Consider the following 118,202-nt stretch of genomic DNA (forward strand, 5'->3'; position numbering starts at 1 on the left):
AATACAACCAGTAGCAGTTGCTTTTTATGATATTAAAATTCAATTTATGTGATACTGTCCCTCTATATGTACACATATTTATAGCATGTTGTAGATTTCTGCATTGACCAAACATAACTACTTCAGAGAAGCTGGCATAATTCTGTGTGTTAGGCTGCTGGAAAGTTATTTCCCCCTCCCTCCCCTCCATGAATTCAACCAAAGTGTCTTGCAATTTGGTTTCCCCTTTCTTTGTTTAATGAACTTTTCCATCACCAAAACTTCTAAATTATAGTAAACTATAAAGATGTTGGATGGTTGTTTTTCCTTCCATTGATTTGTTATAGAAAAGGTAGCTGCAACTAATAAGTGGGATATTATTTCTTTATATTTCCAATAAATATTGTTGATTTTTCTATCAAAAACCCAACAAATAAATCCATTGGTAAAATAAAATTGGTATAGTCTTTTACTTGATACTAGTTAGCATGTTTGTTTCAAAAAATGTTTCCATTTTAGGTCATTATCAAGTATGTATCAAAGGTCAAATTTTGAAAAGTGCCTAAGTGATTTATAAGCCCAGATCCCATTTTCAAAAGTCACTTTTGAAAATGGACTTAGGTACTTTAGAAAATTGTACCTGAAATCCCCACCTCACATTCTCCCTAGTGGTTTCCCCTTTCCAACTAGTACATCTTTTATAAAGTAGATATATAGTATATCTTTTATACAGCGGTTTGTAAGCATTTCCTTTTGTGACAAAATGTAATTTACATGAGAAACCCATTCTCCATCTGTCTTCATTCCTTTACTGAATTTTTTTAATTTCTGCATCACCACTTTATTTCTTCATGAAAGACAATTATTCTTTTGTATCACAACTATTCAGAGCTTAGAATGAGATACTGCTCCATTTATGTTCATATCAGCAACAATATAATTTTTCTCTTACTGAAAGATCTCTATTTAAAGTTTCTTTATTTTCAGCTTGTCTGACATTCTGAGTTGTAAATATTATGAGACTTGAAAGCTATTTTGTTTTAAACCTAATAAAGTTCAATTTTTTATATTTGTCATTGAATTCTATCAGCCTTATCACTCAATTTGAGTGATATTTTACTGCACAAATATGCCTATTTAAATCAGCGAGACTAATTTACATGCTTAGAGTTAAGCATGTGCTTTAGTTCTTTAGGCACTAGTCCAGCAAAGTACTATTAAACATAAATAAGGGGATGGGCAGGGGGAGAGTTTGAATTGGGCCTGGAATGTATCTACCTGCTTTTCCCTAATATTTGAACCTTTTTATGAATCTTAGAATGAAATCTTCATTCTCATAAACTGATGGTAGAGAAATTGGGGATGGATTTAGCAAAAGAACCCAAGTACAGAATTCAGATCCAAATGACATTTTTGACAAACAAATAGGCCCTCAGAGACAGAACGAAAGGTGTGCTTGCAGCAGTGTGAACTCAAAAGGTATTTTTTTAGAACTATTGCAATGCCATTTATGTAAAAGAAGCTCATGGCTTAGTGGAATGAGAGTTTTATTTGTATGAAGACCCTATGATTGGGTCTGAAAATCTGAAGCCATCAGGCTCCCGCTCTTCCTTCCCATCAGTGATTAGAGACACTTGTCTGAACCTTCCACAAATATTGTGCTTTTTTCCACATCTCTGTTTGCATGAAGAAATCTCTGTGAAAAAACGTGTTAAATATATTTGTCTTACTCTCCCCCAGTCATGTGTTGCTTATCTTTATAGGCCTTGACTATAGAGGTAATTCACTTTGATTCCAGTAATCAATAAGCAGCAACCAACGTAGCTGCACCATTACAAATCCCAGGCAGCAACATTGGGAAATAGCTGTCAATTGCTGGAATCAGGGCAAATTCCCAATGGACACAATGCCTTCAATTGTAAGCTCTTTGGGGAAGAGGCAGTACCTGCCCTTCTGTCTAATATCTTGGATTATGGAGCTTTGATCCTTCTTGAAGCATTTGGATGTTAATATAATCAACAAAATTATAAGACTAAGTAAGTGAAGATTGTTCTCAAAAGAATAACACGCTCAAAGATGTTAATTGTTGCAAGCTTCTGGATATGGCAACAAATTTCCAGCAATTTATCAATTTGTCTATAAATAATGAGTTACTATTTCATTATGGCTACATTACAGTAACACTGAAATAGTAACATAATGTAATATTAAGGAGACTGTATCTGTGTGATAAACTTTTATGTGAAGCACCTCTCTTTCTGTGGGTGGTATATAAATATTACAGCAGCAGCAATAAGTTTGAGATATTGTCCAGCTGCCATAATTACCTTTTACGCATCTAAATATGTTTGACCTATAGCTCATAATACAACTCCAAAGCAAACTTTGAAAACAGAAAGAATGAAAACAACAAAGGGAACAACTAAGGAGGATAAAAGAAATCTTTGTTGGAAGGGGACAATCAGGAATTATTCAATCTTATCAGTAGTCAGCTTTAAGAAAGTTGGTCAAAACAAACAAACTTTAATAGCTGAAAAGCAATTGCTTGATGTGACATGAAGCATAACAGGTATTAGCCAATAGCTCTGTATAAATTATACACAAGAAAGAACAGCAAGCAAGAGAGACCAATAGAAATGCAAAGAAAAATAAAACACTGACTCACCTGTGGGGAATACCAGTAAGAACATAAGCAACCTCACAAATGGCTGGCCCGCGAAACAAAACCAAACATCATATGTTGGGAAAAATGAGACTTGAGTAAACGGAATGGTAAGCAAGGCAGGGCAATGACAAGATAGTGCAAAACTTTAGCAAATGCTTAATACAGTCAATAAATGTTCATGACTATCATACTTACTATGGTATTGAAATTTTGTGCTTTTTATAATAAATACCACATTATAATTGCATTGCTGTCCTTTTTGTGTGTTATGTAAATATATTGCACTCTCTCCTAAATATGACTCACAAGAAAACTGCTCTTTATATGAAGCTATAATTTTTTTTTCAGCCTATTGATAGTAATATGGTCTATTGGACTGTCATTGTAACAGAAGGTTTAACTGTACATTTCCCTGCACAGGTGTCCTAATTTCCTCTTGTTTAGCCTACACTGTGTATCTGGCATCATTCTGGTTACCATATTTAGTAGATCCTAGATTCTTTGCTGATGTGAGGTTGTCATATAGCACTGTCCAACATAAAGCTAGTAGATGCTACCTCATATGAGCAGATGATGACCTGGCCTCAGTGATACATGCTCTCATCACCTCCTGGCTAGACTCAGAGGTGGATTATGGGTTTGTGGGACACCCAGCAAGAGCAAGTGGGGGACCTTCCCCACCCCTTCTGCCTGCAGTCCCTCCTGCTCCTCCTCCCCCAGCGCTCCTGCCGGGGAAATGGGGTCAGAGCACGGGGGCTTGCCCCTCCCTGCCTGGCGCTCCTGCCAGGGAGCAGGGTTGGGGTGCAGGTAGGGTGACCAGATGTCCCATTTTTATAGGACAGCCCCGTTTTGGGGGAATTTTTCTTATATAGGCACCTATTACCCCCCACCCCATCCTGTTCTTTCACAGTTGCTATCCAGTCACTCGGTGCAGGGGATTCCCCTGCTGCACCTGGCGGTCCTGCTGGGGAGCGGGGTCTGAGCAGTAGGTGAGGGAAGCAGGTCGAAGCTTGGGGCATCCATTTTTCTGGGGCTTCCCCAATTGGCCTGGGCCCCTGGGCACAGGCCCTGTTGGCCCAGTGGCTAATCTGCCACTGGCTAGACAGTATGCGCGGGCCTGAAGACATCAGTTCTTTGGATAATCCAACCAATACAGAATGCTGTAGTGCAACCCCTCAGCAACATGGGCTACTGTGAGCACGTTAAAGCTGTCCTCTGCTTCTTACACTAACTTCCCATAGATTAATGAGTCACCTGGAAGGTCTTGGTCCTTATCTTCAACATTCTCAGTGGGCCTGGGACAAGACTACCTAAAAGATCTCCTAAAACTCCAGAATGAATACTGTGGGCAACAGCTCTGCTCCTCAGGCAGAATGGAACTTTCTACCACAAGGGTAAAGCTCATCTGTGTGGGAGAAAGAGCTTTCTCAGGGGCTGTTCCCATACTGTGGAATGAACTGTCGCAGGAACTAAAGACCATCACATACCTTGCCACCTTCCTCTCCAAGTGCATGTTGAACTTCTTTGTCCTGTCTTCACTAACATATACTCCTGGCAACATGCATATTTAAAAAAAATTAAATACCAAAACCAAACACAACCGCTCCCAAACCTAAACATTACACTGCACACTGAGTCCTCCACCTTGAGAGAAGAGGAGAGAGAATGAATTTTATTTACCTCACTTAATGAGCTACCGAAAGGTGTTCAGGCACTACAGTGATGAAGGCAATAGAATAACCTTTGTAGAATAGAAAAAAGTATTAATTGTACCATTACTAATATTACTTCATTCACTGCATTATAACAACACATTAAAATTGGTGAGGGTGGAAGTGAAGGGCAGAAAGCAACTAAATTAATTCCTTTGTGATTTACCCAAATCAAGGGTCACATTCTGCTCTGTCATTTACACTGGTGCAAATCTGGAGTAGCTCCATTACAGGCAATAGAGTTACAACACTTCAAATTTACACTGCTTTAACAGAACACAATGTGAGAGAAAGGAAATATCCTCCCATTTGACAGATGGCAAATTTAGGCACAGAGAGAGATTAAGGAAGTCTAAAGGCAGAGCTGAACCCACAGCTCCTACACTACAGACCAGGGTCTTAGCTCTTAGACCAGCCACCCTTTTCCCCTTCTGTCCAAGTGCAGAACTGGATCCATTCTATGTATCATGGCTGCAAAGAGTTCTTCAGTAGAAGTCTAGTACAATATCATATCAAATGACTGACATAAGGGATTATAGACTGAAGATTATAAAATAGGAGAAAAAGAGCCTCAACATGGTTGTGAAGGAGGGAAGCAATTTCATACAGGGAACAATCTTGAGCATCAATAGTAAATAAGCTGTCCTGATCTCCACAATGAATCCCAACCATGACTGATTCTCAGACACCAGACCACCAAGATTAGACAGTTTCAGGAATGAGATTAAAAATGTAAGTGGCTCTCCACCAGGATCTTTCCTATTACTGTTCATGTATGTGTAATGCATTACAGTACTAGATCTGATGTATACACAAGTGACATACACACATTTACCTAGTTCTTGCCCTGTTTATAGGACTAAAGGAAATAAGAATTATGCAGTCTCAGCCTCACAACAACAAGCTACATACTAGAGTAAACCTGCTTCCACTCTAGCAAAAAAACCCATAAATCTAATGATAAAGAGCTCCAGAACCGGAGTTCAAATATGTCCAAAAGTTTGGATGATTCTCTAAACTATTCAAACTTATGGATGCCCTTCCCAGACCTTGCAGCCTTACACCCACCCCACAATCCTTCTACTTAGGCCCCCCGAGACAGAACCCCTAACAAACCTACTACACAAAGTGGCACTGTATATGAAAGAAAGGAAGATGTGGAGCTCTCGCAGCCAGCTAGTTTTTTCTGATGTTTTTGGAAGATATGTTTACACGTCCTACTGATGTCTTTAAGGGAATTAACAGGCAAGGCAATTATTCTGCACCACCACTGCTCAATTTCACATAACTTTAGACTGCATCATCATTTTTTTTTAAGCTCCCCTCCCCCCCCCCCGATATATTGTCCGAGACCTTCCGGGAAGACCCAGGGCAGAGTATTGAAGCATAAGACCTGCTACATTTATTGCAATACTTTTATTTTCTTGCAGTTTCAACTAGAGGGCAGTAATAGGCTGGAATTATTCCAATCAAGTGCAGACTTGCAGAGAAATGTTTTAAAGGACGCAGTTGTCTGCTGTGTTTCGTGAAGTCAAAGTTACCAAGGAAAGATAGCGTTGATACCTCTGGAAATTTAGTTGACCATAGAGATGTTAAACCAGATTTACAATAAGAGCACCATATTCTGAGCCATCATGAAAGATTACACGACACCTCCACCACCATAATTTACAGTCATTCAACTTTTACTAAATGTAGGAAAATTAAATGTTGCATTAAATATTACAGTATCTCCTGAATGAGAGAGGTAGGCATTTTTAGTGAGTTGAAAAAAAAAATCATGATAATGGGAAGGCAGACTTCTGGGACCGTGCATTCCCATTGACAAGCCAGATATCCTATGAAGCTTTGCAAGAATTCATTATTTGCACATATGGGTCAAATTCAATATTGGCCTGAACAAGTATAACTCCACTGATGTCAATGCAGTTAAGCCAGCAGTAAAATCTGGCCATCTATTTCTAGATTGCACATGGTACAAGACAAAATCTCTTCCCTGGAGAACTTGTATTATCTATTTAGACTGCAAGCGGGGAAGGAAAAATATTCCTATTTTATAGAACTGATGCACAGAGAAGTTAAGAAGCTTGCTCAAAGTTACAGAGGAAGTCTGTAGCAAAGCCAGAAATTCAACCTGGATCTCCTCTGTCCTAGTCCAGTGCTTTAACTATAAACCCATTCTTCTCCTATCTAGAAGTAATTCAAGAGAGGAAAGTAAGTGTGGGCATTTTTCTCAAAGTTTGTCTATCAGAGAAACACTTGACTGAGAAAGCATCACATAAGAACGGTCATACTGGGTCAGACCAAAGGTCCATCTAGACCCGTATCTGGTTTCCAACAGTGGCCAATGCCAGGTGCCACAGAGGAAAGGAATAGAACGGGTAATGATCAAGTGATTCATCCCCCGTCACCCATTCCCAACTTCTGGCAAACAGAGGCTAAGGACACCATCCCTGTCCATCCTAGCTAATAGCCATTGATGGACCTATCCTCCATCAACTTATCTTGTTGGTTTTTGAACCCTGTTATAGTCTTGGCCTTCACAACATCCTCTAGCAGGGAGTTCCACAGGTTGACTGTGTGTTATGTGAAAAAATACTTCCTTTTGTTTATTTTAAACCTGCTGCCTATTAATTTCGTTTGGTGGCCCCTAGTTCTTGTGTTATGAATAGGAATAAATAACACTTCCTTATTTACTTTCTCCATACCAATCATGATTTTATAGACCTCTATCATATCCCCCCTTAGTCGTCTCTTTTCCAAGCTGAAAAGTCCCAGTCTTATTAATCTCTCTTCATATGGCAGCCATTCCATACCCCTAATCATTTTTTGTTGCCCGTTTCTGAACCTTTTCCAATTCCAATATTAATTTTTTGAGATAGGGCAACCACATCTGCACACAGTATTCATGATGGGGGCGTACCATGGATTTATATAGAGGCAATAAGATATTTTCTGTCTTATGATCTATACCTTTCTTAATGATGCCCAACATTCAGTTCACCTTTTTGACTGCTGCTGCACATAGTTGTCTGAAAACATTCACTCAATCTACAATGACTCCAAGATCTCTTTTTTGAATGGCAATAGCTAATTTAGACCCCATAATTTTATATGCATAGTTGGAATTATGTTTTCCAATGTGCATTAATTTGCATTTATCAACATTTAATTTCATCTGCCCACTCACCCAGGATCCTTTTGTAGCTCTTTGCAGTCTGCTTGGGACTTAACTATCTTGAGTAGTTTTGTATCATCTGCAAATTTTGCCACCTCACTGTTTACTCCTTTTTCCAGATCATTTATGACTATGTTAAATAGGACTGGTCCCAGTACAGACTCCCAGGGGACACCACTATTTACCTCTCTCCATTCTGAAAACTGACCATTTATTCTTACCCTTTTAACCAGTTACCAATCCATGAGAGGACCTTCCCCCATCCCATGACAGCTTGCTTTGCTTAAGAGCCTTTGGTGAGGGACCTTGTCAAAGACTCTGAAAATTTAAGTACACTATATTCAGTGGATCCCCCTTGTCCACGTGCTTCTTGACCCCCTCAAAGAATTCTAGTAGATTACAAAAACCATGTTTTCACCAAAGGGAAATCATGCGACTCTTCCCCAACAAATTATGTTCATCTATGTGTCTGACAATTTTGTTCTTTACTGTAGTTTCAACCAGTTTGTCTAGTACTTAAGTCAGACTTACCAACCTGTTATATATCACTCTACATAACATCTTCTGGAGATAACCCTACTTATTAGCAGCCTGATCTCTGAGGACATATATTGATGAAGACAAAAATCAGTTTTTTGCACAGACTTTGAGGACTGAAGCCATCTGCTGTGCCATCAGCAATTTACTTTTCATGGTTTACATGAAAGGTCTAGGCCTGACAGATTAACCCTTGAGTTACTGGCAGTTCATTTACACACCCAAGAAAGTGAACAACCATGACGCAAATCTGGACAAGCTTTTCACCTCCTGTCAATTTTATCCTTTCCATACAGGCTCCCACAATAACCCTCCTTGTGACTCTAGGGTCTGAAATCTGTGTCCGCACTGAATTGGATCATGTACTAAGAAGTCAAAATGCCAACACTCTACAAAGAACTTTCACACTTGTTACACTGTTGAAACTGACTCAGATGACTGTCATTAATGCCCAGATCAAGATAAATCTGCAGCCTCAAAAAGACGGACTGCTATACCCTCATCTCTAAGTATGGGGATTTACATGACTAAATCCCTGTACATCAGGTTAAAGTGTCTAAGAGGCACCAAAGGCAGATATTAGTGAGATTCAACATCAAATAATATTCATTTGAGAATTTACCATGGAAGTGATAAGAACAAGGAGAAACATTCAGAAGGGCTATGACATGTTTCAGACAAGGGCAGCAGCAACTGCCAGCAAAACTCTGAGATATGACAGAGCACTGGCACCCTTTGTGGTAATCAGCAAAGATGGAACAAATGTTGAATGAATGTGATAATGAAAAACTCCTCGGACCATGAAGACTGGTGTGATTCCATGGCTCGTCTCTTTCTCAGTAAATATTAGTTACATTCAATAACAAACATTTACCTGCACATGCTCAGGAAAGTAATTGTGAAGATGACGAAGAGCAGCTGCATTTTTTTGACAAAGAGAAAGAGATACTGTGGCAACAAGGCAGTCAGTGCTCATCTAGTTCAACAAAAGTCAATCAGCAGCAAAGAAAACTTGCAGAAACAGCTAAACAAGAACAAAAACAAAGTTCATGCTATGGTCTCAAGCTGATTAAGCAACTTTGGGCCAGAGATGCCCATTTATTAAACAATTGTAATGAGGTCTCTAGGCACTACCAGTACAATTGTCAAATAAATACAAATAATTGATTGAAAAAAATGAGGTTAATCTTATTACAATAATATTCATGGAATAGGCTTATATCACCAGCTGATTATTGTTTATTAGTATTGTGATAGTATCTAGGAGCCCCAGTCATGGACCAGGCCTTGTTGTGCTAGGTGCTGTACAAATGCAGAATAAAAAGTTGGCCCCTTCTCCAAAGAGCCTACAATCCAAGTATAAGATAAGAGACAATGGATGGGTGGATACAGACAGATCAATGGGGGAGCACAAGGAGACAATGAAGCAATATTAGGCCTGGAACTCTGGTTAGGCAAAGTTTCAAAATTTGCCATTTTTTGCAGGCACTTATGAGGCATGGAAAGTTTTGGCCCAAAAGTTGAATGTTTAGGGAAGTTATGAGTTTATGAGAACAGGGGATTATAATAGACACCATTTGCAACCTTAGCTATAAGCTATGAGTGATGCTTCGCAGGAGCACCCAGGCCTACGAGGCACCTCGCTACCACGTCTCCTTAGTGAGCGGAACCTTGTCTGTGTCTGCTGTGAGTCAGCTCCCCAACTTCATCGGCCCTGGGCAACACAAGCACTCCCCTCTAGGAACTGTAGGCCTTGCTGTCACCCTGCAGGTTAACGATAGGCACACTCCAAGCCCCAAGCATCTCCCAGTCCACATGAGTCTTTGTCTGGTGACCCTTCAAGTACTCGGCAGAGCACATTTTTAAAAACAGGCATTTGGAACAGGGCTGAGGAGGGTGGGGTGGGTGGGAGGGAGGGACAGAAGGATGGGGATTTTTGTTCTATTTTCCGTGGAAGGGTTAGTGGGATTGCTGTATCTTTATTGTTTCAAGACTCTACTGCTTACAAAATAGTATGAGTAATGTTGTAGCTATGTCAGTCCCAGCATATTCGAGAGACAAGGTGGGTGAGGTAATATCTCAGAGCATCACAGCTAAATACAAGATCGAATAGTAGTTAGCACATACTCTTAGGGACCCTTCAAGGTGAAGTGGCCCATTAACACCCCTATAGTCATTGGACAAAATGGAGGGGTAGTGTAGACCCCAGGATGGGGTTGGCAACGTTTGGCACGCAGCTTGCCAGGGTAAGCACTCTGGCGGGTCGGGCCAGTTTATTTACCTGCTGACATGGCAGGTTTGGCCGATCGCAGCCCTCACTGGCTGCGGTTCGCCGTCCCGGGCCAATGGGGGTGGCAGGAAGCTGCGGCCAGCACATCCCTCGCCCGCTCCGCTTCCCGACGCCCCCATTGGCCCGGGACGGCGAACCGCGGCCAGTGGGGGCTGCGATCGGCCGAACCTGCCGCATCAGCAGGTAAATAAACTGGCCTGGCCTGCCACGGTGCTTACCCTGGCGAGCCGCATGCCAATCGTTGCCAACCCCTGCACTAGGACTACAGGGGTATTTAGCTCTGACACTCTGAGTACCTTTCCCAGGTCTGAAGAAGAGCTCTGTGTAGCTTGAAAGCTTTTCTCTCTCACCAACACAGGTTGGTTCAATAAAAGCTATTACCTCACCCACTTTGTCTCTTCGTACTATTTTGTCAGGTGCCCAGTGTAATGAAATACCAAACAGTATTATATGTCTCAGCCACTAGGTGGCACTGTGTGTAACATACCTTAACTAACCTCTTTATCTCCAGCCTGATTCTTGCCTGCATATTTATACCTGCCTCTGGAAATTTCCATTACATGCGTCTGATGAAGTGGGTATTCACCCACGAAAGCTTATGCTCCAATACATCCGTTAGTCTTTAAGGTGCCACAGGACTCTGTTGCTTTATACCTTATTTAAGTTCACAACAGCTATACCGGGGTGGAGCATTAATGGATTTTAAGGTGAACACATCTGGTGTGCATAAGCAAGCTCTGTGACCAGTCCATATCTGGTACAGAAATAGATGAGACCCAGAGCCTCCTCTTTGTATACTTTCAGTCTAAATATATTGTGCAGTGTCAAAAAGCACAAAAGACAGGCTGATCCAAGCTATCAACAAGAAAAAGAAGTAATCTTATTTATTATTTACATTATGTGACGAAAGTAGACAGCTAAACTCAGGAAAATACATCCAATTAAATTGCAGCAGCCAGTTATGGAGAAATCTTACAAATCTCAAACATTCAGAGACAATGGTGGTCTGGATAGAACACGGGCCTAAATGCTGGCTTGGTCCAAGCAAAGAAGGGGAGCAGACATGGTTCATCGTCTGAGAGAATTGTACTGGCCATGGCACTGTACTGGGAAAAACACTTAACTGCATCTATCCGACAGAGCATAACTGCTACTCCTTAGAGATTACCCAGGCCAAGGAGTTAAAGGCTCATTAAGTCATTTTTTCCACAACCTCCACCTTGCACATCAGTGCAGAAGGAGACAGGATCAGGAACATAAATTTTAAGAGAGTAAAGGTTTGGACAGTATTTTGGAACATCAGCTCATATCCCTGTGCAACTCAAACTGAATACTGTGGGCTCGATCCTCCACCCCATTACACCAGTCTTAGACCATTTTAACTTCATTGAAAAACAATGGTGTCATGGGGTAGAGGGTCAGTTTGTGTCTGTTGCTCAATTCAGGGTTCAGTCATCATCTAAAATGTTATATGTGGCTAGACAATCATCCAAATTCTGGGCAATTCCATCAGCAGCTTTACAACATCAGAAGAGGACCAGACTGTGTACTGCGATTAAAAGGGGCAATTCTGAATAAGAGTGTATGATACATATTGCGGAAAAACCACCCAGTGAACACAGCTAAGAAACACAAAGGTAAGATACTTTTTTGGTCACTAGTATCAATTGGACACAAAGCTTAGCGTCGAAAGTGCATTTTAAGAAAGGGAGACTAAGATTCCTCTGTATGATTGGACCACAAAGCAAGAATGAGCAATCTTCATGTTGTGAAAGGTAATTCTAGTGTTATGCTAGCATACCCTTCATTAAAAAGCCCAGAAAATGCTACTATGGATTTAGATTTTCTTTCTAATTTGAATCCTTCTAGGGTTCTTCTAAAATTAGAAAGAAGTTGTTGGTACAATCTTTGGATACAACAACAGGATACACCATATCTTGACTTAAGTTCTACACGAAGTTAGATGCTCTAAATAGATTGCTGCAATATTCTCTGACCAACATGGAAAAAATTACACTCATGCATGGTGGAAAACATGGACAATAGCTATTCATTATTCCCCCAGGACTCATTAACGTCTGAATGACGGATACTTGCAGTACATCTGCTGCAATACCATCAACTGTGATCTCATCAGATCTCATGGAAAATAGACTCGAGCCATGGCAAATACAAAAAAACCTCAAGTGCTGCAGGAAGTAGTGCTGACAGTTTAGTTGGTGTCACTCTTCTGTCTGTGTCACTATGTGAACCAATACCCAAACATAGTACTGGGTTGACTGTGCTACTGGAGAGGATGCAAACCTGAAGTATTGACAATTTCTAGTTATTGAAGATTCCAGTCATAAGAACAGGAGTGTAAACTATAGTATTATGGCCAAATGTCAATGTAGGTAATTACATTCTTCCTACATAGAAACTCTCCCTTCAGTTTTAAATGGCTAAAGTACTATCTGCTTTCTGTGAAAAGTGATTGGGTAGCATTCCCATGCACTGTTAAACAGTTACTTTGCTCTTTTCCAGAGGTGATTGCAACGATGCATATGGATACATGCACACAATCCTATCACTTATTTTGCCTCAGATTTCTCAACAAAAGCCAATTGCCATAAAATTTAATTTTTTAAAAAAGGGGAACGATATCCCCTATGTTAAGTGAATTTTAACCTTGGTGGGGCTCAAGAACAGCCTTCCTTTGGGCTTGTCCGGACAGGATCTTTTTCTCTGTTCTACATCACTTCTATACTTGTGGTACCTGGGGTCCTGGTAAGCACAGCCATGGTGCTGCCAAAAGCCCTGGGGTGAAATCCTGACCCTATTGAAGGCAGAATTCCCATTGACTTCAATGGAGCCAGGATTTCACCCCCAATGTTTCAAAGGCAGTACAGAGAGCCTGAGAAATCTTACAAAAGCCTGAAGCAGGTATGGCCTTGTGAGGCTAATTAAAATCAGTCATGAAACTCCCACTGACTTTAAATTTTAAACTCTTTAAAAATATATCTGTCTAGTATGATAAGATTAAAATAAAAACATACAATGTATGCAATGTAGCAGCCTGCTTCAAAAAGCTACTGAAGCCAGTAGAAAGACTCCCATTGAGTCAATGGACTTTAGAACAGTCAAACGTTTTTCTCCTAGAGCACCCTCTATGGGGAGAAGCATGGGATACCTCAAGATGATGGACCCTCCGCATGCAGCTCCTGACGGAAGGCCTGAACCCCAGGGGTACGTCCACACTGCAATGTCAAGCCCAGGGTTTGAACTCAAGCCTAACTCCACCTCTATCTACACACAAATCGTGCTAACCCACGGTTCGAACCCAGGACTCCCCAGACATGGAGGATCCGGACCTGAGTCAAGCTGGGACCCAGGGTTCAAGCCATATTGCTTTGCAGTGTAGACACAGCCCCACTTGACTTGTGCTCTGGGAATTTGTCAAAAGTATCCCACAACCCCTCAGACCGACTTTCTTTGTCCTCTGGACAGTCAAGTTTTCCCACACTGCACCAGGAACAAAAGGGTAGAGCAGCTACATTTTAAGAGGGTGCTAGGCAGTATGGCATATGGGTAATTGGACTCTGGACCACATAATGCAATGTAGATGGTGGAACCCCAGGTTAGGATCCAGAGTTCAACAATTCCTAACCTAGGATTACAAATGAGCATAGATGCTCAAGTCTTAAATTAGCAAACCCAAGGTCTGCTAACTTGAGTTTACTTACACTGGGCTCAAGTTTGCAGTGTAGACCTACCCCAAGTGACTTTGAAAGATGAGATACTGGAGTCTCATTACTTTGGCTACAAAATGAGACAAACTAAGGTGATTACTGGGCTGTCTAGACATGACTGACTTAAATGGAGAATCAGGAAACCAATGGTCCAATCCACAAAACTCCTGCTTGGCTGCTGCCTAAGCTAGAGTCTAAACTCATTTCCACCGTAAAAGTTCCCTAGTCAACTAAGTTTTAGGCCATGGGGCATGTGCACTACTGCCTCCCTTTAGGCACCCATCTAAGTCACAGAGCAATTCACAAACCAGGGGAGGGCAGGTGCTTACTCATCTTAGTCATGTGCGGGGGCCCAATCTGGTAGGCAACCTCAGAGCACCTGGAGCCCATTCAAAATCCAGCCTGGGGTGGGGGTGTCTGCCTTATAACTTTTATCCCAATGGTGAAAGCACACACCTGGCATGTGGGACACCCAGGTTTAATCCCCCACAACTCTGCTAAAGGGAGAGAAAGGACAGGAGTCTCCTACCTCTCAGAAGAGTACTCTAACCTACCACAAAGCTCTGGGATATTCTGAGATGGGGCTCCTTCACTCTACCCTGCTGAAGCTGTTCCACTGTGAATAATGAAAGAGTGACTGGAGCAGGGGGACTGGATCCTGGGTCTCTCACCACCCCATTGTGTGCCCTAACCATTAAACTACAGAGTGACTTTCACATGTTCTCTCTTTCTCTGGCCCAATGACTATTTAAGTATTTATCCACACTGGAACAGTTACCACCACTCACTGAAATTTGGCCCAGCATTCCCCCCATCATGATGGAAGGGCTGCTGGCCAGCCTAACCCTGAGCAGCACTGCAACCCTGCAACAGCCAGAATGGGGACAGGAGTTGTTACTATGGGGTGAGTACGGTGCATGCTTGGTCTCACACCCACCCTCAGACTCCACTCAGTGGTAATTTTTTTGGAAGGGTATGAGGGGGACCTCAGTTTCAGATTTTTCTCCAGACCCCCGCAAGCCTCTATGTGCCCCTGCTACCACCACTTCCTCCTCCTTCAGCCATTTTGTGTGAAGCCAGACAGGTATCAGCGTTATTCCTGCAAGAAATGCCTTAAGTACCTAACCTGCCTGACTCCAGGCTGCTTGTTCCCCTTTGTGCATTGCTAGAGGAAATAGGTACCTCCCTGCAGGCACCCAACTCCAAGAGAGGGGAGCAGCCTGTCAACATCCCTCATCAGCTGTTCCCATTACCTAGCTTAGATCATTCCCCACCTAGCGTACTGGCTTTTGTGGATGGCATTCTAATGCACCTATCTCTCCCCATTCGTTGTATAGGGAGCCGAAGCACCTAACTCAGGTTTTGCGAATCACAGTGTTGTTCCTGTCATTGTCTAAGCACCTAGAAGTTGGTGCATTGCAACTCAGAGTGACACAATGCTTAAGTCCCTTCCTGGATCCCACCCACATTTTCTCATTTGAGGTCAGAGCATAGGCTCACTATACTTTACATGTCAAAACCTCTTTGTGCCTACAAGGTTCAGACTGTTGGTAGCCACTGCTTGTGGGAGAAAATACGTTAACAAGAAAAATGCAATCTAGAATACAGTACATTTTGCCTAATACTGTCAATATGAGGGAAGAGTTAGACGCAGAGCTAAGTGGCTGCCGCTTTTTATCAAGCAGCCATGAAGTTCCAGAAAAGGTCACCCTGTACTCAGAACCCAGCGCTTCTCTATTTTTATTTTCAGCCCTACCAATTCATCACTCAGGCACAGGTGGACACAGCGTCCCTACACTCTGGGGAGCTGAAGAAAGCACTATAAATTGCCCAGATGAAGGGCCTTATTAAGGGAAAAGCCTTAGTTAACATCCCTTTTTAAAATAAGGATACAGGAATTAAATCACATTTTGACAACAATAAATTTGATACTCGCATACCAAGCTTATTTGAGACACACAACAAACCAAACAACTTTCAACCAAAATGGTATATACCCCCCACTAGTTTGAAGTCTCCATTAGTACCCACAAGCAGGTGCTTTCATTCAAATTCTCTCCTTATTGTCAAACCTGCTGAGACGCTGAGCTTTTAAATGGAGATGCTAAGTCACATGACTACCTCACTCCCATGGACTCTTACATTTCCTTTAAACCACATAAAACATAATGACAAACTACACAGTGATTCCTAGTGGGGGGAAAGTATTTAAATTGTTCCATCAGTCCTTATGGCAGTATTTAAACTTCTACCAAACCATGTTTAGAACATTTCATAGCATCTCCCCTCCCATACTGAATGGTTTGGCCCTCTCTTGAAAGGCCTTTATTTCACCAAAGCCATTTATAGGGGCTCTGTTATTCTAAACAGAAGAGTACTGGCCCAATGTTTTACTGTGCCTCAGTCCTCTATGCTATAAATCTAAACTCCTGGTTCATTGAGTGGCTTTATAATCCCAGTTTCCAGGAGAAGATACAAGGGGGTTAGCTTTCTCCCAGTGGGTTTCCAGATTTACAGGAGCTGGGGAAAGCTAAATTTTTCAACTATTTTTTGTAGATTAACCCCCCCTGAGTACACTGAGCCTTCCTCCTTGTCCACTGAAATCCAGAGATAAAAGATTTTTCTCTATTTGTACCATCCAAAAATTCATGTTTATTTAAAGAAGGAGGTTACCCCCTTGGAAAGGAAAGGAGTATACTGGAAAGCAAGCAAACAACACAATTTTGCTGAGCAGCAAAAAACAGGGAAAAAGACATTACATCTTCCAACAGGTAAGTCTCTACCATTCATTTTTAACCTGAGCTTTGTTGGTGGAGGCTACTTTAGCCGGCTTCACCCATTCTAATACAATAGAAACCATGGGTGGGGTTGTAACCCTATTTAAATGTCAGCTGAATATTAGGACCTCTAACAGTGCAGGTTTCTATTAGTACTGTGTTGCTTTGTTAGCCTTGGACTCTGATCCTGAATCCTAGCATTCAACTTGAACTCATTGACTTCTTGGCCTGCAGCTAAAGTGCTGGAAATGCTAAAAGTGAGCCATACGGACGCATAATAGCTAGCAGGAAGCTTTGTGAGACATACAGCATGTTGTCTTTCCTGCTGAGGAATAACAACATACATTGGTAATCTGAAGTAAGTTTAACTATTATTGATAAAGCTAGGTAAACATCTTCAGAGCAACAGCAATGTATTGTAACAGCTGGGTGCTTTGAGTCAGCATTTCCCTGCAGACTACAGGGCGACTGCATTTCCTTAGAACTGGACCAGAGTATGTTTTTCTCTCGGTGTTTTCTGTTTTTACATTCTGACCCAGATTGCAGAGCCAGCTTTTCATTTTGCAAGAGCTGGGGGAAGCTAGGCTATCTTGATTCCGACAAGGAAGCGGAAATGCTGACACAGTTTGATGCCAAAAGACTTTAACCCCTGATCTTATTTGACTGGTAGTTTCTGTTCAGGTGTAACATGCTTGTTAGAGTGAAGCAATTCTGGAATCTAATCTTCTTAAAGAGTGGAATTTAAATTTAGAGTAATCCAAGTGTTAAAATGATAATCTAGGACCATGATCCCGCAGACCTTTCTGCATTCCAGGAATCCTACTGAAGTCAATGCAATTATTTAGGTGAGTCAGGACTACTCCCTGAATAAAAGGCTGCAGGATCAGGTGCGTGCTTAGGGTATGTCTACACAACAAAAGCTGTGCACAGGCCAGCCTACCTGAGCTAGCTTGACTCTAGCTAGTGCACATAGTGACAGTAGTAAAGACAGTGCAATGTGGGCTTCAGTACAAGTAGTTTAAACCTGGCACAGGCCTTGGGTATGTACTCTGCTCACTAGAATCATAGAATATTAGGGTTGGTCATCTAGTCCAATCCCCTGCTCAAAGCAGGACCAACACCAACTAAATCATCCCAGCCAGGGCTTCGGCAAGCCTGTGCTGAAGCCCACGCTTCTATTATTATCCGTGTTAGCTGGATTCAGACTTGTTCAGAGAAGTTAGCCCATGCACAGCTTTTGTTATATAGACATGTCTTTAGCAGTTGTGCAATACATCACATCTTCAAAGCGCTATACACATATTAGCTAATGAATGTTTACAATCCAGATTACATTATTTTTGGGGATTATGCATCCGCAACTGGAAGAAAATGAGGGGCTAATCAGACCAAAACTATGCAAGGAGACAAAACTGTCTTAAGCACATTTCAAAAGTGACTGTGTCCAGCATATACATAAAGAACTAGCATGACTGCCATGTTAAAGTGACATATGCTCATTTAACTACACGGTGCATTGGGGGAGGACAAAGTTCAGCGACCTCAGGAGACTGCAGATACCATGAGATTGGTATTTAGAACTGCACAATTTTCCCTGCAAGTTAGAATATACACAAGGCAGGCAAGAGAAGGCCACTCAGCCACAGTTCTAAAGCTCCATTATTGGCACTTGTGTTAAAGGTTCTCAGCTGTTATATATCACATGGTGTCCTTAACGCAAAATGTCCTTCCTTCTCTTGGTTTAAATTAGGCTCTTAAGGCCAAAACCTGCCCTCCTATATATATCTCACCAACTTCAGTGGGACTGCCTGGGTGTAATTGGGGGTAGAACTTGGTCTTTAAGTATTAACACATTATATTATATTAAGAGGCACTGCTGAAGAAAACCCTAAAGCCTTCAGCCAAACGTGCAGCTGCAGTGAAGCAAGCAAACAGGATGCTGAATAGCAATGCCAGAGAGAGACAATGGAAATTAAAGGAAATATCTTGTTTTCATATGAGACGTCTTTCAACTTCCTGGCAGCTTCTTTCAATCATCCTGAAAAGATCCAGGACAGCTATACAAAAACAGGGGCATCTCATTTGCATCTAATTATGTTCATAGTTATGAGAGAGTTCAAAGCACCAACAGAACCTATGCCCCAATGTGAAGGAATCTGAATAGTTTCTGCAAGTCATGCAGCACCAAATTCCTAGGACTTGCAAGCTGAAGCATAAGGGATATATGCAATTCCTAATGTACCCGGTTTGTGCTTTTTCCTGTTTGTTACAGTGCATTAGTCTCTGGGGTTATTTAATGAGGGCAGGTGTAGAGGCATTGAATTGTCTCTGTGTAGTGGTGTTTTTAAAAGGCTACAGAAGGTCAAGGGCCGGGGCCAGTTTTAGATGCGTTCATTCCCTAGGCACAAACCTTTCCATTTCCCCACTTCCCTCCAGCTGCACATCTTGAGTCAAAAAGCACCGTTTAAATTCCATTGAGAATACCACAATGTAGGGTGTTCACCCAAAGGAATCTAAGAACAATTACAGGTATGTACAGCAGGATGAACAATAATGGTACCATCTTCTGGGATATAAACCACAAAAAAGGCTGAAGAAACTGGTGATTCTGATGCTGGACTGGGATTAAGGAGATTTGGGTTCAATTCCTGGTTCTGTCATAGACTTTGTGTGAAATCTGGCAAGTAATTTAATCCCTGCCTTAGTTTCCCTGTCTGTGAAATAGGGTTAATAATAGTTGCCTACTTCACAATGGTGTTGTGAGGATAAATTAACATTTATGAGGTGCTCAGATAATACAATGATTGGAGCCATTAAAGAAACCTAGGGAGAGACTTTGCTGTTACTCACAGAACAGTCACAAATTTGAATGTAGATTAGATTTGCACAGTTACAAAAGAAAATGATACATTTAATCCAAATATAGGAACCAATTATCTCCTCGGTCCTTTCCTAGAATCCCCAATAATGTGACTTGAAATGTGGGGAGAAACTGCCCCCAAATCTTCAAAGAAAACAAAAATGTGCCAACAAGGCTTAAATATTTGCAAAATTGAAGGGAAAATAGTTAATTTAAAATATATTATTTCCTGCTAAAGAGCACAACAGTGCTACAAGTTAATTTAAAATGTAATGACTTTAGCACAATGTGTGTTATGCAATCTCATATGATATTATTATGCAATATCATACAGTTAATGAAGTTCTTGAGGGAAAAGACTATCCTGTGAAGGGTAGTCTTGACTGTGCAAGGATTTAAGTAGTTTCCAGTTCCACTGATTTCACTGGGAATGGAGGATATTCAGCATATTGCAAGGTCAGAATATAGATGCCTATTGTTATCATATTATAACAATGTTTATAATGCACATTATCACAGCATACAACAATCAAAATAATTCTCATTTATATGTTACTGCTGTAGCTCACTTACAAAGTTCTGAAGGAAATGTTAGCTTCTAAATAAACGATCTTAGTTATGATACTTACTAATATCTGTTGGGTATTAGCAATATTATAAGCTCTCACAATTGTGCGATTAATCGCACTGTTAAACAATAATAGAATACTATTTATATACATATTTTTGGATGTTTTTCACATTTTCAAATATATTGATTTCAATTACAACACAGGATACAAAGTGTACAGTGCTCACTTTATATTTTTTTATTAAATATTTGCACTGTAAAAATAATTATTATTTTTTCAATTCACTTAATACAAGTAGTGTAGTGCAATCTCTTTACCATGAAAGTTGAACTTACAAATATAGAATTATGTACAAAAAATAACTGCATTCAAAAATATAACAGTGAAAACTTTAGAGCCTACAAATCCACTCAGTCCTACTTCTTGTTCAGTCAATTGCTCAGACAAACGAATTTGTTTTCGTTTTCAGGAGATAATGCTGCCCACTTCTTGTTTACATTGTCACATGAAAGTGAGAACAGGCATTCACATGGCACAGTTGTAGCCAGCATTGCAAGATATTTATGTGCCAGATGAGCTAAAGATTCATATGTCTCTTCATGCTTCATCCACCATAGATAGATAGATGACTCAGTCCCCCTGAGGAGGGAGTCCCCGACCACCACCACCCTCCTCCTCCTCTTGGGAGCGGTGGTCATGGAACCCCCATCCCTAGGACAGTGCATCTCATGCCTTCCAGTCGGTGGAGTCTCCTTCTGCTCCCTTCCCTCAGATGTATCATCTACTCCACTCTCCGCATTAGTACCTGTGGAGAGAGCATGAAAACGGTTGCTCACTTGTATCTCCATTGCTGGTACATGGACGCTCCTCTTTCTTCTTCTGGAGGTCACATGCTGCCAATTTTCTACACCATCCCTCAGTACCCTCTGCGCAACCTGCTCCAATTCTTCAGAACGTTGTGCCTGTAGAAGCATAGCCTGACGTCTGTCCAGGAAATCTTCATTTTCTCTTATGCAACGCAGGGTCGATACTTGTTGCTCCAGACCTCGAACCTTCTCTTCCAATATGGAGACCAGCTTGCACTTGTACAGACAAAGTCGTTTCTGTTGCTTAACGGTGAGATTAAAACTGTGATGAATCACGATTAATTTTTTTAATTGCAATTAATTTTTTGAGTTAATTGCGTGAGTTAACTGTAATTAATCAACAGGCCTACTAATACTTTGCCCAAACCCAAACAAATTAAACAAAGTCGTGTATTCTCTGCCTTAAGGACTACTTATTACTATATGTTTGTATAATGCCTAACACAATGGGTTGGGGCTTCCAGGTATAGGTGGTAATAAATAGCAGCTCTTAAGAGCAAATGTATCTGACTGAGGCTTTCAGTACTATATTTTCCTGCATGGCAAAGTGTTAGTAATTCAATGCACTTAGCTTGCAATCGTGAGCATTTTAGAAAAGGAGATTCTTGGATGGACAGTATCAGTTAATGGTCAACTTTCTGTTAGTTCATATATCCAAGCTGGGCTGTTCAACCAACAGGAAAGTAAAAAGGTCAAACAGGAAGGGATGGATCGGGAGTCAGTTCCGACCAGAGCTGTGGAAGGCTGAGATCTGCCTGCAGTTCACCAGAATGTTAGAATAGAACAAATCCGATTTGGAAAAGGTAGGAGAAATATTATGCTTCATACCTGAGTATCTAGCTGTATTTAGGCTGTTTGTGTTGTAATATTTGATTGTTGGACTCTACTATGTCTGAAAAAAATGTGAGCAACTGAGGGGAATGATTTTAGTAGCAGAGTAGCTTAGTGCATGGTTACAGGGATAGATTTAAAAATAAGTGTAATGGTAATGGGTTGTAGTAATGAATTTCAGCAGTGACACTTATGGACATTTTTATGTGATGTGTTTTTGTTGCTTTTGTCAAGATGTTTCTGTTCTTTGCTTTTTGTTTTCTCTTCTCTTCTACAGTATATTCAGAATAGGCCAAACTTTTTCAAACCTGAGCACCCAAAAGGAGGGACTTTGATCCATATTTAGACACTTTAAAATGACCTGGTTTTCAGAAGACCTGCAGTGCACAAATGGTGACTTTAAGTTACATGCCTAAATGAGGATCTGAATCCCTAATTTTTAGGTGCCAAAGCTTGAGAATTTTGAGCATAGGATAAATTTTTCAAAAGCATTGAAGTCCCATTTTCAGAAAGGGGCATAGGCAATTAGGTGCTTTTGAAAATGTTAACTATGCTGCAAACAGTAGCATTGTTTGTGTTTAATCTGTCAATGAATAAAAGCCCTAATGAGCTTTCTGAAGGATAGCAAGTTTAAAGCACATATTTTAATTAAATTAATTAAGGATTTCCATTCCACCTCCCCTTAACTCGAGCACTGAGTTTCACAAGGTGCTGTTTTTGTGTAGTAGCGTAATACACTGAAATTATGTGTTACATTTTTACTATATCTAAGTACTGAGAGCATAATACGTTGGATGGAATATTATTATTTTGATTTACAATTGTAGCACCTAAAGGACTCAAGCAGATCAGGACCCTATTGTGCTTGAGTCTGTACAAGCACCTAATTAATGACAGTCTCTGCTATAAGGAGTTTGCAGTCTAAAAGACCAGATGAAACAGGTAGTGAAACAAACAAATTCAGAGAGAAGTGGGTGAGAAGGAAGTAGCAGCTTTCATAAAATCACAATGGCAAAAACGTAAACCAACGTATATTGCTGTAGCCATGTAGGTCCCAGGATATTGGAGAGACCAGGTGAGTGAGGCAATATCTTTTATTGGACCAGAACCTGGACTGAATATTGGACATGAAGAAGAGCTGTGTGTAGCTCAAAAGCTTGCCTTTTTCACCAACAGAAGTTGGTCCAATGAAAGATATTACCTCACCCACATTGTCTAACCAAAGTATAGGACGTCTTGAAAATGATGCAACTACTAAGGGTACTTAGCAGGATTCAAAGAGGGACTGGATACTTATATGGATAACAAAACTAAAAGTTAATGCCAACAAAAAGTATTCGAGGGGAGAGACACTGTATGTTTAATGTTTTAAACCAATCGCTTATTATTAGGATGAAGGGCAGATTATACCTCATCATCTACTGTGGAGTTTCTTGCGCCTTCTTCTGAAGCACCTTTTGCTGGCCACTGTTGGAAACGGGATACAGGACTAGATGGACTGCGGGTCTGATCCAGGAGAGCAGTTCCTATGTAGGACTATGTTACTATACTGTTCACTTAGCAGGACAGATAGCAGGAACTGAATGGCTCAGGGGCTTTAGAATGGGATAATGCGAAGGAAGCATAGCCTTGCTGTCTGCGGGTCAGAATCTATAGTGTGGATTAGCTGTGCCGTCCTATTCCTGGCACCAGTTAGACCAGTCTGAAGACTTGTAATTTACAAGAGCTGCCCATGGGCCACAAGAAGCTCCTCTGAGATAGCTGGGGCATAGAGAAACTCCAGCTACAATCCCTTTCCCTCAGACCATGCCCCCATGTGGGGATGTGGCTGCAAAGGGGTGTGCATAGGAGCAACAAAGGTGATTCTGCACCATCCAAGCATTCCCTTAGGTGTGAAGAATCCTTCAGGGGCAAGTTACGCTAGCCTTAGGGCTGCTTTGAACCACTGAGTGGCACAGGGCCACTGAAATGGGGCTGAGGAACTGGTGTCAGGTGGCTTGGGTTATGTTCTTGGCTTTGGTACTGATTTCCTGTGTGAGTGTAGGAAACTCACTTCTCTCTGCGTTGGTTTCCTCCTGTGTAAAACTGGGATAATAAATTATAATAGTTATCACCTCACAGGGATGTTGAAGCTAAATAAATGAATGTTTAAGTGTGTTGGAATCCTCAGGTGGAGCTTTCTAGGTCACCAGCTCCAATCTGGCCTACATTAGAAATGGCTTCCTGGTGTCCTATGCAAAATAAATGGGAGTCCCCCCCAATGCAGTTCCTAGTTCTAGTTCCACATTGGAAGACACACCACTAGGCAATAATGTTAGCCTCCGCGAAGGGGCCAATAATGGCCACCTTTCTGACCCTAAAAACATAAGGCTTCTCAACTTTATCACCTCCAAGGTGTACCTTGCAAGTCACGTTTGATGCACAGGGCAATAGACAGCATCTTGCATTGCCATTTTCTATGCTGTAACTGTTTTGTGGATACAGTCAGAAGGTTTTAGTTTGCTTGCTCCTCCATCCACCACTTCACCTAAGGAGTAAATTCACTAAATCAAAATGGTGGTGATGGAAAACCGTAAGTCTACGCTGTAACTCTTTACTATTTTCTTAAGCTTTTTTTTTAAAAAGTTGCAGACAGAGTTGGCCTGATATTTTCCATTCCCCTATCTGTTTTGTTCCACTCTGTGGTGTTTTAAAGTTGCTTAATAGCAGTTATCCAGATACTTTTAAAAGGAAGTGGCCAGGGGGGAAAAGATTGCGGGAAAACAGAATTGTTCCATTTATCTTCCTTCCAACAGGAAAAATAATGCCTTCCTTTCCCTACCTGTCTACACTGAACAACTCTCAAATCAACATGGTTGAGAGCCATGTTAACAAGCTGTACTTAATGCGCAGGAGAATATCTATGGCGTTCTGAGCCACACATGCCAAAATAGGCTGTTGATAGTGGCTCTCTGGCAGGCCAATCTGTTCGGATGAAAGACTGATGTGTCTTGCTGAGAAAGCTGATAACAAAACCCAACCTCTAGCTCTACATTAGGATGTCCAGCTGCTATCTCTGCTCTGTTAGTACTGATGCTCATGACAGGCTTTGCAGCTAGGAAATGAGCATTGTTGTTCTTATTCATTTGTATTATTGTAGTGCGTAGGAGCCCCAGTCAGATCAGAATTCTGGTATGCTAGGCACTGTACAAACAGAATAACACGTTCCTGCCCCAAAGAGCATCCCCAGGCCAGGCTGCCACAGCTTTTAAGGAAGGATAGCTCCTGTTCTCCCCACATGAACTCACTGAATGAGGAATAGGCTCATATTCTGAGAGAGACAGAAACCCCGTGTAGCTTCCATGGGCCAGCATTCTGTGACACCTATTGGCTTCTAGATCAAGGTTCAAAGAATATGGAATCCTGCTATAGTAACTGTTGGTTTAGTCCCAAAAAAATCTGTCTAATAACTTCATTTTGAAAAATTCAAATGCACTGAGAATAGCTGATTATAAAGAAATAAATTCATTCAGCATAGGAATTGCCATACAGCACCAGACCCATGGTCCATCCAGTGCAGCATCCCATGTTTGACAGAGGCCAGAACCGGCTGTTTCAGATGAAGGTGTAATTAGTATCCCACAGTAAGCAGTTGTATCCCACATGCAAGCCTCATCCTAACCCCTAGTAGTGAGAGATTGATTAAACCCTGAATTATGAGGTTTAATGTCCCTTCCAAAGTTGTCTTAGCATTAATTACTATAGCTCTAGATATTCTTGTTCCCCTTATAAATGTCCATTCCGTCTTTTGAATTGTGCTGACTTCAGTATTAAAAAAACAACTCGTAAGCAAAAGATAATTGGCATTAGCACAACAGACAAGGTGATGTAGCAAAGTATGGATTGTTTAGTATGGTTTTGCTCTTTGTTGGGTTATTTAACTGGGCACCTGAACTTTCAGTGAGAAGGAGAGAAACATGGAGACTAAAGCAATGTTTAAACAGTCCTGTGGAAACCCCTTAGTTGTTTGGGGCCAGTTTGTCAAAGGTATTTAGGTGCGTACAGATGCACTTAGTTGCCTAGCAGGATTTTTAAAAGCACCTAAGCAGGTTAGCTGCCTAATGCCTATTGAAATAATTGAAAATCTGGTCCCTGGTGCTTATATATAACCCCGTGGATTAAAAAAAAGATGAAAAATATAAATATTAGAATTGACAGAGCGCTACTGTATCTTACCCGTAAACATTAAAGATGGGAAGGGATACTGCAGAGAGGAGAATCAGGTTGTCAGGTGCCTGAATGAGATGTTTGCTCTTGCTCTGTTACCCTCAGAAGAGCAAAGGGAGAAAACTATCATTGGTACAGACATAGCTTCTCCTGTTCTTTCCCCCTTTGATTTGTCCCTTGGCTTGGCCTCTGAGACATTCTGTGTCTCATTCTCCTTAAAGTGCTGATATCTATCTTAACATTCTGAGAATTCAGACTTTGTTCTGATGTCTTTCAGCAGTCTTCTCAATGCATTCCTTCAGGCTATTGCACAACCCCATTATATGTGTAACTCTTAACACACACACACACACACACACACACACACACACACACACACAAAGAGATAGCAAAAGTTAATTAGTATCTTTTCTATCACTCCTTACCCGAATTCCTGGAATTCTAGTCCTTTGTACAGGCTGCTTCCTTCATGTTAGATGCATTTGCTAAATTTTAATGAGAATTTGTTTCCATTCACAGATATAAAGTGGTGTGTGTGTGTGTGTATATACAGATATTCTGAGCATTGTTGAATGTGTATGATATATTTTCCTATACATTCAGCTCTGCTTTTAGATCAAGATTATCCTTAACATCTGCAAATATAAAGGACTTTGGAGGTGCCGCGAGTAATAGAATTTGAAATACTATTTCTGGAGTTTAATTATGGAATAACGGCCCAACAATCGCCAATCTGAATTGATGTGCATGGGTTCTATCATTCAGGTTTTTATTTATACATCCTACTTCCAAAACCTTTATTGCCTGTGTGATTCGTCACTGATGTGAGCAGTTGCATTGATTTAAATGGGTCAAAAAGGTAAAATATTATTCATTTATTTGATTATATTTTGGTAGTACCAAGATGTCATGGACCAGAATCCCATTGTGCTAGCTGCTGTGCAAATGGTTCCAGATGTGCAATTACTTACGGAACTTTTTGTTCTGCGCTTTTGTGCATTTTAAGTTCTGTGCTTAGGTTTTGATATAGCACCTGTCACTGTGGTCCCGAACGGCTTGTCTACACTTACTGGGGGATCCATGCGCGGTGATCGATGCATCAGCAGTCGATTTAGCGGGTCTAGTGAAGACCCACTAAATTGACCACAGATCGCTCTCCCGTCCACTCCTGTACTCCACCGGATTGATAAGAGTAGGGGGAGTCAATGGGAGAGCGTCTCCCGTCAACATCGTGTAGTATGGACCCCACAGTAAGTAAATCTAAGCTACGTCGATTTGAGTTATGCTATTCACGTAACTCAAATTGCGTAGCTTAGATCAATTTTCCCCTGTAGTGTAGACAAGGCCTAAAATAGACAGATATAGAGATAATTAAAAAAGAAAGAAGCTTTATCCAGATTTATTGGTGACATATAGGTTCTAAGTGGAGATAGATTTAGAGCTGGGTGGGAAACGAAATTTCACAGGATGGGAAAACTAAGATTTTGAAAAAATTTCCCTTGGGACAAAAAGTCAATCTTGCACATTTTCATGAAAAGCCACACACAATAAATAAATAAATTTTGAGCCAATCAAAACATTTCATTTCAATAATTTTTAAACATTTAATTTTCATTTTGACCATTTAAAAAAAATTTCCTCCTGTATTTAGCTTAAATTTCTAAACAAACAATTGTTTTGAACTGGAAAACTGGAATTTTATATTTCTAGTTTTGACAATTTCAAAACTTTTCCTTAGTTGAGAAATTCTTCAAAAATGATGCTTTCCCATGAAAAGTTACATCAGGATGTTCTGATGAACTATGTTTTTTCACTGGAAAATTCTGATTTGTCAAAACTGAAACTGTTTGTGATATAAAAACATGAAGGTTTCTACAAGTTTCTTGTTTTGAAACAAATTTGAGAAAAGTTTTGAAATGATCAAAAACAGGATGTTTTGACCTTTTTAATTCAATTTTTGGTTCAGCACATTTCCTTTCAAAACATAAACTTATTATAATTAAAAAAATCAATTAGAAAGTTCAATTCAAAACAAAAAAAATTGAAATTATGGAAACAAAAGGTTTGGATTGACCTGAACTGAATGCTTTGTCAGATTGTGAGTTTGTGAGAACTTTCAAGATTTTGAATTTTTGTCCCAATTCAGGATGGGAAATTTTTTCAAAATCTTGAAAATTCGCCTGGAACAGGAACACCATTTCCTGCCCAGCTCTATACAGAAGGCATGTACTTATTGGAGCACAAGCAACATGGAGGCCAATGCACTATGGGATATCCTTTCGGACAGGGAGCTGGGAGGACAGAGAAATTAGTAAACTGATTATGCAGGCATGGTTAAGGGGGCTTGTCCATTGAGCAACCAGGGTGGTGAAGGTGATTAGTTACCCGTCCAATTCAGGGCAAGAGTAAACTACTATCAGCTGCCATGGTTACTAACCAAGTTTTAACCATGTTTAAAGACACAAATGACACCAAAGGGTTCAAAACCTGGTATAATTTTACTTAATCTTTTACTGTGAAAGGCTTGTCAAAGCAGGAAAGGATTTCACAGGCCTAAGTGGAGTTTACACAAATGCAACAGGGCTTCCTGCAACCAAAGTCAAGCAATGGTCAAAAGCATTAATTAAAGTGTGGCTCACTTAAGCCTTGTTCTGTAGAGAGAGTGATGAGGCCTGCCTCTGCTTTTGCTCCTGATAATTTCCTTTCAGCTCTATCCCTTTTCTTTGGGTATGTCTATACAGCAAAGAAAAACATGTAGCTGTCCCATGCCAGCCATCTTGGGCTTGCATGGCGCAGGCTGTGGGGTTGCTTCATTGCTGTGCAGACTTCCAGGCTTGGGCTAGAGCCCGAGCTCTGGGATCTTCCAACCCTGAAAGGCCCAAAAGCCCAGGCTCCAGCATGAGCCAGAAGTCTACACAGCAATAAAACAGCAGTCGGCGCTAGGCATAAGCAGACTAAACAATTGGTTAGGGCCCCGAACAGCTCAAAGGGGCCCTCTATTTGCTTTTTTATTATGTGTTGTGCAGGGGCCCCCCAAATATTCCTGTTTAGAGCCTCCAATGGGGTAGCACTGTGAAACAGCCCTGCAGTCCAAGCCCCATGAGCCCAAGTCAGCTGGCACGGGTACCCTTAGAGATCATTCCTCCTTGACTCTTGCTTCCAGACTCAGCCTGTAATTTCCTTGCACCACATACCTCTCCTAGGGTGCTGCAGGGAACTAATAACTAATTACCCACCTCTGACTTAGCCCTTCTACTCTGAAGATGCCAGCACTGACAATGGATCATTAACTGAGTCCACAAAAATCAGCCCTCTTTCTTGCTCTCTTTAAGAAAGCAGCCCTCTACCACCCATCTTGTCCTCTTCAAAATGTTACTGCCATTTTTCACTGCATTGCCACTGTGATGTGGATGAATGCTATTCCTGGGAGGCTGTGTGTTAAAGCTAGCAGAGAGTGAAAAATCCGCAATGGGCATAAGTAAATTTCACTCTGTCTTTCATTATTAGTCATACCTATCCCTTTCCCTGCTTATCCAGACATTTATGAATCCAGATTTGCCAAAGCCTTTTCCTGGGGTGAATTAAGCTCAAAGTGCCATGGAGGAAGGAAGCAATCAGAACTAAAGTGTAATAGCAATTAGCATTTTCAAAGCATTTACAAACCATTAATTATTAATCCTCACAACATACCAATAAGGTAGATACATTAATATTACTTTGCCTGGGCTTTAATAAAGGTGTGACATACAAGTTCTGAAAAGAGGCTGCTCTTCAATTTCTGGTCCCTATTACATATTCCTCATCTGGATTACAGAACGTTATTTCCTACTGTGCAGCATCCCCCCTGCCATGCGGGATTTGGGAAAGAAACTGTAGAGAGGCACAAGCCAGAGACTGAAGCCAACACAACATCAGCAGAATCAGCCTAAGTAGGGGCTGATGCAGACTTTTAACTGGATTTGTTCTGCCCCGTGCTGATTGGCTGTTTGCTTCAACCTTCTCTGGCCCCTCTTCACAGTATCTTCACCTCAGTCTCACTCCCAGGGCCGGCTCTTGCCTTTTTTGCCGCCCCAAGCAAAAAAAACCTGCGGGGCGCCCGGAGCGGTGAAGCAAAAAAAAAAAAAAAAAAGTGCGGGGTGGCCGGAGCCAGGGTGCAGACTAGCAGGGAGAGGGGGAGGGAGCGGGGGGAGAAAGAGAAGGGGGGCAGCCAGGGCTTCCTTCAGCGGGGCGCTCGCCACGCGGCCCCTCCCGCCGCGCTGCTTGCCGGGAGGGTTCCGTGCTGCTCCAGTTGGCAGGGAGGGAAGGACGCGGGCTGCCCTGCCAGGCTTGCTGCAGACCTGGCACCAGCTGGGGCAGACGGAGTGCGCAGCCCGCTCCCAGCAGGGCGCGCCCCTCCTCCGTGCCGCTGCCCCTGCAGGGCGGCCGAAGCGGCGAAGCAAAAAAAAAAAAAAGGATTGGAGGGAAACCGCCTCTTAAAATTTGCCACCCCAAGCACGAGCTTGCTCGGCTGGTGCCTAGAGCCAGCCCTGCTCACTCCACTCTGCCCTCATATCTTCCACCCCTCCCTCTTCTCAACTGCTTGTGTCCCCTTTCATCCTTTTCTCTTCCCTTCTCTTTCACTTTAATCTCTTCTTAATTAACCCCCCCCCTGAAACCTCTTCCAAACCTCCTTCCCCAAAACCCCCCAAACATGGAATTAAGTGATATTTGCCACCATCACATCAGTTGCTCTGCTTGAGTGTTCTAACTCTTTCCCCTACCCTGTGTCTCTTTTCGATTTATTAGATTGTTAGCTCTTTGGAGCAGGGGTTATCTATTGCCTAGCACAAAGGGGCCCTGATCTGGGTTGGTCCCTAGGCGCTGTGGTAATAAACATTATTATTATTTATTATCATCAGATGGAAAGGGACTACTCTAATAGCTCCCATTACAAATGCCGTACAGTGAATCAGTGGCAGAGCTGGGACTAGAATTCACATGTTCTTGGTCCCCAGCCTCTTGCTCATTCCACTTGAAACACGGCTTCTTTACTTTACTTTGAACCTCCAGATCAGAGTATTGGGGGAGAGTGGGATCTTGTTGGAGAAAAAAAATCTGATGGTGGAAGATTTTAAGGAAGAAGCACAGAATTAAACTTACTACTGAACTGATGAGCACAGTGTAGTTTTTCTTGCTACAAAGAAGCCTTAAGTGGTTGACATGTTTTATTTTTTTCAGTATTTGATCAAAGAGAATTCAATCTGCACAAGATTTCTCTACTGGGCTGAATGTGATTGAAATGTTTTGCTTGCACATACAGTGCTGACACTTGTTGAATACATATTAAAAGCGGCATCCTAATAGTGAGTTTTTATATAAGATGTTGATTCTCTTTAGAATTTGGACGATGCAGATTCTATAGTGGTTGGAATTGCAAGTTATGGAGCTCCCAGCAGCAGCAGTGGAAGGCAATGTTTCTGTTTTCGGGCTCCACACCCTGATGGAGGAGGAAGGATTCTGCAGCTCTGCTCCCTATCTGGAAAGGAAACAACATAGCTCTTGGGAAGGAAATAAACAGCAGCTGGGGAGGAGTGTGTCTGATTGTATGCATGTGGCAGCTAATACTGCCATTTCCACATCGATTAACATGAAAGAGGAGGTCTCTTTTCAAGGACAAATGGCCACGAGTAAGTCTTTCATTGTTATATTGTCTGGTCTTTTTTGCTCTTCACTTGTTTGTGCTGCACAGAGCTGAGAACTGTCAGGTGTGTTTTCAGTTGTGCACTTTTTTCCCTCCTGAAGAACTTCTACAACTGCTAAACTGAACAATACAAACAACTTTCCTTCCCAAAAGGGCTAAATGACCATATTAAAAGAATCTTGGCTAATGGTTCCTTTTAGTTTTTTTTTTTTCAGAATACCTTAAATCAGAGGTAAAATAAGGTTTAGGATTATGTTGTTTCAAGATTCCAGGGCCAAGGGAATAATGGAATATAAGTACTTTGTGACAGACTTGCTTTTTGCAAATATCCATCAGTCTTCACAAGCAGGGTTGATTGGTTTGGACACCTGTGAACACCTAGTTGCTTTAGGGTTGGTGTTGGAGATTCAGTAAGTGGCATTCTTCTCTCTGACTCCGGATTGAACTAATATCCAACTATAGTTGTAGAAGACACTACACATCTAAGGCCTCTGCCTTTAGAATTACTGATCATTTGTGGTCATTAAATATTCCATGGACCCCACATTTCACGGGAGGAGGGTTGTTAATCCAAATGTCCTGACCCAAATACCAACTCAGATAATTATATTCTCCTTACGGAAATTACTCAATCAGCTAAAACTGCCAGGGGAAACTTTTTCTAATCCTCCCCTAAACTTATGTGTACTGTTTCTGTAGACTATTTCTCCCAGTCATCAAGAACTGCTACTTTATACAAATTGTATCTCAAATGGCTTAGAGAGAAATTGTATCCTCTGATGCGCAAATGCAACTCCCATTGGAGTCCAGGAGCCAGGTGTGATCTCCAAGGGAAGAATTGAATCTCCAGTTTAGCAAGGTAATTAAGCATGTGACTATCTTTAAGCATGTAAAGAGCGCCATTGACTTCAGTGGGATTACTCACATGCTTAAATTTAGGTATGCCTTGAATTGAGGCCTTAGCCTTAACATTAGGTTCCTGGTCTTGATTATGGTATCACTTAAATTGGTTTGATACAGGTGTAACTCCAGTAAATCAGAGTGGATTTACACCTGGGCTACTCTAGTGAAAATAAGATCAGAATCAGAACTTGTATCTATTTAATTCACACAAATGATTGCTCATGGTCCCCGGTACTTGCGTAAGGTTACAGAAAAACTTGTTGTTTTTTTCCCCCTGAAACTGATATATGTGAAAATGCTTATTATCCATTGAAGTGCTTAGTGAGTCATAAATAAACTTTTGAAAAAGAGAGTTCCTGGTGCTGTATCAATAGTGACAAGTCCACATTGTTTTTTTTAATGGAGATATACCTATCTCATAGAACTGGAAGGGACTCTGAAAGGTCATTGAGTCCAGCCCTCTTCCTTCACTAGCAGGACCAGGTACTAATTTTTTGCCCCAGATCCCTAAGTGGCCCCTTCAAGGATTGAACTCACAACCTTGGGTTTAGCAGGCCAATGCTCAAACCACTGAACTATCTGTCCCCCCCACCAAAAATAGTTTCTAATTAGGTGGCCTCCCTAGACTTCATCTCAAAGCAGTAGCATGTCATTGTAGTTCCAAAAAGTGGCTTGTTTTGGGCTTCTGACTAAGCACAGAATCAGAGTTGACAGTCTGGATGGGAAATGATTATACTTATGATAATAATACTCATTAAATCCAGTTAGGCCTCTTCTGCAGCTGCCATATTGCCAGATTTAATTCAACCTGAAAGGTACTGTATTTTCTGGCGTATAAGACTACTTTTTAACCCAGGAAAATCTTCTCAAAAGTCGGGGGTCGTCTTATACGCCGGGTGTCGTCTTATAGGGCGGGTGCTGAAACTTCCGAGCCGGACTGGAGAATCTGCGGTCGTCGCATATGGTGGGGGGAGCTCAAAAACGGCCGCGGCCGCATCCCCGCCCGATGACGAGGTGAGGGGGCGCCTCACCGGGAAGGTGTAAGTGAAGGGCGGAGCAAGCTGCAGGCGTCCGGGACGCCCGGGGTATGGAAAAAAGAGAGAGAGTGGCGCTGTGCCCAGAAAAACACGCCTCTTTCACCCGTCTGGCCCGCCCTTGTATCCTATTACCGTACCTCCTTCTCTGCCTCTCAGATCTCGCTCCTGAGGACTGCAGTGAAGCGGCGCAGGCGCGCATGTGCGAGATCTGAGAGGCAGAGAAGGAGGTAATAGGATACAAGGGCGGGCCAGACGGGTGAAAGAGGCGTGTTTGCGCTACCGCTCTGATAGTCTTGGAGACAGGGAGGGCTGGGCAGGCAGGGAGAGCTGACCAATCCAAGCAGGCTTTGTATACAACAACCAGCCAATCGCCGGTAAGGTACATCGCTTGCCGTGATTGGCTGGTTGTTGTATACTGGGTACCACATACAGTACAGCACCAGTATCTGTACCTGTTCATACAGTATAGCACCAGTACATACAGTACAGTATACAAATGTCCAACAGTCAAAACCCCATCATGGCTCCACCAGCAAGAAGAAAGAAATATGAAGCCAGTTTCAAACTTAAAGTTGTAAACTTTGCCATGGAACATAATAACTGCGCTGCTGCAAGACAATATGGAGTAACAGAAAAGATGGTTCGGGACTGGAAAGCAAATGAAAAAGCATTAAAGAGTATGCCAAGGGGTAAGTGTGCATTAAGAAGAGGCACTCCACATTGGCCAGAACTCGAAAAACATGTAGCAGACATGGTGAATGAGCATCGCCAAAACGGTTATGTAGTGACACGAAATAAAATACATTTGTTTGCACTTCAGTGGGCCAAATCTAACCCAGATCACAGCAACAGATTTAAGGCCACTGTATCCTGGTGTACTAGATTCATGGGAAGGCATAATATGGTACTGAGGCAAAAGATGAAAATTGCCCCAAAATTACCTGCAGATCTTGATAGCAAAGTAAATAGTTTCCATCGATACGTAATACAACAGCGCACTAAACATGGCTATGCGTTAAGTAGTATTGGAAATATGGATGAAACTCCAATGAATTTTGATATGGTTGGAAATAAAACTGTCCATCAAAAAGGTGAAAAACCAATTTTAATTAAAACAACAGGACATGAGAAGTCCAGTTTTACAGTGGTACTAGGATGCACAGCTGATGGCGCCAAACTGAGACCAATGATTATTATTAAAAGAAAAACAATGCCGAAATTCAAGTTCCCTGTTGGTTGTTTTGTACATGTGAATGAAAAAGGCTGGATGGATGAAGAAGGGGTAAAGCTATGGCTTGATAATGTATGGAGCAGGCGACCAGGTGGACTTATTCAAAAATGTAGTCTACTGGTGTGGGATATGTTCAGGGCTCATTTAACTCCCAGCACCAAGCAAATGCTTGCAAGACTAAACACAGATGCAGCAGTTATTCCTGCAGGATTGACATCGTTGGTACAGCCACTGGATGTGTGCCTAAACAAGCCATTTAAAGATCGCATTCAAGAACAGTGGAATGAATGGATGGTTAGCGGCGAAAAGTCATTCACAAAAGGAGGAAACATGCGTGCTCCACAGTTGGATGTTTTGTGCAAGTTTGTCATAAAAGCCTGGAATGATATTGATGCAGAAACAGTAATCAAGTCTTTCAAGAAGTGTGGCATATCAAATTCATTAGATGGTATGGAGGACGACTACTTGTGGCAAGATGAAGAGGAAGCCGAAGCTGAGACCACACCATCTGATACGGAATTCGATCCATACGATGACTGCCTTACAAATGTATCACAAGATGTCATTGATGTACTTATGATATCAGATGACAAACAGGAGGATTTTGAAGGCTTTTAAAGGGAAACTGTCACGCCAGCAAAACCTGTAAAAATACCGTAGCTTGCAGTTATGATGGGCGTTGCTAACTCGCCAGGGACTTGCCCGGCACTTGCTCTCTCTCTCTTGTTTGTTATCTTCCTCCTATCATCATCAGTTCCAGTTTGGTTGACAGCTTAGAAAACAAACAGCATGGCAGATCCCATGGGTTTATTGTCTTATCCTTCCTTTCAGCTTTAGAGTGAATTAGGAAAAGTTTAATCCACTTGCACTGTTTTATGTTTACATGTTTGATGACAAACAGCCTTATGTTTATAAGTGACAGTTTTCCTGCTAAGTACCTGCATGTCATAAGCATTTGAATTAAAATTACCATATTGAAATCAAATCTGATGTTTTTTTAATTTTTTTTTGGTGTGCGTTGGAAGAGGGGTAGTCTTATATGGCGAGTATATCCCAAACTCTATATTTTAACTGGAAAAGTTGGGGGTCGTCTTATACGCCCAGTCGTCTTATACGCCGGAAAATACGGTATGTTAAATGTTTTGCATCTATTTTCTCCTCCCTCTTCCATCCAGCTCAGCAATATAGAGAGAAGGATGAAGCCTTTCAGTCCTTTTACATGGAGTCTTTGTTATTCAAAGACTGATAGAGATTAGATTGGAGGTTTGTTTGTTTTTTAAACTGTACATTTGAATTAGTTGACTAGATAAGTAGATATTGAGGGGACAAACTTACTGAGTATTTACTCAATGTCAAACCATTCCATAAGGATGCAGCCATGGGACCCCAGTCAAACACTGGCCAAAGTTGCTAGTATGCCTGGAAGGAGGGAGATGCATGTAAATGTATTGTTATCCCATCCCTCTGAAACTCATGGAAACCATCTCAATGGACTAAGAGAGGCCAGAAAAGATCTACTCATGGGCGTCTCTTATATAATCTATAATACAATGGTGACAAGTGCCTTCTATCATCTGCTTCTCGTCCTAATGAGGTTTTCTTGTACTAGATCAGCGATTTTCAACCAGAGGTCTAGGGCCCTCCAGGGGGCCACGAGCAGGTTTCAGGGGGTCCACCAAAATAAACTAGAGGGCAGGGCCTGCGTTAGATTAACTGGTGCTCAGGGCAGAAAGCCAAAGCCCGAGCCGCACAGGGCTGAAGCCAAAGCCCGAGCAACGTAGCATGGGGCCATAGGCAGTGCCCTGCTTGCTACCCCCTAATGCTGGCCCTTAAATGACTTTTAATCTACTGGATATGCAGAAAAATAGTTGTTGGGGACAGGTGGGCTGTGGAGGTTTTTATAGCATGTTGGGTGGGCCTCAGAAAGAAAAAGGTTGAGAACCCCTGTGCTAGATAATACTCATGGTCAGTGTTACCTTGTGCAGAGTCACAATTCATAACATGAACCCCTGGGGTGTGCTGGACTGCTGCACGGGGTTTCCAGGGCTACCTAGTTTCCTCGAATCCTGCTGCAGTGGGAGTTGTGGAGGCCTGTGAGGCAGACGTTCTCCCTTTCTCACCTCCACCCAACCTGCTGGGTACATGAGTTTGTCTGTCTCCAGAGTGTGAGTTAAAAGTGGTGGTTGGCACTGAGCAAGTGCTACACTGCTGCTGCCTCTGCAATAGCCTTTGGGACTGCACCCCGGCCTACTCTGCAAGGAGGCAAACATTACTGGCTCCCCTCAACATAAGGCGTATTCACGCAATGCCGTGGGACTGTGTTGAAAACACTGAGTAGAAACAGAATCACAGAGTATGCCAGTTTACACTAGCTGAAGATGGTGCTGGAGTCCTAGGGGGGAAAAAAAAGAAGAGCTGGAACTCGCAGAGGCATGCATACTGCGAGGCAGGGGTGCCATCTCCTCACACTGCATCCTCCACAGTATTGCCAATTTATCAAGTTTGTCACTAGATCTGGTGATTTTTTTTTTTTTTAAGGTCTGCTACAGATTTTTTCAAGCTTTGCTGTGACAAGTCACCAAACTACAACGTTTAATGTCATTTGGTGCCATTCTGGTGACTTTTGCTAGATCTAGAGATAGAATTACTTAATTGGTGACACTGGTCAGAAGACAGACGTAAGATCCAAGGGGGCAGGAATGGGGGTAACTGGGGTAGTATTGAGTATGTTAAGGGGCCTGGGGTTAAGCAGGGGGAGGGCAGGGGAGATGTTGGGGGCTAGAGGCAGGACAGGGCTGAGAGCAGAAAGCAGGAAAGGGGAGATATTGGGTAGGGTTACCATATTTTGAGTGTCCAAAAAGAGGACACTCCACGGGGCCCCGGCCCCGGCCCCCAGCTCGGCGCCCCCGGCCCTGCTGGCTCGGCACCGCTGGCCCGGCCCCCGGCCCCGCCGGCTCGGCACCGGCCCCCGGCCCCCCCGGCTCAGCACCGCCTGCCCTGCATGTCCCGATTTTCCCGGACATGTCCGGCTTTTGGGGATTTCCCCCCGGATGGGGATTTGAAGCCCAAAAAGCCGGACATGTCCGGGAAAATCCGGATGTATGGTAACCCTAATATTGGGTATGGGGGTATTGGGACTGAAGGCAGAAGGATATTGTTTATCAGGGGAGAATAGGTGGCTCTGTGACTGGTAAGGAGAGGATTAAGGGAATCATGGTCAGCCAGAGGAGAGGGAGTGGAAGGGGCTTGGACAGGGGCAGGTGGGGTAGCTGGAGAGTCCCCACTCTATTGCAGGGAAGACCATGCTGGGCGATTCCTGTCCACCAGCCCTGGAGAGCTCGGCTGCAGGTTGCGTCTCTGGGATGGGCTCTGTCGTACAACCCTTGCCATTCAGAGTTTCCTGTCCCTGGAGCTGTAGATCCCAGTGTGGTGGGCTCAGCTTGGGTGGAAGGTCCCTGATGTGAGTGGAAGGAAAGATCCCAGTTGAGCTGGGTCTGGATCCAGAGGGAGGGGTTCCCCATCCCTCACAGGGAACCACTAAAACTAGCTCCTCACTCCGAAAAGAGAGATGGCAGAGGTTTACTGAGCCTCCATCTCTTCTTCCAGAGCAGGCCCAGAAGTGGAAGAGGAGATTTTGCCAGTGCCTTGCAGCATGGCCACTCAGGTTACGGAGCTGCCATCTCTCCTTCTGGAGTGAGATGACTTAAAAAACCCTTAATTTCCCTTAAGAAGTCTTTGGAACTTTCTTTGTGCATAAACAACCTTTTTCCTTTACTGTTCACTACAAAGGATCAGAACTTTAAAAATATATTTATGCTTGGTTAACTCAGTCTGGTTATGAAAATGCCTCTTACCAGACATTTTATTTGTTATAGACTTTTCTCAGAATAACTGCTTGAAGGCCAGTTCAAGGATACCTTCCAGTCCAGCAGAGAGTTTTCCAACAGGTAGGAAGGACCTTTTTCTTTGTTACACGTCATTTGAGTATTAGCTTTTTTCCATTAACCTTTGCTCTTTAGCTGAGCTACTAGATGAGTGATATTTCCAGGGTTGCCAACTCTTGCAATTTTATCACAAGTCTCACAATGTTTAATTTTTTTTAAACCTTAGCTCCTGGAGGCATGTGATATGTTGAGAATCTCAGCTTTTATTTAAAAAACAAAATGTGAAGTCTTCATGGATAAAAGCCTGAAAATGTGTACAGATTGTACCTTAAATGGTCTCAAGCCAGAAGGCACATAAGAAGAACTTAACATTGACTTAAAAATCCTGATATACAATAAATCTCATGATCTTTAGGGGCCTCTCTAATATTTTGTGAACCGTTAGGTTTGGCAGTGCTGTATCTGTTAGCAAAAATGTGGGAATGCTTTCTGGGTATGGAGGTGCAGTAGAGTTGCCATCCTAGTATTTATGGGAATTGAGCCCTAGTACTTATGGATGTTGAGAGCTCATGTTCTGCTCAATGACTTGAAAAATCTCATGTTTCTGTTCTGTTTGTTTAGATTTCCCTGCTCCCCCCCCCCCATACCTGTGGGGAAAATAAATAGTCCATTGGGTAAAAGTTTCAGAGGCAACCACTGTAGTTCACGCTGATTTTTCCCTATTTTCAAGCAAATAGGGTAACCACATACATACATAGATAAATGACTTGCATGATACTTCAAGATGGTTTGATGTCCTAAAGACAGTGCTGTGTTCTGGTGAGTTAGACATTGGTCTGTGTTCAAATTCTGGACCAAACTGTAAGCATTGATTAGAGCCTGATCCAAAGCCCATTGAAGTTAATGGAGAGATTCACATATGCTGAGCACTCTAGCTTGATCCAGCAAAACACATAAGTAATTATTTTTTAAGGGAATAACCTTAATGAATAACAACTGCTTAAGTCTTTCACTGGATCAGGCTGGAGTGCTCAGCGCCTTGCAGAATTGAGCCTTACTTCTTAAAGATCTGACTCAAAGCCTAGTAAAATAAATAGGTAAACTCCAATTGACATTGAGTCCTGAAGTATGTTCTAAATTGGCCAAGGGGGCAGCATGTTCAACCTCTGAAGAGAGAAGTGTTTCATATCAGTCAATATTAACTCTTTAGCTGATTAAGGGAGTGATTTATCAGGAATATTGGTTAATTTCTTTGAATAAATTGAAGAAAAAACATAAAAAGAATTTAGTATTTAAGTATAGAAATTGCTCATTTATTAGGGGTGTGTGTGTGTGTGTATTTGGTTGAAAATTTGATAATGGTTTTTAGGATTTATTGTGGTTGAAGTATTGTTTAATAGCTGCAAAGGAAGTGAATGGGTCAGTGGTACAAATTAATATTTATCTCAGCAATGGTATCTACAGCATTTACAGTTTATCATGTTCACGACTGACTCTAAGTTTATTGGTCCTCAGCTAAATAACAATTTCCTTAATAATGCTTCCATAGCATCCTTCAACCCAACCTTAAAGAGATTTTACAAGTTGTTACATTAGCTTTAATATTAACTGAGCCTGTCAGAATGTTAGGAGTCACTTCTCTGAGGACTATTAACAGTGCACAACAGTTTAGGACAATGTGTGAAGATACAGTTTTGGGGAAGAGATTACAATCACTTAGGTAAGGCTGAGCGAGAATACATTTTTCAATAGGTTGCTCTCTTTCCTCTGCGTCAGGAATGAAATGGTTCCTCTGCCTGTTGTTAGGGGGCATTGTGTTTTATTGGTGCCCTACTTCTAAAGACATGTAAAATCAAGATCTTGCTCATTTTGCCTCTTAAAAATTCTATATGAGTCGGAATAATAAGTAGGACTGGCTTAAAAAAAATTGTCACCCCCCCCCCTTTTTTAACAGAAAATTGATTTTTTTTCAACTAAACAATTTTTTTTTTTCACAAAAATGTCTGCTTGATATGGAAAATTTTGAGATTTTGTTGAAAACTTTTAATCTGAAAATTGAAAATGTCTGGGTTTCAGCAAAATTTTTTTGGTTGTGGATTTTTCAACAAAAAATCAAACTTTTCCATGGGGGGTAGAGTGGGGTGTTGGAGGAAACATGACCAGCTCTAGTAATAATTTGTATCCTGGCTCAATTCTAACATGGGCAGGGTAACTACCTACATTCTATCTACCCTAATTTCCTTCTCCCACCCACAGCTTCTGCTGAAAAAGTCAATTTTCACTTCTTTCAAACTTTTTTTGTGATGTTGCCAGCTGCTATTAAATAGCAGCTACATCTCACCACAGATGTCAGCATGTGAGTGGTAGGTGAAGTGATCCCACTGTATTATTTCTATAGCATATTGGTTTGTAAAGTGCTTTGGCGCTCATACAAGTGAAAGTTCATTATCATTCCTATTAAAATTGCTGCTCCTATTGCAGAATATTATTCATTGTATTCTGGTGAGTTTCACTATTTTTATACAACCTTGTGCTTTTGTAGATTCAGAATAAGCAAATGCCCATGGATGTCATGGTAGTGGTGGTATTCGATTCTGTATTTCTCTTGATCAGCAGAGTAGCCTTTTCTTGATAAATGAAATGCGGAAAAATGACTTCATCATCCTCATCTATTGTGCCCTGAAGTATAATATAATACACTTGTACTGTCTCTTTCCATAAATAAAAAGATCAGTACCATATATTCAGAAATGGAAGTGTACTATACATATCAAAACTCCTTTACCACTGAGTGTCCTATGGGAAGGCACATGTGCAGCTCAGGATTTCTGGAAAGTGCTCTAGTCAAAGTTTTCAAACTTGGGAACCTAAAGCCGAGGCACCTAAATGAATATTTAGGCTCTCTAATGAATACAGCCATTTACTTCATTGAGAGTTCTGGATGCTCACCACTTCTGAAAACCAAATTTATTTAAGTGCCTAAATATACTATTCTACATGGAGTTTTTTTTCTACTGCCCTTGTAACCTAGTATCTTAGTGCCTTTTAGTAGTGTGTTAAATGATGTGACTAACATCTGTCATGAGTAGTTAATTTTCTCTCTCATACTTTCCTCAGGGGGAGAATTGTCGGTGAATTGTCATGTTTTGGTAGATTTTAGGGTTTTTATTAAATGCACTTGCTGATCTGTATTTATATCACGGAAGGCAGGCAAAAAAGTGCCTTTACGTTTGGCTTGGAAGGTGGGGTGGTTTTTGATGGCCCGTGGTCTGCGTGGGAGTTCATTCCATGGTCTTGGGTCAGCCACCAAGGAAGCTCTGTCTCCTGGACACCTGGTAGTAGAAAGTTCCACTGTGCTCGAAAAAATGGAATTGTTGACCACAATCCTTATCTCCAAGCTTTAGATGATCTTTCAGGTGTGCTGGGCCTAGGCCATTGAGTGCCTTGAGGATAAAGACCAAGACTTTGACCTTGACGCAATATGATAAATATGGATTTCGGTGTCTAACTTTACACACATGTTTGAAATTGTTGACCTGTTGTTCTTCAGACATTGGGAAGAGCCACAGATGAATTAGTACAAAATAACTTACACCATTCTCCTCTTGGTGAGCTAGTATTTTGGGGAATCTGTGATTTTTTTTTTCCCCCCTTGGGGAAAATGCTGAACTATATTACTAACAAGCAATGACCTGTGACTTTGCTGCTCAAATTATGGTTTTATGGTAAGTACGAGTGAGGATGGGCAAATGTGTGTGTTGTGGCAGGATATTGGTGCTGATTTGTGTGCGAGTTGTATTGTGCTGGGGGATTTGTGTGGGTGATCAATTAGGGGTGTGTGCTGAGGTTTGGGGCTGTGTGTGTTTGGGGTTATTATGTGTTCTGATTGTGTTGTTGTATGGGTGGTTTTGAAGATCTGGCAAGGAATCCACTATCTGTGCAGTCTTCCTCATACAATGAATGAAATTGTTGCATGTAAATTAGGTGTAGAGTAAGGGTGATGATTGGTTAAGTTACCTCTGAAATCACAATGGTCTAGGACTCTTGGCATGGCATAGATACATGCCTTACTGTAGCTGAAAACCCCTGCTCTTGCATGGGTATAATTTGTAAAGTCAAAACAGTTGAGAATTTTAAAATTGCATGATAACATGAAGCAAATCCTAGTGATGGTTGAATCCGTTCCTATTGGGTTTTTTGTTTGTTTGTTACTTGTTTTAAGAGCTCTCTACAATACCTATAGCTATTTCCATTGCTTCACACTGACTCAACAGATATGCTAGGCTTCAAACTAATACACAGACAGAGTGACAATCTTGCAATTTTATTATATTGATTGATAGAATTGTGTGACAGTAAGTGCTAAATTTTAGGGGAGAGGAGACCCTTGGTGGTGATTTGGCTTTTGCAAATATAAGTTTCCCCCCCCCCCGTTTTTCAAGATCAGTTTATTAATTATTATTATTATTTATTAATAAACACTTAGCAGAGAAACTGCTTTATCCGACACCCACTCTCCCCCCATGTTCTCTGAAACAGGGTCATGTCCTTGACTTTTCCAGCCAGCTTTAGGAAAACTGACCAGAAGTTTTTACATATCTGAATATAACTTGTATGAAGCCCCCTGAAATAGCTGGGTGGAATGATGTTATGTCAGGTAACAGGGAATTTCAGATTAGAATTTAGATGCGCTGTATTCTGCCCAGCCATATAAATTTAGGGAAACCAGCTGGCAATCTGCACTTGGGGGTGTTAGCTCTTTAAGGCATTAATGTCTGCACTTAAATTGATCGGAGCACAGACTTCAATGTTTGTAGAGCCATCTCCTCTGATTTATACAAATTTCAGATTTTTTCAGTGGTTTCAAGAACAACGGTTCCCCATAACTTCTCCACAGACATTCAGATAGTCAGATATTGTATTTCTGAAACCCCTTTTGTGAAACCAATGAAGAATTTGTTTCAAAGTATTTCTTGCTGTGCTACTACATCTACTAGGTAATGAAATTAAACAAAACATGCAGCAGCCCAGAATCTCTTGTGTATTTCCAGATCCAAATAAACGTTCACCTCTGAAGTTTGAAGAGCTGGTCTAAATGTGGATCCCACAAATTTTGAGGGGTTTCCAAAATTTGACAGAACTGGCTCTCCCATCCCAAAGAACTTGTGTGACTATAAACTAATATTCTTCTCAGATATCTCCCTGAAGCTAATCATGGTAAAACGAAAGAGTGGACTTCCTGACCCCCGACTGCAGGGAGAACTGAGAGGACGACTCCGTCTTCTGGAGAATGACAGCAGGGAGGTCATGGCAGTTTTTAGTGTAAGTCAGCTCTGGTATATTTACAGAACAGTTTGGGGTGTTATCAATAACAGAGTCTACCGAAACATTTCAGCATCATCGAACTAACCTCTGAAACATGCAAGGGTCTGTTCTCCCATTTGTATATGTGTGGGTATAAATTGAAGGTGGTCAAAGCATGACTTATGTCAAATGCAGTCCACAGACACTGTCATTTTTGATTTGGAGGTGACAAAACTGCTCAGATCAAAATGGGATCTCTGTGACTGTGGGCCATACTTGCATACAGGAGATGACAGTGGCTTCAATCTGCTCCATTTAATGTAAATTAAGGGATTGATTTTCCTTCACTTCATCTGGCACAGGGGAGCAAAAATGGGTGCTCCTGAGTTTGGAAATGTGAAGGTCGGAGCAACATGTGTCCCTCCCCACCCTTCAAGGGTCCACAAGCTCTCACAAGAGGACCTTCTGTACTGGCTTATGCAGGACCAATGAGGAAACTATTCCTATTACAAATATGGTTTGCATAGGCAACCTGGCCTGATACCTGTACTGGGCTTAAGTGATGTGTAGGGCTTTGGGCCAACACTAGGATGAATTTCGCCCATTAGTTATATGGCATGAAGCTGTTACATACTTAGGAACAGAAGGTATAATAAGGGAGACAGTGGCATTCTGGGATAACCTTGCACTTATTTATATCAGAAATTTACTTCCAACGCTCAAAGGATCAGACAGCCCACACTATTACAACATCTATTTGATGAAGTAAAATGAGAGAGAAAACATGCAGGTTTACCAAATATTCAGATACATACAAATCCAAAATATAGACAGTAATGACAATAATTAATATAGACAATATTAATATAGACAAAAGGGCTCAGCTCCTGTTTAGGCACTCAGAGTAGCCTGGTATTAAAAAGAAATCAGTGCTCAATAACTCCATTTAAGGAAAATGGGCTGTGCTGCATGTTAAGCACTTTAAAAAATCTGGCTACTTCACTTCATTAATGGACCTGATTAGCGTAATGCACTGGAGACAGTGCCACAATAATATTATATAATAATATAAAATACCTGTTAAACCAAGTACAGAGTTTAACATCCCAATGAAAAGCAAATAGAATTAAAGATATAGAAATGGAAAATTGGTACAACTCTTGAGTTTCCTCAGACACACTTTTAATGCACATAATGAAGGTATAAAATAATGTGTCTAGAACACACCCCACCAGTGAAACTAGCAAACAAAAGTGGGAGAAAAACAGAAAGAGAGAAAAAATTCTAACTATTGTGAGAGAATAGTTGCCAGACCAACTCATTTAATAAGATAATGTATGTAAGTTCCAAATTGCAGGTACTTTACAGTTTATACAAATGTAACAGGGACCTGAAATGCCATCCATATCACAACTGTGTGTACTGAAAATATTCAATTAAGAATGTTTAGAAGTAAGATCCTTTGTATTTTTGGCTCTGACCTAGATGCAGAAAACAACCTTATATGCATGAAGTAGTAGTTTCTTTACTTCATGAAAGCCACAATTATGGAAGAATCTGTCTACAGAAAAAGAAGAAACATGAAAAGGGACAAACTATAAATGATCAGAGAATTGATACACATAATCATATGGACACCTTTGTATCTTCTGAATCTCAATGAAAATCAAGACTAGACTTGTGATGCACTCCTTACTGTCTTAACTCAAATACCAACTGATAGCACGAATGAACCCAACTGGAGGAAATGAAATAAGCCATAGTATTTGGGACATTGAAATGGAAAAGAATAGGATAAAATATTTATTAGTGTGATTGTTAATATAGGTTACATTAAGCGTATAGCAGATGTCTGTAAAGAAAGGAATAAGACATTATGTTCTAGATTTAGGGGAAAAAACCCCCAAAACAATAAAATAATTACCATAGCAATGGAACTAGAAATATTGGAGAACAAAGCAGAAGACATTTTAAATAAAACCACTGAATGCTTTGCATGTAAAGCATAAATAGCTAGTTTTAGGTGTTTGTGTTTTTGTAAAAAAGTAGGAGAAAAAAAATCACATTTTTCCAAGTAGTTTTGTTAATTTTGCCTTAAACTGACACTCTGCTTGTAATACTTAACTCTCATGCCCATTTGAAACCATTTTCTGTTACCAAAGTTGCTTAGATTGCTTGGTCCGAAGCAAAATAGGAGGGGTAAAGAAGAGAGGCATAAATATTGGATTTATCAGGGCTGGCTATTTGCAGTTTTAAATTACACATCAGTGGCATGGGTTCATTTTTATTATTCTCCTGTAATATGGGTTTGCATTATGGGTGGGCTCCTCATCAGACCCTGGATAGGAATATCTCCAAGTATTGGGATACTATAGATTTGGGTCCAAACATATATACTCAATAGCATCAGTTTCAAAAATTATTTGAATCATCATCATTTCATGCTGGTGGAATGATAACTATTGGATCTTCTGTGGCTGTCTTCTGCATGGTTGATGTTCTCACTATCCATTTTAATATGGATTCTCCAACTCTCTCACTAACAAGTCAAACACTGAAATCTTCATGTTTGAGTTAATAGTATCCATTTCACATTACTACTCTGCTATTGTTACTTCTGCAGACTTTACAACCTGTTTTCTTGCTAGACTGCTTTGATGCATGGTTCTCGGGGGGGGAGGGGGAACTACTGTGCACAAATGACTGGATTTTAAGGCACTGCTAGTGTTTAAGAACAGATTTAGGGAAAGGACTGTCGGAAAAGCAAGATATATAATGCCAAGTTTACTTATAAAATGGTGAATTTGTTTTGATATTGAGTAATGCAGGATGCCTAGAGGTTGTGATATTTCAGCCTTTGTAGGCAATTTATTAATAGATTTTGGTCTCATAGACTTTAAGGTCAGAAGGGACCATTATGATCATCTGGTCTGACCTCCCGCATGATGCAGGCCACAAAGCCGTCCCTACCCTTTCCCTTGACTCTGCTGTTGAAGTCCCCAAATCCTGTGGCTTAGAGACTTCAATTAGCAGAGAATCCTCCTGCCATCGATCCCTGCCCCATGCTGCGGAGGAAGGCGAAAAACCTCCAGGGCTTCTGCCAATCTACCCTGGAGGAAAATTCCTTCCCGACCCCAAATATGGCGATCAGTAAAACCCCGAGCATGTAGGCAAGATTCTCCAGCCTCACCCTCATTTGCCATTATACTAATTACCTGCCATGGCACGCTGTTCCTTTGACTAAAATCACGTTATCCCCTTAAACCATTCCTTCCATAAACTTATCTAACTTAATCTTAAAACCAGACAGGTCCTTCACCCCCACCGTTTCCCTCGGAAGGCTGTTCCAATATTTCACCCCTCTGACGGTCAGAAACCTTCGTCTAATTTCAAGCCTAAACTTCCCCACGGCCAGTTTATATCCATTCGTTCTCGTGTCCACATTAGTACTGAGCTGGAATAATTCCTCTCCCTCCCTGGTATTTATCCCTCTGATATATTTAAAGAGAGCAATCATATCCCCCCTCAGCCTTCGTTTGGTCAGGCTAAACAACCCGAGCTCCTCTAGTCTCCTTTCATACGACAGGTTTTCCATTCCTCTGATCATCCTAGTGGCCCTTCTCTGTACCCGTTCCAGTTTAAGTTCATCTTTTTTAAACATGGGAGACCAGAACTGCACACAGTACTCCAAATGAGGTCTCACCAGCGCTTTGTACAACGGAAGCAGCACCTCCTTATCCCTACTAGATATACCTCGCCTAATGCATCCCAAGACCGCATTGGCTTTTTTTCACCGTCACAGAAGACTGTAATTCCTCTTGTATTAGTATTTAATCAGGTGTAGAGACTAGAATACATAGATCTATGTGCAGATGAGAGGGACCATCTAAGAATATGAGGCTTCAGTTTTTTAAAGAGACAGCGGTATTTTTTTGTAATCCATTTATGTTATGTAAATGAAAAATAACATAAATTGTGTGTACATTGATGGAATATTTTCCAAGATATTGAAATGAGTAAAATACTACTAATACCTAGTTCTCATATAGCACTTTTCATTGGAAGACTTCAAAGTGCTTTTCAAAGGAGGTCAGTACTCTTTTATTAAGGAACAGTGGGTGAAATGTTATCTGGCATAGGTTGTGTTAAATATACCTTTGTGTGTCAGTTTTTTTACAGAATTAATAATCTTTGAATCACAGATGTGTAGGACTGGAAGGGACCTCATTAGGCCATCTAGTCCAATCCCCTGCACTCAAGGCAGGACTAAGTAATAACTAGACCATTCCTGACAGGTGTTTGTCTAACCTGTTCATAAAAACCTCCAGTGACGGAGATTCCACAACCTCCCTAGATAATTTAAGTGCTTAACCACCCTGACAGTTAGGAAGTTTTTCCTAATGTCCAACCTAAACCGCCCTCATAATTAATTACCTCATTAAAAAACTTTTTTTTCATAAAACTTACTGCAAATTTGTGACCAGACAAAGCCATAGGTTACTTTGAAGAGTAAGTGATGTACTGTGCTCTCCATATTCTGACACATATTCCATTAAAATCCTGCTTTACTAGAACATTAAGGATGAGCATGCAACAATTGGGAAGCAACAGAGGTATTAAACTCAACCTTAATTCTCATTCTTGTGTGTGCACTGTGATAAAGGGTCACTTCCTCAGCTGACAGAGCCTGCTCTAACTTTTTTGCCGCCCCAAGCAAAAAAAAAAAAAAAGAGTGCTGCCCCGCCGTAACATCCCCCCTCCCCCCGAGCGCTGCGCTGCCCAAGCCCCGCCCCCCCATGAATGCCGCCTGGCGGAAACAAAAACAAACAAACAAAAAAACCCTCCACCATTTTAAAACATCTTATAGTGGAAAAGTAATCATGCTCTGTAATAGGACTGCTGGCTAGAAATTGCTGGAATACTGTATCTCCATTAGCTTATAGGGGCTCCTGCAGTGCTGTGTAGCCCTTACCTTCATAACTGCAGACATGGTTTACATACTGCTCCAACACAACTTATGAGAAAGACAGCCCAGCCTTGTTATGCCTAGTCTTATTCATGGTGCAACTTTTTATTGTGGGTTTTCATTAACTCTCCTAAAAGGCACAGGTGTAATATCATTATTTATTTATTTATTAAGCTTTTAAATGTACACACACGGGATCAGATTCTGGTTTCAGTTACACTGGTGTAAATTGGAGTAACTGTTCATTTCTGTAGGCAAAGGAAGCTTAGCTAAATTTTCTGTAAGAAAACAACAAACTGAAACACTCTTATTCTGAATTTTACTGTAATGGAATTTTATAGTTGCCAATGTAGCTTTAGAGTATAGATGAGAAATCTGTCCACAGTATACATTTAAGTGAATGTTTATGACCCAAACAGGTAGCTAAGGGTATTGGATGAAATCCTGGCTCCAGTGAAGCCAATGGAAGTTTTGCCATTGATGTTAGTGGAGTCTGTATTTTTTCATCTATTCTGTATGTGTAATGTGGATGAGTAACTGACACTATGAAGAACCTTAGCTTTTTAATTTTCTGATTTTGTGTGTGTTTAGATAGTCATTAAATGCAAGAAAAAATGTTTAATATACCTTAATGAATCTATTATTACCTGTAAGATTATAATAAAATAATGTGTTTGCTTGCTTTGTTAGGAGCTGTCTGCCAGATTGTTGTCTATTCACAGTGACCAAGACCTAATAGTGGTGACATTTAAAACATTTGAAGAAATATGGAAGTTTTTAACCTACTATTCCCTTGGTAAAGTAATTTCATCCATAGGACTGTTCAATATTTTTGTTGTATTTTTATTGCAGACATAACTTTTTGATTAGCTGGAAACAATTGTTGAAAGGGATTAGCAAGATAAAAGCATTGGTTCTTAATGTATAATTTTGATTGTTTTAAAGCAATACTATCTATCTGAAATACTTATAGCCCTCCCCCTGCATCTGAGCACCTGAGTCTTTTATGTCTTCACAACACCCTTTAAGGTAGGGAAGTACGATTATCCTCATTTTGCAGATGAGGTGCAGATAAGGGGGGAGGAGAGATAGTTCAGTGGTATGAGCATTGGCCTGCTAAACCCAGGATAGTGAGTTCAATCCTTGAGGGGGCCACCTTGGGATCTGGGACAAAAAATCAGTACTTGGTCCTGCTAGTAAAGGCAGGGGGCTGGACTTGATAACCTTTCAGGGTCCCTTCCAATTCTGAGATAGGTATATCTCCATAAATGAAATGACTTACCCAAGATATCTGTAGTAGAACCAGGAATTGAACCCAGGTTTTCCATGTCCCAAACTAGAACCCTAACCACTGGACCAAGCCTCCATCTTCCTAATACAGCCTTTCCCAAGGAGATTTAATTATCCTATTAACAGCAGCATCTTAAAGAAAAAACTCATTCTTGTCATATAGATAGCATGATTCTAGGGATGATATTCTAGTTCACATGCATGCATAATTATTCAGCTAGCTTCCAAAGCGGACATTCGAATATAGGCCTTGCATGTTCTAAACTCAATTTCAATTCAATGAACTCTGTCAAATGGTATCATCTCTATGTCCTATTGCATTTAGTGAGAGTTTTAAGATATAAGGCATACAAGATTCAGAATATAGAAATGATTAGCTCTTTGGGTCTGCCAGATTAATCTCTGACAACACAATGGAAAGTTTTTTATATAGGAAATTTAAAGGCAATTTTTCAAACATGTCCATGTTTTTTTCGTTGCCTACATATTTGGGTGCTTAAGTTCAGTAACTTAGAACCAGATTTTTAAGAGATGTGGACCACTACCAATTCCAGCTGAAAGGTGTTTGGCACCTCTGGAATCAGGCTCTAGATATCTCAAATTTTGATCCTTGAAAATCTGGGCCTTAGGCCTGATTCTGAGAGCTGCTGAACACAGGTAGCTTCCATTGACTTTAACTGGAGTTTTGAGAGCTCAGCACCTCTTAGGTGTCTGAAGTTGAGCATCCAGTGTTGGAGGATTAAGTAAGAGGTGAGAGAATCCTGCAAGGAAATATGTCAGGGATAGAAAATCCCATGAGGTTTCCCATCTAGAGAACTTCATTTGTAGACATATAGTTTTGCTCAGTTTATTCATGATCCTGATACCAATGTATTTGTTCTTGAGTCTTGAATTCTGCACAGTTAGGGATGAAAAATGTTAGGAAGAAGTAGGGAACTGATGACAGGACTTGTTGCAGTGGTAGTAAAAGTCTAGTAAGGTGAAGAAAGTCAAGAGGATTAGGCACTAATGGCTAATGGGCTGGCAAGACCTTTGTGAACAGCACATATCATGAGGCACTGAGCAGCTGACTATGCAAAATACTCTTTGATTAGAACTCTGAAATTTCCCCCATCAATATTTGGACTTCATGGCCTTTTCTTAAATGCATCTCTTACATATTTGCTGCTATTTGCAAATTGCTATTTGTTGGCAGTAGAAAGAAATGAAAATCTTAAAATTCACTGCTACTCCTACTGAGCAGATACTACGATGAATAAATCAGCATTGATCCAGTCATGTCTCTTATGTGTATATCCTTGAGTCTGTCATAATTCCTCTTGATGTCAATGAGAGTTTTCCATGTGCATTTTGCCAACACTGCAATCCAACAGCAGTTGGACATTGTATTTTAAGCAATAATTTGGATTGTCGGACTGCTAACCACCATTTATTGCCTTTTGGAGAAGTCTGTGTTAATTTAACTAAAGAGACTACCTTAATTTTTTACTAGGTTTTATAAATCACTGCATGGAGAATTTGTTGCTAGATCAGTCTTTCTGGCTCTGTTCCCAAGAAGAGAATGAAGATAAACAAGAAGAAACTGGAATTGAAGTCTGTATAAATGAAGAGTCTCTAAATTTGATGTACAGAGGTCTCTTAATACAGGAAGGTAAGGAAGATTGTATTTGAAAAAGGATAATTATATACAAACAAGTATAGTCCCCATTGCCTCTTAAAATTTTTGTTTTTGAAAATATAAGAGTGAAATGTTGGGGTTTAATCCATTTCCAGTAAAATCAATGGAAGCCTTTCCACTGATTTCATTGGGCTTGAATCAGACACTAACTGCATCAGAATGTATGCAGAAAGAGAGTTGGAACAAAAACCATAATATTGTACAAAGTTAGAAGAATCTTGAATCTTTTTAGAAGTATTGGCAGTAAATAGCATAAATAGCTGCAGAACATATTTTTAAAACTTTTTTTCTTCTACAAGCCCCGTAAATAACATACCTAGGAATGTTAAAAACCTCCTGACTTTAAAAATATATGACCCAGATTCTGCAGCTCTTATTCACATGAGTACTATCATTGACACCAATGAGTTAGCAAGGATTGCAAAATCAGGTCCTCGGGCACTATATCACCTAGTGTGTCTTAAGTCCTTTGATGCCTTCTAACGTTACAATTTAAAAGAATTCTACAGTTAATAGTAGTTGTTGACTCTGCTCCACATTTTGCACATACACCTCTACCTCAATATAACGCGGTCGTGGGGAGCCAAAAATCCCTACCGCGTTATAGGTGAAACGCCGTTATATCAGGGTAGCAGTGGCAGGGCTCCGGCAGTGATTTAAAGAGCTCCGGGCTCCGGCCGCTGTAGGGAGCCGGGAGCCTGGGCCCTTTAAATTGCCAGCGAGCCCCGCTGCTGCAGCCCCGGGGTAGCAGCAGCAGAGCTCCGGTGGTGATTTAAAGGGCCCTGGGGATCCCTGCAGCAGCCGGAGCCCTGGAACCTTTAAAGTGCCACCGAAGCCCCGCTGCTACGGCGCTATATGCGAACTCATGTTATATCGGGTTGCGTTATAGCGGGGTAGAGGTGTATAAATTTCATTTTAGTTTGCATTAAATTCACTCTGGCTAATAAACATTTAGAATTTAAAAAAATCTGTTAAAATTGTGATTAAAAATAGTCTTCTGAATAATATCAATTAAAATGGTCATTCTAGCTGCTTGTGTTAAAAGCCACATGTGACATTAAAACAATTCAATCTCTGTAAAATATGAAATATATTTATTTCTTTTTAAGGAACTTTCTTTGTCTTATGTCCTGACAACCTCATAAGAGAGACAACGGCTGCAGACGTGGAAGTGAAAGTTTATCAAGAGAACAGAAGAGTTACTGAAGACCTCTCTGGATCGCTGGGTGATGACCTGACCTTATTGGCTAAACCTGCTGCAGAGACTTTGATCCCTTTTCATCAGTAGGCACCTGACTTCAGTTTCTATTTCATATGTATAAGAATGTGTATTTATATACAGGCATTTTGTAACTGGCTTTGGAGGGTTCCCTCCTTCTTTATTCAGGAGTGTCATAGGTCTCTCACTCATTTCCTTCTTAAGTTCCACACCAAGTCAGATAAATAAGTGCTGATGCCATAATGCAGTATTAAGGGAGATGGTTTACTATGTTTTGTATTGGATATTAATTCAACATCCCTTCTGTCTGACTCTAGTGGCTATCCACTTGGATGTTTAAGGATGCAATGGAAATGACATAGGTTTTGAAAAGCTCTGGAGTGGTGTCAAAGTGATGAGCATTTTTCACTTTCAAAATACCAAAACGTGGGGAAAAAAATAGTTTTCACTTACATCATCTTAGTCGGGAAGGACTTTTACCTCACTCCAGCTTATTTGGCAGGTGGCAGTCAAGCTCCTTTCTGCAGTCTCTTTGGGGATCAGCCCAGGGTCACTAATCCCTAAATTCAGATGAGTGGGATCAGCATCGGTACTCAATTTGTGCCAATGCTGAGTCCCAGCACCTCTAGGCTTGGCAATTTATAGCCCTGGCACCTCTTTCATTACAAATTAAGCACTGATCAACAGAGAACCCCTCTATTGGTGCTGCTGGCCCATAGAGATCTGAGGCTGAAACAGGGGCCATAAGTTGGTGTCAGTGGTTACTAAGAAATCCCAGAAATATGTCTGACCTCTAGAAGAAAAGCAGAAATGCTGTGTTTTGTTTTTTTGTTTTAATGACCGGCAGAAGGAGCACACCTAAAATACAGCCTCTTTTTCTAGAAAAACAAGTCAAAGCAAATCAAAATGGCTTCTGCTGACCCTCCTGAGCGAATGGGTTAGTTGAACCAATCAGCAAAGCAAAACAAATACCATTTGACTTCATTCCTGTAACCCATCCCAGCTGATACTCACAATATGAAATGTATTTGTAAAATATAGTTGAAACTTTCACAGATAATTGAGCCTATCTTTCCCTTTGACCAAAAAGGGATTATTATTATTCCTATTACTAATTTATCATGGACTAGGCCGCATTGTGCTAGGCACTGTACAAATACAGAACAAAACAACAGTCCCTGCCCCAAAGAGCTAAAGAGTTGTACATGAGCCACGGTATTTTTACTAAAGCTCTGCAAACTTTAAAACAGGGAAATGCGTAAAGTGTTAAATTTCACATTGAATGTCTTAGCCCAGCTCTATTATATGACTAAATTCAGCTATTGCTGCGTAGTTAACTTGCCATATTGAATAATTTAATGCTGAGGTCATCAATACCTTTTTGAGGTAGAGCTGGTAATCAAATATGCATCAAAACAAAATTTCAACCAAGAATTAGGAAAAAATAGTGGAAAATTTTGTGATTTCCCCCCCCCCCCCTTCTCCCCCTCCCCAGCTCCCCTTTCTTCTTCCAGCCAGCTGTACCTGTAATGAGTGCTCAACAATGACACCGTTTGCATAATCAAGAAATGGACAGAATATCATTCATTATATTTCCAGCCTCCTTCAGATTCTATGGTGCTCAGTTACCACACTGATAAATGTCATATGTATTTAAAGTGTATAGGCAGAAGCACTGAAATGAATAAAAGTTTGGAGAAACAGAAGTTTAGAATATCCCTGCCACTATGAAAACCTTCTAGGAGGTGTTTCAGATACTTACTCCAGTGCCCTTTTTTCCTTCCTCTAGATGGTTTCTTAAAGTATACTCTGATCCTGTTAATTTTGCTAGCAAAATGGAGTCTAAATGCAGCAAGAAAATAGGTAAGAAACTCTATCTAAACTTTTGCATCTCATTTTATAGATATTTAAACAGCATTATATAAATTCCCAGAGCTAGATTTTTACAGGGTTTGGTAATGTTCGCACCTTCTCATTTAGTTGTACTAGAATAGCAAAATTGCCATAGCAATTATGGTGCTGTAATATAGGAGGGCTGGCAGAAATCTCTGCCTATAACTATATTTAAGCATGGTATATCTACTGAGCATCTTTCATCCAGAAGTGCTTTACAGGCAATAGCCATGTGTCTAATTAATGTCTAGCAATGATGTCTAGCATGTGTCTAAACTCTGAAGGTCTATCGTCTTGACTTTTTCAATTTTATTTTATTGTTTTTCTCATAAATATTCATTCATATTTCAAGGCACCTATATCAAGTAGATAAATAATATAATACAGTCAAAAGAAATGTATTAATAAACTATTCCATAGGCCTGACATTTAAAGTTTGTAAAGAAAAGAAGGAATATTGGAAATTGAAAGCATTTATATATAATGAACACGTGCATGCGTGCGCATGTGCATGCACCACACACACACACACACACACACACACACACACACACACACACACACACACACACACACACACACACACACACACACACACACATTCTAACTATGGTTTATTTTGTTTTCCATTCTTTGACTTATCCCAATCATTATAATTCTAGATTAACATAGTCCTAGATCTATTTAACAGGTATGACATGCATGGATTCACATTTATTTACTATAGAACAAATCCTGGTGCTCTTAGGCAAAATATCAGTGTCACCAAAAGACCTGTAGCTTTGACAACTAGAAACCAATACTAGAGGGATTTTACTGTAGGTAATATCTGAGAATAATAAGAGCACTAGTAATTACTGGATTGATTGGAAGGAAGCAGAAATGACTCTATTTTAATGTTTGTTTTTGAAATTTGAAATCTTAAACATGTCAATCAGCTCACAAGCTTTTCAAAAAATGGAGGAAAGAGGGGATTAAATTTCTTAACATCTTTCTAGATTTTTTTAAAATTTTGAAATGTTCAATTTTTTGATCTGTTGATTACCACCAGGGCTAGTTAGCATCCCTCAGACATGTCGTGGTCAGGACAGTGTCCAGAGGAACCAATCACTGTTCCAGACCTAAGAAAACAGCACCATGCTGTATTTAACTCTAAATAATACACGTTTATGATGTTAGATGCATCTATATAACATTGGACATTGCCTATGTGGGGATATTTAGATTGCAAATTGCAGTCCCATCCCCATTGTTGTTTGGACCATACCAGCTCCTGCTTCAACAGGGTTTACTGTAACCTCCTTCTGGGGATTTTCTTTCTATCAAACTCACAAGCGGGTGTTGCAAAATCTATTCACCTCTTCTTTTGTAACAGACTAGCAAAGTAGGTAAATTACCATTATGTTCACCTTTTAAACCAGGTGGAATTTTGAATACATTTTAAATACTGTTTTATATGGGTTGAAGGACTTTATACAATACTGAAGTGCTCTAAACAGCAATTGCTTGCTTTAAAGCATCAAAAAGTAATAAATCTCTCCTCACCATGAGTGCAATTCACAGCAATGCCAGGACTGTCTTTGGCCATAATATTCTCCCTCATTATGCTGAGACACCATGATGTTAAATGCTTATGTAGCCATATTATCATATTCTCAAATTAATGTATCTGCAAAACCTTATTATGCAGCTACGGGATCTTCTCGAGCAGTGATTAGTTATGCAAGTGCTGTGCCTGAAGAGATTAGCTTCCAGAGTGGAGACAATATTGAAATAATTGGCTACTTCATAGAATGCCTGGAGTGGTTTGTTGGAAGGCATATGTTGACGGGTCAAATTGGTTTTGTAAAGACCAGCCACGTTAAACCTGACGCCTCTGGAACTGAGTAAGTACTATGTGCATAGTATTTTAAACAATGAATTTAAAGGGGCACAGTAAAATATTTTTTAAGTCTTTTAATATACTTTTTGTTTGTAAAACTCTTAGATCTCTTTATGGAGAGAGTTTCCATTGTCTGACATACACTTGTATAAACAAACACAAACAAAGAAAAGTGCAGCATAAGCTGCTTCTCTTCCATTAGTAACCCAGATCCAAATGTGAGCAGTTCCTGTTGTCCCAGAAGGCGCATCGTATCCACTTGGTTCAGTCTATTTTTTCCTTGCCACCGGTCTTTCCATTTCAGTAGTCTCCACACTCAGTGACTCCAGTGATCCATGTTAGACAGAGGCATCCAAGCCTCAACCGAGGACCACACTGGTAACCTGGCAGTGGCCTGAGGGTAACTCCTAACTTTCCTAGGATAGATTGCAAACACTTCTATTCTGAGGTGCAGTCTGTGGGCACTGCAGGCTGTATCATCTTGAACTGAGTGGAGCTCATTGATTCAAACGTATGGAGAGTTTGTACATGGAAACAGTATGCTTATAAAACCTTGCAGGTGCAACTTTTGAGGCCCATTTGAAAATTTGGCCCTTAAAGATTACTGGAAAAGCAATATCATGATACAGGCAATCTTACCACATTGAATGACTGTTGTAATAAAATGCTACCATGATACAGGAATATTGATAAAACTAGGGTTACCATATCTCATAAATAAAAAAAGAGGACCCTCCACGGGCCCTGGCCCCGCCCATTTCCCCACCCCTAGCCCCGCCCTAACTCCGCCCTCTCCTCCCTTCCACTCCCAGCCAGGGGGAAAGGGCTGCCCCAGTGCTACCGGCTTCAGGGTTTGCCGGGCAGCCCCCAGACCCTGTGCCCCCAGCCGGCGCTTCCCCAGCACAGCTGGAGCCCGGGAGGGGAAGCGCCCAGCCGGGGGCGCAGGGTCTGGAGGCTGCCCAGCAAACCCTGAAGCCGGTAGCGCTCGGGCTTTGGGCAGCCCCTATGCCTCTGGACCCTGTGCCCCCAGCCGGGCACTTCCCCTCCCGGGCTCCGGCGGCGCAGGGTCCGGAGGCACGGGAGCTGCCCGAAGCCGGTAGCGCTCGGGCAGCCCGGCTCTTAAACAGAGCCGAAGAGTCGGGGAGGAGCAGAGCCGCCATTTTCCCGGACATGTTCGGCTTTTTGGCAATTCCCCCCGGACGGGGGTTTGACTGCCGAAAAGCCGGACATGTCCGGGGAAAAAGAGGACGTATGGCAACCCTAGATAAAACTTCCTTTGATGTGCTTGAAAAGGGATTACCAGCATGGACAATTGACATTATCAATACATATTTGCATGCACAGTTACCAATATCAATTTTGTACACACAACAATTGATTCTATGATAATGCAAAGATTTCCATCATTTCCTGTAACAAGCACAAATTATAATAAACCTGGAATGGTTTGTTAGCAGGGTTTAAACCTGGGATCTTCAGCTCTGCAGCTCAGACCTATGACACCTGAACTAAAAGAGAGAGGCTACATCTACACTACGGGGGGGGGGGGGTCGATTTAAGATACGCAAATTCAGCTACGCGAATAGCGTAGCTGAATTCGACGTATCGCAGCCGACTTACCCCGCTGTAGGGACGGCGGCAAAATCGACCTCTGCGGCTTTCCATCGACGGCGCTTACTCCCACCTCCACTGGTGGAGTAAGAGCGTCGATTCGGGGATTGATTGTCGCGTCCCAACGGGATGCGATAAATCGATCCCCGAGAGGTCGATTTCTACCCGCCGATTCAGGCTGATATCCTCTAGTAGGCAAGCTAATAAAGGGGGACACGGTGCATGTTATGTCTGTGTGCTGCATAAGCCAAATATACAAAGGAATAAGATATAAGAAATGTGATCATAGCTGTTGTTCAAACTTACTATTCCCTTTTGTAGACAACAAAATCTGGATTTTCTTGAGGAGGAAGAGAGAACTTTTTTTGCAAAAGAAAGAAATGTTGTGGAAGAGGATGTGGTGCATGTATTGAAGCAAACATCAAACACAGAAGTTTGCACTGTGTATAGAGTAGGTAAGGATAGGTTCTATTCTTTGAGGGATGGATTCTCTCCTCAGGATGCATGCATAGTTCCCATTACTCCTCAGTTATTTTTATTGATTCTTTCTCTATCTCAGTGAGACGTTTTCCCCATTTATAGGCATTTTGACTTTTATTGGCAGGTGCATTTATATCATAGAAATTTCATATGGAAAGTCCTTTTAGATCATCTACACAAGTCTCCTGCTGACGCAAGACTGTCACTGCAGGGTTTTCACCCATTCTTTTTTGTGCACTTTTGAGTGACTCAAACAATGTGGCTCCAACATGCCCCCAAGAAACGGTTTCACAGTTAAATCGATCTTGCAGCTTTAAAATGTTATAGGATGCTGCATTATAAAAGATGCAATGCATACAGCCAAATACTGTATTGTATTGTTCTCAGTTAAGGTCGAATACTAATGCAAACACACACCTCTATGCTTGAATGAGCTTTCAAAGTGTAGAAAAATAGCTATAATCTGTCAGTTCAAAAATGCCAGTGCTATGAGAAAGAGAATGTTATTTCTTTGATGTAAAGTCATTATTATTATAGAAGCCCTCTCACTTTTCCATACACAGATAGAAACAATAGGGGGCCATTCTCCTCCCACTTTGCTAGGAACAAAAATTGTAAGCCATACTGACAAGATGGGGGACTCTATCCTGGGAAGCAATGACTTTGGAAAAGATTTGGAGGTGGTGGTGGATAAGTGGCTGAACATGACCTCCCAGTGCAATGCAGTGGTCAAAAGGGCTAATGTAATCCTCAGATACATAAATAGGGGAATCTCCAGTAGGAGTAGAGGTTATTTTACCTCTGCATTTGTCACTGGTGCAACCACTACTTGAATACTGTGTCCAGTTCTGAAAGGAGGTTGATAAATTGGAGAAGTTTCATAGAAGAGCCATGAGAACATGTCTTATAGTGTGTTGGGGGAGGGGGAGGCTTGTTGCATCGGAGTCCAGTGGTATTATCCAGTGGTGGGAGTCTGTGGAGCTGGTAGTAGGGGAACCCAGGCTCTCCCTGCTCCACTGGGGCCCTGTGACTGGCAGGTCGGATATACAGCCTGGGGGTGGACGCCATCAAGTCTGCTCCCTGGGTCACTTCGTACCTCAGCCTCTGTCCTTCCAAAGTCAAAACAGGGCCTGTTTATGGACTCATAGGGTGGAGGGGAAGGAGGGGGTCTCCTTGACTGTGATCTGGAGGCTTTTCTTCAATAGCAGCCTGCAGTTCCTGGTCACCATAGAGCCTTCAGCAGCAGGACCTGGTTTGGGTAGTGTGGAGCTCCTGCAGTCTCTCTGACCACACACACACACACACACACACACACACACACACACACACACACACACACACACACACACACACACACACACACACACACACACACACACACACTCTCTCTCTCTCTCTCTCTCTCTCTCTCTCTCTCTATTTTGGCATTTATGCACAAAAGAATCATAAGGGATATACAACAAAGCAAATACTGCAAGTACTAGTATAAAACCATTAATTAGCTCAACATGTCATTCTAAATGGCTTCTAAAATAAAAAAGTTTCAAACCTGCTTTAACAGGATAGTTCCATGAGTCTATATTTTAGACTTTCAGTCATTTCCTTCACTCTTAGCAGCTTTATGTTGCATTTAGCATGTGAAGGACAATGAAGTCGTTCATTATAATGTGAGTAACTGAATTTCATCAGAAACATCAATAGAAGAATATGCAATCAAACAAATTATCCTACAGGAATTGACGTAAGCCAGAACTTGTTAAGGAACCAGATACAAATACCGGTTATGGAGGTTGTTTGCGATTGATTAGAAATCCTTTGTGGAAGATTTGATGGTCTGTTCTACATAATATGACCATTCTTAGCTCTTCTTTAGATGTGCTCTGTTAAACACACATAGCATTTAAATCTGGATCATGAATATGGCTGTTAGAAAATATATGGGTTATAATGTGCTAATGCTATAACATAGTGTTTTTTGGGTTATACTGCATTCTAGGGAAGAGCTTTATATTTTTACACTGTCCAGTCATAGATACCAAAAATATATTCTAATATTACCAATAGATGAATTTAGATATTGTGTAATGCAACTGCCACCTGGTTTAACTCCAGGTCAGTTTTACTTTTATAGCTGTACACTGCCATATGTTCAGGCAGAGGTACAGTTACTCTTAAATATTACATGTTGTGTAATGAACATGAATGATTGTAATAGTGTAGAAGAAGTGAATCATAAGCATAGGAGTAGCTCACCAGTGAACTAAGCTTTTTGTTAATTTTTACAAGTTTATATCAATGATCCATTCTTTTTAACATCCATAACCCACCTGAATACTATAGGTAGAAAGGATTAAATAGTCCTGCTGGAGAAAAGACAAGGTATAATTACTGGTGCTATTTTCATTTTCTTTTAGACAGATTAGAAGAATTAGAATTTCAGAACCCTCAAGAACAAGGTAAAATGTATAATATATTTTATATTATTTTTGATCATCTTAGGTCTTTGTTTCTGATCTTATTGTAGGACAATTAATAGGTTTTCATATTTTAAAATTGTTGTTTCCGTTTGGTATGATTCTCCCCCCCCTTCTGTGTCTGTTCACAGAAAGGTTTTGTGTTATATACTTTTGTTGTTATATACTCCTTTTCAGACCTCCCTTGTCATGCAGTCCTGCTGTGAATTTCTCTGGCTAGGCAGGCAGAATGTGTTATGTGACACTCATGAAGTGTTCAGAATCTGCTACAAACACTTTCATGCTCTTAGGGTGTGATCATCTCATGAGCATTTTCCTGATGATGTTTTGCTGTCATTTAATATTATTATTTGTATTGCTGTTGCATCTTGGTCCTACGTCTTGGATCAGGGTTCAGTTGTGCTAAGCACTGAACGCACACATAACAATGAGATGGTTCCTGCTCTTACAAGCTTACATTCTAAATATAAAATGAGAATCCTGCTGGATAGTTTTGGGGCAGGAATTCGTGGGAGTTCACAGAACTTTCTAAATGTGCAGCCCCCATAAACTCTTAGTGATACTCAATTGTTCTTTTCCTAATTGACAAAGTCTATGGGCAATTCCTCTCCCCCGTGCTAACCCCAACTACCTGGGCTGAGAACTAGTGAGATCTACAAAATGTGGGGAAAGAAGCCTTCAGAGAATTGGGGAAGGAGAGCGATATGGATAACGTCTTCTGTTCCCTTTAATAAATGTATAAGGCATTCAGATGTCACAGTGATGGCAGCAGTAGGAGAACCTAGACTGAGAAGGACCAGTCATCAATTGGTGTAAATTGGTGTAGCTCCATTAAAGTCAATTTACACCAGCTGAGGATCTGGCCCATAGACTGGAAGAGGAAACTTTCCCCTAGGTTGGAGGTCATGATGGCAGTAATAGGCTTCTGTGGCCCTAGAGCACCTTCCAGGAGGTGAGATGTGTGACAGAAGGACTTATTATAGCATCCTTTAGTCCCTTTCCAAACTACCATGCAGGGGAGTCCTTGCAAAGCTGGGCTCTCCTCTGACCAGGGGAATTGCATATCCTGAGTGGCCTACCAAATCCTGCACATTGCTCCCCCTCCCAATCCCCCTGAGCTAGTTCCATTGCTGGAGGGTGGAAGGAAGCAGGATTTGCTTCTTATTTGCGATTGCACCAAACACAGCACAGATCTGACTCATTCTAGACTCATTTTTCATTAACTGAAAAAGGCTCATCACTGAGGCTATAGGCCTGCTACATCTTTAATCTTCCCAGCATACTCCTATGCTCAGAGAAACAAAGAGATATCATTACAGTTAATAGGATGGCTTTTTATGACTTGGGTTGGTTGGAAAATTTCTATTAATTTTTTTAGTTGAAAAATTGGGTTTTCAACTAAATGAAATTTTTTGTAGAGTGTTTTCTTTTCTTGAATGTTATATATTTCTGTCAGAAAACAAACAAACAAAAAGCCCAAACTGATTTAAGTTTGTTATTTTATTTTGAGAGAGAGTTTTTGGCAGTTTTTGCCTGAAATTTATTTCAATTTGCGGCAGTTTTTAGCAACCAAAACCTGGAGGGGAAAAGTGTGTGTTTGTTTTGTTTTGTTTTAAAAAATGTCAAAATTTTCAATGGGGAAAAACAACCATTTTCCCACTAGCTGTATTTATAACCCTCACACAAGTATTCTACTTCATTGAAGAGTATAAACATTAAAAGTCTTCTAAAGAGAAAATGAAAGTTCTATTTATGTTTTCTTTACACCACTGTCTGTCGATTAATTTTGCTTGAATTTCCTGCTCCATAAATCTGTCTATATTCATGTATTTAGTTGGATCTCTAAATTGCTTTTGAATTTCAGAAATGCCACATCCCTCATCTAATACAGACTCCAGTAGAATGAGGGAGATGGTAAAAGAAGCCCTTATGAAATGTAAAGATTTCCAGCTCCAGTTGAAAGGAACATCTAGTCAAGGGAACGATTTTCCTAGTTCTTCAAATCAGCAGACCTGTGCCTTGGCTGAAGAGCCACGTTTCTGCATACAAGAAGATAAAGAAGATCAAGGGTCTGGGGTCTTTGAGTCATTATTGTTGTTCTTAAACAGTAAAGAGTATGAGGTGCACTTCAAAAACCTGTATGACTTCTCCTTCCCGTTTCTTAACACCACATTTTATGGCTACACTGGTGAAGACGAACTGGTTGACTATTTTGGACTGGCAAGGGAGGCAGCAAAGAAAGCAAATCTGCCTTGGGCCCTAACAAGGTTATGCTTTCTCTTGGGTAGACTGAGTGTTAGAAAGCTTAAATTTTCCCAAGCTCGCGTTTATTTTGAAGAAGCCTTAGGAGCTATAAGAGGAGGTTTTAGTGACCTGTATCTTGTAGTTGCTCTTTATACAAATCTAACAGTCATCTACTTGAAACAGAAGAACAAAGAAAAATGTGCTCATATTTTTGACAAGGTTACTTCCCTGCTCATGGGAATTCCCAACTACATCTGTAGCACTGACATGGAGTCTGACATACTAAGGTACGCTTTAAAGAGGACAGTACTGAGTCAGAGCAAGCATGCAGAAGCCAGAGCATGCTTCCTATTGGCAAAACATTACACGAAACTTAAACAATATGAAGAGGCACTACCATTCCTAGAAAGGCTGCAGCTTTTGAATAATGACTTGGATTTACCAAAGAGCTCGCTGTCAGCCGACTGCTATTTTAAACTAGGTGAGTTCTACAGTCAAAAATGCTTGCCACACATTGTGCTAAGTTGCATAAAGGTTGCCTCTTCCCAGGGATCATATACTCTAATGGACTCTTTGAGAAGCATTGATTTAGTCACCAAAAATGCTCCCAAACTCCATAGGCTGAGGAAAGCTGGGCAAATGCTCCCATCCCAAATTGCGCCTTATCTCAGACAGGCACTTTCCTCAGCATTTACCAATGAGCAGCAAAAACTGTGCAGCACAATTTATCTTAGCTTATCGGAACTGTACAGTCATCACAGACTGTATGGAGAAGCCATTGTTTATATGGACAAAGTACTGCACTTCAATACTTCTGCCCATGCTGGAGAAACTATTAACCATTTAATTTCACTTGCTTGGTTATATATTCTTCACAGGCAAAATACTGTAGCTTTGGCCATTTTAAATACCATAATAGACTCTTCATTGAGTAGTCCTCAGCAGTTAGGTGTTATTTATAATATGACTGCCATTGCTTTGAAACGAACCAACAACACAAAACAAGCTGTTGTGAGTTACTACAAAGCTCTGCACATTTCAGAAGAGCCTGATATGGTACACAACCATGCTGTAGTTCTGGCTAATTTTGGAACTCTCTGCCTGCATTTAGCAGCCAATTTTTTGGCAGAGCACTACTATGTCAAAGCAGTAAAGCTATTCTCTGGACTTCCAAGCTTGGATTGTGGTCACAATTTTACTCAAGTCCTCCTCCAACTGGGACGTTATTATGCTAATGGAACTCGTAAGAAAAGAGGACAATTTTATTATGAATGGGCATTATTGGTGGCAATGGAAACAAATCATTTGGAAAGTAAGTACATTTGTTTTTCAAATACATTTTACTGTACCCTGGGAGTTTGGGAATGTTTGCTATCTATTACATTCCAGCTTAAGCAATATTTTTTTATTTTCAGTTGATGTGACAGTTATATGAGTGACTCAAAACCCAGAAATCCTGTGTTTACACTGAAAGCATGCATGTGAGAGAGGAGAGGAGAAAGGGAGAATGGTCCAGTTGTTAGGCACTAGACTGACTCAGAAGATATGATTTCACTTCCCTGCCCTGTCACAGACTTCCTGTGTGACCCTGAAGAAGTCACTTAGCCTCTCTGTGTCTGTTTGCCAACTGTGAAATGGGGAAAAAATAGTGGGAAATAGTATTTCCCTATGTGACATATTGAAAACTATGTTAAAATGATAAGATATCACTTTAAATCTCAGGAGTTTTTCTAGTCTTGCTTGCAGGCTAGGGGTCTCTGTAGGAAAGCACGTAATCTGTGTCTTTCAGCTATCAGTTTTCAGAGAGCCAGCCTAGAGCAAGGTGGGGTGAGTTGTGTCTGTCTACGTAAGGAACTGTGCTTTCTCTCTCTGTTTTTTAGTTCTTGTGTGTTAAAGTTCTGGAGATTAAGAAATAAAACCGAGTACTATATGTTTTTATCTAACTTCTCTGTTTGTAGGCCATGATCATAATACTCTACCTCACAGGGGTGTTGTGAGGATAAAGACATTAAAGATTGCAAGGAGTTCAGATGCTATGGTAATGAAGATCATACCTTCAATTGATAGGTTGCAAAGTCAGGCATTCAGAAATGCCAGAATTAAGATCTCAGAGGTTACTTCAATTCAGGTCCCTTTGTGTGTATGCATCATGAGACCATCTTTAATGATATGATCACATGCTATTTGGCAAAGAGAAGTAACTGAGGCAAAGTCCTTGCTCTTTGAATACTTTTTAGGATTGTCAGAAATTATGTAGAAAATGAAAATCTTGACAGAAAGAAACTAGTTCAAAAATAAAAGTAAATGAAAAATGCCTGTGAGCCAGGCAGTGTCTGGAGAGGAAATGAACTGTGTAGTAAACGTGGAGGACATCAATTTTAATTTTAAATTGTAAAAATTAAGTAAAGTTTTTTTTTCACGTACTTGATCCACCTGGTGGCAAGAACAGCTACACTGTTGGTCTTACTGAATGACACTTCATTGACCGGCAGGCAGGAGATGCAGAAAGAACAATGCTTTTAGCACCTTTTATTCCAGACACAAAGCATGAGGTCATCTCCAGTCTTCACTAGTTAAGGCAGAGGGGGGATGTGGCAGTGGAGTGTACATCTGCCATGGTACAGGACAATGTCTGAAAAAGATATTATGTCTGACAATGTTCCAGCAATTCCGGATTACAACAGGAGTGAGTTCACTTAAGCCTCATTTCATTTTTGTTTAAAATAAAGATTCATGTTGAGTATTCATTTCTATTTCCTAATCTGTTTTCCCAGGTCAGCTCCAAGCTGTTCAGTTGCTGTGCCAATTCTACACTACAGTTGTTCCAGATGAAGCTCAATGTGTCATTTACAATGAATATCAACTGTCCTTGGCTAGGAAAATGTCAGACAAAGTTTTGGAGGGACAAATTTTGGAAACCATCAGTCAGTTGTATCTCTCTTTAGGCACAGAAAGGTGAGGTCTATTTAAACGACTGGTTTTGTTTTGTTTTGTACTCATGAAAAGATTTAGCTCTGGAGGGTAAGGTCAGCAGGCAGGGTATTGGCAATGGCAGTACAGTCTTCTCCCACACTGTTCTGCTAATATGCCTTTGCTTGGAATTGCAGAGTCTGCCTTCACAGCTGAGAGTTTAATTGGTGCAGATTTTCAAATGAACTCCAGGCCAGATTTTCCAGTGTTCAGCACTCACAGTTGGGGCCATCCTCAGCAGCCCTCCACAAGCTGAACTCTTCTGAAAATTTGCCCTATTGGTGTCCCTGCTGTGACCGATGTTAACAAAAGTTATCTATCCTTCTGTTATAATACTCTGCCTATCTGTGGTTTTACTTGTATACTGGGGACACCTGCAAAGTTCCATACTGCCAGCCAGAAGTGATTCAAATACTTTTTAGATGCAGCTGTGCTTGGTGCTTCTTTGTTCAGAGTACATCACCCTGGGTGTTGACCACAGGACATCAGGATCAAACTCCTCACTTTATTGTCTGCATTAGTGATTCTGGTGCTCCAGTTACCTGAGACTTGAAATCAGATGCCACCAATAGAGTGAATTATTACACTTCCTGGGTTTGCATCAGGCCTACATCCCCAGTGAAATGAGTGTAATGTTACTAGCCTAATTGCAAGAGGACATCTAGAAAAACTATTTTATTTAAGGGCAAATCCTGTCCCCATCTCTGTGGATGTTGATGGCCTTTGAGCAGCATAGTTCCACTGCGCAAGTGTGGGAGGCTGGATCCAAGTGAGGCATGCAGCCCTGGCAAAGGACAGTCCTCTTACACATATATCCCCTAGGTAGTAGCATAGAGGAGCTGGGAGAAAGGTGACTGTGGGCAAGCCAGGAGCTGAGCTAAGGATCTGTGTCTGTGAGGATCCTCCCATTCTCTCCCTGAGAGAGAGGCCATGTAAGTGCTCCACATCAGTTACTGGGAAAAAATAACCACTGCAGAGTGTCAACATGGCTGCTCTGTGGCCTCTGCAGACTGATTCCTCTCCCCACCTACCTCTGTATCTCCACAGCACCTGGCCAACTGTACTTGGTCCTGAGCGTATGTGAAGGGTCCACATCAAAACATAGTGCAATTAGCTGTCCGTACCAAGGAAAGCCTCAATTCCTAGAAGGCATGGCTGGTCAGAACTGACATGAATAGATAAAATGTGTGGACACTTGCATAGTGTCAGGTTTTGGCCACTGCCATCTAGCTTTCGTTTCTAGGAGCTTCTCATTCTTCTCCTGGGGACAGTCTGTGCCAAAAAAATAAAAATTCTGCACCAAAATATTAAAAATTCAGTGCACAATATTTTAAAATTCTGCAAATTTTATTTGTTAAAATAACACTACATAATCATGCCAGTGTCAATTATGTTGGTAATTTATTTCAAAATACCAATCAGCAAGTATGTCTGTAACAATATGGACACACACACAAATTTCCCCAGGAGTAGAGAGTTAAAGAAACCCCTATGACAACCCAGTTCCTGTTTCTCTGCCCTCTTCCCCACCCCTGCCCAGAGCCCCAGCCAGGGGGCCAGACACCCACAACCCTCTCCCCACCAGAGCTCATCTGTGGGGGCTCCCCCAGCTAATACACCCTCCCCCACAAAGCCCAGCTGCAAGGTTCCCCCTTGCCCAGACACCCCTCCTCCTCCTCCTCCCCCACCCCCCAGCCCTGAGCCAAGGGATCCAGAGGGAGAAACACCCTGATGCTTGGTCCCAGGCTTGCATGGAGTTTCCTGAGTGCCACCCTCTCCTTCCCTCAGGGCATGCTGGGAACTGCAGCTGCCAGGAATCCTCTAACTCAGTGGTTTTCAAACTTTTTTTCTGGTGACCCAGTTGAAGAAAATTGTTGATGCCCGCCACCCAACGGAGCTGGAAATGAGGGGTTTGGAGTGTGGGAGGGGCTCAGGTCTGGGGCAGAGGGTTGGGGTGAAGGCTGTGGGGTGGGGCCAGGAATGAGGGGTTCAGGGTGTGGGAGGGGGCTTGGGGTTGGGGTGCGGGAGGGGGTCAGGGCTCTGGGCTGGGGGTGCAGGCTCCAGGGTGGGGCTGGGATGAGGGGCTTGGGGTGCAGGAAGGGGCTCTGGGTTTGGGGGGGCTCAGGGCTGGGGCAGGGGATTGGGGTGCGGGCTTACCTCGGCCACCTAGGAGCCAGACCTGCTGCTGGCCACTTCTGGGGCACAGCTCAGGTGTCAGAACAGGTAGGAACTAGCGTGCCTTAGCCAGGCAGCGCCACCGATGGGACTTTTAACTGCCCAGTAGGTGGTGCTGACCAGAGCCGCCGTGACCCAGTGCCTTACATTCCGCAACCCAGTACTGGGTTGTGACCCACAGTTTGAAAACCAGTGATCTAGCTCCCTCTCCCTCCCCTCAGAAGTGTCTTCTCTATGCAAGCTGGGCTCTGCCGAGTCCAGTGGCCCCTCATGGTGGCTAGCAGCATTGCAGCCCATTTCTGTGGGTGAAAGGAAATTGTCTGTGCACAATGTTAATTTCTGCAAAATTCTGCATTGGGCAGTGGCGCAGAATTCCCCCAGGAGTAATATTCATTTGGTTTAACTAAAGAAAAAACAAAGGAGCTGACTGCAAGAGTTGATCTATAGCTATAATAATTAAAAGTGTCTTACCCAGGGGCTGGGAGGAAGAGAGAGGCTGTGCATGTGTCGCTTGCTGAGCAATTGTTCAGTGATTTTGAGATCTGTGCTGGATGCATTGTCTGGATGTTTTTTCCCATCCATTTTGATTCCTCTGATTAGGGCTATTTCATCTCAGATTAAGTGGGGGTCATTTATTTGAGACTCTAGAATGCTTTAAACCAAGCTTGGTCAAGAGGGTTTTTCAAGTTTGGGGGATATATTCTCAAAGCCGCTGTATTGGACTCAGCTCAACCTTATACATACCTGACTTTTTAAGATTGCATTATTGAATTTATCAACAACAATCACTTGAGGACTTGATATGCTTTACAGAAGATTAGTCTCAGTCCAGGTCTGATTCACAGTGGTCAAGCAGAGCTATTTTAATTAGCTATAGGGGCTGAAGTTCAAGTGGCTGATTTTGAGAATGTCATTAACTGCTGTGTGATGCTTAATGATAGTAAACTCTGGGCAAACCCTTAGGAGGAGTTGGAGTAGAATAAGGAGATAGTTAAAATCCATAGGTTAGTTGGATTTTAACCAATTGAAGAGGCTGATTCTTTTGTGTGTGTTTTAATACATGGATTTCATGTCACCTGGGATCCTTAGTCCCAAATGGCCCTGTGATAAATGAAGATGGGGGGAGTAGTTCCCTTTTGATAACCACCCAGCCGGCCAGTTAGCTGTAAAATTCCTCTTGGTAGCTGTTCTCTACTTGCTTCACCTGTAAAGGGTTAACAAGCCCACAGGTAAAAGAAAAGGAGTGGGCACCTGACCAAAAGAGCCAGTGGGAAGGCTACAACTTTTTAAAATGGGAAAGAAACTTTCCCTTTGTCTGTTGCTCTCCGGGCTGAAGAGACGGGGAGGCAGGAATGCTGTGTAAAGTTTGAACCAGATATGAAAATCATCAGATCATATCTAGAACTACTTTTAACAACTCAAAGGTGTCAGTAGATCAGAATGTTTAGCTAGACGCGATCAGGTTAATTTCTGTTTATTTGTTAAGGTTTGTGGATCTCCTCTGTGCTAACCCCAGATGCTTTTGTTTGCTTGTGACCTTTAAGCTGAACCCCCAAGAAAGCTATTTTGGTTGCTTAATTTTTGGAATTTCTCTTTTAAAATCTAGCAAAAGCCTGCGTTCCAGATGTATTTTCTTTCTTTTTGTTTTTAATAAAATTTACCTTTTTTTTAAGAACAGGATTGGACTTTTGGTGTCCTAAGAGGTTTGTGCATGTGTTGTTTAATTAGCTGGTGGCCACAGCTAATTTCCTTTGTTTTCTTTCTCAGCTCTTCCCCGAAGGGGTGGGGGGGATGGTGAAAGGACTTGAGGGTAACCAAAAGGGAGGAAGTCCCAAGTGTTCTTCCTGGGTCCCAAGGTTTTTTTTTTTTTTTTTTTTTTTTGCATTTGGGTGGTGGCAGCGTTTACCAAGCCAAGGTCAGAGAAAAACTGTAACCTTGAGAGTTTAATAGAAGCCTGGAGTGGCAAGTATTAATTTTTAGAGTGACAGAGTGGGGATTCAGCCTTGATGGCCCATATGTGAATTTGGCAGATAACTGAATTATGATTCTTGGCCTTTACTCAACCCCTAGTCTGTGATGTTAAATTGTAAAGTCATCAATATTAGGAACCGCATTCTGAAGGTATGTGGATAATTGGAGCCCTAGGAAGTAGTGTAAAGTGTGTATTTGTCTTCTACAGAAAACATTTTGCTATTATGAAGAGAGAGCTTTGAAGGGTCATGCTAGTTCTTGTGGGTGGTTTTGTTTGTTTGTTTTTTTAATACCCTTCCAACCTATGGCTACTTTTTTGAAAATCAGGCTTGTATTTTTTTAGCTACCAAGGAAGTGGAGTCATCCTTGTTGCTAAGGTATGGGATACCAGATATGAAATACTTTGGCTGAAATGGAGTCTAAATCCTGGAAGTGGTCTGCACTAATGGCTGTGGACTCAAACCAGCTTGGCCCCGATCCTGCAATTGAATCCATGCCAGACGATCCTTGTACCTGTGCAGAGTCCCACTGAGTTCACAAGACAAGGATCTGGCCTGTGGGTCTGATTGCAGGATTGGAGTCCTATGCCGTGTATGGTATGTCTTTATACTCCTTGGAAAATCATTTCATTAGCAAGGTATGTATTGTTAAAGCATTGCTAATATTTGAGGTTTGAAATAGTTTGTGTTAAGGATTCATTGTAATATGGTGTCGTTCTTAATATGTTATTTGATATGCTTATGCTGTATGTTCAGGGGAAAGGATATATTGGGAATGTGGTCAGGATGACTGGTTGACTGCTTCTGTGATTTGAGAATATTCTCAGGTGAATTCTGAGACAGATCAGTAGGGCTTACACATCTAGTGAAAATATGTTGATATTTATGAGCACAAGTGATCAGAATCTAGGTTATCTCATCAGAAAGACATCTCTTTCAAGAGCAGTGTCCTAGCACTGACTCCAAGGGAAGAGTGCCATCTACTGAGTTAGTAACATCAGCTTAAGAAGCATCTGGGTTTTCTTCAGAGGTCTCTCACACGGGTACTGATCAGGCCTAACCTTGCTTAGATTACAGCTCAAGGTGATCTAGTGAAAACAGATTTATTTTTTGTGATTTAATGCACCAGTCTGGAAAGAAAATAACTTGTTTTTTTTTAATATGGAGATATACCTATCTCATAGAACTGGAAGGGACCCCGAAAAGTCATCGAGTCTAGCCCCCTGCCTTCACTAGCAGGACCAAGTACTGATTTTTGCCCCAGATCCCTAAGTGGCCCCCTCAAGGACTGAACTCACAACCCTGGGTTTAGCAGGCCAATGTTCAGACCACTGAGCTCTCCCTCCTCCCATAATGCACCATAATGCTCTACGACAAGGACTGTAGGAACTAACCATCATGGCAGCAGATTCAGGGCCAAGGAGAGGTTATTTCAATCTGTCTCTGATACTGTTCACAAGAAAGAACATATCTGGAAGAAACTATCCTAAAATATTACTTTCTTATACTGGGAATTTAACAAAGCAGAGAGATGAAGGGATCAAACAAAACGAAACTTGAAGAGGTGAAAAATGTGAGAAGCTGGTTATTTACCAAAACCATCTGGGAAATATTATACCATGAAAAGAAGGAATCTTGAAATCTGACAGAAAATAGTAAACCCACTTTTTATTACACAAGGATGATATGCATCACAAAGTTATACATATGCACTCAGTTATTAGGATTTACTTTCTTTCTACTTTTACCTAGGGCTTACAGATCAGCTCTGGAATATACCAAAAGAAGCCTTGGAATATTTATAGACCTTCAGAAGAAAGAGAAAGAGGCATATGCCTGGCTTCAGGCAGGAAAGATCTATTATATTTTGAGGCAGAATGAGCTAGTGGATCTTTATATTCAGGTATGCTGAATTCTATCTAGGCTTTAAAATAACTGTACCTCTGTAGAAAAGAGTGATTGAGATACAGATGAGATTACTATGGGTGATGTAGCAAAAGAGAAACTGTATAATATAATGAGCCCAAATAGCTCTTGTTTTGAATTATTTGGGCTGCTTTGTTAAAGGTCTATCAGCATGTCTATGCAAAATTCTGGTTTTAGTGATTTGCTGTTTGGCTATGAAACATCATTTGGGGCATGACTACTATGCTCATAAAAAGCAACGGAGGGTTCTGTGGCACCTTTAAGACTAACAGAAGTATTGGGAGCATAAGCTTTCGTGGGTAAGAACCTCACTTCTTCAGATGCAAGACTATGCTCATAAGAACATAAGAATGATCATACTGGGTCAGACCATGGTCCATCTAGCCCGGTATCCTGTCTTCTGACACTGGACAATGCCAGATGCTTCAGAGGGAATGGACAGAACGGGGCAATTATTGAATGATCCATCTGTGTCATCTAGTCCCAGCATCTGGCAGTCAGAGGACTAGGAACACCCATGGGGTTGTCTCTCTGACCATCTTGGCTAATAAGTTTATGGACGATCGGTCCATCAATGGCTATCTAATTCTGTTGTGAACCCAATTAGAGGTGTGTCCTTCACAACATCCCCTGGCAACGAGCTCCAGGGTTGATTGAGCATTATGTGAAGAAGTACTTCCTTTTGTTTGTTTTAAATCTGCTGCTTATTAATTTCATTGGGTGACCCCTGGTTCTTGTGTAATGTGAAGGGGTAAAAAACACTTCCTTATTTACCTTCTCCACATCATTCATGATTTTATAGACCTTTATCATATTTCCCCTTAGTCATCTCTTTTCTAATCTGAACAGTCCCAGTGTTTTTAATCTCTTCTCATATGGAAGCTCTTCCATGGTCATTTTTGTAGCCCTTCTCTTCTCTATTTAGATTGTAAACTGTTTGGAGGCTGGGATTGTCTTTTACTATGAGTATGTAATAGGCCCCTAACTACCATAATACAAATAGAAATTAAATAAAAGAGTAGTAAAACTCCATTGTTAAGATGTTTGCAGAAAGTGAACAAAAAGGAGCATGAGCCCATTGGGAAGGAGTTCATTTTGAAGTATGACTGAGATTTCTTTGAAACTCTAATTTGACTATGGACACGCTATGTGCAGAAAGTGAGACTGTGTGTTTATTGAATACTATTCTCTGTGAGTCATTCAGTCACCCCTCTGGAATGCCCCAAAGAGCTTTACAATCTGTTACCAAGAATACTGGCCCCTTTTAGAAAAGATACACTACAGATTTACTAATTTTCGCTAAACTAATCCACACACTTTATACTGTACTTCATCTGAGCAGACTGGAGTGAAAGTCTCAAATTACTTAGACTTGCTGTACAGTTTTGTGATGATCATAATTAAAATGAAACTATTCTTGTCAAATAAATTAATTAATAAAATGCAGTGGTGTTGCATTCTCTTTTTAATGTATGTTCTCTTGTTTGCCCGTTCACACAATTTAATCATTTGCAAGAATCATTGCATTGCAATGGCCATTGAATGAATTAACAAGGTTCTGCTGTACTGTTGCAATATACATGGTTGTAATATTGATACAGTAGGAATACTTAATTTGCTTCATGCAGATGCTTTTTCCCCACTATGTCTTGTAAATTATATCCTTCGGGATCAATAACTGAGTATCCTGTACATGGCAGCATTCCTTTGTTTTATTAGGTGTGTCCTGACATTTCACTGTGTCTGAATTGGCATAAATTCATTTCCTAGCAGCAAGACAGAGGGACAAATTCTTTGTTCACTTTAAGGGAACCTCACTCAGATATATAATTAGAGCCTTGGGCCATAGACTTAAACCTGAGCTATAAACCCTCACTCTTTGAAATATCCAATTGTCAACTACTGTTTCTGTCTATATTAGCTGTTAAAGTGTTTATGTTGTAGCTATTGAGTATGTATGCTACAGCACTAAAGAATACTGTATATTGAACTGAACAGCCCTACAGTGAAAAAGAGATAGATAAGATGATGTAAGAAGACCTTGTGTCTCTAATGTTTATAATTCTGTACAGCAGGTACCAAAACCCATATACAATGGTATTTCATTATGGGGTTTTAGTTCTGAATGAGTAAAAATTACTTTATAACAGAATGTGCATTTTTCTTGCTAGGTTGCTCAAGATGCTGCTCTTTGTAATGGGGATCCAAACTTAGGAATGGAATTGTTTGAAGCTGCAGGAGACATATTTTTCAGTGGTACCTGGGAGAGGGAAAAAGCAGTGTCATTCTACAGGGTTAGTGATTGTTCCTTATTATTTGTATTGTGGTGGCACGTAGCGGTCACAGTCATGGACGCCATTGTGCGAGGCCCAAACAGACTTTTCCCACCCCAAAGAGCTTTACAAGCTGTTCTGTATTACTACTCTGAATTCTCTCAAATCCCTGGTTTCACTGAAGTAAATTGCAAAGCAACCTTTGACTTTGATAAAACTGGGATTTGGCTCTATGTGCATAAAGCAAAGTACAGAATTTGCTAAACGTGAGAAGAATATGGGCCATAGCTGTTATGAGTACACACATTTCTGGGCTTCAGCAATAACCAAACTGATCTCTTTATGCGTGTGCTTCTTTCAGGACAGGGCTCTTCCACTTGCCGTTAAGACTGGAAACAAAAAGGCAGAACTCCGATTATGCAACAAACTAGTGCAATTGCTGTTAAATCTACAGGATTATGAGGACAGTCTGGAATATGCACAAGTATCCCTCACACTTAGTGTGAATTTAGGTAAAGCTAATATTCACAGATTATTGATTGACGGAATTCTAGAAAAGAGTTGTCACTTCCTCCTTTGAATTTCATGATGCTTCTTGCCAAGGTTTTGTGTGCTAGGAAGTCAATACCATTTTCACTTCTGTTTTTGGATCCCCTCTAGCTGGAACAGGTGTCAGTTCTTGAGTTCTGTTTTTTGTTACATTTCTTAACTTAGCTTAGTCCAGTAATGTTCTACCTAACATTTTTCTAATTAGCTCACAGAACTGTAAATAGTGATCTGATATTACATGTTTCAGGGGGCAATTTCCAGATGAGGCCATCTGAAATCTAGCAATTGTTAGCATTAACCCTCTCCAGGTCTCACTTACTGTACATGAGGAATGGAGACTTGATCTGACATGTTGCACCTTCCATGCTGACCAGAGAATATGGAACAGTCTGTTAACATAATGAGAGACAAAATATGGTTCTTATTGTGTACCTGAATCTGCTAGATTCCTGTGTTTTATGGAAAATTCACAAGATGAAATTAACAAGTCCCTTGTTCCCCATTATCTGAGTGCCTCACAACCTTTAATGTATTTATACTGAAAAGACATCTATGAGGTAGGGAAGTGCTATTACCCCCATTTTACAGGTGGGGAACTAAGGCACAAAGAGACTAAATGACTTACCCAAGGTAGCACAAAAAATTTGTGGTAGAGCAGAGGTAGAATCCAGGTCTGCCAAGTCCCAGGCTAATGCCCCAACCACCGGATCATCCTTCCTCTCCTCCTTTCACATAAGGAGTGATTAATACTAATTAATTACAAGTAGCCATAAAGTGCTGTCTAGGGCACTACCTGTGACTTTGACTCCTTCCTTTCTTCAGTGATGAATAGAGCTGATAAAAAAATCAATAAAGAATTTGGGGTATTTGTCAAAATTTGTTACCCCCCCCCCAAATGTTGGTAATGTCTAACTTACTGAAACTTAACATTTTTCGATTGTTAAACGTCACTGATCAACTCTAGAGCCAGTTGAAAGAACAGAAATTTTTGACAAAATCTTTGATCAGAATTTTTTTTTGGGGGTGGTGGTGGGGGGATTGGTGAAAATTTTTGATGGAAAATGTTATTGAAATTAAGGCTATTTCAGTCACATCTAGTGATAAGAATGTAGTCAAGACCTGAGATCCTACTAACAGAGATTATCTCCTTTGATATGGGGTATGGTACCACCAACCATAAAATATTAAATAATCCAACCAGTGCTAAGAAAACCATTGTTTGATGCTAGAGTCCTCACAAAGACATATGACACACCCACTCTCTCACCCAAATATTTAATCATAAACCTAAAAAGGGATCAATATGTATCTTCCATAGGCTGGAAAAGAAGAGAGAGCAATTGCTATCCTTTTTATTTTCAAATATTTTAAAGGCAATCATACTGCAGTGTTTGTGTGTGTGGGGGGTGTGTGTGTGTGGGCATCTAACTACTTAGATTCAGCAATTCTTACTTAGAAATCAGCACTGCAGTATTTGGCCTTGGGTTTAGTCGGGCAAAGTGATTTTTATATAGAATAAAGTTTAATTACCAGAACTAAATAAAATGAAAACTAGAAAAGAAATAATACTTAAAGCAAAACATCTCACATATCACAGTGTGAGAGAATGTATCTTCTCCTCATTGTCTCTTAGATTGTATCCTGATTCACGTGTTATTTCATTAGGAAATCAGCTAAATGAACGAATAGCATATCACAGACTGGCTACTATCCATCATTGCCTGGGTCAGAATGAACTTGCTGAACACTTTTACTTAAAAGCGTTGTCCCTTTGCTCCTCTCCTCTGGAATTTGATGAGGAAACAGTGTATTATGTGAAAGTATATCTAATCCTAGGAGACATTATATTCTATGACCTAAAGGTGAGAAATATTTTTGATTGATTGATTGCTGTAGCGCCTAGGAGCTGTAGTTGTGGACAAGGATCCCAGAACAAAATCAAAGTCCCTGCCCCAATACAATACAAGGACACAATGAGATAATATTGGTCAGCACGATAGACTGTGGTCTCAGCATGCCAGCAGCATATCTATTTTCAAGTTTTTTGTAGTCATCATGGAAAAGGAGAGTTTCAAGGAAGGTCTGAAGGAAGATAATGAATTAGTTTTGTGGATGTTTACAGGGAGCATCTCCCAAGTGTGAGGGGCAGCATAGAATGAGGTACTCAAATAACAAATATGTTTGCATCATCTTATGTGTCAGCCCAGACATTTCACCAGGATAATCCTGCTACCTATGTATTTTGAGTGGAATATCTCAGAGCTGTGGGGATTAGATAGCTCAGTGCATTTTTAATGGAATATGGAGCTTTCTAGTACCTGGTATAAGTTCATCAAGGACAGATTTCTAGAATACTGTTTATGAACTCTCATACCTATTGGTGCTCTTGGTAGAGAGACCAGGGACCAAATAAACATGGAACCTGAACTGCCATCCTCCTCCCTGGAGGTGGTCCCCCTTGTTCTGGGCTGAAGCATAGTCATGGTGCAATATGGGGAAGGTGGTTCCACTGTTTGTTCTGTGGATAAACAAAGTTTGCAGTCTTCACAGCTGTCAATCCAGCATTTTTCACAAACACTACATTCACATTCACAAAACAGATTTAAAAAAAAATTCAACATACATTAGACAGAGAAAAAAGTAATACTAATACGTTGAAATTGCATGCTATTGTGTAGAATAACCTATAGATAGGTTAGGTAAAATATCTGAAAAAGCTGTAGAAAAAAGGATGGACCATACAGCAATATCTCAATAAAGATATGGAGAGCAGAGACTGGTTGATAGCTATCTAAGGGATAGAGTGGGAATTCAGGGCCTAATCTGCTTAGATGTTTTAAAAATCTCACTAGGCACCTATCTGCATCTTTAGGGGGGGCTAAATACCTTACAAAATCTGGCTGTAAGTGTCTAATGCTGAATTTTGCCTGAGTACAGCATTTAGGATTGGGACCCAAATTATCTCTTGCTTTGATATCTAATAAACTACTGCTCGGAAGCCAGGTTTATATACTTCTTAATATGACGTGTATATACCTTTTTATTTCAGGATCCTTTTGATGCAGCAGGATATTATCATCTGGCACTTGCAGCGGCCATGGACTTGGGCAACAAAAAGGCTCAGTTGAAGATTTACACAAGACTCGCAATAATCTACCACAATTTCCTTATGGATCGGGAGATGTCTCTTTTCTTCTATCAAAGGGCAAGAACCTTTGCAACAGAGCTTAACATTCGGAGAATAAATCTGGCACCTGATCAGCATTATAAGAACGCAACATGGGTACCTGTGAAAAATGTCATCTGACAACCTACCAGGCAGCTAGAGAAATATCATTTTGGTTTTGTCAGACAACACAGAATGTTTCTTGATATTCTATATTGTACATAATGTATATGGAACTTCAGGGGCACGGGCTAATATCCCTGTCTTGACAACAGTGGGCCAGATTTCACTTTTGTTGACACGTGCAACCACATAGTCTTCGGTGGAATTGGACATGAACATGAGGGCAGAATTCAGCCTAGGGATGAACTAACTAAAAAACCCACCCACAAACTTTTTTGTATTAGAAGAAATTTTCTGTATTAATTGTTTAAGTTCCTGTTTTTGAAAACTCATACAGGTCTTAGAATGTGATAAATATAAGTATGCAATGAAGTGTGGTAATAAAGCATTGTAGAGTGATAACATTCACTAGATAATCATGACCCCTTTTGTATTTAATGAGATCAACACCATTAAAATAGAGCCTAGGTGCTTTTGAAAATCTTATTAGGCACCTATCTGCATCTTTATGCACTTAATACCTTTAAAAATCTGTCCCTTAAGCACTTGAGCTCCTAAATCCCATTGACTTTCAATGAGACATGGGCTCCTAAGTGCCTAAGTACCATTTGAAAATGGGATTTAGGTTTCTAAGCCACTTGGGTGCTTTTGAAAATTTCACCCCAGATAAGATGGATTTGAGTCACTATTCATTTATGTTTCTAGGAACATGGAAAATCTGCTGCTCAGAAGATATGATGTGGCTACATCCTTTAATATAGTCTGGGAACTGTGAATATCTGAACTGAGCAGTCAGCCTTGAAATCTTCCTAGATTATGAGAAGTTGAAGGTCTTGCCATAGGTCATTAGAAAGGTAATTTCCCCTAGATTTATAAGAAGTTTCCAGATTCAAACTATTAACCCAGAGATGCAGCAATCTGGGAGTTAATGCACCCCACTTCACAGCTGGGTATTGCAACCTGCAAACTTGAAGAACTTCAGCAAATGTGTCTAATTATGAACTCTCCAGAATCAGGAAGATTGCTTTTCTGCTCATTACTTCGCCTCTTGTCAATTTCTCACAGCCACGGCACAAGTCAGTTTTCTGTTCCAAGTTGTCATTCAGAATCAATATAATTATAGCAATTGGAAGTAGAGCGAGTCTAGCATCACACTCCTATTCCAGGAAGAGAAAATCTACTTCTTCATTGAAATTCAATTGTGCTGTAAAGACCCATCTTTGTCTTTGCATCACTGCTTCCTGCTGCTGCCCTGGCACCGCAGACTCCTACTTGTATAGCATTTCAGTCCCCTACGTGAATTCATCCTTCTGAAGCGAGAGTGTGCTTATGCGGTGCACAGCACACCTTGGATATCTTGTGCATTTCCCTGAAGCCAGTTGAAATGCACAAGAAATGTGATCAGTCCTCAGCAGGTTTTTCAAAAGGCTGCAGCTGAGTTCTGTAACAGCTCTGGTTTTGTTACAGGCATGCTGTGCTTGTTTTTGTGCAGTGGCGGGTTAAAAATGAGTCCTAGGCATCCGATTTCAAAGAAAGATTCATGCTTAGGGTAGAGATGAGTGAATGGCATTTAGGCATCAAAGCTACTTCTCACCCTGCTTGATATCAAATCATCTTGGCCAAGAATGACAACAGTGAATATTTCCTAAGACGCCTCAGTGTGAATGTCAGAATTTAGGTGGGAGGGAGTGGTGTGGTCTGAAGGATAAGGACAGCATGTTTTATTGCTTTTAACGAGGTGACAGCAGTGTTAGTTGAGGGATCTTGCTTGTGGAACTTGATTGCAATTAAAATTATTTCATTTGAATCATCTGCCTTATTAGGGCACAGAATATAACTTCCTAAGCTTGTTAAGTGCTCAGTCTTGCAACCCTTAGTCGTGAGGTGCCTCACTGGAGTCAACATGAGTAAGTGGGCCTCAAATCTATAGATTTCCTCTTTAAAAAGTTTTCTATGGTGTATTGTAGAGCCAGCTACTGTCACGTAAATGGCCAATTGTAGGTAGCTAACAGAGGAGTCTTTCTTCCATTTCAATGCAGCAAACAGGCAGAGCAGCATGGATTTCAGCACATCTGTGAATCTAGATGTCCTGCATTATAATCCACGTGATATCAGGAGAGCTTCTTTGCCCGGAAAGCCAAGGAGAGGTCTCTGCAAGGAGTTTTTGAGGGTGAGCAATAGGAGGAGCCATAGGATCTAAGACTATGAAGATTCGGTGGTCCTAAAACCCAGCACAAGTTGTCTAGAAGGGCAGGAGCTGCTATTCTATTTTAAAAGGACCCAGATAGAAGGAATATTAGGCATCTCTTCACCTTCTGCTTCTGCAACTGCTGCTGAAGCTCAAAGCGGATCACAGAGCTTCCCGTGGATGTATTTCCCTGCCTAAATACAACCTGAGAGCTCCTTGGGCTCCCTGGCAGAGATACAACTGAGCACATTTTTGTGAACCCTCCTTATAAATATTCTCACATGCCAGAGCTTGTCATTTGGGATTTATCATTTACAATATAGTGTAGCACAGTGGCCTGCCCCTTTAAGGGCCTGTCAACCCAGGTCAGTTAGCCCCACCCTGCTACACCTGTGCAGGAGATAAGACTTTAAAAGCAGAAAACAGTGGTTGCAGGCATGCTGGGGATAACAACAGACAGGCTGCTCTGATGTGAGGCAAGAAGCTGGACTCAAGCTAGGAACTAGCTGAGGGTTATCACCTGCCAGATCCTTGTAGGAGGGTAGATCTAACCCAGATGGATGATTGGAGCCCGGAGCTGGTGGTTAGATGGTGAAACAGGTTGTTGCCACTGGGAGCCTGCCGGTAAGGAAGGGGTCTGAAGGTTGAGCCCAGTGGGGCTGAAGACTCTCTTTTGTTTTAATGTTGGTTTTGGACATACACCCAAGGCACTCTGTTTCCCTGGAAGGGATTGAATATCAAATCACCTCTATGGGAGGAGTAGGCAGAACCTGTTTGGGGGAAACCGATGAGGTGGAAGTGCCGCAAGGCTGGATCTCGCTGCAAAGGGGCTGCTCTGGGATGGTGAGTCTTGTTCACATAGGGTTATAGCTGTATCAGGTATTGCTTTAGTAAAGGGTCACATCAGTAGTACTTGCTTTTTTTTATTTTAACAAACAGAAGCCTTTAGCATTTTCTGTTAGTTATCAAATACGTACATAAAGAAGCTGTATCCTAAAAATGACATCTGACAGCAGTCCTTGTGCTTCAGAGAATGAACTAATTTCTAACTGGGGATGGGAAATTGTTTTCCTTCCTGCATAATAGCAGAAAGTTCAATTGAACAACTGCTTTATGTTTTTTCCCCTTGCTTACTGTAGATCACCTGTCAAAGCCTGGGGCGAGCTAATGACTAGTTATGGAATGTCCATTCCTTTTTTTACTGGTAGATGTAGAATGTTGATGCAGACTTTAGACATCTGGCCCCAGGAGTGCCGCCAGCTTTTTTGCCGCCCTAGGCGGTGGAAGGTCCCGCCCCTGAAATGCCGCCCCCAACAGAGGTGGCGGAAGGTCCGCCCCTGAAATGCCATCGCCGACAGGGGCGGCCGAAGATCTGGCCACCGCGGTCACTGGCCACCAAATGTTAGCGCCCTAGGCAACCACCTAGATTGCCTAATGGGTTGCGCTGGCCCTGTCTGGCCCAAGCTTTTCTTTATTTACACCAATTTTCATAGATTCTAAGGCCAGAAGAGATCATTATGATCATCTAGTCTGACCTCCTGTATAGCACAGGCCATAGGACTTCCTTGAATGAATTTCTGAATTAGAGCATATGTTTTAGAAAAATATCCAATCGTCAGTTAAAAATTGCCAATGACAGAGAATTCATCTTGACCCTTTAAAAAAAATGGTGCCTTCTATTCAGTCTGAAACTGTCTAGTTTCAACTTCCAGCCATTGGATTCCATTATACATTTGTCTGCTTCACTAAAGAGGCCACTATTAAATTTTTGTTCCCCCATTTAGGTACTTACAAACTGTGATCAAGTCACCCCTTAACTGTTTGTTTTGTACCGGTGTAAACTTTATTCTCTTCAATGAAGTTATTCCTGATTTACCAGTGAATACATTCTTCTAATAAGTTCAGTCTTCGTAACTTTTTTCTATGAAAAAAGAACAGGAGTACTTGTGGCACCTTAGAGACTAACAAATTTATTAGATCATAAGCTTTCGTGGGCTACAGCCCACTTCTTCGGATGCATATAGAGTGGAACATATATTGAGGAGATATATATATACACACACATACAGAGAGCATGAACAGGTGGGAGTTGTCTTACCAACTCCGAGAGGCCAATTAAGTAAAAGAAAAAAACTTTTGAAGTGATAATCAAGATAGCCCAGTACAGACAGTTTGATAAGAAGTGTGAGAATACTTACAAGGGGAGATAGATTCAATGTTTGTAATGGCTCAGCCATTCCCAGTCCTTATGCAATCCTGAGTTGATTGTATCTAGTTTGCATATCGATTCCATCTCAGCAGTCTCTCGTTGGAGTCTGTTTTTGAAGTTTTTCTGTTGTAAGATAGCCACCCGCAGGTCTGTCATTGAATAGCCAGACAGGTTAAAGTGTTCTCCCACTGGTTTTTGAGTATTTTGATTCCTGATGTCAGATTTGTGTCCATTAATTCTTTTGCGTAGAGACTATCCGGTTTGGCCAATGTACATGGAAGAGGGGCATTGCTGGCACATGATGGCATATATCACATTGGTAGATGTGCAGATGAACGAGCCCCTGATGCTATGGCTGATGTGATTAGGTCCTATGATGATGTCACTTGAATAGATATGTGGACAGAGTTGGCATCGGGCTTTGTTACAAGGATAGGTTCCTGGGTCAGCGTTTTTGTTCAGTGATGTGTGGTTGCTGGTGAGTTATTTGCCTTAGGTTGGGGGGTTGTCTGTAAGCAAGGACAGGTCTGTCTCCCAAAATCTGAGAGAGTAAAGGATCATCTTTGAGGATAGGTTGTAGATCTCTGATGATGCGCTGGAGAGGTTTTAGTTGGGGGCTGAAGGTGACAGCTAGTGGTGTTCTGTTATTTTCTTTGTTGGGCCTGTCTTTTAGGAGGTGACTTCTGGGTACTCGTCTGGCTCTGTCAATCTGTTTTTTCACTTCAGCAGGTGGGTATTGTAGTTTTAAGAACGCTTCATAGAGATCTTGTAGGTGCTTGTCTCTATCTGAGGAATTGGAGCAAATGCGGTTATATCTTAGAGCTTGGCTGTAGACAATGGATCGTGTGGTGTGTCCTGGATAGAAGCTGGAGGCATGTAGGTATGATTAAATGCAGTATAGAATATATGGCATCATTGATCTTCATCCACAAGGTGGCAGTCTCTAGCTTTAAATAAACCAGACCTCCAACGGAGTGTTAAAGTAAACCTTGGATTCAAGATAGAAACAAAAATTGTTATAATTAAAAAATCTGCTGACATCAGATTGAAGTCAACAGATGCGATTGCTTTCAATTAACTTTTCAATTAACATTTGAAATTAAGTTTGAATACAGTAAAATATAAGGGCCCGACGAAGAACCAAAATGCATTCTGTGGGCTTGATTCTGATCTCAGTTACACCATATAAATTGGGAGTAATTTCACTGAAGTCATTGCAGTAACACCAGTGGGAATGGGTTCAGAATTAAGCCAGATTTCTCCATTCAAAAGGGAAAGACAGCAATATTGTATTTGCCTGGTTTGTTTTACAGTTACATAATTGGCCATGTGCACTGGGTTATTTCTGTCTTGCAGCACAGACAAAAACTACAGATTAGTATGGTTGTAGAATTTTAGGGCTAAGTTGCTCAAGTGAAGGTTGCTGAAGACTCCCATCAAAGTTAATGGGAGGCTTGCTCAAATAAGAACCACAGAATATGCACCTTAGAAATTATGGGCCAAATACCATATCTCAGTAATGCCCCTCTGGCAGGGCAAAGGGGCCATAGATCTGCCCCAAATGGGCATGGTACAAAAAATGGGCAAAGAGGGTTGTGTGACAAATGGGGCATCAATGTCAACATGATTGGCAGAGCAGAGGGGACACAACAAGAAGTGGATAAGTAGAAAGCGGCAGAGGTATGCAGGACTTGGAACTTAATGCTGAGGAGAAGGGGGAGTCGGGAGAGATTTGAAGAGTAAAGTGAGGTGATTAGAATGACAGGGAAGGAAGAGGATCTTACCAGCTGCATATGTGTGGAGCGAAGGTGGGACAGAAAAAAAAGAGATGGGGGTGCCGAGGAGGCAGTTACCATAATCAAGATGGAAGATGATGATGGCCTGGATGAGAGTTTTAGCAGTGTGGACAGAGAGAAAGGAGATGTGTGTATTTCATTCACTGTAAAGCAATGTGTATATCTACAGTACTATAGAAATTAGAATAAAAACCTGAACTGTCATATACACTTTAACATTAATGAGGTGGCCTTAACCTTGTCTGGCATTTGTGATTTTATGTTCAACGTAGCGTTAGTTTGATAGGTGGTTTTTTAAAATTATATATATGCGTGCACTACACAGTGTGTATTTATAGAGGAACCTATATATGCAGGTATCCCATATATTAAAGGATGCTATATGACCTACTATGAAATCATACCCCAAATTAACTGTCAGCCTTTTAATCCAAGCTCTGTCTTCCAACGTTTGTGATGCTAAATAGAGGACTTTTTGTGTTACCTGTCAAAATAAGGATTTGTAATGGCCACAAGAGACGCATGACTCTACTACTATAACCTAACAGGTTTTTAATCAATTCACAAGCTTACAGGATCACTGACTGCTTTTGAAAGCTTGATAATTGAGAGAGGCAATTGAATTACGGGAATCTGCTGGCAGAGAGTTTGGAACAACACACCAGCCAAATTAAAAATTGCCCTACATCAAATGTCACCCTGAAAGCATTGACTATGCAATCTATAAACACAGACCAGCTATCAATTAGGTAACATCATTTAATTGTCAGTCAGACACACTTGAGCAGTATCAGGGCACTCCACAAGACAGCGGAAATCTAAAAATGGTATCTGAGACAGGCAAATACTGAAACAGTTTAGATAACTTCGATGTGAATTAAAAAAATGGCCAACTTTTGACACAGATGTCAACTGACAGCTAAACATTTTGTAAAGGAGTCTGCCATAATACTTGGGTTATGTGAGTCGTCAACTATTGGAGACCTGGCAATGAGTAGATAAGTTTAAAATACCTAATATGTGGATAAAGCTTGGGCTAAATTCCCTTTTCTGCAAATGTTTCAAACCTGTCAAAGATGTTGGTGAGACTGAAAGTGTCTGCTTACTTATGTAAATTTATATTGATGGTCTGGTTATGTTATCTGTGGTGATATGGTATTTCATTCTTGATTCAGTACATCTCAAAGGTCTTCACTGTTTTCACTATGCTCTTAGTGATAATTAAGGGATGAGAGAATATTTAATTCCCTAGCAAGTCCATCTGATATGTCAACTCTGATCAGTAAATGGTCAGTCTAGGTTTTCTTTTTCAGTGTTTTGACATATTAAATGGTTTGTCTACTTGCTTGAAAAAGCAGACTGAACAGCATTACCTCGATTTATATTCTCATGAAGTTTATATCCCTTTTACTTGGAGAATTGTGTCCCCGGGATACCCAGGATGTTTTTCAGCAACTGGATCCTGATGCAACAGACGTACAGACTGACTGAAATGGATGCTTCACAAACAGTTGAGCATTTTCCATAATACAGAAAAATCCCCTTATTCTGATTTAGCAAAGGATGTTACTGTTTTATGGAAAATGCTCAACTGTTAATGAAAGATCCACATCAGTGAGTCTGATAACCTGAAGTATTTCTGTTTATATTAAAAAGTCAAGGAATCTTTGTACAGGCCAGACAAAATTTAAGTGGCACTTAGAGCCAAGGTGGTATGGCTACTCAGTTTGTCACGTGTTTTCTACCTTATGGGTAAAACTTGTCTGTGTGGGAGACAGAAATTTCTCTGGGGCTGGTCCAAGACTGGGGAATGAATTCCCTTAGGACCTACGGACCATAACAAACCTCGCCACCTTCCAAGTGCAAGGTGCATTTTCTCTGACCTTGCCTTCTCTAACTCAAATACATAGCCGCTTGTGCATTTATAAATATAAACCCTACCAAAATAAGACACACTGTACTCGCTTCTCACTGTGGAGAGGATGAGAGAATAAACAACATTTGATGGCTGTTAGTCATGTGACTTAATGCACTTCTGGAAGATGCTCAGACACTTTGGTGGGCACCATGGCATAACAACCTAAAGAAGAAAGCTAAATAGGGTCAAGGCTGCTCAGAATTTGGATAGGACACTTCTAAGGGAAACTTCAATGGTGTTGGTGATTCAGTAGTTATCATTCTTCCTTTTTTCCATACTGAACCAATACCTGATTTTTGTGTACACACTGTTTCTGGAGGCATCTAAAGGTCCTGATCACCAATAATCATGAAAAATACTTTTTGCAAGAGTAAGAAGATTATCCTCAGTGTCTTGTCTAACTTCCAATGGAATATATACATTTTGTTTACTTACAGTTTCCCTGTAGAATTCTACACTGATCTAACAATGCACTAGTACAGCAATGTATAGTTTGTTACGGTGCTCTTCATGTAGGGAGGCAGGCTATATTAGATTAGTGCAACACAATTCAGAGCAAATAGAATTTACACAGTCTGATTATTTCTTGAAGTCCTTCTAAAGCGACACTGCTGCTCCTTAAGGATCTATCCAATTAGTGTAATATTATCTTAAAGCGGCAGTAGAACCAGGACCTGCCAGTGTCCATTGCAGTCTTGCCAATAGAGTCTCCTCTGAGGTTAGGATCTATCACCCCCACTCCTTTCTGAAGTTGATGTCAGTGCTACTCCAGGGACTAGTGATTAGAGAGAGCTATAGCAGAGAAAATCAATACGTTCTCCTCTACTCTATTTAGACAATGAAAGCCTCAAAGAACACATCTCAAGCCAGATTTTCTGAAGGAAATAATGTGAACTAAAGTTTGTAATGATATTTGGTATTAGAAGGGTGCACCAGGGCTATTATAGTTAAGGTTGTGTCAAGACATCGGTTTAAAAGCCTAAGTCTTCTAAACTTGACACACACAGTTGCTGTTGAAATCTGGTGTGTCTCTGGATGATGCAGGGTAGGGCTAGTGACACAAATTTGGAGTTTGGTGAGAGCTAGGTGTTCTGGAGATATAAGCCCTGGAAAAAATAGCCATTTTTAAAACAGTTTCTAGGTGGTTTCCCCCCTCCTGAGCTAAATCAAACTCTGGATGTGTTGTGGGTCAGAACAGTCTGTCTGTTGTTTGTTTTATCTAAGGAAGCACATGGCACCCACTCAATCTTTGGGGGACCCAAATTGAGAACAGTATTTAAGAACATGTACGTTTTTACACTGCACATGTGCCACTACAGAAAAACAGCTAGAGCATTTCCATTCCTGCCATTTTAGATGCTTTAAGCTTGACTCTTGTAAGTGCTCTAATATAAGTGGTTAATTGGATTGCTTTGAAATGTGGTATGCCTCATAAGAATGTGGGGCAGCATTAGTGATCCAAAGTGGGGGGGTCATTTGACCAAGGGGTTCTCAAGTTACAGGACTCTCTCAAAAATTCAGTTTCCTTCTTCTGCCTTGTACTGTTAAACTGAGAAGTACTAATGACTGGATGAATCACAGACCTTTTGACAGCTGTGACCTCAGCCTTTATTAACATATCTACGGATAAGTTAATCACAACCACCCCTAGGGTCGCCAACTTTCTGATTGCAGAAAATGAAACACCCTTGCCCTGCCCCACCCCTTCCCTGAGGCCCTCACTCACTCCATCCCCTCTCCCTCCATTGCTCACTCTCCCCCACCCTTGCTCACTTGCTCATTTTCACTGGGCTGGGGCAGAGGGTTGGGGTGTGGAGGGGGGTGAGGGCTCCAGCTGGGGGTGCGGGCTCTGTGGTGGGACCAGAAATGAGGGGTTCTGGATGCAGGAGGGGGCTCTAGGTTGGGGCAAGGGGTTGGTATGTGTGTGTGTGGGGGGGGGGGTGAGGACTCCAGCTGGAGGTGCAGGCTCTGGTGTGGGGCCAGGGATGAGGGGTTTGGAGTGCAGGGTGCGGCTCTGGGCTGGGGCCAAGGCGTTTGGAGTGTGGGAGGGGACATGGGGTGTGGGCTCAGGGAGGGCATTTAGGTGTGGGAGGACGCTCAGGGCTGGGACAGGAGGTTGGAATGCTGGAGAGGGTTTGGGGTGTGGGCTGCAGGCAGTGCTTACCTCAGGCAGCTCCCGGAAGCGGCCGGGCACAGGGGTGGCTAGGGGGCTCTGTGCGCTGCCCTTGCTGGCAGGCACTGCCCTTGCAGCTCCCATTGGCCATGGCTCCTGGAGCTGCAGAGCCAGTGCTGGGGACAGGGGCAGCATGTGGAGCCTCCCTGGCCACCTACGGACCACAGGGACATACCGGCTACTTCCGGGAGCTGCATGGAGCCAGGGCAGGGAGCTTGCCAGCCCTGCTGTGCTGCCGACCAGACTTTTAACGGCCTGGTCAGCAGTGCTGATTGGAGCCTTCAAGATCCCTTTTCGACCAGGTGTTCTGATTGAAAACTGGATGCCTGGCAACTCTAACCCCCAACCAAAGGAAAAAGGATTTTTGACTGTCGGAGTGGGTGGAGACTGTTGCCATTTGTGAGTCATGGATGACCATTTCATTTTGAGAGGAATTATTTGGGGGGCAAAATTAGATGTGAATGCTTCTTGGGAAGGAAGGAGTGTTAGGGAGTGGAGGAGTGGGAGAATAGGGGGAGATTGGTTTAGGGTTATAATGATGGGAGAGGGTTATGGGGAGGCCGATAAATGTGATGGATGGTAGGGGAGGTGAGAGAGGTTAGGGGCTCAGGAGAGGGAGTCATGGCACCCCCAGAACTGACTGTGCTGCAACTCTAACACCCAGCTCCCAGTGCACCCCAATGCTCCTACACTTCAGTGACCCCACAGCTTTGGCTTTGCCAGTGCAGTCAACCCCTCTGCATGCCATAGCTTGGCCCCTTCACAAACCCCTGCACCTCAAGCATCCTCAAGCCCCAGCTCTGCCTGTGCACCTGAACCTTCCTGCAATCTAGCCACCATGCAATTCCAGCTCTGCCAGTGCATCCCAAACCCGCTGCGCCCACAGCTCTTCTAGTGAACCATAACTCCTGTGCACCCCCCAGCTCTGGCAGTGCACCCCAATCCCCCTGTGTCATGGACCTGGGCGAGGGCAGTCATGCCTCATGGTTAGAACCAAGAGTGAGGAAGTAGAGGTCAGAGTCAAGGATCAAAGCCAGAGTCAGGAACCAGGAATTAGAAACTGAGCAGGGGAGAAAGGTGGGCAACAAGCAGGCACAGGAGTGATTGTAGCTGTGGGCATAAGCATTGAGCAACCACTGGCCAAGTGCTACTGCTGGGCTTGTCTCTTGTGATCTGACCAAGAGCTGCTGAATATCATTATACTATCTTGTGTGTAATCTTGTAATTGCTTAATGCTTGATTGGCAAGCCTCTGAAAAGTGGTTCCTGCACTAATTAAACCAAAAGCTCATGAAGTCTCATATCAGTAATAAAAGCAGATTTCTTCTGTGCATCATTGTCCAAAGGAATCTGTCAGTAACCTTTCACCTAGGTGATTGTGTTAAGATATTTTGCATTGCCCAAAGTATCTAACATGTCATCAATTCTGGGCACGAGCATCAGGAGCTGTGATAGCATTAAGTTTTCTATAATCAACATAAAATTTTATAGTCTTAACCTTAGGAACCTGCACTGCAGGCCCAAGAACTGTCAGACGCTTTAATTATTCCTATATCCAGCATACTCTATATTTCTTCCTCCTGCACTTTGCCAGTGGTTGGGGTGCCCTATTAAGTGTAAGTTGGGGGTTGCACAGTGTTAATTCTGTGGACCATTTTATGAGTCATCCCTGGCATGCTAGAAAATACCCGCTTGTAGCTTTGCAGCACAGCCACCATCTCTGCCCTCTGTGGTAGCTCTCTGCATATCTGTGTTTTCAGGTGATGAGTAATTCTGGCCTTCAGCCCCAGATCAATGAGGTGTGAGGTCTCAGACTCCCCTTCATCACAACAAATCATATTCACAATAGCTTCTCTGTTGTGATAGGCTTTAAGCCTATTCACATGCACTGTCTGTAGGGCAATTTTGCTGTTGGATCTTTTTACACTGCCTATGATTTCATTTTCTCTCTCCACAACCTCTTACGGTCCCTCCTATTCATTTTGCACTCTTTTTTTTTTTTTTTTTTTTTTTTTTTTTAGCATTCGCAACAAATCCCCCACCGCAAAAGAGCACTCACAAGCTTTTTTATCATATCATGCCTTGTGAGTGGCCTGGCTGTCAACGAGGTTACTCTGAACTACTTCTGTCATGTCTTTCAACTCCTGTCTGAACCTTTGCACATATTCAGTCACTGATACCCCTTCTGATTCAGTGCCTTCCTCGGAAGAATCCCACACCTGTCTCCTGTCAAACGGGTCAAACCTTTTGGTATGGAGGATGGGAGCTGGAGACTGGTTGGGCAGGGAAGCTCTCACTGTGAGCTAGAGGGGGGAAGGGAAGCTGCAACTGGTTGGGCAAGAAGACTAGGACGGGAGCCAAAGGGAGACTGGAATTGCGCTCTGGTGAGCGAAATGGGGAGTGGGAGATAGGAACCAGGGGTGGGGGAGAGACATTGAAATTGGATGAGAGACTGGAACTAGAAACTAGTGTGGGAATACACAACATTGTGGGGGAGGGGAGCCAGATCTGAGAAGGACTTGGGTTGTTGGGGAGAACTGGAATTGGCCAGGCAGGGAGATTGGGACTGGGTGTGTGTGGATGGAGAGAGACTGGTAATGTTGTGGTGGGGGAAATTGGGACTTGGACAGAAAGCAGGGAAGGGGAGACTAGGACTGGCTTGGCAAGGAGACCAACATCGGGAAGAGAAGCCTCAGGAATGAAGATTGGGACTGGGAAGGGAGGGAGAATAGGACTGAGATAAGGAACCAGGAGTGGGAAGAGACAATTCAGTGACAAGGACAGTTTGGAGGGGATGGAGCAAAAGGCAATGAGACTGTTCCCACTAAAGCACTCTCCACCCGTGCCTGGAATGGAACCAAATGATTCTGAGTCTTACCATTCCTCTGCTGTCAATGTATATGTGTGAAACACACTATCAAATTGTCTATCTCATCCCCTGCTAGTGCAGGTTCACACAGAGGATGACAACCTATTATGGCAGAGGGCTGTGTAGCGGATCTAAGGGTTCTGACTAGAGCTGGTTGGAAATTTTCTGACAAAGTTTTTCTTTCAGAAAATGCTGATTTGTGAAAAGCGAAACATTTCATGGAAATGTCGCTTTTGATGAAAAATTGTTTTGAAATAAAAATTGAAAAAAGCATTTCAATAAAGGTCAAAACATTTCATTTTTGATCTTTTCAGAATATAACATTTCAATTTGCCATTTCAAAATGATTTTTAATTTAATGTTTTTCATTTTATATTACAAAATAAAATGAAAAATAGTTGAAATAGAATTAAAATATTTAAATTTTGTCAAAGAAAAATATTTTTGATTGACCCGAAACACAATTTTTTCATATGTTAGCTTTGCGGGACGTTTCAAATTTTCTGTTCTGGAATGAAAGAAATTTCAAAATCTTGAAACTCCTCCCAAAAAGAAAAATCCAGTTTCTGTACAACTCTGGTTCTAACCCTCCTGTTGAAGTATGTGAGTGTCAATATGATGCCACATGATGGAATTTTTTTTTTTTCAATTAGTTTTTTGTATGCAATTGCTTTTTTAAGAACCTAGGAAATGTTAAAAGAACATTAATAAAGTTGCAAAATCAAGTGCTCAAAAATTAGGAAAGGCCAGAGTTAAGGTTGCCTGTGCAATCTTAATTGCCACCTGGTGCATATACATTCTGAAACACTCTTTAATTACTATTTTATTCACACAACCCCTGCCTCATTCAGTGTATAGGATGGATGGATGGTGTTCACTTCATGAGCAGCTATTCAATATTTTATTTACTCCTTGTTGTTCAATGTGAGGTCCCAGAACTTATTTACTGCAAACTATTCAGACCCTGCTCTGAAGACACAATTATTAATTTCCTCATGATGTTTTCTATGACACTCATCACTGTAGCATCTGACTGCTTCACAGATTTTAATTAATGTGTCTTTACAACACCCCTGTGAGACAAGCGGGCTGTTATTATTTCCATTTTACTGATAGGGGAACTCTGGCACAGAAAGATTAAGAGCAAAAGTATCCAGTAAGTTTGGATGCTATATATGAGACACCTAGGACCTGATTTTTCAGAACACTTAGCATTATATAGCACTTTATATGTTCAAAGCACAGCTCCCATTGACTTTAGTTGCGGCTGTGAGTACTCAGCAGTTGACCCCAAGTTCTCAAGTCAGGCATCCAGAAAAAAGAGGAACAGACAATAAGTGAACTCCTGAGTAAAGTTTGGTTTAAGTGACTTACATAGCATCCCATAGGAAGCTTGTAATAGCGATAGGGATAGACTCCAATTCCCCAGGGCAGCTTTCAACTGCCTTAACCATGAGACCATCCTATCTCTTCCTGCAATCTTCTGATTCATTCACAACTCACCTTCCAACTTCTACAACAGGATCAGCAGGAGTCCCACAGACAACAGACTCCTTCTCATACAACCCATCCTGTGCACTGAATGAGCCAGGGGTGCAGTGGGAAAAATAGTATGTGATCATATAATTTAAAGACACAAGGGGCTGCAGTAAGGGTGCGCAGGCAACCTCAATTCTGGCATTACTTAACTTTTGAGTGCTTGACTTTGCAACCTGAATAATAATCTTTTAATGTAGTGTTTTATATCGCCCCATCAGTGTAATAATTAGGAAATAAGGATTGTTCCCTACAGGAGATTTCCTTATGTTTTATCCATGCTAATTTTAAAATCTCTAACAGTGTAGTTTCCATTGTTTCTTTTGGGAGATGATTGCATTGTTTGATGTTTTTTCTAATATTCAAACTAAGTCTCCCTTTTTAATGTCCTCCCATTGCTTTTAATTTTACTTTCTTGCACTACACTAAATAATTCCTTTGTGACCTTGGTGTTTATACTTTAATAATATTTGTACATTATTATTATGCTGTCTAGTGCTTAATTATCTCTTATTTACAGTATATGCACTTAGTTCTTTTAATCTGTCCTCATAAATCAATCCCTGTAGCCTCCAACTCATATTTGTTGCTCTTGTCTGAACTCTCTCCAAGTTTGTCAGTATCTCCCTATGCGTGGTCTTGAACACGATATGCTGGGTGTGATCTATAATGTGGTGAATGTAAATATTAATTCTGAACACCTGAAACTTTGGTAACATTTACACTTGGAGCTAGCTTTGGGACCTCCAAGTTCACATCTGGGGGTTTGTTTCCTCCTGTTCTGAGAGATGAAATTTGGATTCAGATAAAGTGCCTGAATCTTAGCTGATGTAAACCAACTAATGTCCACTGAAATAGTGTGTTGACTTCAATCGAGCCACACTGATTTACACTAGCTGAGTATCTGGCTCAAGGTGTTTGGATCTGAGATTTGGTGGGAGGTCCATCTTTAATTGTGATGGTCCCTTGCCACCTGTACTTTACTTATGTGATTTAGGACTATATGGTGGGCCACTGCATAAAGTTCCAAACTGAAGTGGCAAAATGCTCTTTTAATGGAGATCTGTGGATTGGTGAGGGATAGAATCCTCCTCCCACCCCAGGAGCAGAGCACTGGTGCAGTTACCCTCCTTCCTCCAGGTGAGAGTTTTGATTAATGTATCTGAATAGACATGGACAAACTGGCCATGCACTACTTTGGATAGATCCACCGTGGAGCACTGCTATGCAGGACATAGAGGTTTTGGAGTCCTCCTTCATATCCTCTCCTTTTCTTGTCCTCTCTGTGACCTCTCCCCCACGTCCCATACAGTGGAATTGCAATGGCCCTTCTGCATTTGGGGCCTTCCACGGGGTATGTACGTTGCAGGATTGGTGTAGAAGAGATGTTAGATCTATGGGGGAGGAGGGAAGGGTTGTATCAATATAGATTCCAGAAACCAGTTGATCTCTTGTCCATTATATATTGAGCAACTGAGGGCAGAGTTTATGAAACTCCTTAGCTCATGAAAACCTGTAACCTTCCCTTGGCTTATTCTTATTTCTGTAAATAATTAGTCTTGTCCTCTTCCACAATTGGTGAGCCAAGATACTGTCTGCTTTGTTTCCCTTTTCATAAAACTTTTGCTTGGCTGGTTTTTCTACAGTGTTTTGTTTCCCAGAATTTCTACTTGAACTCTTCCTTACTTCATTTATCATCTTCTGCAGGAACTCTTAATAGTTCTTACTGATGAAGCAATAGAATGTCAATTAGGGTAATTTTATTCCTGTGTTTAATTCGGAATATTAAAAAAAAACAGAAATGGCAATTGTGCACCTGCTAGTATTTCTGAAGGAGACTACAAGAGAAACATAAAAGCATTTTATTTTTTAAAAGTGGATATCTACAGATATTTTCAAAAATTCCCTTGTAGCCTCATGCAGTTGATACTCTGACATGAGTCTTTATCTGAAGACTAAATTTAATGTGCTAGGCTCAGATGAAGATATATGCTGTCAGTACCAGCCAGCTAGTCTAAGATATGAACATTTTTTATTTATGCTATAGCTATTTCTCTCTTCTTTCTTTTGTGAGCACAGAACTCACCTCTGCTGTCTGGCTGTTTATCACCCATTATTCTAATAAACCTATTCCACATGGGGGAGACTGAGTAGTATTTTTCAATGGTGTTGTTCAAAGTCTAGTGAAATCTGTTGACCTTGACTTTCTTTTCATTTTATTCACAGCAGCATAACTCCATTGGTTTCAGTGGATTTACTCTTGAGAGGAAAATCAGGTCCACTAAATTTTCATTTGGATTTTTTTTAGAGGAAGATTATTTTCTAAAAGTGGTGCTCTAGATCAGGGACAAGTTGTTGAGCTCGATGCAGGAATCACAAGGTGAAATCCTATGGCCTTTGTCATACAGTAGGTCAGACCAGATGAATGGTCCGGTCTGGCCTCAGAATTTATGAATCTGTGAATCTGAAAAGGACAGGGTGGCTGTATGCTATGCATGGTGTCCTTGATTCTCTTCTCCTTTTCAGAGGGTTTATAAGTTTAGAATTTTTAAAATAGTTTTGAATGTACTTCAGAGTTTGGTGACTGAGTCTCCTCTTAATGTCAGTGGTGTAAAACAGGAGTATGTCCATTGAACTCAATGCAGCTTTACTGATGTAAGTAGAAAAAGAGGAGGATAAAATTGTTAATTGCACAATTTGTATAGCAAATGATTGAAAGCAAATCTAAGTGAATAGGAGAACATTAAATTAGTGAAATTCCCAGGTAAAGTATTTGATCATAAAATTACACATACAAAGTAAGTATAAAGAAAAGGCGGAGATTGGCATCCCAAAGTTGATAGAGTTAAGGTTTGAGGGAGTTTATCTGTCTCTTTTCATTACATTTGTATTTCTTTTAACTTTCGTCTTAACTCAGAGTTTTCTGGCTTTCTGTTTTGACAACTACAGTGTTCTTGTAAGGATTTTAACACTGTAGTCTCCACTACAGACTTTCAGTTTTAAATCCAGTTTAATGAAGCGGTTTTGCCTGGGAATTTCTTAGGTTTTTAAAAAGTTGAAGTATTGGCCAGTGAGAGGATTCAATAGGGAGCCTGACTCACTGCATCCCTGTTCCCCTCTCCACGCCATGTCTGAATTACAGTTCTTTGTGAGGTTCCATGGGTCATGCTTATTGCTCCTTGTTCTTCCTTCTCTCCTTTTATTTTCCTATGAAATACATTAGCTCTACAGGGTGATAGCTCTGAGGAAATGCTGTTTGATTCCATAATGACTCATCTTGCATGTCTGCTTACCCACTCCACACACGCTTCCTATAAACTCATTCACTCACCCCATATCTACTCACTCACTCACTTACCAGCTGACTTAGAATACTTGTAGAACTTCAGAGCTATGCAGGCAGCTCCTTGCTGCAGCTGTTCCTGAGGCCCTCTTGAGCTCCTAAACTCCTCCCTCCTTTAGGTTGAGTGAGGTTAGTTTGCTCCCCAAGACTGCAGGATCAGCTGGAAGAGGCTAAAGGGGAACAGCAGGGATCCAGCCAGGCTCTTCCGATGTCCCACTGCCTCTTAAGCCTGACATGCTCCCAGGTACAGAGTGATCTTCTTACTGACTTTAGAATTGACATAAGAAACTCTGCAGGAACACATGGACTTTCAAATAACTGGGCGTTCCCATGGTCCAATGAAGATGTAAGGAATCAACACATCAGGAGAAGATGTGAGGCTTAGAATGTCCTCCTGCTTCTCCTGAGTTTCTAATGTCCACAGAAAGAGTGCTGTGGTACGCAGAGCATTGCAGGGCTGGAAAGGTTCACTTGCTACAGATGGGTTTATTTATAAGACAGGATTGTAAGAGCAAGCAGAACTTGAGCTTAATTGTGGAGCAGCTACTGCTTGTTCATATTTATAATAATACAAATTATATACATAGGTTCCAGTATATATCTACTCAAAATATCTTCAAACCTACTGTTCGAACCCACAAACCCTTAGTGATGCAACTAGTGCTTACTTGCATGAATAATCCCATTGAGTTCAAGCAGGGACTACTCAGGAGAGTACAGGTTTGCAGAATCAGGCTCCAAATGAAGACTCCCCTCCCCCCCCCCAAGGTTTCAATTTAATGTAATTTAAAAGTAAAAGGTCCAATTTGTTCCCACTGGAGTCAATTACAAAATACACACTGGTTTTGAAGGGAGCAGGATTGGACTCAGATTTAATAAGGTATGTAGCTATTTTTACAAGAGTATTTAAGTTAAAACAAAAGAGTTGAATAAACAGACAGCAAGAAGAAGTTAGAGGGGTTCATTTCAAATCATTTGACTGCAGAGAACCTCTGAAGTTAACCTGATTTCCCCCCCCCCCTTCATTTCAAATGTTTAATCCAGTGTTTTGACTTGGGAAGTTGGCTCACCTGTGCTGGGTGGAGTCAAGTGCTACTTTTCAAGTGGTTGATGAGGCATTACAAATATATTCATACCCCAATTTTATGTTCAAGGGGAAAAAAAATCAATACATCCAACTGGGATGAATGAAAATCTAAATAAACAAACTTCTATTTATGAAATAAGTGTCAATGATTGTGAAACAGTTTATTTAGTTTGCATAAGTGAACTCATTAAAAGAAAACAACCTATCAGATTTATTTTATATCTGTTTATAAATTATGCCTTTTACAAAGATCTTGGCTCTGGTCTACACGGGGGGGGGAGATCGACCTAAGATATGCAACTTCAGCTATGAGAATAGCGTAGCTGAAGTCGATGTATTTAGGTCTACTTACCGCGGCATGTGGTGCCGCTCCCCCTGTCAACTCCACTTGCGCCTCTCACGGTGCTGGAGTACCGGAGTTGACGGGAGAGTGCTCGGGGATCGATTTTATCGCATCTACACTAGATGCGATAAATCGATCCCCAATAGATCGATCACTACCCGCCGATCCGGCGGGAGTTATAATGAAAGAATATAGGTATATTATCAATGGGCCTGACACAAAGCCCATTGACGAAAGCAGAAAGGCTCTTATTAACTGAATAAAAATCTCTTTTTGTATCTGTAGATCTTTCACTATAGTGTTCCTGGAAATTTGCAGCATTAAAAAGCAAGCGCTTGTGCTTGTGAACTATGTCAAACATGATGGCATTGGAGACAGACATCTTCTCCTTATCTACTCAAGGCACAGCGCAAGCACAGTATCTTCACTGATCCTGAAAGACTCTAGTTAAGGGAGGATAGTTTAGTTTTTAGGCTGACACAGGTTTTGTTGTCTGTCACCGAGACTGACAATTCTGATATGGCCACCTGTCCATGAGGAAGTGGATTTGAGAGAGAGAAGCAGCCAGTAAACAGCTGTCACATGATATTGTAATAACTTTGGTCACTAACATCCTGGTCTGGATTGGAACCAATAATTTAGAAGGGAAAGGCAACAACAATATCATTTTACTGGTCTGCTGAGCAATCCAGGGCTAAAATAATTTTTTATGAGTGGAACTATTTTAGGCCTACCATCTTATTTTTGATTTCATAATGAATAGTAAATTGATTCTTTGCACTGGAAAAAAAAATCAACTACTGCTGAAATTTCAAACATGTTACAATATGCACAATGTACATTCAATTGTCTCAGCAGTGTGTCAAAGATGACACAATTTTTTCCATCTATATTTGGCATGTATTCTTGCTGGCCTAGATTTCTTTGCTACATATTAACATTAATGAGAGGTATGGGTGCAAAGTCTTATTGAATGTATTTGCATAGAACAACGAGAAACAAGCACACAACAAAATCCTCTGCTACACCATTAATCTGGGATAATGAAAATGAGCAGAATTAAAATTAAAATGGATAGATCTGCTTTTGTATTGTTATGGCATTTGCCTTGCCAGGTGTTGCTGTTACAAATAGTCTTTCAAGTTCTTTTTTTCTTTTTCTTTTAGCAATGCAAGCAAAAATTCAGTCTTGGGAAGACATAAGTTGTTCTTTATATGGTTTTTTAAAAAAAAATTATTATGCAAGAGTCTGTGTAGATGCAGCTTCTGGAGCAAGGGAATTATGACAGCAGCAGGAGAGTTTGCTCTTTACCTTTTGTCTCTGGTTATAATCTTGGGGAGGTTGCCTGAGATCCAGGCATTGGTGTTGAGCTGAGATTCCATAAAGAAGGGGATTGACCCACATGCTGTTTGATCACCTTTGTTCAAGGACTGGTGTATAAATAAATGCGGGGAGGTGGTGGAGTCTCCTTCTTTGGAGGTTTTTAAGGCCCGGCTTGACAAAGCCCTGGCTGGGATGATTTAGTTGAGAATTGGTCCTGCTTTGAGCAGGGGGTTGGACTAGATGGCCTCTTGAGGTCCCTTCCAACACTGATATTCTATGAAAACATGCCACTGATTTCTTCTCCATTGAGAAGCCAAGCTGCAAGGCCCCATGTTTTTGCTACCACTTAGCAGAGTGACAACACTGATGTCAGAAGGTGATACTGGGGTTGGAAAAAGGGGCAACAGTATTCTGCCACAATCTATTTTCTTATGTTGGAAAAAATACTGTTATGGTGGGGGTCGGGTGAAACCTTGTTGAAGCTGTTGGGATAACAACTAGCCTTCATTCAGGATAAATGTGAAAACCAATTAACTCCGTTATGGAATGGATAGCTGAAACGATAGGAGCCACCACCCAAAGCCTTATGAAAGGGTGGAGTAGGAGTTTAACTTTGCAGTGTGAAGGGTTTTCCCTGGGGTCTGAATGCAAATGCATGGAGCTAGGTATTGTCTGATGGAGCTGTGTCTGTGTGTGTGTGTGTGGGGGGGGAGGTAAGGGGGAGATGGAGCAGACACACCTCAGAAGCATGTAAAGAAGGCAGCCAGGAAGTCCCAGACACAGCTAGAGAAGCCATTGTGGTTTGATGCCGAGAAGAAGCTGAGAGTGAGAGAGAGAGCTTTGGGCTAAGTGCTGCCTGGAAAGAGGTTTGGAACTGCGCGCAAAGAAATGGTCTCCTGCTGTTTAATTCCAAAGGTGTTTGGGGAGCCAGGACTTTATATACGTTCTTGGGAAATAAATAAGACTTTTCTGGTGGTCTTGGGGTGTGAAGTGGTGTGGGAAGGGCCTGCTCCTTGTAGAGGGGGGAGTGAAGGATTGCTGTCCAGTATGCTCAATGGGTTGTAAGACATGGCTAGTTTGTGGTATAAGCTGTGGAATCACAAAGTGGTGACCTGGCTGCACCATTTTGTAATTGACCCAGGAGCAGTAGAGGGTGTCCAGGTAAGCAGGCAGTGGAGTGTACAATAGCATTAGGAGGACTGCCAGAACAAAATAATTTGAAATGGGTGGTGTCTGAGTACCTTATAGACGAATAACTCTTTCCAAATTTGAGTCAATCTAATTCAAAAGTGGATTAATTTAACATGGAACGAGATGCCAAATAAACTGGTCTACAATTTTTGAGAAGTTGTCTGCTTCAGAGATAAAATGTGCTATTTATTATGTATTTTGATGTGCTGAATTCAAATATGACAATTAAAACAACTGATTGGCTACTGTTTCTAAGATATTTAAGTTTTTACATTTTATGTCTATGTATATTGTGTAGATAGTAGAGTTTTAATCATAAATTGTAAACCTAGGTCTTTTCATGTGTTTATGGTTGCTTTACATGATAATATTTCACCTGTCCTGTTTATGTAACACTTTAAAAATCAGCAAAAGGGTTATATAAATAAAATTTATTATGAAACAAAAGGCAAAAAACTATTATGTACATAGTTTAGTCCTATTCAGTGTCTACTATGCACTTCTTGGCTTTTCATTTGTATTCATTAAATGGAGCATCTCTTGTCACTGTCCATCAATAGTCTGCAAGCATTGATGGGATCCATTTGCCCTGATAGCGTTTCTCCATTGTTGCAATGTCCTGGTGAAATCGCTCGCCGTGCTCGTCACTCACTGCTCCGCAGTTCAGTGGAAAAAAATCTAGATGAGAGTGCAAAAAATGTATCTTTAGTGACATGTTGTAACCAAGGCTTTTGTATGCCTTGAGGAGATTTTCCACCAACAACCTGTAGTTGTCTGCCTTGTTGTTTCCAAGAAAATGTATTGCCACTAACTGGAAGGCTTTCCATGCCGTCTTTCCTTGCCACGCAGTGCATGGTCAAATGCATCATCTTGAAGAAGTTCACGAATCTGAGGACCAACAAAGACACCTTCCTTTATCTTAGCTTCACTTAACCTTGGAAATTTTCCACGGAGGTACTTGAAAGCTGCTTGTGTTTTGTCAATGGCCTTGACAAAGTTCTTCATCAGACCCAGCTTGATGTGTAAGGGTGGTAACAAAATCTTCCTTGATTCAACAAGTGGTGGATGCTGAACAGTTTTTTCCTCCCAGGCTCCAATGACTGTCGGAGTGGCCAATCTTTCTTGATGTAGTGGGAATCTCTTGCACAGCTATCCCATTCACAGAGAAAACAGCAGTACTTTGTGTATCCAGTCTGCAGACCAAGCAAGAGAGCAACAACCTTCAAATCACCGCAAAGCTGCCACTGATGTTGGTCATAGTTTATGCACCACAAAAGTTGTTTCATGTTGTCATAGGTTTCCTTCATGTGGACTGCATGACCAACTGGAATTGATGGCAAAACATTGCCATAATGCAGTAAAACAGCTTTAAGACTCGTCTTCGATGAATCAATGAACAGTCTCCACTCATCTGGATTGTGAACGATGTTGAGAGCTGCCATCACACCATCGATGTTGTTGCAGGCTACAAGATCACCTTCCATGAAGAAGAATGGGACAAGATCCTTTTGATGGTCACGGAACATGGAAACCCTAACATCACCTGCCAGGAGATTCCACTGCTGTAGTCTGGAGCCCAACGGCTCTGCCTTACTCTTGGGTAGTTCCAAATCCCTGACAAGGTCATTCAGTTCACCTTGTGTTATGAGGTGTGGTTGAGAGGAGGAGGATGGGAGAAAATGTGGGTCCTGTGACATTGATGGTTCAGGACCAGAAGTTTCATCCTCTTCCTCTTCCTTGTCTGACTCAAGTGAGAATGATTCTGGTGCATTAGGAACCGGCAGTCCTTCTCTGTGGGGCACTCGGCGTATAGCTGATGGAATGTTTGGATAATGCACAGTTCACTTTTTCTTTTTTGACACAACTTTCCCAACTGGAGGCACCATGCAGAAGTAACAATTGCTGGTATGATCTGTTGGCTCTCTCCAAATCATTGGCACTGCAAAAGGCATAATTTCCTTTTCCTGTTCAACCACTGGCAAAGATTTGGTGCACAAGTGTTGCAGCATATGTGTGGGGCCCACCTCTTGTCCTGATCTCCAATTTTGCAGCCAAAATAAAGATGATAGGCTTTCTTAACCATAGTGGTTATACTGCACTTTTGTGATGCAAAAGTCACTTCACCACAAACATAGCAGAAGTTATCTGCACTGTTCACACAAGTACGAGGCATCTCTGCTCACTTTGGCTAAACAGAAATGTGTCCCTTTGCAAAATCAAACATTGACAAATAAGAGAGCACGACACTGTATGATTTCTAGAGCTGATATAGGGCAATTTGTTCAGCAGAGTGATGTAAGCTTCGTTATGATTGCATCATCCATGACTTCTAGGAATAACATAATGCAATTCATATCATGTATGATGCAATACCAGCTTCAGATTGCATCATTCATTGTTTTGCCTAAAAAGCAAGTACTGTCCAAACTCAGTCATAGATTTATTCATAGATCCATTCAAAGATGTATTTTAGTCATTTCTGGTTTAAATTGAGATCCCTTCCCTTTATAACTCACTTATCCTCGGCCACTCCCAAGTCAAGGGTCTGACCCAATAGCATATCTTGAAAACTAGAGCCAATAAACAATTTTAAGCATCATTTTCGTTCTCAGTGACCCAGAATTAGTAAAGTTTGACTACATTTATTTCAGAAGCATTTTGGCTGTAGAGCAGTGTAATTAAAGAAAAAACAAAGCAAAAGAGCTTTTGTGTAGAGAGAGACAAGGCAGTTTATCTCAAAAATACTTGAGTTAATCCAAAATAACATTAGTATTTTTATTTTTCTAATAGGCAAAGTTAATGCTGTTGTACTTATTTAGCTAGTTTGGAGTTCCATCACCAAATCTGGAATCTAAAGTAAGGTATCAAATGTGAAACCCTCCTTAGAAAGTAAGCCATTTTAACCTCTTATTTTATCAGTTTCATTGCCAAGGAAAATATTTTCAAAACTAAAAATGTACAGGATTTATTTTTGTAAGTGTCCAAAAAAAAAAATAATTCTACTGCTGTTTAGGAAAACACAAACACACAGAGAGAACTAATCCTGAGTGAGGTAATGGCAAAGTTAAACATTAAGACTCTGCAAGGGCTGAGCCCTGCTAACTTTTTTTAAAAGGTGAAAATGTTAATCTTATAGGCTGGCAGTCTGACTGGTCTCTTCAACTATCACGAGATGTAAGACGATGGATTTACTGCACCTTTTAAAAAGTTGCCACATATTTATTTGTTTTGACATAAAATGTGCCTGTCATAAGCCTTAATTCTCTCTTCAGATCCATGCAGATGCACTGTGTGCCCTTCTTTAACCCCATTGATTTTAGTGGGACTCCATGCAGGTGTAAGGGTCTACCTCTGGCCATCAGATTACAGGGTCCAGGCCATAGTTGTGGACAAACGTGTGCAGTTGTGTCGGAATGAATTGTGTGCCCTGATCTTGCAAACACTTACATGCTTAATTGTAATACCATATGAAATCAATGGGATTACTCATGGTAGTAAAGATGAGCACATGCATAAGCCTTTGCAGGATCAGGGCCAAATTCAGGAAGTTGACAAAAGTAGAGCTGAGGAAACAATGAGGACAAATAATTTACAACCATTTTTGGAATGTATTTTTGAATTTCAGAATTTCCTATCCAGCTAAAACTGGCTAAGGCAGGAGTGGAATGGGAAAGAAATGAGAAATTTAATTTCTTTTATATTTTTTATTTTTCACTGAAAAACTGAATGTTTCCATCCAGTCATAACTGGAAGACTCAACAATTTCCATCCACAAATAGCTTAGGCAAAAGCCTTTGTAAATGGAGATAGTCACATGAATATTTTGTTTCTGGGTTTCAAAAAAACCCAGTTTCCAAGGACAATTTGATTTCTATCCAGTGGAGAAATCCTGTAGTTTCTGGGACACTGAAATCATGGAAGGATACTGATGCTCTTTGCTTTTATCAAAGGGAAATCTTGGCCTTCTGTGCAAACTGTAAAACAAACCAAAAGATGGAACAGCTTGTGTGGAGAAGCGTTTATGTATATCAGTTCCTTGCCTCTCTTACAACCAGCCTGTGGAAATCTTAATCATTATTACTACTATTTATCATAGTGCCGATAACGTGTTAGGCTAGGTCAACTCTAAGGGGGTGGGGATCGATTTAAGATACGCAAATTCAGCTACGTGAATAGTGTAGCTGAATTTGACACATCCGATCCGACTTACCCCACTGTGAGGACGGCGGCAAATCGACTGCTGCGGCTCCCCCGTCGACAGCGCTTACTCCTATCTGGGCTGGTGGAGTACACGCATCGATTCGGGGATCGATTGTCGCGTCCCGACGAGACGCGATAATTCGATCCCCGAGAGATCGATTTCTACCCGCTGATCCAGGTGGGTAGTGAAGACAAGCCCTTAGACACTGTATAGATCCCAATCCTGCAAAGAGAATTGCACAGAGCTCCTGTGTGAGCTCCTACATGAAGCCCCATTGAAAGTGGGTCTGCCTATTTGGTTACCTTTGCAGGATCAGGTCCATAAATTCAATAGTTCCCTTTCCTGAAAAGGTTACAGTCTAATAGCAAATGTGCCACAACTATTGAGAGCTGGAAGTTATGGAGGATGGTCGGATGGGGATTACAAAAATGTCAGTCCTTACACATAAATCTCAGACTCTTTAGTGGGAGTTCTGGGTGTGTAGTAAGTATAAAATGTGCAAAACAGTGTTGCATGGCGGATAAGAGAGCCACAGTGTGAACTGGAGAAGGGAACACCATAGATGGAATTAATGGCTGGGGAGAACCAGTGTTTCGTTTTGCTCTTCCTCCACTCAGTAATTAGTGCACCTTCCCACGAGCTGTGCATTAGGATCTATTTTCAGAAGAGTGCCTCACATGTGATACAAGAAGGATGCAAATTTCACACACGCTGCATCCTCCACTGAGAAGACATTAAAAAACATTTGCTAAAAATGATTATCATTGTCCCAGTTTCTGGGATAGTCATAACAAAGGGCAAGACCATCTGGTTCTGGAGCTATTTAAGGGTGACTTTTGGAGCACTCCTCTTCCTTTTATGCTTCTTGGCTGTCTCAAACTCCTTTGTCTCCTTTGAAAATCGCAGACATTACATCCTCAAAGATCAGCATGAGACAGGAAGCACTAGAATTTATACATATGCACATATTATTGTGTCTGCAGGAAAAGAATATACAGTTAGATACAGATTTAGTCTAACTTAATAAAAGGTGACTTACATCCCTGAGCATGTGTGTCAGCTTACCTACTTCCAAAAAAAAAAAAAAAAGCCAATATTATAAATTCATAGTACATTGCTAATGAACCTGAGGGTCATTTTGTACATTTTTAGGTAATCTCTGCTTTCTTCTGAAAGTCTTAATGTTGTTGTTGGGCTCAGGAATGTGAATCTAATATTAAAGCAAAGGGCATACTGTAATTTAGCAGCAAAAGAATATTGTTTGAATGAACATGGAGGTTCATTTAAAAAAAAACGCTACACACAAAATAATGTAGTGATTTAAATGTCTACAGCATGACAGATAATTTCCATGGCAAAACCAAAATGAAAGCCCACAATTCCTATCACAGCAGAATTCATTGTCATGTTCCACTGTAACTTGGTAATCACTGTAATTATTATCAGGGAATAGATTTAGTTGCTCTCTTTATCTGCCAGACTTTGGGGATCTTTCTCTCTAAGGGCCTCATCTAATCCTTGGTAAAGTCAATGGAAAGATTCTCATTGACTTTTGTGAGGGTTGGATTGGGCTACAGATAGGGAAATCCTTCACATGCATACACAGAATCAAGCATCTTTTACACACTGTGTATCATCCTGAAGAGAGAACTAATAACTCATGCACTTCTGTAAATGACAAGGTCTTCAAAAATAAGTTGTAACAGGCGTTGGGATACATTCATGGACAGCAATAGCTAAAGTTCAGCATTGCCTTCTCTCTGCAGTGGCAGAAGTCTGGTTGCAGCATCTTAATTCAGCTACCCAAGGTTTTTATGTCCCAGACACAGAGAGTGAGAAGAGAGATGACAAGTGGTGGGATGGACTATGCACTATTTGTTTCTTGAACTAGAAGAGAAATAAGGGGAGAAAACTGGGGTCCGGGGGGGGGAACCCCCCCCAATCAACCTTTACTTCTTGGCGTTCTCTGCGGCAAGGGAAAATTCAGTCTCCCTGTTGCAATCATTCCCTTTGCTCTTAAAATAAATAAATTGAAACAGTTACATGTTTATTTCTATTATAATAAGTCTTTCTTCCACCTCATAACCCTGTCTGTGTCCTTACTCCAGCACAATGTAGTGAAAGGGGAATAGATGACACAGCAGAAGCCCCTTCCAACCCAAATGATTCTATGTAATCAACTTGTCAGCAAACCCCCCTATCTGGCAACTCTTGCTATGCAGGGTGTGTCTCCTCCTTAAATGAAGAGACATTTTTTACTCTATCAGAAAAGACTGTTTTAATGCAAATGAAATGACTAAAGTTTCCTAAAACCTCTAGTGGTTTCTTCTGGTGACTTAAATGAGAGGCGCTTAGTTCATTGATGACTGAAAATCAAAACTAGATGGAGTAGCTTGTTATGGCTCCCACAGAATATGGTTTGTTATGGTGATAGTGTGAAAGACATTTCTGTTTCAGTTTCAGTCTTTCAAGTCTTGCATTCAGCTGTTTTATGTGTACCCAATCTTTTAAAAAATTATTCTTATTAATCTCTCTTGTTGAAGGTTTTGTAGAAAATTACTACATTTGAAAGTCATCCCTATCTTTTCTTCTAGAGATGGAGGCACGAGTTTGCTAGGGACCATTCACAGGCCCATCTTATTACATCTGATCTAGCACATTTCATGTGTGAAAGAAAAGCCAAGTTAAAGGTATCGAAAGGAGATATGGTATCTTATTTTAAAAGCTTTTTTTTACCTTGTTTTTTTGGTATGAATTTTAGTGCTGGCGAACGGTGCTGCATCGACAGCTCTGGAGAGTCATCTTTTTGCGGCCTGTTCCTGGTCTTTTGGGAAGTAATGGGAATTTCACCATTGTTTACAATGGGAGCAGGATCAAGCCCTGTAAGGCTCAATCTGCCAAGATGCTGAACCCTCTGTAGATGTTCTGAGATCCTCAAATACCTTTGATATCAATGGAAGATATGGGTGCTGAGCCTCTTGCAGAATGGGACCCTTAATCCACAGAAAAGATACAGCATCAACAATGGCAGTGCACGCGTCTTCCCACTGCTCAACATGTCTCAACCATGACCTTGACAGGCCAACTGTATGGGTAGTCTCCATGCCCTTTTGATCTTTGGCCTGTCTTCTGAGATTGCCGACTAGTGCTTCATAAAAATGAATCTAAATCAAAATCCTGACTCTAAATATTCCTGAATTTGAAGTTGTTTGAAATGTGGATGCAAATATTGTAAATAACTCTTAACTTTTATCTGGCAGAACCAAAACTTCAGATCCAAACAGCTCCAAATATTGGGATGTTCAAAATTGCAAGGTGGATTCTGAGTCTTGGACTCATTTCTAGTATTAACTTCATTGGTGGTTTCTGTGCTGCGGACATCTGTCTACCAGAATCTGGACTGAGCTCACCAAACAGCCATCAGATGACAATAAGCTTTGATACCTTCGTGGGTTGGATTCTGAATGGTAAACTGCAAGCTCTGTTACCTATTATCAATTGCCTGGGTCATCCAGTCTCCCAAGATATTCTCTCTGTAAAAAAGATATATTAGAAAAGGGTTAAGCACCTGATCTGACTCCTAATGATATCCATGGAAAGACTCCCAATGACTTCAACAAGACTTAGGTTAAGCCCTGTTTGAACTGTCAACTGAAAGCTTGTTTTTGTCACCAACAGAAGTTGGCCCAATATATGATATTACCTCACCCACCTTGTCTCTCAACTGAAATGAGACACAATCAGTGCTAATTTGGTCCTTCCTCCTTGTCAAAGCATCCAGTTATGGATTTATGAACCCAATTAAGGTTAAATAATGTCTGGCAGGTATGTTAGTTCTTTTTTAAAAGAATTTTGTGAGACATTTACTTTAGGGTATTTATTTTAAAAGCTTATAGATGAGCTACTGTTATTAACATCTTCAATCACAGAAAGTCTTCTAGGATAATTAAAGCCAAGAACAAAAGGGAAGCCACAAAATATAAACAAGCCATGGGTCTGAGGAAATGGCATTAGAATGAAGTCATAGAAAGAATGAGAAAACATCAAGTATGTTGTGGTTCTGAACAGCTAAGCAGAAAATATATAGCATAATACAGTGGCTCTCAACCTTTCCAAACTACTGTACCCCTTTCAGGAGTCAGATTTGTCTTGCGTATCCCCAAGTTTCACCTCACTTAAAATCTACTTGCTTACAAAAATCAGACATAAAAATACAAAAGTGTCACAGCACACTATTACTGAAACATTTATCATTTTTACCATATAATTATAAAATAAATCAATCGGAATATAAATATTGTACTAACATTTCAGTGTACAATATATAAAGCAGTATAAACAAGTCTTGTCTGCATGAAATTTTAGTTTGTACTGACTTCATTAGTGCTTTTTATGTAGCCTGTTGTAAAACTGGGCAAATATCTCGATGATTTGATGTACCTCCTGGAAGATCTCTGTGTACACCCAGGGGTATTCATACAAGAATACAGAGCTGACTGGTATCACCTGCTCCTCCCGACCCTTTCCCCACCACCTCCCTGACTGATTGTGAGCTTGTGCCCTCATACAGACAGCACCCTGCTCCACCAGACCCTTCTCCAACACCTCTGGGACTGGCTGAGAGCCTGTGCCCCCATACAGACAGCGTCCAGCTCCTCTAGACCCTTTCCCCACCACCTCCCTGACTGATTGTGAGCCTGTGCCCCTATACAGACAGCGTCCAGCTCCTTCAGAACCTTCCCCTACCACCTCTCGGACTGGCTGCCACCCTGTGCCCTCATACAAACAGCGTCCAGCTCCTCCAGACCCTTCCCTCACCATCTCCCTGACCGACTGCCAGCCTAAGCCCTCATACAGACAGTGTCCCATTCCTCCAGAACCTTCCCCACATCTCCCTGACTGACTTCCAGCCTATGCTTCATACAGTGCCCCACACCTCCAGACTCTTCCCCCACCACTTCCCTGACCGACTGCCACCCTGTGCCCCCATACAGACAGTGTCCAGCTCCTCCAGAACCTTCCCCAACACCTCCTTGACTGACTGCCAGCCTGTGCCCCCATTGTAGCTAATAGAAGAGTAGGGACAGTGCAACAGAACTGAAGGAGGCATCACACCCAACAAAGATTCAGCCACCTTCCCAAATGATTGCATTGAGTGTGAAGAGTTATCTGTGTAGAGGATGGCAAACAGAAAGGTCATTGATAGCAAATGTGGTTTTACGAATAATTTCAGTACATCAACTGTTCAACTGACACAAGAAAATGTGATTAAACAACTGGAAAATTATGATCTTCATAAGTACTATTGTTTGCGTTTCATCATGCTACACACATCTGCCATAAAAAGGCTTATGAAATCATTTACAGTCTTTTATCTTCATAAACATTCTTCATGAACTGATATCATACAAAACATGCCAGGATAAACAAATAATACAACGGCAAACAACTGAGTACAATGAGCTACACCTGTTGTTTTAACCTTAAGGTTGAGATTTCTACCAATATGCCTCTGCTAATTATTTCCAGGGAGAGGTCTATAAAAATTCCGATGTCTGGGGTGAGAAGGTCTCATGATAACTCTTGTTTGTGGTTCTGCTTTCCCAGTCAGAATTACTTTGAGTTACAGATATTTATTTGTATATACATAAATATAGTTCCATATATTTATTCCCCACATCCAGTTTCCTTGCAACTCTCAACTTGTTCTACTCTTCTCTGTCCATACTCTACTCAGGTGATTCTATGTTTTTTACCTTGAACTCCACTCTCTCATAGACTCTAAGGTCAGAAGGGACCATCACGATCATCTAGTCTGACCTCCTGCACATTGCAGGCTACAGAAACTCACCCACCTACACCTATAATAGACCCATAACCTCTTTGCCACACTTGGCTCCTTCATTCCCCACTTGAACTGCTCTGCCCATCCCACCAATTCCCTAGTTTGCATCTGTGTCCTCTGTTCCACCATCATTTTAGCATCCTGAGGGACCATGAAGACTTTCTATTCCATGAATTTCTCTTTATCTCAGTGCTACTATAAATAGCATTAACTTGTCTTTTCTGACCCCTGTGCCTACAGCCCTCGTGCAATGTTGCTAACTCTTGTGGTTTTATCACAAGTCTTGCAATATTTGGTGTTTTTTATTAAAATGCCAGCTCCTGTAATCACATGAGAATCTCAGCTTTTATTTTATAATGTAAGTCTCTAGCCTTCATGGTTGATAGTGGAAAACTTGAAAACACAAAACCAAAAGGTTCAAAGAAAAAGAACCAAATGCTAATTATTTTAAAAAATCTCATGCTTTTTAAATAACTCTCATGGTTTTTGAACAGTTTAGGTTGGCAAGACTGCCAATGGTGCCTCCCTCCACCAATTCTCCCACTGTTTATTAATTAGTTGTATTTTACGAGATAAACGGTAGAGTCATATAGTGGCTTTAAGCGTACCCTAAACAAAGCATAAAATTGATGTTAAATTCTCATTTTCCCCCCTTGATAAGTGAGATTGAAGACATAAGCATATACCATTGCACAAATTAAGCAGAATAAATGCTCCTTCATTCGAACTATTTATCATCATTGTACCAATTAATTCTTGGACCAACATAGTCAGACAAGCATGAGCAAAAGACCAGGAAACAAGAAGTCTATCTCTGGTTATCATCTTTGGTTCCTTTGTTCTTCATCCTTTCAGACATCCAGTTAGGCAGCCTCTCTCACAAACGTTGGGACTGACAAGTTCAGTTGGCTCTCCTGGCCCACTAACATCCATTTGTCCTTTAATAACAATGCCAGGCAGTTATAAATGATTGTGAAGATCTTTAATTCATCAGAAGTGCCAGAAATATTAGCATAACTCCAGTCTTCCAGTTTAAGCCTGGTGTAGATAACCATCCATGGCCATGAGAGAATGCTGTAAAATCAATAGGCACAGGAGTCTGGGTTCTTTTTCAGTAGGAAAATCAGTCCCAGAAAATGGGAAGAAAATCAAGAGAAGGAAGGAAAAAGATGGAAGACAGATGTTAGTTAGTTCTGTGGAGCTTTGGGATAATGTCCAGTTGTTTACATAGTTAAAGGTACACTACAAACTGTTTTGTTATAGTGAGTTATAAACAGTACCCTTCATGGTCACATTAGAGACAGGCTTGGTCAACAAATGGACCTTGTAAAATGAAAAAAAACCCCTCAACGTACAAGAGATTTCTCAGAAGTCTTTTCCTTCCTTGCTTAACGTAAATTTAACATAGCTGGTATGCCTCTCATCGCAGCACTGCCTGCCTCTTGGCCAGAGACCTTGTGAAATCTGTCAAGGAGATAATTGTTACCATATGGAGAGAACTCTTTTTCTTCCCTTTGGTAGAGAATTTTCCTTCTTTCTCTTCCCATCCCATATGCCAACATTTTCTCACTGATTATTGTCCTGCTTCATCCATCTCATCATCCCTGGACTTTTATACCCTCTGGACTCCTCTCATTTCCACCACCATACTCTTTCTTTCTTTCTTTCTTTCTCTCTCTCTCTCTCTCTCTCTCTCTCATCTAGCTCCTTTTCCTCTGTCTCCAGCATGCTACTGTATCCCCTATCCTACAATAGTCTTCCTTGACTCCTCCTTCCTCTCCAACTCCCAACTCATCTCCTTCATCTTGGAGGTCTTTGAGTGCATCTCCTAACACCCTCTGAGGTCTTCTGCAATCTGGCTTCCACCCCCTTTACTCCACCGTGACAGTGCGTGTGCACCAATTTTACTAATGACCTGCTCTTGGCCTCTTCTCTATACTTAATTTCATCAATCTGTTCATTGCCTTTGACATAGTCTATCACTCCCTTATTATCAACAGTCTGTTTTTGGACTTCTGCATTTTTGAGCTAGGTTGATTCTTCTCTTTCCTCTCTAAACATCCCTTTTTTGCCTTGCTCTATTGCTTCTTTTTCTCCTTCCTTCTAATGTTTTCTGTCACTCCGGGACCTATCTTTTGTGCCTTTCTCTACTCCCTCTGTATTCTATCCTTCAGTGACCTTATCCAATTTCACTGCTTTGTCAATCCCCAAACAACTTCTCTCTGCTGACCTCCCACCTCCAGTGCCACGTCTGTGATTGTCACAGAGAGACCTCTTGTGCGATTTCTGGTGACCTTCTAACTGAACATCATCTTGGTGTCAGGATACATGTATCTGCAGCAGGAAGTCAGTCAAGATGAGGGAACGGGGAGAGTAGGTTCTAGGCAGGAGTAGGGTGACCAGATGTCCCGATTTTATAGGGACAGTCCCGATTTTTGGATCTTTTTCTTATATAGGCTCCTATTACCCCCCACCCCCGTCCCGATTTTTCACGTTTGCTGTCTGGTCACCCTAGGCAGGAGCTCAGCAATGAAGCAAAAAGAGGCATTGCAGCATTAGGGAGTACACTGTTTTCCTTGCTCCAGTAAAGTTTTTTGATGGGAGAAAGTAACTTTCTGTGATTCTTTTCGATTGTCACATGACACCTAGCTCCAAAGAGATACATCACACCCTCCTATCTGGAAGATGGGACAGGTAGTGGTGTGGCTCTCCCAACAGCCTTCACCCACACCTAAACCGATAGCACTGGGTGCCTTGATGCCAATTATATTTCCCTTTGGGGTGGAGATGTGACTTTTCTCTACATAAGTCTGACTCATGCTGTGAGCAGAGCCTATGTTTTTCTAGGTCTAGGCCTGATTCTTCTGTCACACCAATTTCAATGAGTTCAGAAAAGTCACTTCTAATTTGTACCAATGTATATTAGACGAGAATTAGCTCGATTTTAGAATATGCTTTCACTAGCTTTTAAAGGACGCATGAGTTTAATGCATTCTAGAGAATCTGTATTTCTTCCAAAACTCTCTTTTTGGTGTCATAGGTTTGGAGAGAATACAAGAAGGGAAAACTGATCCCTACCTGCCTTCCATCACTGTCATAGAAGAGATTTGCTATAAGAATATGCCTTTGTTGTGCAGCGATAAAGGCCTCAGGCACAGTTTCCCCCTTTGATGAAGGCAGCTGAGAAAATTCTCACTGTTTGGATTGACTTGTTTGTGAAAGTTCTCTTTTTCTCCCCCCCCCCCCCTTCTCCATTTGAATGTCCAGTCTGAAAACAAACTGACAGCTGTATTCTTGGACCAGTTTGTGGGATTTGCAGTGTCAGAAGTGCAAACAGACTGTAGCTACTTAGTTCAGGAAATGAAATGCAGATAATCTGATAAATAAACAGTGTTTATTACTCTGTTTTATGTGTGCTTTGGATTTCTTTTCAAAATACTCCTACTAGGAACTGAGAATGAATATTAAACATGTGCTCTTAATTTAAAGTCCTGAATGGCAAGGTCAAATTGCTCATTAACTTAAATAATTTGATCTCCAGAAAAGCGAGAAACCCTGAACTTGAACCATATTAAGTAAACAGTATCAGTGCATTACTTTTATGTAGACATTCATCCCAAAGAAGCGCAAAGCACTTTGCAATATGAATGCAGAAAGAGCTAGATGAAAATAAAAGGGATAAAATACTGCAGAGTTTAGGACAGAGGGTGGAGAAGAAGACTGTCTCTAACTTAAATGGAGAGAGAATTATTTAAGTAGGGTGATAAGTAATTACCCAAACTGGAATTTGGAGAGGACAGTGGGGTTTAGTTACCCAGTTTGCACAGGACAGTGGGGTTACGTCCTTACCTTAAAACAATTTGTAAAGATATTTTTAATTATCACAGGGGTCAAGAGTCTGGTTTGACATTTAATCCAAATTACACCTCTCTAGCAGCACAGAGTTCTCTAGATCAGCACCAAGATGCAGCATTGGTTCCTTACTAACTCAGGGCCAGTTTGTGACCCATTTAAGTAAGGTGCCCCCTTACTAGTCTTTAGTGGCTACTTGGACCGCTGGTAGCAGCACAGAATGGAAAACGGCATTAATGGAGCCTGCATTAACATTTGTGCAGCTGGGCAAGGAATGGCCTGGCAGGGATAGGGATAGGGTGGAGCCTTGACTCCATCCCCACAGGGGGATGAGCACACACAGCAGGGTAATTAATCTATGCCAGATATAGGGCCTACATGGATTCCTTCCCCTCTGGACCAAGAGCAGAACCATGACCAGAGTGTGAGTCTGTGAGTTACAATCTGGCTCCTGGTGTGCTCCTAGGGCAGGGCCACTAGAGGCTACCCCATTCTCAGAACTTGCAGAAAAGCTGCCATCTACCCCTCAGGAGAGAAGACAGCCACCCACTGAATCATCAGCACTCTTTCCTCTACTGCCCTGGGTTTGTCTTGAGGAGCCTCCCATCCAACTACTGACCCAGCATGACTCTTGCTGAGTGATTCAGAATCCATGTAATTGTTTTTCCCATTGTGCAGAATTCTTTTCACCAAACAATCTGATTCATCGTCTGAAGGAATTTTAGCTGCATATATTCAGTATTTGTATGTAGTGTAGTTGTAGCCATGTGGGTCCCAGGATATTAGAGTGACAAGGTGGGTGAGGTAATATCTTTTATTGGGCCAACTTCTGTTGGTGAGAGAGACAATCTTTCAAACCACATAGAGCTCTTCTTCAGCTCTGGCCACTCTACCTTGAATGGCCCTTTACTATATGTGCTAACTACTTATGCTAAACAATCTATTCCAAATTGCATTGTGCCTTGATACCAGGAGTACCTTTCCCAGACCTGAAGAAGAGCTCTGTGTGGCTCGAAAGCTTGTCTCTCTCACCCAACAGAAGTTGGTCCGATAAAAGATATTACCTCACCCACCCTGTCTCTCTTATAGTCAATATTTGTATTTGAAGTGAATGTAAGGGCTAGGGAAAGGTATTGGATTGACGGCACTGGACAGTGAAGTTCTTTATTTATCCACAGATGAAGTATAGCATGCACTGTGTCAGTTCCATTTCTTTTCACCCCACCATGTGTGTCAACCTTGTTTTGGAGAGAGAACCTATGGGAGTGAGAAGGTAGCTCAGTATCTGTAACCACTTAGGCTATGTCTACACTACAGAGTTTACAGTGGCGCAGATGTACCAATGCTGCGCTGTCCTCACCGCTGATGTAGTGCAGTCCACACCGGCGCTTTTGTCGGTGTAACTTATATTGCTCATGGGGTGTTTTTTTCACACCCCTGAGTGACATAAGTTATACCTGCATAAGTGGCAGTGTAGACATAGCCTTAGTCTTTGGTCTCTCTGGTGAGAATGCTAAGGAAGGATAATAAGAGATTGATCTTTCATGGTGATGAATTCCTACTGGGAGTTGAGAGCGCTCAGTACCACTCAGGACACAATCAAGATTGAGTCTTAGTGGGGCCAATATTTTTATATGTACACCTGTCCAAAAGAAATTGTAAATGGGACTACTAATTCATCTTACATTGGTCACTGAACAGCCATCAGATAAAAATACCTTTTAGACCCTCCCTGCCTGAATTACCAACATGCAAATCATTAACCTAGATGTGAAGGGCTATGTAAAACTCCACACACTTGCTAGATTTCAAGTTCCCCACAGACAGACCTAAGTCATCCTATATATTTGTAGGCCCCTAATATAATGGCGCCATTAGCGTAAGTGGGACTTCTATGTGCTACTACAATTTAAATAATTAGTAACAATAATAATGATGATGTTGTGAAAGATTCTGTCACCCATCAGCAGTACCATGGTCTACCCAGTCACTCACAGCCCATTTATTTACAGCTAGAAATCTTTTTCTTGACCTCTCACTTGCAGCTAAAGTTGTGCCAAAATAACGAAAATACTTCCATGAAATCTCTCTCTCTCTCTCTCTCTCTCTCTCACACACACACACACACACACACACACACACACACACACACACACACACACACACACACACACACACACACACACACACACACACACACACGTTTCTTTCAGGAGTTTGTTTAAATCCCAACACTTCTCCTTTTTGTGATTTCTCCTCCCCACCCCCCAAAAATGGCTTTGCATGAAAAGATAGATGTTTTCAACATTTTGTTTCAGTTGAAAAAAATCTTTGTCAGATCATTTCAGTTTTTGAAAATGTCTAGGCTTTTGCTCAAAAGCAAAATTTCACAGGTTTTTTTCCCATGAAACTGGACTAGTTCAGCAAAATGCAAAAGGAGTATGACAACAGAACATTTCAAAATCTTTGAATTTTAAGTTGGGCTACAAGGAACATTCTCTGTCAAAGCTTGTTTCGTTTTTCAGTATCAAACACTATAAAATATTTTCTATAAAGTAACAAGAAAATGAATATTTTGATTTACAGTAACAACTAAGGCCCCAATCCTGCAAAGACTTACTCATATACTTACCTTCACCCAATGGGACTATTCACAGAATGTAAAGTTGAATGGCCCAGATCCTCACAAGTATTTAGGTGCCCGACTCCCACAGAGATCAGTGAGAGATAGGTGCCTAAATATCTTTGAGGATCTGAGTTGATGTGTGCATGATTCAGCAGGATAAGGGCCGAAAACAGTGATGGGCAATTGGTAGCCTAGTGGCTGTATCTGGCCTGACAGATCATTTTATTTGGCTTGCCACTGCCCAGCTTGATGCAAATGATCCAGCAGTGTCAGGCCCAGGAAGGGGGTGGAGGGCCATGGTGGGGCCCCCACATGCAAGGCCCCGCATGCCTGTGTCATGTGATGCTATGGCGAGAGTCAATGGGCTAGGGAGGCGAGCTGGGCCCAGCCCCATGGGATAGGAATTGCCACTGAGGAGTGGATGGGAGGGGCATGCTCACTTTCAGTCCCCCCCCCCCCAGTCCCTTCCATCCCCTCCAGGGGCAGGATGTGACCCCCCCCCACACACACATCACACAACCCAGCCCGCCAAAGGGTTTTAGTGGGTGTGACACCACGGCTGCTCTCTTGACTC

The 118,202-nt window shown here is 41.2% G+C and overlaps 1 protein-coding gene across 14 annotated transcripts; it reads left to right on the plus strand.

The window, feature by feature from the left end:
• Positions 1–16,396: 16,396 nt before the first annotated feature.
• SH3TC1 (SH3 domain and tetratricopeptide repeats 1) lies at positions 16,397–79,545 on the plus strand. 14 transcript variants are annotated; one of them, XM_042855525.2, is made up of 19 exons: positions 21,822–21,967; positions 31,578–31,867; positions 38,928–38,999; positions 44,131–44,258; positions 49,897–50,002; positions 51,989–52,147; positions 53,284–53,458; positions 55,183–55,256; positions 56,977–57,172; positions 59,101–59,234; positions 61,674–61,715; positions 63,598–64,458; positions 65,089–65,289; positions 66,752–66,932; positions 72,845–72,995; positions 75,190–75,312; positions 75,653–75,803; positions 77,506–77,702; positions 78,890–79,545. In XM_042855525.2, exons 2-19 carry the CDS (start codon positions 31,621–31,623, stop codon positions 79,145–79,147), a joined length of 3,456 nt encoding a protein of 1,151 aa, XP_042711459.2. In that variant the 5' UTR covers positions 21,822–21,967; positions 31,578–31,620; the 3' UTR covers positions 79,148–79,545. The 14 variants fall into 14 exon arrangements, 13 of the variants coding, with proteins under 13 accessions (XP_065453180.1, XP_042711457.2, XP_042711459.2 ...); XM_065597108.1 differs by lacking the exon at positions 21,822–21,967 and adding an exon at positions 16,397–16,860 and having other exon boundaries at positions 63,598–65,289; XR_010601584.1 differs by having other exon boundaries at positions 63,598–65,289; positions 77,474–77,702.
• The last annotated feature ends 38,657 nt before the right edge of the window (positions 79,546–118,202 follow it).

Source organism: Chrysemys picta, chromosome 5 (genome assembly GCF_011386835.1).
Source record: "Chrysemys picta bellii isolate R12L10 chromosome 5, ASM1138683v2, whole genome shotgun sequence".
Lineage (NCBI taxonomy): Eukaryota > Metazoa > Chordata > Testudines > Emydidae > Chrysemys > Chrysemys picta.

Bases quoted from the DNA above. Each gene is read 5' to 3' on its own strand.
- SH3TC1 (XM_065597108.1), top strand. From the start codon at position 31,621: ATGGAGCTCCCAGCAGCAGCAGTGGAAGGCAATGTTTCTGTTTTCGGG. The intron at 39,000-44,130 runs GTAGGAAGGACC...TATTCTTCTCAG, and splicing joins AGCAGAGAGTTTTCCAACAG to ATATCTCCCTGAAGCTAATC. The intron at 59,235-61,673 runs GTAAGGATAGGT...ATTTTCTTTTAG, and splicing joins TTGCACTGTGTATAGAGTAG to ACAGATTAGAAGAATTAGAA.